Source organism: Anguilla anguilla, chromosome 17, assembly GCF_013347855.1.
Source record: "Anguilla anguilla isolate fAngAng1 chromosome 17, fAngAng1.pri, whole genome shotgun sequence".
Taxonomy (NCBI): domain Eukaryota; kingdom Metazoa; phylum Chordata; class Actinopteri; order Anguilliformes; family Anguillidae; genus Anguilla; species Anguilla anguilla.
This window is the reverse complement of record NC_049217.1, coordinates 9,364,430-9,489,645: the sequence shown is the minus strand read 5'-3', so window position 1 is coordinate 9,489,645 and position 125,216 is coordinate 9,364,430. Positions and strand designations below refer to the sequence as shown.

Genomic DNA, 125,216 nt, shown 5'->3' with positions numbered 1-125,216 from the left:
TTGTTTGGGAAGGGGGCTCATAACTCTGAGGTTCCAGTACGAGGTGCGGCACCGCTGTGCCCTTGAGCAAAGAGCTTCAGCTGAATCGCATCAGTAAAGGTAGCCAGCGGTGTGAATTGGGTTGTATTAAAATGTGCCTGGATAAAATTGTCTGCTAATCACTCAGTTTGTAAATCTGTGTGATGGACCTTGAGGCCAGTAATCAGAGTTTGCATTTACCTGTTCAAACAGCGTACAGTTTATACGACAGGTGGGCAATGGGACCTTAAGCTTGACATATGATGACCATGAGATGAGGCCAGAGTTGGAGGGAGGGGGTGTCGTGATTTTAATTTGGTAAATTAATTTATTGGGGGGGGGGTGGGAGAACTTACAATAAACTAAGGATTGTCTGGGCATTTTTCAAATTCATGAATTGAATTTTAAATCTTTTCCTAAACTGAATGACCCAGTCCTGGATGAGATTACAGTGTCAGGGTCAGTAACCTTGAGGCCACTGATCAAATTGTGCGCATTGTTTCTTAAATGCTTTTGTTTTAGAGATCATGAATGTGTGGTGATGATTTCCCTGCTTGAGTGCGAGTGAACATTGGTCTATTAGCAGTGAGTCTGTTTGATTCAGCATTCACTTTTAGCAATGGCAGACTGAGGCTTCATAAAGCCTCAGTCTGCCACTGGTCACTGGTCACTGGTCACTGGTCAAGCTGCCTTGTCCTGCCAATCATCCATATAGACCAGTGAGGATAGACGTCGCCTTCCATAGAAGGACACTATGATTACTTAAATTGGTGAAACTTTTTTTTTTTCCCCCATCCAGGAGTAGTTGGCCCCAACATGCCTCCCCCTGGACCTTCTGGAGTGCCTCCGGGAATGCAGGGACAGCCCCCCAACGGACCTCCAAAAGCCTGGCCAGAAGGTGAGAGAGGCTCCCTATCCCGTCCTGTCGTGGGGTGGGAGGGGTTACCCGAGTGTGTGCAGGGCAGCCTTGGTTCAACATGGCTCTGTTGGTATGGCTTGACTACCCTCCTCCCGTGTCTGTAATGGTGAAGCAGCATTACTGCAGTGGACTGACTGTATAATGATGGGAGAGCTGAGATGCTGTCAGTCAGTGCCCTCTACCCCACTGCCAAAGCATCGAAAGTGCTGACTGCAGAGGAACATAACGTAAGCATGTTGTCGCATTGTCAAAATATTCATAACCAAGCAGCAGCACTGCTGCTGCTGTTGCTGCCACTGCCGCTACACAGCTAAATTTTCAGTGTTATATCAACTCTTACGGAGTTTATATGAGTCCACTATGGTCAGTGGCAACCCTGGACATTTTAGTGTGCACTTACAGAGGTGAAAATATGAAATTATAACTCTGAATGAGTCTCCCTCTGTTGGAGAGAGATGTCTTTTGCCGTGTTTTCACGGTCACGTTTTTCCCGTCCCCCACCGCTTGGCGACAGGGCCGATGGTGAACGCAGCCGCCCCCTCCGCCGCCCCCCAGAAGCTCATCCCCCCGCAGCCCTCGGGCCGCCCCTCCCCGGCCCCGCCCTCCGTGCCCCCGGCTGCCTCCCCCGTCATGCCCCCCCAGACCCAGTCGCCCGGGCAACCCTCGCAGCCCCCGTCCATGGTGCTGCACCAGAAGCAGAACCGCATCACGCCCGTCCAGAAGCCGCGCGGCCTGGACCCTGTGGAGATCCTGCAGGAGCGCGAGTACAGGTGAGCTTAAAGATGCTCTGTACAGGTGAGCTTAAAGATGCTCTACACGCCCTCCAGTAGCGATTGTACAGGCGAGCTAAAAGATGCTCTATACAGGTGAGCTGAAAGATGCTATAGTACAGGTGAGCTTAAAGATTCTCTATACAGGTGAGCTTAAAGATACTATAGTGCAGGTGAGCTTAAAGATTCTCTATACAGGTGAGCTTAAAGATACTATAGTGCAGGTGAGCTTAAAGATACTATAGTACAGGTGAGCTTAAAGGTGCTCTATACAGCCAGTACTCATTCAGCTCTGCAGGTGAGGCCACAGCTGCTCAATATCTATAGATATGCAATATCATGGGTCAGAATCCTCTGCTGGAAGGCCCTCCAGGACAAGTTTACGAACCACACAGCCCTCTTCACTAGAACCCCAGACCCCTTCTCTACACTGAACAGGTATTCCGCTCTTTACAGAGGCCAATAATGCTCTATCGCCGTGGGTAATCTATAAACTGAGCAGATGCGCAGCTCTGCTGGCCTGCCAAAGATACTCTATAAGGCAAGCAGATATTCAACCTTGTCCAAGTGAGGCCCGAGATACTCAATTTGCCGAGCAGATATTCGTCTCCTACACAAATGCATAAACCACAGATGAGGCCACAGGTGTCCTGTTCGCTAATGAAATGCTCAGTTCACGTTGGAGCAATGGCTTGAAGTGTGTGTGCACGTGGGGACGAGCGACCATCCTGTCCTCTGTCCCGGCAGACTGCAGGCACGCATCGCTCACCGCATCCAGGACCTGGAGAACCTTCCGGGCTCGCTGCCTGGGGACCTGAGGACCAAAGCCAACATTGAGCTGAAAGCCCTGAGACTGCTCAACTTCCAGAGACAGGTACCACACACGTGTGCGCGCCGCACACACACACACACACACACCTAATGGAAAACATAAACATGACTCTCTTTCCCATGTCTCATTTTGTATTCAGATTTGATCCAATATTGGCATAATTGACCCTATCAAATGAAGGAATCATAGTGATGGAGTGGGCGTGGTTTATTGGGAATATAAAAAGGGCATTCCACGCTCCGACGAGACGATTGGATGTTACGTATAGTTTGCTACTTGCTGATCTGATTCGATTAACGAAAGACATAATAAATCTCTCTCTCTCTCAAAATTCAATTGAAATGAATGGGTGACATGACAAAAGAAATGGTGCCCAGAGTGTAGTAAAGCTGACGGGAGCGGGCGTGGCGGCGGTGAGTGACTCTCTCTCTCTCTCTCTCTGGCGCGCAGCTGCGGCAGGAGGTGGTGGTGTGCATGCGCAGGGACACGGCGCTGGAGACGGCGCTCAACGCCAAGGCCTACAAGCGCAGCAAGCGGCAGTCGCTCCGCGAGGCGCGCATCACCGAGAAGCTGGAGAAGCAGCAGAAGATCGAGCAGGAGCGCAAGCGCCGCCAGAAACACCAGGTGCCCCCCCCCCCCCCCGCCTGTCCCCCGCAGGCCCCCGGCCCACGCCCTGCTGGAGTCCTGGTGTTCTGGAAGCTTCTGTAACACTAAGCTGAGGGTGAAACCCTGTGTGCCATCTTTAAATTGTAAATGATGTCAGCGGTAAATGATGGTATACAGGACAAAGAGGTTTGGTTTGGTTTGTTTGGTTGGTTGGCGTGCTCAGCAGGAGGGGGTGGAGCCCGGACAGTTTTTTCTAGCAGGAAAGAAATATGATTTTAGGGGTTGTCCACTCAGTCACAATTGGTCATGTTCTCCTGTGCTGACCACAGAGCTGTTTTTTCTCTGTTTTGAAGGAGTACCTCAACAGCATCCTACAGCATGCCAAGGACTTTAAGGAGTACCACCGCTCCATCACCGGGAAGATCCAGAAGCTGACCAAAGCTGTGGCCACCTACCACGCCAACACTGAGCGCGAGCAGAAGAAGGAGAACGAGCGCATCGAGAAGGAGCGAATGAGGAGGCTGATGGTACGGAGAAGAGGAAGCACGCCGCACGCGCTCAAGGACACGCGATGTTCAGTGTCTCACACACACACACACACACACACACACACGCACACACAGACACACACACACACACACACACACTGACTCACACATACACACACACACACACACACACGGTAACACCTGCGTGCGTCTCCCCGCAGGCTGAGGATGAGGAGGGCTACAGGAAGCTGATCGATCAGAAGAAGGACAAGCGGCTGGCCTACCTGCTGCAGCAGACGGACGAGTACGTGGCCAGCCTGACTGAGCTGGTGCGCGCCCACAAGGCTGTGCAGGCCCTCAAGGAGAAGAAGAAGAAGAAGAAAAAGAAGGTGAGGAGCTGTGGGAATGTGGAGAGAGAGAGGGAGGGAGTGGGTGAGTATAGTGAGTGAGAGGAGGTAGACTTGTGAGAAAGTAGAAAAGTGAATGAGTGACAAGGTGTAGTAGTGAGAAAGTAAGAGAGGGTGACTGAGTGAGAAGATGTTGCATTGTAAGTCACTCTGTCTGGATAAGTGCTCTCTAAATGAATGTAAAATAACCAGTTGCAATGGGAGAATTGCACGCTTTACTTGTGTGTGTGTGCACGTGTGTGTGTGTGTGATGGACTCTCCTCCTCTGTCTCTGCAGAAGCTGGAGAATGCAGAGGGACAGACCCCCACCCTGGGGCCTGACGGAGAGGTGAGTGTTGCCACGGTATCACCCTTGAAATTCTATTAGCTGGAAAATAATTCTGACATTTTGGGAATTTTTCCCATTAACTATTTGAATTTCAATTAATTTCCTGTAATTTAACTAACAGAAATGGAACTGACCCCCCCCCCCACACACACACTGGTCTGTTTGTCATGAGGCGAAAGCAGAATCGCTGAGATCGCTGTCAAACACTGACTGTGAGCCAATGGGAAAGAGATCAGAGCTGCAGCTCCCTTTGTCCCACCCCCCCCACAGCCCCTGGATGAGACCAGCCAGATGAGTGACCTGCCGGTTAAGGTCATCCACATCGACAGCGGCAAAATCCTGACGGGCATGGACGCGCCCCGGGCGGGGCAGCTGGAGGCCTGGCTGGAGGTGAACCCAGGGTGAGACCCCTCTCCTTCCAGAATCCTCCGTCTCTGGCGAAATGAGATGTGGTGGTTTCTGTGCTTCAGAGTTCACCGGCATCAATTACGAGATTTATCAACAAACCCTGTTTGTGTGATTGATTAACCATAACCAAGCCAATAAGTTTTCTAAGAAGCACTTTGTGGATTGTGCCCCCTCCCCCTTTCATCCGAAATTCAGAAATCTGCAAATCTGTGGAACTTTTAAACCTGTTCCCTGATCTGAGCCATAGATTAGGATGTGCTAGCCTGTCATTTTGTTTTTAATTTTTCAGGATGCAGAGCTATGTGTGTAAATATTTATATCATTTATCTTTGTTGCAGACACTCTTTTCCAGAGAAATTTACAACATACTCCATGTTATGTAACTGCAGCATAGATAAGAAACGAAATGTGCTCTCAGGATGATGGCTGTTGAGTGTTGAAGAAGGAGTAAAGAATGTTCTAGAGTGAATCACAGAGTTTGGTGAGAAGTTGAAAGTCATGTTTAGCCATGCTGCTGGGGAGAGCTCTTTGTGCTCCAGGTTTTTGGTATGGCTGACATCTTGCTCTCTACCGCCCCCTGCAGGTACGAAGTTGCCCCCAGGTCTGATAGTGAGGACAGTGGGTCTGAGGAGGAGGAGGTATGTGAGTCATTCCTTATAAACTCGGTAAGACCCCTGCAGCACCTCCCTCTCCCTGTCTCCCTTCCTCTTCTGCTCTCTCGCTGGCTCTCCCTGTCTGTCTCGCTTCCTCTTTCTCTGGTGCTCTCTCTCATTCTTCCCCTCCTTGCTTTTCTTTTCTCCCCTTTTCTCTGTTTTCCCTTCTGTTCTACCCCCTCTCTCCACCAGGGGGCACCACCACCAGGGCTGCTTTTGTGAGTGTATGTGTGTCAGGTGGGGTGGCTTGTGTTTTGACATTGTGTGTATAGATGCGTAATGCACTAGCTCTGAAAGTAGGTCACTGTTTCTTTAAACTGAAAGGAACCCGTTCACCCCTTCCCCCCCTACAGACTGGCTAAATTGCTCAACTCATTATTCATGTTCTCAGACAAGTAATGCTTATTCAAAATCTCAGAGACAAGTAGATGGGGATCCTGTGCATCTAAATCAACTGATTTTTATGCTTCAGGAGTTTTAAAATATTTAGCTAATTCAGTTGCAAGTTCAGTCGTTCGGTGGATTTCATATTTCACTTGGCAGTATGAAACTATAGCATGCTTGTTAGTGTTGTGCAGTGCTTAATACTCTCGTATGTAATATTGTGAAGCTTGCATTTTTATGACCATCAGAAAATGAGGATGTGCATGGATGAAATTAGATGTAGGCTGTTTTTTTGTGTGTACGTGCTTTGACTGGGTATTTATTCCTTGGCCCCCTTGGCTCCCCCCCTCACAGGAGGAAGAGGAGGAGCCCCAGACTTCGCAGGCTCCTGTGGAGGAGAAGAAGAAAATTCCGGACCCGGACAGCGAGGATGTGTCGGAGGTGGACGCGCTTCACATCATTGAGTGAGTGACGCCGGAGCCAATAGGAAGTGGAGCTTGGAAAAGGGTGGTGGCCAGTTGTGTCTGAGTGCCCCTCCCCCTCCGGTACACACTTCTCCTACTCCAGCCAATAATGGGTCCGATTCCAGGGGTTTACCAGGATGAGCCGTCCGGCAGCCTCCCGCAGGGGGGAACATTAAGTGAGATGTGAATGGGTTTCGCTTGGAGTGGCCAACCATAAGGTTCCCCTGGGTTTTGTTTCCTCGCAGAGTGGCACACTGGCTTGTTTTGTCCTTGTTTTGTTTGTTCAGAGGCAGAGCAGCCTGCACTGAAAGGCTAATTCTCTGGCGTCTCTCTGCAGAAATGCCAAGCAGGACGTCGACGATGAGTATGGCAGCGCGGCCTTCGCCCGCGGGCTGCAGTCGTACTACGCGGTGGCCCACGCCGTCACCGAGAGGGTGGACAAGCAGTCTTCTCTGCTCATCAACGGGCAGCTCAAGCAGTACCAGGTAAAATCCGGACACTGAGATGCTTGCCATTGAGTCCAGAGATCCAAAACCCTCATTTATCCACAAGAAACTCGACAAAATTTTAAATTTGGATTTAACTGCTGGCTTTTCGTGTTCCTACTGCTCTAGTCCTGTTACCTTATGCTTTAAAAATGGCTGAGCCCAAAATCGTCTCTACTCTCTAAATTCTCTACTCTCTCTTCTCTGTCTCCGTTTACCTTTTTCCTCTCTCTCTTTTTTTTCTTGTCGTTTTCCTTCTTCGCTTTTTCTTTCTTCCCCTTTCGTCGTCTCCCCCCCCCGGTCTCAGATTAAGGGCCTGGAGTGGCTGGTGTCTCTGTACAACAACAACCTGAACGGGATCCTGGCGGACGAGATGGGTCTGGGGAAGACCATCCAGACCATCGCCCTCATCACCTACCTCATGGAGTACAAGCGCATCAACGGACCCTTCCTCATCATCGTGCCCCTCTCGTGAGCCAGAGCCTGAAACACGCACACACACACACACACACACGCACACATGCATCCATTTACCCAGCATAGAATGGGCACACACACATGGATGTACCCACCCCTGAGATTCACTGCACTCAAACAGGTACTCGGCTGAATGGTTTTACTTATGAGAAAAGCTGACAGGAAGTGTCAAAACTGCACATTTAAAGTCTCAGCGATTATAGTCCCAGTAAGTCCATTACCACTAAGAGAATTGCATCAGAATTCCAGTGGACCTGACTGGTCCTGGCTAATCTGGCTCGCAGAGAGACGTGCATCTCCGCCACAGGCTCCAAGCTTTATGATTCCTGTAATGAATGTCCTTGGAGGGGCACGGATTGGGAGACATGACCACCTGTGTCAATGGATCTTCTTTTTTTGTCTACAGAACGCTCTCCAACTGGGTGTACGAGTTTGACAAGTGGGCACCGTCTGTGGTGAAGGTGTCTTACAAGGTGAGGATGTTCTGTAGAGAGAGGCCCAATGTGTGGCACTGGAGGTTTTTGTACCATTTGAGTGTGACTGCGATGTGTGTGTCTCTGATGAGACGTGAATCGGGTAGACTGCTTCTAATATGAGACTTTACTGTTGTGGGCCATTACCACTCGGTAGTGTGTGTGTGTGTGTGTGTGTGTGTGTGTGTGTGTGTGTGTGTGTGTGTGTGTGTGTGTGTGTGTGTCCATAAGTGTGTAATCGTGAGGTTTCTCTCCACACAGGGATCTCCTGCTGCTCGACGAGCCTTTTTGCCTCAGCTGCGCAATGGAAAATTCAACGTGCTGCTCACCACCTACGAGTACATCATCAAGGACAAGCATATACTGGCCAAGGTACGGATATACGCACACATACAGGCTCATACACACACACACACACACACACACACATTCAATTACAGAAACTGGCCAAGCCTCTTCTATAAAGTCACACTTGTCATACCCACTTATATGCATTCTTACTCACGCACCACACACGCATGCACACGTCTGCATGAGCACACTAACCACATGTACAGCATCTTCTGGGAGTAAACCTAAGTCTGACCCTCACCCTTCCAGATCCGTTGGAAGTACATGATCGTGGACGAGGGCCACCGCATGAAGAATCACCACTGCAAGCTGACGCAGGTGCTCAACACGCACTACCTGGCTCCACGGCGCCTCCTACTGACCGGGACGCCCCTGCAGAACAAGCTGCCCGAGCTCTGGGCCCTGCTCAACTTCCTGCTGCCCACCATCTTCAAGAGCTGCAACACCTTCGAGCAGTGGTTCAACGCCCCATTCGCCATGACTGGAGAGAAGGTAGTGAGCAGCCAATCGGAGTGGAGCCAGGGGGCGGGCCCTGTGACAGGGTGCTCAAAGGCTCTGCTCCCTGTCAATCTCCTTTCTCCTGTCCTTTTTTTCCCTTTTTCCTTCCTTTTTTCCTGCCTCTCGCACCTCTCTCTCTTTCCCCTCCTTTCTGTCTTCCCTAACTCTTTTGTCTCTTTCAATTCCTGTCACTCATGGTTTCTTCACTCTCCTCTCAAACTCAGTCATGTAGGCTTTTCCTGGCAGGACAAGCACACACTAAACTAAAGCAACTTTTGAAATGAGACATGACAAATCAAACTGGGAAAAAGGACACTTGTATTAAAACAGGCACGGGACAACGATGAATTGGGTATTTAATATTTTGTTTTTTGCTGGTTTTCCATCACTTCCCTATCCCCTTATTTTCTCTCTTGAACGTTTTTTGCAATTTGGCTGATATTTGAATATATTGCCCAAGAAGCTTTACAATGACACAAACATATTTTTTTCTTTTTGTCTCCCTCTCCCCATTCCTCACTTTGTCTCTCCATCCCTCTCTGTCCCCATCCCTCTCCCCCATTCTTTTTTCATCCCTCTCCCATTCTTCTCACACTATCCATCCCGCTTCCCCTCTCTACCTCACTTGCCCCTTGCTTTTCCTCTCTACCTCTCTCCTCACCTGCCCCTTGCTCTCCCTCTCTCTACATCCCTCCCTCTCCCTCGCTTTCCCCCCTCTCTCTTCTTCTTTCCCTCTTTCCCTCCCTCTTTCTCCTCTCCCCCTTTTCTCTCCCCCTCTCCTCTCCCCCATCTCTTCTTCCCTGTCTCGCTCTCTCCTTCTGCCCTGTTTCTCTCCCTCTCCTCTCCCCCTGTCTCCCATCTCTCTCTCCTTGTCCCGCCCCCGTCTCTCTCTCTCTCTCTCTCTCTCTCAGGTGGATCTGAACGAGGAGGAGACCATTCTGATTATCAGGCGTCTGCACAAGGTTCTCAGGCCCTTCCTCTTGCGCCGGCTCAAGAAGGAGGTCGAGGCCCAGCTGCCCGAGAAGGTGGGGAAGACGCATGTCCACGCATGCACACACCACACACACCACACAGCACTGCACCACACGCGCCACACACACCACACCGAACCGCACCGTACCACACATACTGCACCGCACCACACACAATGCACCACACCACACAACACTGCACCACACGCGCCACACACACCACACACACCACACATCACTGCACCACACGCGCCACACAGACCACACACACCGCATCACACCACACCGAACTGCACCGTACCACACATACTGCACCGCACCACACACAATGCACCACACCACACAACACTGCACCACACGCACCAGACGCACCACACACACCACACGCGCCACACAGACCACACACACCGCATCACACCACACCGAACCGCACCGTACCACACATACTGCACCGCACCACACACAATGCACCACACCACACAACACTGCACCACACGCACCACACACACCACACGCGCCACACAGACCACACACACCACACATCACTGCACCACACGCGCCACACAGACCACACACACCGCATCACACCACACCGAACCGCACCGTACCACACATACTGCACCGCACCACACACAATGCACCACACCACACAACACTGCACCACACGCACCGCACGCACCACACACACCACACACACCACACGCGCCACACAGACCACACACACCGCATCACACCACACCGAACCGCACCGTACCACACATACTGCACCACACCACACACAATGCACCACACCACACAACACTGCACCACATGCGCCACACACACCCCACTGAACCGCACCGTACCACACATACTGTACCACACGCACCGCACGCACCACACCGCACACACGACACACCAACCACACCACATCACTTAAAGTCATACATTACTAGGCTGACCAGACGTCATCTTTCCTGGACATGTCTCCTTTTAGGGACCAAAAATATTTGTCCAGGCAGGATCTCTAAATTTTACGTATGTCCGGTTAGTTTCTTCTCATTCTGTAGACCGTATATAAACAAATAGCCGGGTATTATGTTCATAACGCCCACCCGCCCCTGCCCTCTTTTTGTAAATTTAATATATGTTCGCCCTATATATTACACACGCGTGCACACAACCCTCTACACAAACACACACTGTCCCTGTGTTGGGTACGCACACTGCTCTGTGTGGTGCACACTGCTCTGTGTGGTGCACACTGCTCTGTCTGGTCCACACTGCTCTGTCTGGTCCACACTGCTCTGTGTGGTGCACACTGCTCTGTGTGGTCCACACTGCTCTGTGTGGTGCACACTGCTCTGTGTGGTGCACACTGCTCTGGGTGGTGCACACTGCTCTGGGTGGTGCACACTCGGTGCTGAAGGCGGGGCCTCTCTCCTGTGTCCTGCAGGTGGAGTACGTCATCAAGTGTGACATGTCCGCCTTGCAGAGGGTTCTGTACAGACACATGCAGGCCAAGGGCGTCCTGCTCACCGACGGCTCCGAGAAAGACAAGAAGGTGAGGAGCGCGTGTGGTTTCGAGCCTGTGCGCACGACCGTGTGCGAGTCAGTGCGTAATGCCCTGGTCTGTTTTCGTGTGTTTGTGTTTGTACGTTTGTGTGCGTGAGGAGGGGTGGCTTGTGTTTTGACATTATGTGAATAGATGTGTAATGCTCTAGCCTGTGTGCGCATGTGAGGCGTGTTGTGTGTGTTATATACGGTATGTATGCGTTTTTGTTTCAGGGTAAGGGAGGTACCAAGACCCTGATGAACACGATCATGCAGCTGAGGAAGATCTGCAACCATCCCTACATGTTCCAGCACATCGAGGTACTCCAGCACAGTGCCACATAATAACTGATATAGCACAACAAGCTAACGCAGCGCAATTGAAGGTAGCGCAAGCTAATTCTGTCCTTTCAAAGTGCCACCAAAGAAAGTGCATGTAGAATCAACACTTGTTTCTGGAAATTTTGTCTTTCCCAGGAATCCTTCTCCGAGCACTTGGGATTCACAAACGGGATCGTTCAAGGGTGAGTACAAGTACAGATTCTTTAGACTCACCAGATATTTAACTCCAGTGTTCCTTCCGTCCTACTCGCTTCTTAACCACAGGAAATTGTGGTCAGTGACGGGAGTTTCCAGTGCTATGCTATCGTGCTTGATCACGTTCTTGAATGAATGTTAGGTTAGGTGCGCTCCTGCGGGTGCCCTTGACCAAGGCACTGGCCTCAGAGCTGGAGTTTGGTCCCTGGGCGCAGCACAAGAGAGGCAGCTGCCCACTGCTCCTAAGTAACTAAGGATGGGTCAAATGCAGAGGACAAATTACCCCACGGGGTTCAATAAAGTGTATCTTATTTCAAGATTCATCAAATGCATGCTTTGAGATTAGCATTAGTAGAGACTGAACTTTTAGAGTTAAGAATACAGAGCTACGTACCCCGTATCTGTGGTTAAAGCTGACCCTCGACCTGTGACCTGAGGCTAACCCCGCACGCCTGTTTCCAGGCCCGACCTGTACCGCGCCTCTGGGAAGTTTGAGCTGCTGGACCGCATCCTGCCCAAGCTGCGGGCCACCAACCACAAGGTGCTGCTCTTCTGCCAGATGACCACGCTCATGACCATCATGGAGGACTACTTCGCCTTCCGGAACTTCCAGTACCTGCGCCTGGATGGTGAGGGCTCACTTTAAGGCGCCAGCACGCTTTAACTGAAAGATTGAGCTGGGATTCACTTAGACTGTGAGATTCAGCTGGGATTCGTCTAGGCTAAACTTTTCAGTTGGGATTCATTTTGACTGAAATTGGCAATTAGGCTTCCTTTTATTAAACCAAGTGCGTCGACTTGGGGATTCATTTAATCTCCATGTCGGTTGACCTGCTTCTGTTAACCCTGCGAGTGATCTTGTGGTCACAGTGAGTAAATGTGGGTTTTTTTTAATCCACACCACAGCATTCCTTTGCTTTGCAGAAGGCCTTATCCAGGGCCCATTCCATTATCGGTTTCCACAGCCGCAAATTTACAGAAGCTGATTCATATTAAACGCCTTAATGCCAGCGTTTAGCCCCCATTGGGGATTCAAAACCTGCAGCCCTCCGAGTCTAGAATCCTGGCTCCTTATGTACCATTTCTCACAGTAAAAGACTCTCTCTCTCTCTCTCTCTCCCCCTCCCCAGGTACTACGAAGGCTGATGACCGAGGCATGCTGCTGAAGACCTTTAACGACCCCGCGTCTCAGTACTTCATCTTCATCCTGAGCACCCGGGCGGGGGGGCTGGGCCTCAACCTGCAGTCCGCCGACACCGTGGTCATCTTCGACAGTGACTGGAACCCCCACCAGGTACGGCCCCGCCTACCTGCTCCACCCTCCCCCAGATTACTCATTAGTGTATGCGCACGCACACACGCACACACGCACGCACGCACACACACACACACACAACAGGTACGGCCCCAAACCCTCGTTCCATCGTGTCCGATACCAGCCGCAACCATTTCATTCCTCCCCCTTTTCCGAACCCCTAAAAGGCACCCTTACCCCTACATTTATTTCCAGCCTCGGTGCTTTCTGGGTTTGCCCGCTCGCAACTCCATCCCCTCCCCAAAAAATAAAGTAAACCTTCAGCAGGATACCGTGGTCCCTCTAACGTGGTCTGTGCCCCTGGCAGTCCCCATTCTGTCCCATAGCACCTTGCCACACCCCCCCCACTCACCCCGAATCATTGGCCCTTATTCCAGTCCCTACACCCCTGGCAGTTTCTGTCACATCCCAATCGCCTCGCCCCCCTCCTTCCTGATCAGGTCTTTAAACCCTCTCCTACACCCTCCACAGTTGATGCCGTCTGTCCCAAGAAAAGCTACTCCTCACCCAACCCCCCTATGCCCCCCCCCCCCCCCCCCCCAGGACCTGCAGGCCCAGGACAGGGCCCACCGAATCGGGCAGCAGAACGAGGTGCGCGTCCTGCGCCTCTGCACCGTCAACAGCGTGGAGGAGAAGATCCTGGCCGCCGCCAAGTACAAGCTGAACGTGGACCAGAAGGTGATCCAGGCCGGCATGTTCGACCAGAAGTCCTCCAGCCACGAGCGCCGCGCCTTCCTGCAGGCCATCCTGGAGCACGAGGAGCAGGACGAGGTAAGGAGCCGGACACGCCCGCCCCCCGCTTCCCTCCCGCATCCTCTGTCCTGCCGTCCCTTTCTTTCACCCCTCTCTCGCTCTCTTTCTCCCTCAGTCTCCCTCTCTTTCTCTCCCTCTCAGTGGTTCAGTTTCCCTATCAACCGCTTTTTGCTCACTCTTACAAAATATCCACTGTTATGCACACTATTGTATTTTTGCACTTGTAAGCATTGTACTTACAATGCTTATCTGATAATGTTCATAGGCAGCTATAATAAATGACCAGACTGGCAGCCTTGTTGTAGCTCCCTGAGACTGTCCGTCGCCATACGCTGTGGTCTGACCGTCTCTCCTTGTTTCCCTCTTTCTCTCCCCCCCCCCCTCCTTCCCTCTCTCCTTCCTTCCATTTCTCTCTGTCCGTTTCTAGGAGGAGGACGAGGTGCCGGATGACGAGACTGTGAACCAGATGATCGCCAGAAGTGAGGAGGAGTTTGACCACTTCATGGTCAGTATTTCCTACGTCTGTATGTCTGTGTGAGTGTGAGTGTGAGTGTGTGTCTGTGTCTTTCTCTCCCCTTCGAGTATTTAAGTATTAAAACCCTTTCATACACGAGTGCCAATAAAAAGAAAGTACATGTCAATCGTGATAAAAGGCTGTAAGTGTATTAAATATGGAATAAAAATAGAATGGAGGAAGAACAATAATGGGAAGTGAACCTCTCCCTCGCTCCGCGCCTCTGCAGCGGATGGACCTGGACCGGCGGCGGGAGGAGGCCCGGAACCCCAAGCGCCGGCCGCGGCTGATGGAGGAGGACGAGCTGCCCGGCTGGATCATGAAGGACGACGCCGAGGTGGAGCGGCTCACCTGCGAGGAGGAGGAGGAGAAGATGTTCGGCCGCGGCTCCCGACAGCGCAAGGAGGTGGACTACAGCGACTCGCTCACGGAGAAGCAGTGGCTCAAGGTCAGGGGTCGCCTGGAGGGGGGGCACAGGGCACAGATTCTCTATGGCAACCAGATGGTCGGGTCCTGCAGTTCCTTCCATGTGCTGTACTCTAGGTAAAGTTCCACCTGGTAACCATAGTTTCTGGTGTGGTGCTAGTTTGTGCTAGTTTCGGCTCAGACTGTCGAGAGGCAGTCTGAGCCGCAGAATTGTATGTGAAGAATCCAGAGCCGGCCATCTGGATAGACTAGAGAACCTGGATTTTGGGGAGTGGGGTTGTCTGTTGTGGTTGTCAACCACTGATACTGACCTGATATTCAGTTGTACTTTTCTGTCCTGTGTGCTTCAATGTCCTTGAGATTCCAGTAGGGAATGCTAGAAATATGAGGCTCTCTGCAGGGGTTGTTAAGGGTCTTTGTCATTGATGCACTGTCTTTGACCAATTCCATTTGGTAAGGTAGCACTAATGTGGGCAGCACACAGTGCTGAATATCTGTGTAGTCAATGTGATTGGTGTGATTTGCTGTTGATATTTGGTTTTAACGCATGTTTAATTTGTGTAGGATGTGGGAATAAGTGTTTTGGATTTGAAAAGATTTTGGATTTGGAGGATTTGGAGGATTTGGATTTGAAAGACTGCCATTCCCTGGAAAGTGCAGTGTGTCCTCGGAACCAGGGAACTAGGAGGGGGGGGGGCTAAGGACGGGGCGGGGATTGGGATTAGGTGCTCCGCCCCTCACCGGTCTGTGTGGTGACAGGCGATAGAGGAGGGCACGCTGGAGGAGATCGAGGAGGAGGTGCGGCACAAGAAGACCACGCGCAAGCGCAAGCGCGACCGCGACCTGGACCTGCCCGGCCCGGCCCCGCCCAGCGCCTCCACGCCCCGCCCGCGGGAGAAGGACGAGGACGCCGCCAAGAAGCAGAAGAAGCGCGGGCGCCCCCCCGCGGAGAAGCTCTCCCCCAACCCCCCCGCCCTCACCAAGAAGATGAGGAAGACCGTCGATGCCGTCATCAAGTACAGGGACGGGTGAGGAAACTGCTTGAGAACTGGTGTGTGCGTGTGTGCGTGTGTGCGTGCGTGCGTGCGTGCGTGCGTGCGTGCGTGCGTGCGTGCGTGCGTGCGTGCGCGCGCAAGAGCGTCCGGTGTGACATCATCACTTGGCGCCGTAGCCTAAGGTAGCTCCTCCTCCTCCTCCCGGTCCTACAGCAACAACGGGAGGCAGCTGAGCGAGGTCTTCATCCAGCTGCCGTCCCGCAAGGAGCTGCCCGAGTACTACGAGCTCATCCGCAAGCCCGTCGACTTCCGCAAGATCAAGGTACCGAGCGCATTCGTATCTCCGTTCCGGTGTTTATTTTTTACTGTGTGGACTCGCTTCTTATGGTGCCGTGCGTAGACCTCTGCTCACAATCCGAGACATTTTGGTTTCTGTACCCCTGACAAAAAAAATATTCAGGTAACCATGTGCAATGAAAGCTCGGGGTGTTTGTCATGGGGAAACGAAGCTTGGTCTTCACTTACAGCAGGCGTTTGCACGGTAGGGCTGCAGGTTTGAGGGTGCCGGGGCGGGGTGTTGAATGTGAATGACAAGCTGGCCCTCTTCCTCTCGCGCAGGAGCGAATCCGGAGCCACAAGTACCGCAGTCTGAACGACCTGGAGAAGGACGTCATGCTGCTGTGCCAGAACGCGCAGACCTTCAACCTGGAGGGCTCTCTGGTGAGGACTCAGATTCACCGATTCACACATTGGCTTTATTGGCTTGACAGGTTTTCAGTGCTGCCAAAGGATTTTAGAATGAATCATTTCAAACACCCCTTCTTTCCCTCCCTCTCTGTAAAATGAAGATGTAAATTGTTATTAATAATAATAATAATAATAATAATAATAATAATAATAATAATAAATAAATTTGGGAGAAAGGTAACAGGAACTGGATTTAAAGACATAACGTTTTTCTCCTCTCAGATCTATGAGGACTCCATCGTGCTGCAGTCGGTCTTCACCAGCGTGCGGCAGAAGATCGAAAAGGAGGAGGACACCGAGGGCGATGACAGCGAGGAAGAGGAAGAGGAGGCTGACGAGGGTTCTGAGTCAGAGTGTGAGTGCAGTTAATCTTTATTTTGAAGTGGTGCCATTTGCTATTGGGTTGTCACGGCGCTTTTCCAGATGGAATGAGAACAAAAAACCGCTTGGTTGCCGTAAACTGGACTGAGGCGGATCAGACTGGTTCTGCCGTGAATGACACCTGCGTGTGTGTGACTGCTTCAAACTGGCTTGCCGACCCATAGATGACTAGAGTAGGCCTGGTGTCAGATCAGTTGGTATGGTTTAACAGTACCAGGAACTGGAGCACTTATTGCATTCATGCTGGGAAAAACCGGGACCAGTTTTGACCTGTGCGGGACCAGTTTTGACCTGTGCGGGACCAGTTTTGGGCCTGGGTGGGACCAGTTATGGGCCTGTGCGGGACCAGTTTTGGGCCTGTGGGGGACCAGTTTTGGGCCTGTGGGAGGGACCAGTTTTGGGCCTGTGGGGGGGACCAGTTTTGGGCCTGTGGGGGGGACCAGTTTTGGGCCTGTGGGGGGGACCAGTTTTGGGCCTGTGGGGGGGACCAGTTTTGGGCCTGGGCAGTTTTGGGCCTGGGCGGGACCTGTTTCGGCCTGTGTGTTAGTGAGTGTTGTGACCCTGCCCCTGTGCCCACAGCCCGCTCGGTGAAGGTAAAGATCAAGCTGGGCCGGAAGGAGAAGGGGCTGGAGAGGGCGAAGGGCCGGCGCAGGATGGGTCGCGGCTCCAGGGCCAAACCAGTGGTGAGCGACGACGACAGCGAGGATGAGCAGGAGGAGGTGAGGCACCAGGGGGCGCCATTTACTCTATTTTATACTTCACGCTAGGGGTCAGCAGCCTCAGAGCAGGAGAGCTGCTAGATCTGAATGGTTTTTTTTCCCCCAACTTTAAAATTCATAGCCAGTTCAGATCCATGTAACCAAGTGAAGTGAGTTAGCTGTGTAATAAACTGCTCTGATTGGTTAATACTGAGTACCAGCGAAGAAAGACCAAAGCAGCAGACCTCCAGCTTCATTCTTTATTGTGCACTTTGGAACCAATCTATTATTTCATTTGACATTTCTGGTGAAAGGCTTTTGTGTGCTCTGAAACTTTACCTAGAAGTCAGCCACTGGTGAATATGGCTGTTTATAAAATTATGCCAATGACTAGGCAACGTATGCTAGTTGCATAAAACTGATCACTGTGGCACTGATCCCTGTGGGACTGATCCCCATGGCACTGATCCCTGTTTTACTCTTATCCATGTGTTACAGGAGCGTTCGGCTAGTGGCAGCGAAGAGGACTGAGCCACGACCAAAAAAGGACCAACATCCCTGCCCCCTCAGTGCCTCCCACCAGGGTCTTATATTTGATTTAGCAGAATGGACAGCAGGGGGCGGGCACACACAAGGGGAGGGGAATATGAGGAAATTTGGGTAGCTGTACTTTTTAGATGAGCTGAACTTTTTTAGTGCACAGTGTATCAAATGATTAAATAAATAAGAAAAACTTTTAAAAAAACACACAAAAAACACAAAACTTGAAGTGAACAACTTCCACTTTCCATATTTAAGCAGATTTCTTTGGTAATTTGTAGTTGTTTTTTTTTTTTTTTGTTTTAGTGTTTCTCTACCCTCTACCCCCTTTTTTCCTGAAGATGAAGCATGAAATATCTTTGCAGTTGATCTGAGGACCACACAGAGAAATTTACTTGACTTTTTAAAAGTGAATTTGTTTTGTCTGGAGTACATGAGGAGTTGCTGTTTGTTTTTGTTTTGTTTTGTTTTGCCCAGACCTGTGAATGCATGTTTGTGTCTGTAGAAAGTGCATTCTCTTTCTCTGTTCAGTTGCCCTTTGTATGTTTTAATTTAAGGAAGCGAATGGGTCACGGTACGGCTCTCTTGACCCCCTCCCATCCCCCCTCACACATACACTTGACTTGACGGGGGAGGGATCAGGAGGGTGGGATGGGAATTTGTTTCGTGTCAGTGTCACTGGATTTCAAAACTACAATAAAGTCATCTCACAAAACTTGATTTCCCATGATTCTTGTGTAGTTTTTTTTACGAGATATGGAGTATCTTAGACTCAAATATAAGCAGCTTAGGGTTGATTACTCTCAGCACATTGAATACATGTTAAATTTGCATTTTAAGATCAACAGTGTTGATGTAAGAATGGATGGTGTGGTTAACCCCCCGTCGTATGTGAGGGTGTTCATTTTCAAATCACTTTTATGAATTGGAAAGCCCAAATTGTGATTTCTTGAGTAATTGTAATGGGAGAACGCTGGGTCCTCCGTAGATTAAACAACTGGGGGGAAATAAGAAAAAAAGGGTTCTCTGAACCAAAGGAAAATCAACCAAGGTGTTCTTGATTAGCCCAAAAGGCTTTTGTGTTCGACGATGGATACTTCTGATATTCAGAGAAGTTTCTGATGACCTGTCAGTCTTCCAATAGGTGTGGCACATTCAGGGGTTCATGGTCTAAAGCTAGAATATACGCTTCAATTATCTCCAAAGCGGCTTGTACAGTAAACTGCTTCCAGATGATCTACATCTAAACAGATTAATGTTATGTTTTCTCACAATTCTGACCATAAACATCAATTCAATATCTGGCCTGTCTTTTGTAGTTGTTCCAACGACCTTCGGTATGCACAAATTGTACATCAATAGAGTAAGAGCGTCTGCCAAATAAAATCTAATTATGCTGGTACCTACTGAGTGCAGCTTTCTCAGGTGTCGTGGAATAGGAAAGCCTTGAAAAAACATTCAAAATAATCAAATAATTCGGAAAGTGATATATTCCCCAGTAGTTCTGGGGTTTTAACTGTGAACTTAAAACGACTTTTATGAAGGCAACGCTTACCAATTGTATCTTCTAATTTCACCAGTTTTGTCGTTTGGTGAAGAGAATAATCTTAAATGCCTTTTGCCACTCAGTGTATAATTTGCTGTGTGTAGGAGTTGCAGCCTCTCCCAGCTCTCTGTGTGATTTACTGAAGTACGCTGTGTCTTAATGTTGAGAGCATCCCTCACAGGGTTCACGCCCTTCAGCGGAATTCCTTCCGCATGTGTGAGATTCAGACTGGGTTTGACAGCTTTTGGACCAGAGTAAGGCAGAGGTCCTATGCTATGAAATGGCCAGTGAATTGATTTATGTTTCACTTTGTAGTTCACAATTTTTTTCTTTTAGTTTTTGCTTCAGACTTTGAATGTCCATTGGTAATCATATAAGGCTGGGGGTTTGTCACGGGAAATATTGGCTGAAGTCGCGGAGCAGCGGCAAAGTTGCAGAAAATCACAGAAAACTAAACATGAAATAAAAAAGCGGAAGAAATCACGTTTTAAAAAAAAACGCAGTTTAAAACGCAGTTTATTAAATTATTAGTTCTCATGGCCAGCAGTGGGAAACGATTGAAACGACACGCGTAACTGTAGCAACAATAACAAGTGCTTGCAGTTTAACAAAAATCAACGGGCAGTAACCGGCCGGTTCCGTGGAACAAATAGCCTACGAGTGAAAAGCTGGTGAATTTAATTGCTTAATTTGGTCCATCTTGGAAAGAAAGAGCATGCTTTTTTGTCTTTGGTTTAACATAACGTTGTTCGAAATAGAGCATGCTCAAATTGCATTAATGTTACCTTGTGTCTGTTTTTATCTCTTTAAAGTTTGTTTTGGTACACCATGTTGTACATTGGTTTAGTCTGTGACGGAGTGCCTCTTGTCACTGAATGGTACCGTACTGTGGGAAGAGCCATGGGTAGACCATCAACATTGGGGGGGGAATCGGGAAAGTTATAGAACTGCCAGAAATAACGGAATATTATGTTTTGGTTTTTGTTTATTTTGATACAATGACTTGGTATTATTTAACCTTTTTTCATAAATGTATGGTAAAATTGTTGTTAAGACCGAAAAAAATAAATAAAAATAAACTAACTAACTAAACTAACTTCAATGACAAACACATCCTTAATCACAGTCGCGTCTAATTTTTTCATCATCCTTTGTTAATTCCAAAGGGCAAGTGTGCAAGAACCTGCTTGCCTCGGCGTCCTGTGAAGTACATGCAGCCACGTGCCATCTCTTTTCACTGGGCTACCAGTCCACGAGGAGTGTATAACTAGCAGCAAGCCTGATGGACTGTAGGGGTCGCTATTGTGCAAATTTTCCCACCCCCTCCCTCCTCGGCTTCTGGACAGCCAATTATGCGCTTGCCTGCAGGAGTAGTAGGCTATCCCCTGCAGCAGACTACTTTCGCTGATGTTTTTCTTAATCTAGCTCACAATGCCCTTCCCGATTAGCTCTGGTGTGTACTTACGCACGTTTAATCACCAGTGGTAAGTAGAGGGGGCAAAAGGAAGTTGGGCAGGGTTTCCACTCATTTTATGTCAGTTGATGTCATTTCCTGCACCGGAATAAAAAACGCGGCGATAGTGAGAGGTTTTTATACGGTCTATGGGGGTTCCCCTCTTTGTGGTGTGATGTGTTTTGCAATTCTGTCTGCTCATTTAATATTTAAAATTGCAGTTCATTTCCTGAATCGACTGAATTGGAATGGAATTTACCCAGACTCGGCACACTCTTCTCTTACCGTGTACGTTTTTAGCTCATGTCCAAGCCGGCACGCCAGCATTCATTGTATTTTTTCCGTCTAGAAACTTCTAGAATACAACTGTCTAGTTTAGGTTTTTTTTCTGGGAGTAAGGTGTCCCAAACTTGATCTACAGCCCTCCATTCTGTGCTGGTTATCGTTATAACCATAACTGCAACAAGATTTTAAAAGACTGCTCTAATGCACTTATTATCTAAATATTGGTTGAGTTCTGTTTGTTCAGGTTAAGTTCTGTCAATAGAACGAGGGGCCATAAATGTAAATGAGCAAAAGGTAAATTTCGTACAGACATTAAGAAGAATTTTTTCACGCAGAGAGTATGTGTGGAATAGCCTACCAGGTCACGTAAAAGAGGCAGAAACTCGGGATTTCCAAGACTAGGCTTGATACGGTGCTAAATAGTACCTGGTCTGTCGGTAATTAGAGCACCAATTTAGTCAGGAAAATGGCAAGCATTGTTGGGCTGAATGGCCTGTTCTTGTCATTATGGTATGTTAATTTTCTATAATGTGTCCTGTGACAGAGAAAGTTTGCTTTACTGACCCGTTGAATAAATGAGAGTCGAGCCCTCATGGTAACAGCTCAGCATCTGTAATCTTACTGGCCACTGAGAGCCGTTGTTGCCGTCCCTGATATCGCCACAGCTCCAAGGCTGGCCCAGCCTCCCGCCGTTATCTCCCAGCTCGGGTTGACCTGTCTGCCAGCTGTCTCTCCCACTGCCTCTATCTGAATGCCCGTGGCCTTGATCACCAGAGTCCACCAGCGGTGTAGTAAGGGGGGCAACAATATTTCAAGGCTCCGCCTCTCTATCTCAAGGCCAAGGTGACTGTTGTACTCTCAGCAGAAATAGTTAACACAGTGAGTGGTGACCTCACCCTGGATTGACAACTGACATGGAGTGTGGCCAAACGAAGCCAACTGTCAGATGTTAAATCTACAAGTACAGAGCCTGAATATAGACCCCGCCCCCACCAGACCAAACAAACCCTTCGGCTAAACAGTGTCCCATGCACTTAACTGCTCTGCAGCACAGCAGAGCTAATGCTGCCTCTGTTTATTTGCTCCATATGGGGTTTAATTTGCTTAAGCAGGCAGCATGCTGCATGTGCAGCTGGGGGTTTTGGAAAATAAGTGCCAGATAGGATCTGAACCAGCTTGCTTTATTAGATATCCGACTCCTCTTTCCTGCTCGCTTATGTTTTATTCAGAAAAGAGCTGCAATTAAGGAAGCATGTGAGAGAAAATGAGAGGCCCACAGGAGCTGAGTGTGCTTGCACTGCCTGTGAGAGGGAGGGGCTACATGTGGCAAGATGTTTTTTTCTGCAGGGGGGAGTGAGGGGGGCGGGGGAACCTGTGTTACCTGCCCTTCTCTCTCACACCTTTGTTCCCACCCCTGACGCTGTGTGTTTACAGTGCCTGATAGGGCACGGTATCTAAGGAATGTATCTCTCTCTCACTTGCTTTCTCTGCTATGCTACCCAGCCACTATTTCAGCATTCCAGGATGAATGACTACACCCAGTCCACCTGGAATAAGGGGGGTGGGGGTGAAACTCTCTTGTACCCTGAATCACTTCGGACCACGTTTGTGGAAACCCTCGTCCAGCACAAATGTAGTACATATATATATATATATATATATATATATATATATATATATATATATACATACAACATTTTGAAAAGTATGTGGACACCTGAACATCACACGCATATGTACTTGTTGAACATCTCATTCCAATACCATGGGCATTGATATGGAGTTGGACCCCTCTTTGCTGCTGTAACAGCCTCCACTCTTCCAGGAAGGCTTTCCAGTAGATTTTGGAACATGGCTGTGTAGGGATTCACTTCCATTCAGCCACAAGAGCATTAGTCAGGTTAGGCACTGATGATGGGTGTAAGGCCTGGCTCACAGTCGGCATTCCAATTTATCCTAAAGGTGTTTGATGGGGTGGAGGTCAGAGCTCTACAGGCCAGTGAAAGTCTTCCCCACTGAACTCAGCAAACCAATTTTTTATGGACCTTGATTTGTGCACAGGTGCATTTTCATGCTGAAACAGAAAAGGCCTTTCCTGAACTGTTCCCTTCACTGGAACTAAGGGGCTTAGCCCAAACCAAGAAAAACAGCCCCAGACCATTATTCCTCCTTCACCAAACTTTACAGTTGGCACTTTACAGTTTGTGCGGCTGCTCGACCATGGAAACCCATGTCATGAAGCTCTTGATGAACAGTTCTTGTGTTGACATTGTTTTCAGAGGGAGTATGGAACTTTGTAGTGAGTGTTGCAACCGAGGACAGATTGTTTTTATGCGCTTCAGCACTCGGCGGGCCTGTTCTCTGAGTTTGTGTGGCCTACCGCTTTGCAGCCAAGCTGTTGTTGCTCCTACACGTTTCCACTTCACAATAACAGCACTTACAGTTCACTGGGGCAGCTCTAGCAGGGCAGAAATTCAACAAACTGACTTGTTGCAAAGGTGGTATCCTATCATGTAATGTAATGACAGTGTCACGTTGAAAGTCACTGAGCTCTTCAGTACGACCCATTCTACTGCCTGTGATTGTCAAATGGAGATTGCATGGCTGTGTACTTGATTTTTTATGCACATTAGCAATTGGTGTGGCTGAAATAACCAAAACCGCTAATAATAATGGGTGTCCACATACATTTGGAAGTGTAATGTGTATACACATGCCTGCTATACAATATTTGTGATAATTGATTTGCTTGTCTTTATTTGCAGCTGATATGTAAGGCTCATGATCCACCTATCTTCTCACATGCAACATTGATCCCGCTATTGACAGCAAACTGCAAAATCAATGCAGAGTATGGCCTCACCTGAGTGGTCGACCCCACCCTGACCCACTGAACGATGCTGATGCCTCCATGCTCTTCTCTCCCTATAGGTCAGTGTGTTCCACCGCACCACACCCGCTCTCTGCTGTTCACTTCCATTGATACACATGCGTTCGGCTCCAGGCAGTGTCGGTACTGAGGTCCTGTGACATCTCTCAGGGGTTCCCCTGGTGTTCTCGCTGAATTCCATCTCTGGATTTTTAATTCTGGCCAGCTAATCAGCCCTGTAGAACTGTTTAATTAATCTCTCCCATTCTCATCTCATTCTGACATTCTCACATTCTGATACAGAATGACTGCTTGGTGTCAACCAGGTGTGGGCTATGGCGAATTGGGAACTTTGTGATGCAGCAGACTGCCCTAGTTTTCCCATGCAGAGGTGAGGGAGAGTAAGGGTGGAGCACTAAAGCAGACCGTGGATATAATTACAACCCTGTACCCACCACCCCCACCCGCCCATACAGATCAAGGTTGTTTTGGTGGGGTAAGCCAGTCACATTACTGTCACATGATTACCCCCCCCCCCCCCCCCCCCCCCCCCCCCGAAGGCATACACATACCACATACTTTTATGGCTTTGGATTCTGCTGTGGGTTTTGGAAAAGGTTGGATCATGTAGGTCACAGTAGAAACATACGCAGGATTGGGGTCAAGCCGGTACTGTACTGTAAATGCATGCACAGCTGGGAACCAACATTTCTGTTTCTTTCCACTAATGGAGTGCCAGTAATAACTGTTCAGTTTCCTGCCAAAAAAAAATCTGATATAGTAACCAAATCAAAAGTAACTGAAAAGGCAAGAATACAGCAAAGATAAGAGTGGGTTTCAATAGAGAAACAAAAACACATTGAAAGTGGGAAGAAACTCAATATGCTTGTTATGCATGCTTTTAATTCAGCCTCCTAAGGATCAGCAGCATACACAACAAAGACAATAGCTTTTCTGAAGCGGTATGTGGTGACGCTATTTCCATGGTTCCATGTGAAAAATAGCACCATCAAACACCGTTGGGTATGAAGTAGCAAATCTCTCTATAATGCCCTCCTTTCCTTTAGCTTTTCTGAAGTATACATTTTATACATCGCATTCCTGCAGAAGAAGGGCTGCAGGGCAGAATTATGCTGAGATCTTTCTAAACCACATCGATCAAGTTTGCAACCCTACTTATAGATATCTACGCGTACCAGAAATATTCAATCAGTATGGTTGTGTAAGGGGTTTGTGCTTTTCCCCGTTCTTGTTGGAAAGGACTCTGATGACTTTTTGGAAACCTTAGGATCAGGGCTGCGAGGCTAGGCTGCATTTAGTCCACACTCTTTGTGTGGGAATCACACTCTGGGAATATCTTACAAAATAAATTAAATCTCAGAATAAATGCCCTCACCTGTAGCTCAGTGGGTTTGCTGGAAAGGACTAGATTTTTCTCCAAAAAAAAAAAAACCATCCTTCAAAACATTTAAAAATATACAGTATAGTCTATATTAGAAAACATTTTCATATGCACTGTGTAAATGCTTAAAATTGCATGTTTGAATGTTTTTATAAGTTATATAATCTACGTAATATATGCAGCCTCATTTTCACATGTAGGCCTGTTAATATCAACCTTAATATTCACCTCAATGTGTATATACTGTATTTTACACCACCATACTTTATGTGACATTTAATTTTTCATTGGGTAAATCTTAATTGTAAATGTTAGATTGATACAGTAAAGGTTACAAGTGTAAAAACTAATTTTGTAGACAGGATACATCCTGTAAACAAGGTAAGTAGATAGCCATAATAACCACGTATGGTCACTTTATAGGAGTTTTGACTAATCTGATGACATATTGTTATCTATCTATTGATAGATTCAAGGTCTTTGTTAACTATACACATGTGACTAGAATTTCAAAGGTCAGTGTTGCTTTTTTGCTTTTCTCTGCAGTTTTAGTTATAACCTCAGAATTAAATCAGAATTAAGTGACATGGTGCAGTTGCAATACCTTACTCGGGATAAAATTCGATTTGCAAAGCCCGAAGGTTTCCAAATGTTTCATTTTATAAATGGTAATAATTAGAATTGAGTTTTTGGTTTGTTAGTGAGTAATGCCTTAGGTTTTTTTTTTTTTTTTCAGAAAAATAAGAACGCAGATATGTAAAGGTCACTTTAATGGGTTGGGGGATTTTGTGTTTCTCTCAGCAGCTCTATGCAAGACTTCCCGGACATTTCAAGTACTCTGATTTACTAAATGTTTTATTCAGTTGCAGAGGTCATTTCAGAACCGCGAGCTACATTATTCCAGTGCCACAATGAAAATTGAAATGTTAAAAATTCAACCAGAACCTTCTACAAAAAATGGTCATAGTTCTTCCCTAATAGCAAACATGCTAACAAGAAAACCACGCTGTCAGTTTGAGGAAGGCCAGTCCGATTTGTATTTTTTCGAAGAGGACACTGGATGACAGTCATATGTGAAATTTCCTTGCGCTGGACAAGAACAGATAGCAAGTAGCCTCACTTAGCTACCAGTGTAGCAGGTTCGCAAAGTCTCGCTGAACACAAGAGCAATGCACTCCAGTCTTAAAACAGCCGATGGTTGCTGATAGCTCCTCCCATCCCTCGCATTTTCTTGTGCATTCGCTGGTGTAGCCTACTCGTCTCCATGGAAACCGGATGAATTTACTTACCGGCGTGTGAAAATGTGAGAATGAAAAAACGATTCTGGTTCATGTAATCGTCAAAACCTTTTTTTCTTTACTTTCTATTTTCTTAAATTATGCTTTGTGTTTGATAACCCCGTGTTGCCGTTATGAATTTTAACAACTGCCTAAGTTCGCAATTTTTTTTATTTTCGCAGGTAGGCCTAACTATTTATTTAGAGTAACTTGTTGCGTTAATGGAGCTAGGTTTGGTTTCAGAAACAGACAAGTTGACTCAACACCACGTAACACGAGAGAGGATGGGGGAGGAAGAGAAAATGAGAGATGAGGGATACTTTGTTGCTTTCACCAGAATCTAAAGGGTTAACTCCCAATATGTGCATGGTGCGCCTCTGAGTCCCGCCTCCTGCGTACTGAGGTAGCATATTTCAAACATCACACCACTCTTCTGTCCCGCCCACACCATGACCATATTGAAATTGGTCAGATTCTGTTTCCTAATTCTATATTGGACATCATCGCCGCAAGTCGACCTCACAGTGTGTAGGCTACCTTACATTAACTTTACAGTAATAGCAGGAGTTCAGCAATATTTTTCTCAGAAGTAGCACAACATAAAAACAAGTTTGGTTTGGCTACCTGCACACCTTTCCACTTTAAAATTACCTTCTAACGAGTCAAGCAGAAACGGAGATGCTGTCAGCGGTTCGGTGGAATGGATTTGGACTGGCATTGCCCGTAGTTGTCCTGATGACCTGCCTTGTGCAAACGAGTAAGTCATGAAATACCCTGAAAATATTTTACAAAGTATTTGTAAAAGTTCGATTATGTTCTGACATATATTTCAAGTATATTCAGAATGTATGGAACGTTTATTACGTTAAAATTGCCTGTGCATTTCGGGAAATAATGAATGTTTTAACCAAAATGCCCGTAGGCTAGTGTTTAGTGGAAGCTAGGTAAAGTTTTATTGTTTGCATAGGTTTCCTTATTAGCGATTGCTTAAAATCTTAATGGTTTATTACAGTATGCTGCGAAATGTGACTGTTTCTGTTTTTATGATTTTGGTGGAATTAAAATGCCTGAGGCTACTAGGCTACTACCTAGCTATGTCGATTCATCGGTGCTTAGCATGTGGATGTACGTGTAACCGGTTAGCGGACAAGCTTGTTGTAAATCCCCAAAATTTGCCATCGGGACTAGACAGATTTCAGACTACTGTGTTTTGTAAATTGAGCTCACTTAAATAACCTCAGAATTCTCACTTTATGTCTATTAAAGTTAAAATTAAGGCGTACCCTAGGCGACCGGTGATTTCAGTGCGTTGTGTTTATGGTACCGGCGTTTGTATGAATGGGCCTTGACCTCCGGTTTCTGATTCGTTCTCTGTTGAATAACGTGAGATTCGGGAGCCAATCAGAAAGAGGAATGTGTTAAATTGCAAGAGTAGCGTAGTAAGACGTTCAAACGAGGACTTCGGAAAAGACCGGTTGTCATTGCCAGTATGTAGGGCGCGGCTCACAGTGAGAAAATAGTGTATTGACATTATAGTTAAATAGCCAAGCGATATAATTTTAGTCAGTTCTACAATTTCTGTCAATTCTGGCTTTCGAAATGAGATGTATATCAACCCTTTCTGATTTTGGTTGTGTTGGCATGAGTTTAAGCTCAGTTATTTGGTGGCCTTGATGTGTGGCTAGAACGTTAAATTAAGGGTGTGGTGTGTCGGGGACAGATAAGATTTTGGCCATCAATTTGGAGAATGAGCGCAACACACCAACAGTTTCATGATCTTGAGTTGGTTTGTATTTTGTTTGTGCTGGAGAACAATTGTAAGGGGTTTATGTTAATACAAAATTTTTAAATTTCCCACTATATATGCGCCAGCCACTTAAAAGGGCTTTCCAAAGGTGCAATTATTTTAAGGAATTTAGATGTTGACACTGAAGTTAACGAAACAATGGAAGGTAGTACCGTACAGGAACTTCTTTATCCGTTATACAGTTTCCCATCAAAGTACAGTGGCTACTGTAGCTAAAACTCTGTTCCTTTAGCTTTTGAGGTTATTTCGTAGGCTATGGACGTACAAGCCAGGGAAGTAAGAGTGTAGAGTGAATTCGCCCGTACTGCAGGCGCAGCCTCGAAGTTAACCACTGTTTTTACCATATTTATAAGGGGTGGTGGTTGCTTGTGTCACCACTGGAAGCTTTAAAATGAGTGTCACCCTTAGGTGTAGCCTCATAAAAGCCTGTGACGTCGGATCATGTCACATACAGCATAGGACAATTTTTTTCGGAAGCGATATGTGGCGACACTATTTCCATGTGAAATGGACTACAATGAAACGCCATCGTGTGTAAAGTAGAAAATCCCAGAACAATGCACTATTCCTTTTAGACTTTCAGAAGTATACCATACACCTGGAATAATCTGAGGTGGTTTTGGCCATCGCGATTAAAATTCACTTATTCACATTCCCAAGGAAATGGGCGGAAGGGCAGAATTATGTAGGGATCTTACTGAACCACAACGTTCGTAATACCGCTTCGTAACCTGATTCTGCCACCACTCAGACATAATCCACAGTCAAAGGTCTCTGGGGATTTTAGACTGACACATTTTGATCAATTATTTAAGTCAGCTATACTGCAGCCATTAGCCATGTAAAGCTTTAAAGAACGCGCACTAATAATAGGTCCGGTTGCATGTAGGTACATGCTACTTGCGGAGGGCTTCATTGTTAAGTGCTACGTTGACATGGTCTAAATGGGAGTCTGGTTGGGTTGCATTATTACTCTAGCCTAATAGAGGCCTTGCGAATTATACTACTTATAACGTGCAGAATGGTGAGAGAATCACGTTCCTTTTAGAACCATCTCCACTCCCTGGGGTGTGTATCGTGTCGCCTGTGTCATCGTCAGCCTTGAGAATGTAAACTGGATCGTTATCGGCATTTGCACAGTTGGGCGGAAATCCGTCTTAACGGCACGCTACCACACTAGGCATAGCCTCATTTACCCGACTCTCTCCGTTACACATTAACTAAGTGTTAATGAAAGCTATCCCCTGAACCAAAAAGGGTTACACTAAACTACACTAACTGGCAACTGTTTCTGCCAGGCGCACTGTAGCTACGTGTGGGACTACCCCCTGACGAAATCGGCGCTATCCTGCATTTTCAACATTTATATAATAACTCTACTCAAGTGTATTATTCTTTCCCCTGTATAATAGAAATATCACTGTACATTTTGCATTGTTGCTGCATCCTTTCCATTTCAGAAGAATTACTGATTAGGTCAACATGCATTTGCATTGTTATATTTCCTGCTTGCTTATCAAGGGTGACTCACAGCTCACAAATAAACAATGTGCTCCTTGGGATGTCTGCTGAAGCAAGTCTGGCTAAAATAACCTTGCCCCCAGACACACACACCAAAAACACAAATACACACACCAGCACACAACGGCAATACATTCAGCACTCTCAGGGCTCAGCTATCTGTTACCTTTTACAGATGAGGGGCTGGATGTGTGAAACCATTCTGTGGTTACTTTTCAGTTACTGAATGACTTGACCTGAAACCTCAGTTCCATGTTCAGTGTGCGAGGGAATGACACAGAGAGAAAGTAACGTGAAGCTATTTCCTGTCTGGGAACCCTTTCAGCTCAGGTTGATGTGACTCTCAGCACTTTTCCATCTTATTTTTAAGAAATTTGAGTTTTTATTTTTCTTCTTTAATGTACTGACTGTGTCAATATGGTCACATAGGAAATGTTACCACAGGGACCAGATAAGGGGCATTATTTAATCTGAAATACTCAGCCATCATCTATCTCTTGAACAGAGCCACTGGGTGTTGAAGGTTATCACGTTGCGGTTGATGTTTTCAGTGTTTATCGGGGGGGGGGGGGGGGGGGTACCTTTCTGCAGAAGTACCAGAGTTTCTTTTAATGCTGGTCAATGGGGTTATCTGTATTATGGTATTTCCAAAACATGTTTTTCTATTTTTGATGTGAGTATCAGAGCATTTTTAGTTATCACTCACAAGAACTGTGACTCTGTGACCTCAGTGGCTCTGGTTTTGACATTTCCTTCCTGGCAGGTAAAAAGTCCCTACCCCCTCGCTGTGCTCCTGTTGTGAATACATTAAGCGGAACCTCCGTGATTGGCAGTCGGCAACCGGTGGTGTGATTTTCAAGGCTCCTCCCCCCTTTCCACCTCTCTGTTGGGAGCAGGTGTCTGTTGTCAGTGTTGGGATGCCTGAAGGAACGCTAAATAAACAGTCAGGGGAGACTCTTACCAGGGCAAAGTGCTTCTCTGGCAGCACGCACTGTGAGTCAGCATACATAGCGTATGTGGTTCCCTTGGATACGGCCTCGCTGTCCGAACTCGAGGCCTTTTTAATAACGTCCCTATTAGAAACATCCCGTGGCTAAATGGGATATGTAAATGCAGGGGTTTGAGGGACAGGTTGGTCAACGGCGAACCAGTAGTTCTTCCTTTTCCATCCACCGATGTTCATACCGGTGCTGTCCCAGTGCCTGTCAGGTTTTCTCTCTGAAAGCAGGTGCAAGCAGGTATGGGCTGATTACGTAGAGTGCCTTAGTTTAACGTCAAAAAACCTGAGCAATCAGTGCCTGTTCCTCCATTCGCCCAGCAGAGTTTGGCACCAGGTTCTCGTCGCATGAACAGAAGATGCCATTCCTTATAACAATTCATAGTCTGTACGCGGAGTATAAGGTTCTCAATTGGTCGGCTGTTTTCACGCAATGTACTTTGTCATGGGAACGCTTGCTGTGGCGCGCGCGTCTGTGTGTGTATGTAAATTCGTCAGTTCCCCTCCCTACCCCCTCTCATTTGCCATTTATGACCACAGTAGTGATGTGCTACTTAATGATGAAGACCACGCTGGCCTTACCAACCTGAATAGTGCCTTTAAAGACAAAGGCTTTTATTTTATTTAATGTCTTGCTTATTTTGTGAAGGTAAATCAAATTAATTTAGGGGCTGTTGTTTAGATTAAACTCCTCAAAAAAAATGTCCCTGGAAACATGGTTAACAGGAAAGCATGTTAAAAATTCCAACGGCATTACTCACATCCTGTTCCTGTAGCAATGCTGCATAGATTTCTCAAGCCCTATGCTGGCTTGGTCACTGTTGCAATTAATAATTGCTTGGTTTTAGGTTTTAGAGGGTGTGACTTTGTGAGCTTAGCTAACCACAGAGCAATGTAATGTATGACAGTATAGATTTATTATTAAACTGTTTAATGGCTGTTTAAACATTAAGTTGAAAGCAGCATCAATAAATAATGAAGTTCTGCTCCTGCATTTGTTTATTCATTCAGGTGCATATGATGTCAGACCACAGGCTTGGGGGGTTTTGGGGAAAGGGAAATGGGTTATTGACCGTACTGCTGCTCCACAGGTGCAGCTTATACGTGCAACTCGAGGCAGTTCCAATGTGGAAACGGGAAGTGCATCACGCTGAAGTGGGTGTGCGATGGGACGGACGACTGTGGCGATGGCACCGACGAGCTTCCCGAAACCTGCCGTGAGTAACATGCCCCCCCCCCCACTCCGGACTCTTTTTCCACATTCTGCTCTCACACGCCTGCCATTACAGGACATTGCATTCAGTAAGCAGACACTCTTATCCAGACCAATTTACAGATATGGAGTGCATCAGTGTTAGTCTCAGGAATTAAAAAATGCAGTAGCACCAAGAAGGCACAGAAGGCCCATTTATAATCAAAGTATATTATTGTCCCTCAACCTCATCAATGTCCCAGAAACTACAAGTTCCAGAAAACTAAATGCCCCAAACTGCAGTGGCAAAAGGTCATATGGAGAGGTCAGCAGCACAGCTCTGCTCAATTCCGTTTCACATTGTGACATCACGTCTGTTGCGGGTTTGTCCTGCTTCACGCAGTGACGGTCTCTCTCTGCATGGCCTCTGTGTGTGCATTTCCTCTTCAGGAGCCCGAACCTGCTCACCTACGGAGTTCAGCTGCGGGGGGAGGCTGAATCGGTGCGTGCCCATCGGGTGGCGCTGTGACGAGAAGGCTGACTGCGAGAACGGGGCCGATGAGGACAACTGTGGTGAGTACAGGGCCTAGCTCTTCCTGCGTCCTCCGAGCGACGCGCCACAAGTGGATACCAAAAAAACAGCATCTCTCTCAAATGAACTCAAAAATCCACACCTATCAGGCAAAGGCAAACAAAATCTAAGTAGAAAGTAACAAGTGAGTGGACAAGAATCAGATTTTTGAACTACATATAAAAATGGAAAAGGGAAAGAGGAGAAAGACATTAAAGAAGGAAAGCTGTGCCCCCCCTCCCCCCCCCTTGCCTCACCATCCTATCCCACATCCCCAGTGCCCAAGACCTGCGCGGACGACGAGTTCACCTGCGCCAGCGGCCAGTGCGTGTCGTCCTCCTTCGTGTGCGACGACGAGGCGGACTGCGCGGACGGCAGCGACGAGGCGTCCTGCCGGGCGACCACCTGCGGCAGCAACGCCTTCCGCTGCAACAGCTCGCTGTGCGTCCCGCGCCTGTGGGCCTGCGACGGCGACCGCGACTGCCCCGACGGCTCCGACGAGTGGCCCGAGAGCTGCGGCGGCCACGCCCCGCCCGCCCCGCCCAGGCCCTGCTCCGCCCTGGAGTTCCACTGCGGCAGCGGCGAGTGCGTCCACAGCAGCTGGAGGTGCGACGGCGGCGTGGACTGCGCCGACCGGTCGGACGAGGCCAACTGCAGTGAGTGGCTCTCCCCGGCCCTGGCTTGCGCCGCTGCGTCGCGTTGCCGTTTGGCAGACCCGCAGGGACTCGTGAGGGATCGTCGGTGCGTCTGTCCGTTATATGAGCGGCAGGGATGGACCCCGCTAACAACCCTGCACTCTGATAGGGCAGTGCCAGCCTAGAGCGCTGCAGTCATACGTACACGCAGTACATGATGATAGTGATGGTGCAGTATTTGTATAACATACAAATACCACAACTATCAGCGAATGGCTATAGAATTTAATGTAATATACATTTCACTGTAGCATTTAGTACGCTGTAGTAAAACTACTCTGTACTGTGCTCAGTGCTGTACTCCTCACTGTAATTTTTGGTGCTCTATGTGCTATGTTATACACTTTATAATGACTTCTGCTACACTTTTCACTCTACCTGCTACAGTTTGCAAAAACACTTTGATTTGATAAAAAAAGTTTTTGAACACTCACAGTTTATCTGTGGTAAGCAAGGTTGCCAAATACTGGGGGGGGAGGGGGGGGTTGATGAGGACGGTTGTTGAAATAAGGGTGGGAAAAGTGGCACGGCAGGACCCCGTCTGAGCCCCCCCATTCCCTCTCAGGCCACCCCACGTGCCGGCCGGACGACTTCCAGTGCAGCGACGGCACCTGTGTCCCCGGGGGCCGGCAGTGCGACGGCGAGTACGACTGCAGGGACATGAGCGACGAGCTGGGCTGCAACGGTGAGTTCACCCCCCCCCCCCCCAATTACACACAGAGCCCTGCAGGACTCTGGCCTTAGCACTGGCATGCTGAGGATGAACTTCTGGACCTTGGGAGTCTGTTACTGGCCATACCAGCAGACTTCCCGCCCGCCCCCCCCCCCCCCCCTCCTTGCAGCTGCAGTGTACTCTGATAGCTGCAGGCTGGAATCTCTGAGCCTTTTCTAAATTGGTTTCAAGTTAATGCCCCAGCGGCAATACGTAACGGAAAAAATATTTACATTAATAACGGTACGTGACGTTGTTTTCTTAAAGCTGGACCTGTTAACGGTTCTATAGAGTTATTAAACTGTACTGTAAATCTCGCTGCACTGCTGTGGCCCTGATCCTGAAAGGCGCTGGCCTTAATCTCTCCTCCCCCCTCCCCCCGCCCCCCACCTCGTCCCCCGCAGTGAGCGTGTGCGAGGGGCCCGACAGGTTCAAGTGCCGCAACGGGGAGTGCATCAGCGTGGACAAGGTGTGCGACAAGCAGCGGGACTGCAGGGACTGGTCCGACGAGCCCGTGAAGGAGTGCGGTGAGTGCACTTCCCGCCCTGCCGGTTCTCACAGGCTAATTTACACACCCGTTTGGCTGTGCTGGGGGTGGTTCAGGGGTGCTGGGGTGGAACAAATCCAAATTTCTGTTCATGGCTAACTTGTAGCTCGCTGCACATTTGGTTTCTCAGTAGAAGATTTTGTCTTTTTTTCACAGAATTACTCGCACATTCAAGGGGTCACATGGGGGCTGGGTGACGGCAGCAGCCGCCAGGTAGAGCTAACGATTGCGTTTTATTCACTGATTGTTAATTTTTTTTCACCTTCTGCCCCCAGATAACAACGAGTGCCAGCGCAGCAATGGAGGCTGCTCCCACGTCTGCAGAGACCTGAAGATCGGGTTCGAGTGCCTCTGCCCCGCCGGCTTCCGATTGGTGGACAACAAACGCTGTGAAGGTGAGGCCCCCCTCCCTCAGCTGTGTCCCCCATTCTGCACAAGCCCCGCCCTGCAGCCCCTCGACATACACACCCACGCTTTCTTTACTCCCCTAAAAACAGAAGCCATGAGAACCTCATGAATAACAGGCTGTTTGATTTGCGCAACAGAGGCTTCTGCGCCCTATTTATTTTTGGGAGTGGGGAGGTTTCAGTTGGCCGACCCGCACCTGGGGCTGTCGTGTTTGTTTTGGCCAAATCGCCATTCCCGGGTGGCAGTGATCGCCATGTGGGTCACAGGTGAGGACAGCCAGCTCCCTGTCCTGTATCTGTCACCCCTGCCTTCACGATGAGTCAGCAGCCCCCCCCCCCCCACCCACCCCCGTCCCGCCCGCACCTCCACCCCACGATGTCCATGATAACCGCATGGATGAAAATTCATGGTTGCAAAACGCAAAATTCCTCCCAAAAATGCATCCGTAAAACTGCAACTGAATTGGTTGAGGCGTAGTTCGTTTTCTAGTGTCTCAGAGGTTTAAACCTTATAGAAAAGAGGCGAGCATCCCGTATTACGAATGCGCTGCACACATGCAGATGTGCATTTCAAATAAATGTGTATTAAATACATCCCTTCCACACCGCTGTGCCCCCTGACCCCTGACCTCTGACCCCATGACCCATGATGCCTCTCTCTCTTTGCCACCGTCTCCCATCACAGACATAAACGAGTGCCTCAACCCGGACACCTGCAGCCAGGTCTGCGTCAACCAGGAGGGCGGGTACAAGTGCGAGTGTGAGGAGGGCTACCAGCTGGACCCGGCGACCAACGACTGCAAAGCCACTGGTGAGCGGACGCGTCAGTCAAGGGAGAGATGGCCATGTAATGAACCAAAACTGACACACTTTAGAGGTGTTGTTCATCCTCCCTGATAGCATCGAACCTTTTGGTTGAAATACAGTTATTTCAATGCAACAACATCGCTGAGCTCTAAACGTTTTTCACTCCTGTGAGCATTCATTGGTCTTCATGCAGGGGGGTCACTTGTATTTCAGTTGGGTCAATTCAAGACAAAGAACTGAAATTCAATTCATTCATTAAAAAAATGGAATTTTTTCAGTTCTCTGACCGAATGGAAACCGACTTGATCTTGATCTCTATTCATGCAGAAATCTGTATTAAAATATTAACCCCCGTTCCCCTTCACCAGGCACGGTGGCCTACCTGTTCTTCACCATTCGGCACGAGGTGAGGAAGATGACGCTGGACCGCAGGGAGTACACGCGCTTCATCCCACAGCTGAAGAACGCGGTGGCCCTGGACATGGACATCCCCACCCGCAAAATCTTCTGGTCCGATCTGTCCCAGAAGAAGATCTACAGGTGAGAGCAGTCCAGGTGGAGAACGAGGGAGGGAGTATATTGTGCCAATTCTTGTTTAGCCCAAATGCATTTTGTTGCATGTGTCAGAAAGCTAATCCTGTCACGCCCCCCCTCCACTCAGCACCCACATGGATCTGGCTGGTAACTCCTCCCACCACAACACTGTGATTGGCAAGGACATCGAAGCGCCTGAAGGGATCGCCATTGACTGGATCCATGGCAACCTGTACTGGACTGACAGCTTGTACGGCACCATCTCCGTGGCAACCGTGGATGGAGCGCGCCGTAAGACGCTCATCAACCAGAACTTGGCCAAGCCACGTGCCATTGTGGTCGACCCCACCCACAAGTAAGCCGTGCCCCTCCCCCAGCCACCTGGCTGGCCAATCCATCAGCAGGAGATGGTGTAGTGCAGCAAGTTAATATGTAATCCTTGGTTTTAGTGGGTCTGTACTGTTTGGACTAGTTTTTAGTGTTTAGTGTTATTATTAAAAACATTTACCCACTCCAAATGGTGTGAAACTGTGGTTATCTGATGAGTTTGGAACAGGCACTGACTGTGTTATGTCTCTGCAGTTTCATGTTCTGGACAGACTGGGGCACCCCGGCCAAAATCGAGAAGAGCGGGCTGAACGGAGCCAATCGCGTCACCCTGGTGGCGGACAACATCGAGTGGCCCAACGGCATCACCCTTGGTGAGTGACGACCTTTGACCTAAACAGACCCCACTCCCTCCACTCACCTACCATTATATGCCGTAAAGCAATAAAAGCTTGGCCGAGAGAAGATCAATGTCCGTTTGTGCACTGAGAGTACGGTCAGTGCTCATAAATCTGTGGATGTTTTTTGTGCTGGCTATTCACACCTGGTTAACTGTTATCGTCAACTGTCTTCCCTCTCTCTCTTTTCCCCTCTCCCTCCCTCTCTCAGACATGTTGAACCAGCGGCTGTACTGGGTGGACTCCAAGCTCCACACCCTCTCCAGCATCAACGTCCAGGGCGGTGAGCGCCACACGCTGATCCTGGATCAGCAGAAGCTGGCCCACCCACTCTCCCTGACTGTCTTTGAGGTGAGCACGTGCTCTGGGGCAGGAGGAGGGCGAGGGGGAGGGGGAGGGGGCGCGGGTGGTCCGCGTCGGTCCTTTCCCTCGTAATATCCCGCGGAATTAAGACGTGGAGATTTGGGCCGACGGGAGGAATGTTCCCTGGGGGGTGTGGGGGGTGTGGGGAGGGGTGTAAGAGGGTTTAGGATTTCATGAGCTGCCTGCTTACTGCCACCGGGGTTTCAGCTGGGCTTATCCCGCCTTGTTTTTCAGACACTTTGAAGGGTTTTTCATTTCAAATATTCAATGCCTGCATTATATATCTGAAAAAAAAACTTAAAGCTGCTGACTAAATGTACCTATGGAGCAGGGGGGGGGGTGGGTTTGACTGATAAATAAAATAAATGTACAAATTATTTTATTTATCACAAAGAATGTCCTTCCTTATTCATTTGATTAACTGAATTAATCAAAGGTGTATTGATTGAATCATTCATTGAGTTAATTTGTATTGCTTTCCCTTTTTTTCCCCACAGGAGAGGGTGTTCTGGACCGACGTGGGCAACAAAGCCATCCTGAGCGCCAACCGGCTGACGGGAGGCAACATCACGGCCGTGGTGGAGAACGTGGCGTACCCCGAGGACATCGTCCTGTACCACAACCTGAAGCAGCCCACCGGTAAGAGCTGCCCCCAACCCCCCCCCCCCCCGTGCAGGCGCTCCCGCCGCACCCTTAGCTGCAGTCTCAAAACTCAGGCTGCCATGGCTGTAGGACGGAGTGTGGCACAGTGGGTAAGGAACTGCGCTTGTAACCGAAAGGTCGCAGGTTCGATTCCCGGGTAAGGACACTGCCGTTGTACCCTTTGAGCAAGGTACTTAACCTGCATTGCTTCAGTATATATCCAGCTGTATAAATGGATACAATGTAAAGTGCTATGTAAAAAGTTGTGTTAGTCGCTCTGGATAAGAGCGTCTGCTAAATGCCTGTAATGTAATGTAATGCCATCTGAAGGGACCTCAAGAGACAGAACAGTACCTACGGTGGCAGTAATACAGACCAGGCGTGGGTCAATTAATTTTAAATCCAGCCTATTATTTGAACTGAAATTCATGAATTGAAAAGGAATAAACAGTATTAACTCTGTAAGGACGCAGATCTTCCATTTTCAAACCGCATGGTCAGCTCTGTCTTTTGTACTGCATTATTCTAGGTTATGGCTGATAAGACATTCCTGTGCCTGTGCTGTCTGTGCTGCTACAGCAGATATGGATGATCTGTACCAAAGGGCACCCACTTATGAATATCCATTAGGACGTTTCACCGATGAGAGCGCTGGAAATTTAGCCAATGACGGTGCCAGAAATTTAGGCAGGAAGAATGCAGAGCTGACCGTCTTGTGTGCAGGCAGACAGGGTGTGAGAGACAGAATGATGGAATGGATTAAGAATGGCGAGAAAGCAATGGAGAACAAATCTAGTGGAGAAGGGAAACGCACGTTTGGGCATTGCCTGCTAAAACCCTGCCTTTCCTCTCTCGTCAGGTGTGAACTGGTGCACGGCGGGCAAGATCCCCAACGGAGGCTGCGAGTTCCTGTGCCTGCCTGCGCCTCAGATCAATGCGCACTCCCCGAAATACACCTGCGCCTGCCCCGACCACCTGACCCTGGGCCCGGACATGAGGACGTGTGTGCCAGGTCAGTCTTATCATTATCCGCTACCACTGATCCTGGATCAGCACTTTTTTCTTGTACGTTCACGTGTTTGGGGTTAGGGTTAGATCGAGGGGTGAGATCTGGGACTGCTGATGGGGGGCCGGAAGGGCCCGGGTTGTCTCCTTCAACAAAGCCCCCTGGGGAGCTTACTGAAAAGGGAAAAAAAAGTTTATCCCTGTTTCCCTTTCTCTGTCTTGTGCTCTGATATTCACTTATTCTTATACACATGCCCACACACACACACACACACACACATACATACACTCTCAAACAAACACTTGTGCACACAGAGCAGACAGCTCATTGTTTTGCTTTCTCCTGTCCTCAGCAGCTGGGAACGTGCCGAACCTGCCTGTCGTTCCCAAAGATCCCGCGCGCCCCGCCGCCACACCCGCTCCTCCAGGCCGGGCTAAGTTCCCTCAGGCCACCAGCGAAACCCAGGCCACTGAGCTGCAAGGTGCGCTCTCTTTTCCAAAAAATGCTCTATGAAAGTCTCCTCATGTGTGATGCACAGGACCTTTTTAAGTTTGGGCTGCCATAGATTGTTGTCAGGGATAGGCATTGATTTCAGTTTCAATTCAGTCAGTTGCAGTAAAATAATTAGAAATCAGTTTATTAATTTTAAAAAAATGGTTTATAGTACATTTTAGAAATGCCCATAGCTATAGTTTCTACTGTCAATTGAAATTCAGGTCAGACTCTTGCCCAGTGTATGCTGGGATAGGCTCCAGCCTCCCCATGACCTTGACCAGGAATAATCAAATTTTAATGGATGGATTCAGCTTATTTGCCTGAATTGAAATGACATCATCCCCAACCCTGAATAAGGACTGTCATATACATCTGCATGTGTGGATGGAAGGAGAGCCTCAATGCCCTTCAAATGAGAGACCGTCCTTGACGTTTTTTTCTTTCTGTTTCAATTTCAATCTAGGGGCCCACAATGGATTAGCCGCCATTCCCAAAGCAAACGAGAGCTCTCCCACTGCCCTGTACATAGTGCTTCCCATTGGTGAGTACCTCAACCCTTTGAGTCCCGAAGTCCTTCTCTTAAGAAAAAGAGGCAGGACAGTCAATTAAGTCGTCGTCATGTGACAGGAAAGAAGGTTGAGCGGAATCAAGGGACTGAATGAGACTTCCGCTGCTCCTAGCTGATTAGCACATGGAGCAGCAAGACTCAGATTCCCAGTTTGCTAACTCTGGAGTTAGAATGGTTGAGCAGACGTGTGAGGCGTTCAGGCTGGGTTTGGGAGCGTCTTCTGGCCGCTGACTGGGTCCTGTTTCTCCGCAGTGGTCCTGTGTCTGGTGGCCTTCGGCGCCGTCCTGCTGCGGAGGAACTGGAAGCTGAAGAACACCATCAGCATCAACTTCGACAACCCCGTCTACCAGAAAACCACCGAGGACGAGGTGCACATCTGCAGGAGCCAGGATGGATACTCTTACCCATCGGTGAGCTCAACGCATGCACACACACACGCACACACACACGCACACACACACACACACGCACATACACACGTGCATTCACACACAATCACAAACACGCAAGAACACGTGCCATAAAACACATTAACAATTTTCACTTCCTTAAATGCACGCTTTTCACTTCTCTAATGTGTTTCACAGTGTAATCGATTTACAGTGTATTCCACTAGTGGCAGTGACTGTATACTGTACATTACAGTATGTTTCCCTGGATATGATATTTACTTTTTAAAGTGTTTGGGGTTTTCCTAAGAGCTCTTTTTCGCCTCCCTTTTTAGCGGCAAATGGTGAGTCTGGATGAAGACATGGCGTGATGTATGATGTCCAGCAGGAAAGATGAAACCGCAGAAGACAGATGAAGATCATGTTAATATGCTGCTCTGAGAACTCTTAGTTAGAACTTTGCAATTTTTCTACTGTGGCCCCAGGAGCCAGAGGAGAGAAAAAGACTCCAGAAGAAAATAGATATAAACACTTGTCCGTTCCGGTTGCCTGCAGCTTCCTCGGTTGCAAGCAAGAGGCGAGGACACTGCAACCAAAGAAGCAAAAACAACAAACCACTTTATGATTTTTCACTTCCTTTTTTTCTCAGAACTTTTTAAGAATGAAGGAGGGTATTCCCTAGTCAGAGTTGCCAACCATTTAAGCTCCTTGATGTCAGAACACAGCGGGTCTCAACAAAGAGCATTTGTAAGATGTTGTACCACTTGAAATTCTGAAGGTCTTTTTTGTTAGATTTTTATTCCTTTTGCGTTAATGTAAATATTTTTTCTGTCCATTGTATTTTTCAGGGGGTAGGGGTATAGCCATAACTAAATCTTGCACTAGCTTGAGATTCATTTAATGGGCTTTGTTATTTTAAATCCAACAAAAAGCGAATATTTAGATTTATTTAGATCAAATAATTTTTTTGTGCAATAAGGTGACACAGACTTAAGGTGACACAATGATCTCTGAACCAAATAAGCCTGTTTACAAATGGAGAGATTGAAGAATTAAGCACAGGATGAATGTCATTTTCTGCAGAAGTGGTGAACTTGTAACCATTCTGACCTCGAGAATTTAATCATCCAGACAGGGATACGGGCACATGATAAATATCTCTGGACATTGCCGTAGCTTTTTTGTGTGTTTTCCAAAGGGCCTTTCGACTGTTGTGGCACAACACCAGACCTGTCAAGGTTGCAAGCCTCGTTTACCTTGTGATGACGTCTCACTGTTGCCTCAGTAGCTCTGGTTGCGTTTCACTTTAGCAGAAGCAGAGGCAAAAATGCATCAAGGACAAAGCTCCTTTTGGAATTACTTGATGATCTATTTGTGACCCAAAGAATCTAGGTGGTGAACAGGGTATGCCGTTAACTGTGCAGCTGTAGAAGTGTTTGCACGGCAGTTAGGTTTTATTCTTTTTCCCCCCACTGTGGTTCATAATGCATTATGTGCTAACCAGGAGGCAGCTTTCAGTTCATTGTACATGTTTTTGTTGTTTGTCCCTTGCAAATTGTTCCCACTTTTAAAACTCAGTTTGTTCAAACTTTTTTGCTTGAGAAGAACCTATAAGCCTTAAAGTTGTGTAATGTGGCCAGAGGCTGTGTTTCCAGTGCTTGATCAACTAAGGATCATGATTACTGACACCAGTTGACACGACAAGATCAGAGGTGCTGTTAGGTACCAGATGCTACAGTCGTTTCTAAGGGTGATATGTAGGCTAATCAAGACTGTTGTCACGTGGCTGCCTTAAACTGCCTTAGTGCAGTTGTTACATTCCTATTTAAAAAGCCATCTCCCCTACAGTTCACCTGTGACCCTTGTACATAGGCCAAAGATCTACGTTTTTCAAATGGCTGTCACACCTGCAGCTTTGGTTATTTAATCCTCAGGACGGGGAACCATTGGTCAATGAGAACTGGTGCCAAACTGACTGGCCGCCTTGAAATGCTGAAGACCCGTCTTTTCACTGTTCAGTAATCTCTTCTCTGAACCAGAAACTAGTGGCCTTCTTGTAGACTAAGTTTTATAAGGTTACGTTTTTTTTGTTCCTTTTTTAGGGGGGGTCTATGTATTTTTTTATACTTAGCCTTTCTCTTTGTGTGGTTTAAGCCAAACAGCATTAATCATATTTAAGTTTTGCCAGTAAAGCTGCATGACCAAACTAAAAAGGTTCAGGTTTTAGTACTTTAAGATAAAACAATTAAAATATGCAGTTGTGAGAATGTACAATGTTTGACTGTAGCTGGGTAACTGATGATGTGAGGTTATGGGAAAGATGTTTTTTCAGGTGAGGTGTACGATATGGATCTTGTGAATCGTCTCTGTGCTTTACAGTGGTGGAAGGCCAATGTGTTTTTAGTCACAGTAGCCTTGTATTGTTAGCTACAGGAGTGAATTGGGTAAGTTGTCTGAAAAGTACCCAACAGATGAAACCACTGTGTCTTCTTTGTTAGTGTGATTAGTTCGAAGAGAACATATGGGGATTTACATAATACATGCCATTTTAAATAACACATGCAAATGTGATGGACTGCTAATCTTAATAACATGCCCTGTATATGAGTGTGTAAATATTTTGTTAATATGTAAATAGCTTTGTACATCTCTAGTCTTGCCCTGTTGAGTCTGTACATGTTTCTTAAAATGTCCACCATTGTACATAAACAAATGCTTTTATTTATTTCCAACTTTACATCCCTTGATTCGTTGTACCATTCTATTTATATATTCTGCTTGCCTCCAGCTAATATTCTGTGGGACTAAACACTCAAATCTACCATTTATATATATCAACATCATTATTATTCTTGTGATTGTACAAATATTGATCATGTGTGACCAGTGCTGTAATACCCCACAATTATGCCTTAAAAAGGGGACCACAGACTAATGTGATTGTTCTATGTATGTCTGTGCTGGTGGCAGACCTACCTAACTACCCTTTTTCATGTTACTGGTTTCACACACAATATACTGACAGTACTGTAGATTGCTAGGTACTAGAGGTTGTGCCAGCCTGGATGTTAACACTCAGAGAATCTGTGAGGTGAGGACTGTGGCCTGCTTGCTGCCCTGCCATTCTGTGACTTGAAAGAAAAAAGCTTTTTCCTTAAGAAAAAACACACGTAAACCCAGGTTGAAAAGCACATCCAGCATAGAGCTGTGTGGAGTGTCCCATTGTGAAGAATATCCCTTCAGGGAAAAAAACACAATTACCTTTGTTCGCTTTGTATTGTGTGGTACCACTTTGCACCTGTTGCCTTGCTTGCTGTTTGCTGTCCACTTTGTTTTTAATAATTATATGCTTTTTTTATTTTGGCATATATATTGTAAACATGAATGCATGAGTTCTGGGTAATCGGTTTCTATTATATGAAAAATCAAAACTGACAGATTTATGAAGTTTAATGTAATGTATTTATTTATCGAATCTTACAATGCACATTGTAAATATGGTGAATCGCACAGCTGTTTTATACTTGCAAACTGAGTTGATTTATTGTATTTGAGAATATAAGCTAAGACCACTAAACCTTGTGTGAATGGTACTTATTGTCCGTTCAGTACTTCTAATTCTCTTGTCCGTAATACATTTTCATCAGTGTTTCAGACACTGAAAAATGTGAGACTGGTGTGTTCATTCATTAGAGAGAACATTCTAATCAGGTTTTACACGCATAAAGGTTGTTTTTCCTGGGTTAATATTCTTCTGTTATCTTGGCCCGTATGTTAATCTGTACCACTAAGCTTTGGATAATCTTAGGCATTTTTTAAATTATTGAATGGCTCTTTCAAAAGGAACTAGGGCATTTGAACTAAAAGGAGGACAAATATATTTATTATGGAACATATATATTATAGAATATATATTCATTATTTCATCCTTATTTTTTGAATGGATGGTTTTATTTTGGGAAGGGTTTCTGACAATACAGTTACATTAGACTTGCATGTGAACTTTACCATTGTGAAGGTATATTCTGAACACAACCCATTCATTTTACAAGTCTGTCCCAGGTTTTTACGCAATTGGCTCAATAAGTTAAGATTAGCAGTGACTATTGATGGAAATGTAAAATAATGCTCTCAGAATTGTACAGATTGCATATCATACATATCAGGTGGTGCAGTAAGTTTATTAATGTCAATCTCCATGTCACATAAGTTCACCATGGGACCGTGTCACAAATATTCAATAATTGTCCCACTTGCCAAAGAAAATGTAAATAATTCCAGACTAAACAATTTTTCATTTGAAAATCTGTTCCCGGCAGGGGAAGGTCAAATAAGTATAAAACAAACTGCAAATGGGTTAGACATGAATGGATTCATGCTGTTCTCAAGAACCATGTTCAATACCTTGAATACCAAACAAGCAGTAAACCGGTTTCCCTTTTGGCTTGAGCGCAGTGGATTCTATTTCTTTTCCTTAAACTGATACTATACGGGTTGCAAAGGGTGGGTGAGGTCGGACAAACCTGCGACAATACAGGGGGTAACGGACAATGGCGCGCCTCTCCTGTTAAACCTGTCCGCCTGCTAGTTGGGTAGACTGCTTTGCGGCTGTTTTCTACTATTCTCATTGAGAACGCAATTCTGAAACAAACAAGTGAACAAATGAATAAATACATTTAAATTTATATATATATGTATAATACATATATTATGTATAATACATTTGTATTTAGATTTAACATTTACATTTAAAATTTATATTCACACATAATATATTGTTTTTCAATCTTGCTTCAATGCATAACTTTACTCTTAGAAAAGCGATTACAGTTTTAGATTAATTTCTCTTTAAATGTTTAAAATAGTGACACAGGGTAATTGTAGTGTATTTTCTTTACACTTGGCAATGCTAAATGTGCAAATATTGAGCAGGGTTATGCATGTGCACCATTTTACAGACGCCACCCCACCCCCCTTCACTTGGCATATAATTAAGCTGCGAGTAGTTCCTTTTTCAGGTCTGCATTTGGCTTGTTTAAGGATTGGAATGATTTGTTTTAGCACTCTCCATCGACCCTCTTGTATTAAAAAGCTTTCGTCTTTGGGACTAGCGCCTAGGCTTGTCTTTAACCCAAAATGCATCCATCTATCTAAAAAAGGACAACTTGTTTTTTTGTTTTGTTTGTTTTTTGTTTACTGGAAAGCACGTTTTTCCAGCCACCTTTTCACTGATGTGGTCCACCTGTTTAGCTGCAAAGTCATTGCATTGGAGGCTCGCTTCTAGGGCACCAAGAACACCCCCCCCCCCCCCCTTAGTATAGGTACACACACACATGTACACACAAATACCCACCTCACCTATAGGGGTCCCCTGGACCCAGTAGTGCCCCAGAAAGCTTCCTTATTACACCCCCTTAGTTCTTGCACACCACACTGCACTGCATGGTCATGGGAACCTCTGGCATGGTCACAATTATTTTCTGCATCATTTCTGATGTCCTTTCATGGCTACTAAATGGTTCTTTTGCTAGTATTCTATAATCACCCTTTCCTCTGGATTTCATTTGGCTTCAGAGTCTGGTAAAAAAATAAAATAATAAAAAGTTATGATGCTGCAATGCAGTCAAACCTGCTTTGACAACCCAGAAAAACACTTTTTTGCTGTGTGATCAGGCCATCCTTCGAGTGAAAGCAGGAGCCATTCTTCACATACTGTTCTGTACTCTGTCACTGTGTTGCACAGGGGGGAGAGAGACAGTGATCTTAACATCAGATGTGGATAGATGTAGGCTTTTATGAATGATTAACTTTATCAGCAGTGTGGCTCCTGTAGTCCAGCATGGTCCGGGCTTTATCCTAATGATTTTAAAGTGATATTTTTTTATTTTTTTTATGGCAACACACATTGCACTGATGCAATGGGTTTGCTGCTGATGTGACTTTTTCTTGTGTAACTGCCAGATAAACACACGGAGACCAAAGGGTCTGATTCCTTTTTTTTTTTGGCAGGTAGACTAGCATAAAAGTTCAAAGCTTAAACTTGTGCAGTCAAATGTGGTTGCTGTAAGCTGGAGTTCTAGGGTTTTCTGATCCCAAGATTGAAAAAGGGTATATAGACCAAACAGTTTCCCCATACTATTTACTGTTTACCACATGAACTATTTGATGCGTTGGACCTTCAAAAGTCAAAAGTCAGCTCAGACAGTCATCACTGCCTGAAGAAGACCACAGCGGTTGAATTACCTTGCTGCAAACCTTTCCGAGTGCAAATAGCTAAAATTACTGTTGTTTGTTTAATGTCCATCTGTACCGAGAGCTAATTGCAGTCGATTTTTTGTCATGCCCACATACCCATTTCCGTCTAAAATAAAGAACAGACTATGTACTTGTTTCATTTAACAGCGTTTATTGGCCTTGGTGAGCTCCACTATTTAGATCGCAGATAAAACAAATGTAAATAAATACAGTTGGACATATAAAATAAATGCCTTGGTAAAAATATTCATAACTGTGGCATCATTCCATCCCCACTGGTTGAAATGCTGACACTGTGCAGATACAGTCATGAAAATTGTCACAATTTGTATTGTACCTGGATACTTTTTGTACCCCTTTTCAAATATCAAGGCCAAGATTATGTCTATTTGGTCTTCAGGCTGCCAGTTGAAAAGCTGTGCTGTAGACCAACCATCAGCCTTTTCAAATTATTATATCTTGGACTATAGGTGGCCAACATCTTTGACCACCGCTTCAACAGGCAAAGGACAACTGTTACCTTGCTGTGTACATATACATATATGCTTAATGTAATGATAGCACCCCCAATATTCACCACAACTACAGATAAGGTAAATACGGAGTGATGCTGTAAGGACAGAGTGATTTTTTGTCCATTTGCTGGAAAGAAAGCTTTCATGACAATTTCTTCCCGTGGAAAATATCCTGGACATGTGGACATATGCTTTTGGCGATTTGTGGGGACTGAAATTTGGAAAGTAGCTGTAAGTGTGTACAAATGACTTATTTCTTGTTTGTGTCCAGATGAGGTAGGAGCTCAGCGTAACACTGACTGTGTAACACTGACAAAGACTTAATTTACAAAACCCTCTTTTAGTGCTGCTGTTCATGTTTGTGTGTGTGTGCATCCGTAATTAAGTGTGAGAAGAGCACTTGATGTATTGCCACCTTGCAATGCCATCCCTTTCAATTTCATACATTGAAATCCTTTGATTGGCTAGACTGCTGCAAATGGGTGGAGCCATTCTGTCACACCACTCTCCCTGCATGGATAAAGAGGCGGGGTCAAGAAAGGTTAACAATGAGTGTTCTGTATGAAGGGGAAGTCGGGCCAACAGAACAGACCGGAATGTGTGTAGATAGAGCGCTGATAGGACTGATAATGTTAAACAAAAACAAACACAGTCTAAGCTGCCAATATAAGCCAAGCCCACTGAGACAGTCATATGGAATGCAGTGGGGTGGATACAGAATGACGCACTGAACACAACAGAACTGGATGTTAACTTGGAGAAATGCGCCCCCTTCAAATGAATTCACCCTAATAGTTGTACATTCGTCCTGTGAAGATTCAATCACTCAATTCTGTGTGAACTATGTAATTATGGCAAAGAGCAATAGAAAACATTGATGACATTAAATCCAGTTAAAGGGAGATGACTTCAGTATAGCATATGCCTATGACAAATATTTGAATTAATTATTGTACATTTATGTTTGTATCATGTATCAGTGGTTCTCAAACTTGGTCCAGGGGACGCCTGTGTATCCCAGTTTTCAGTCCAACAACTCAATTGCAATCCCAGAATTTTAACAAGCTGTCCATTTTTTTTTATTAGAAGCTTTTCATATTTTCAAGGATTATTTACTCTCTTTAGCCACATTATGTCAGGAATAACCATGCATTCCGTGAATAACAAAAGTCTCATATTCACATTGTGCTTATTGTGCTATATTGCAAATGATTACATTAAATGATGTAAAAAAAAGTCTAACTGAACAAATAAAGGACTGATGTGAATCAACAGGCTCCTTCCTAATTGACGAAAATGTGGACACCTGGCCACTAAAACTAAACAACTAACCATTTGGTAGATAATGAAGGATTCAAAGAGACACAGCAAATGATAATTAACCAATGCTGCATTGTGTTAATAGGTTTAAGGAAAAAAATGTGAAAGAACTTCAACACATGTGTTCAACAACCTTAATTGAGCAAGAGATCAGCTGTAACAAAAAACCAGCATGCATGGTGTCCCTAGGACTGAGTTTGAGAACCACTGATGTAAATTGATTGAAGAGGATATTTTATAATATTACAGCACATATAAAGTAAACAGGCATATGCCTCTGGTAAAGTTTTGGTATTATAATACAGTGTTTGTACATGTATTACAATTTAATTTAAGAAGTTTATTCTAAATTTCTTAATTTACCCATGTAAGTTTCTGTGTTTCCACTGGATCAGCCTTGGTGATGAAGAGAGAAACAGGGTAAAAACAGCATGTTTGCGTGAGTAAGCAGATCTAGTAGTTGCATGGTGAGCTGACTGCACCACCATGACAACCACAAGGAAATAAGTACACAAACCTTTTTTAAGAAGGAGCAGAATAATTGGCTCTCAAGGGCAACCCGGCAACGGTCTTAGTGAGTTGATGTTTGACAAGAAAAAAAGTGTTATTCCAGATCCTATTCAAAGTTGTCTGTATGAGCAATGGCAATGAACAAAATGTCTAAGACTGGCCGTATAATCAGGAGGATTCAGGTTTGAATCTCAGGTGTGAATGTTTGAGTAAGGTCCTGACTTTGATTTCCAAACTGGCAATTATTCTCTCATACAACTGTGTGGAACCTAATTTTTGGTCTACAGGTAAATGTATTAGAGGAGTGCATACACTCCAGCAAACTGGACAGAAAAACATATTCAGTAAAAAACATGAATGGTAAAATACAAATTACATGCATTATCTGAGACCCAAATACGTGACACAATTAAAGGTGTAGATGAAAGCACTCAGTGGTAAGAGGAAACTCCTTTATTCTGTGGATGCTGGGCTCTGAACATATTCTTAAGCTATTTGTGGATTTTGGATTGCTGCCAGACCTATATGAGGAGCCCGAAATAGTTTGTCTCCCTCTTGTGTCAGGGATAGTGCAGCATGGGGTCAGGGCAGGGTCGCAGGTCGGGCAAGGACACAGTTTCGTACCCCTGCAGAGTTCATTCGTTCCCCTGACTGACCCATCTCGTTGCCAAGCTCCAGCATATCAAAGTATCCATCACTAATTGGTTTTACTTAAAACTGAAAATACAAAAGACCGTCAAAGTTTCTTTCTTTTTTTTTTAAAGGAGAGTGGGGTAGTCCTCACTCCTTTTGTATTTCTTCCCCAATTTATTCAGATGGGGAAAAGCAGAGAGGGGTACAGATGGGATCACAGTCTAGAAAGTACCATGGCAGAGAATGGAACACCTCCCGGCCACATGGGGGAGTAGTAAATGACCATGTGGGCACCCCTCAAAGTAAAAAATTTTTTTTAATCCCTCTTTTTTTCTCCTTCATATTGTAATTGTGAGCCTGTCCCATAACTGTGATGGCCTCTAACACTTTCAGAAGGCATGCACACTAGCACACAAGTCCTTTAAAATGTGTGGAGCCGGTTATGCTTCTCCACATTCTGCCATCTAGCTGTGTTCTGGAGGACTGCACAGACCTAAAATAACGGGTAAAATAAGTCCGGAGAAGCAATAATTTCATGAGAACAAAAGGCAATTCAACTCATCTAGTCTTGTCATTTAGACACAGTCTAGAGAGTATGCAGCAATGCGTCATCATGGCTGGATTTGGAACACCCCATGGTCATATGACCTGGCAAACTGTTGCACATTGAATACTCAGTGTAAAAACAAAAGCTTCCTGATGTCAGTGTCAGATTTACTAAAAAAAAAACAAATGTCCACCCATACCCTAGTGAAGGGAATCCTTGAAACATTTCATTTTTTTGCATCCAGTAGCCCCTTTCTGGGTGGCTATTAGTGTCACATTAACAGTTCAAAAATACAATGATACCAAGAGTGGTATAATCAACTGAAAGGTTGCCATAGGGGGGCAGAGGAAGTGATTTATGGTTTACTGTATTGTCATTACCAGTTTGCTTTTCCAACACACTCAGCGCTGTTTTATTCAGGCCTGGGCTGTAAACACATTTTTATCTAAAGGGCGCTTTTAGCCAGCTGTCTGGAGAACATGCCCCAGAGTTGATTGGCACAACACAAAGTTCTCTGGAGACATTTCCATGTTTAAATGCAAGAGTTGGGCGAGATGGTGTAAATAATGTGTAGCTCAGTCACCTCTACTGTGTCAAGAGCTTGTTCACGCCAGAGAACTAGTGGTTCGTACCCATGGCTACTAGTAGCTGTTCAGTGATCTGCGCGGCTGAATTGGATTTGACCAACTCGGAGCTTAGTTTGACCTGTTACCTATAATGTGTCTTTCTAGCTTTGAAGACCTTAGAAGACCTTATTGTCTCATACACTTAAGTCAATGCTTCCCTTAAGATAAATATTTTTTGAATGCATATTATTTTATTTTAATTAATGTATGACATCAACTTATGGGTAATCAACTTAGGTATTGTATCTTATGTTTTATGAACAGGAGCAGATTTACTGGTAAAAGGCCATGACTGAAAAAGGCCAAAAACATAGGTACGATAAATGAGCTCATAGCGCCCCCAGGTGGTGACATTACACCCATTTCACTTGCACATATTGGTTATTGAGTACCTACGTATGTGGCTGCCAAGTCCTGACTAATTTAAGTGAAATAATAAAATGTGCCAAATAACAAGTAGCAGTGTTGCAACAAAACATTGGTATTAATCATAAATATACATATAATCATACATAATTTTTTTTAAAGAATAGTGATAAAATTAACAATGCCATTCAGACATTTGTTAGTACTCAATACTGTAGTAGGCTACCCATTATTCTGAATATATGGACTGATTAATCAGTTTTGAAATCTTCATCGGTGGTACTAATATATACAGTTTGTCAAAAATAAAAAATAAAAAAAACAAGAAATCAAGGATTTGTGGTTCCTAACGACAGGACTGAATGCAAGGCTTTTCACATAATTTAGACTGCTTATATGGCAAACAGTGGGGTTAGTCATACAATAAAAGTGAAGAGTGGCTACCAGGCCCTGACCTGGGTAAGAAACATCATACGGAGCAGAGGCATGGTCAGTATTTACAAAATTCTTTCCACTACCAGGTATGATAAAATGGGGATAATTCACTTGTAATAATTTCCTATGCAATTCAAATACAGAGAGGAACTTTGGGAGCTCTGCATTATGTACTAATAGAAGAACACAAATAGATGCCTTATACACTATATGACCAAAAGTCTCTGGACACCCCTTGGTTTGGGGCTGTTTTTCATGGTTTGGGTGAGGGTCCGAGTACTTAGTTCCAGTGAAGGCAAATCTTAATGCAATGACATTCTAGATGATACTGTGCTTCCAAGTTTGTGGCAACAGTCTGGGGAAGGCTATTTCCTGTTTCAGCAGGAAAGAGCTGTTAGTTCAGTTTGAGAAAATATTGAACTTCTAATTTTAGAAATGTCTGGTAGATTTTTGTAAATTACAATGATGTGTTTAATTGTAACCCCCCCCCCCCCCCCCCCCCCCTTTGCTTTGTAATTCGTGTATGATTACATTGTTTTAATTTGAAATTATTTTGAATAACATTTCATAATTTTTTTAAAATTCAAATGTTATCTGGAACAGTTTAATTAACAGTTAGAGTTGAATTAACACTGGATATTTTACTGTGTATTCAGTAGATTATTAGGATATTCTTTTTTAAATGTAGCCTATATTTTACGCGCATATTTTGTATATGCATTGTTCAGTCAGTTAGTAGTGCTCTTTAAGTATGGCTATTGAAGTACAGTGGCGGCCTAGTTTGGAAAAAGCATTGGCGATCTTTGCAAAACGACAGGAAAATGTAGCCTATTATTAACGAAGGAGTATGGGAAATTGGAATAGAGTTATTTTATTGTAGGCCTATTACTTGGATGGACAACCAGCTCCCTGTTTGGCTTTCGAGTATTACGTTAAACTACGTAATTGTCAATTTAACTATGACACTGTAACCCGCCTTTTTTGCATATAACCTATTTGACGTTTGTAGACCTACAATTACTACTTCAGTACTACGGCAGAAGAAATGAATGAACTGTTTACAACCTCCGTCGAATAGCCCGCCTTCTTCTGCGTTATTGTCATTGGTGGATAAGGGAGTTACCACGGTGACACTGTAGCAACCGCGAAATATCTCCGCCCCTTTCGCCAAATATGGGGTTGCTCTGCCCGTGCTCCCGATTCCGATTGGTTCAGTGTTGACTCTCCAGGGTTTGTAAGATTATGGTTGGATTTGAGCCTCAGTTGATATCTCAGCGCGCAAATTAAAAGTCTTGCAAAACCAGGTCAGACAACAAAGCTGTTACAGCTAAATATTTTTGTTATGCTTTATTTGAAATGTTGTTCAGTCGAACTGAAAAACAAAAAAGCAGAAGAGGAAATAACGGTTGGACAACAACGAATGAACTAAATAGCGAAATATAGCTCGCTAGATATCTGAGAAGCAACCAGTTCGTTTTAATATTTTCTGAAGCGGGGTATTTGCTTGTTAGTCGCGAAGTAGCTCTTTGACATAATATAGCCTACGCGCATTTCAGATGCAGTGTAGCTACTGGAAGCAACCTGTCTATTTAACCGAATGGACTCTGTGACCTGCGAACTGTGGACGTACATACCTAAATAACAGGTTAGCAATCTAGTTAGCGAAGACAATTACATTTACCTTGTAATTTATTACTATTTTATTTTAGAACACCGATAACTTAATAGGCCTATATTAAAAAACAAAACAAAATCCACAGCCATGGTTCTGAGCGAGAACGATGCCGGAAAGAATTTAAGCGCAGCAGCGGCGAGAGGAAACGTGAAAGAACTGCGGAGGATGCTGGAGGAACAACGCGTACATCCTGACACAGTAAATGAATTTGGAAGGACAGCTCTTCAGGTAAGTTAATGACGGTACTCTAAATTATCTCATAATATACACTCTAGCTAAATAATCCTAAAGTATGTTGCTGTTGCTTTATTGGTTGGCATTGATTGTTTTAATGTACTATAGTACGTGTTAATGTTAGCTAGCAATCATTTGTTTAAATATCTGTCTTTACCTATATTTGGCCTCCTATTTGGCTAGCTGTAACGATAGGCTACTAACTGGTAAATCAAACGTCCCTGTGCATTTGCGCATCATTGTGTAGTAAGTCCGTCCACTTGAGTGCTCAGCACGGTTTGTCAGATACAATGTTTCACAAGACCAAGTACGAGAGGGGCGCCAATTCAGGTGAAGCTATTCCAAGTATTAAAAATGACCACTTTATACAGTCTATGTAAGTGACAAGGAGCTGTACACAGTGAATTGACCACACTTGAATCGATGGCTGTCCTTAACATCAATATGAAACCAAATTAACTACGACAAAATGACTAGAAAATCTACACCGTAGGGCCATGCCACGGGGTTGGCAACATTTGCTGCCAACCTGTGAAGTAAAACGATCAGTGTATGTCTCACACGGCAATGAACGTTTATGTCACATTTAATCGAGTCAGAAACTCAGAAATTGTTTAATCGCCTATGTTCTTCCTCCTTGTGCAGGTGATGATGATGGGCAGCACCAGTGTCGCGTGTCTCCTGCTGGAGCACGGCGCGAATGCCAACGTGCAGGATCGCCTGGGAGTTACGCCAGCACACGACGCCGCACGTGCCGGGTTCGTTGACACGCTCCGCGTTCTGGTGCAGTTCGGAGCGTCTGTCAACACACCGGAAAACACCGGCGCACTCCCCATTCACATCGCCATCCGAGAAGGCCACAGCGACGTAGTCGAGTTCCTGGCGCCTCGTTCCAACCTAAACCACCAAGACACCAGCGGGGACACGGCTCTGGACGTCGCCCGCGCCATGCGCTGCCCCGGCGTAGTAGAACTTCTTGAACGTCAGTCTGAATCAAGCTTGAAGTGCCAGTCATAGTTGACAGTGGCACGCTCAGGCTTTTGTATCGAACCGACTGGAAATCAAACTAACTTCCTGTGACGTAATGTTTCGTGCAACGTCGATGTTTTTATATATTTATTAGAAGAAAAAAACAAACCCATCTTTAGTTCTGTGATTTACATTTGTGTAATTGGTGTCTAGGAGAAACACGCTGAATCCTTGTACCTGACGTTTTGTTTGCACATACGTTAACACATTTATTAGCCTAGCTCGCGCAATCTGACCTCATATTAATGATGTAAACTAGGAATTAATTTCTTGTTTTTTTTTTATTAATGAGTTTTTAAGCCGTGCTTATAAAGTAGGACAACGTGTTTCGTCATTTTTCAAACTTGACACACATGCAAAGACATTCGTGCAAGGCATTGACATCTTTTTATCATATTATGAAAGCAACCTTGCATTTTAAAACTTGATGAAATTTATATTTACTCTCTTTGAAAGCTTTAAAGAAAAACGTACTTGCACTCATTGTGCTCTAAGCTGATTTGTTAAAAATTGTTTTTAAAAAAGGTTCGTCAGTTGTAAGATTTTGATCCTACCGTTGCTAGGCCTTCATTAGAACACTGATTAAAACATTCGGACTGGTTTTAATGGTAGTCATTGATATTGTTGGAAGGGCAAGACAGATAATGTCCAATGAACACTCTGAAGTCACAGCTGAATGGACAGACATTCATTGTTATTAGGCCAATTGTATGGTCTTAACTGCTAAACATGATCAAATATCAGTTAGTGTGAAAATATCTCTTTGGACCAGTCTTGAAATTATTTTTGAACTAGCACCATATGTTAAGAAGCTTTGGAAATAATATGTTTGCCTATCGTCTATCAAAGGCTTTGAGCTGGAATTATTTAATTAGTGTGACTAATTACATTCATAATGTAATTATTTCAAGTAACCCATGCCCTTGTTGTGAATTGTATTGTTTATTATTTGTACATAATGCTTTAAAGAATTTATTAGAATTATTTATTAAGATATTGTCATGAATTGTACACATGTTTAAGTACATTATATTTAAAAAGTTATCACATTAAAACGCCTTATAGGTATCAACTTTTAAAGATTGTCTACTTTCACTTGAATATTTATTGTTTAAACCAGAAATAAACTGTTGGACTCAACTAAATTTTGTGTTTTTTATACTTTTATAATGTTTTATTAAAGCTGAATGGTCCATTGGGTTAAAACGGTATCCAGATTCTTCCTTAACCTATAATCTTGCCGATATATATGGCATGACTCAAGAATGCCATATATAATTGTTCACATTAACCTGACTAATGTTGTGGCACTAGACCTTTACATCAACCTATAAGAACATGATAAATTCACATAATAAAAAGGAAACAATACTGGTTCTGAATATGAAACTAAGTTAGAAATAGGGACTAACCAACACTGTCTGAAGCAGAGACCATTGAGCCCAGTCTCAATGCATTATATGTAGTGCTGGCAAAATGAAGAGTCTTGTTGAACTGAATATATACTATAGTTCTGATCATTGAATTTGTACTCACTCTGAACCTTACACACTGTTATGAAAAAACAGTAAATGTAAACAATGTATTTATTTAATTATGAACTTGTATTTTTCTTGCATCATGATCTTTTTGAGCAGATATCTGCATTCAAGATATTATCTCCCATTGGCATGACAATTCATCTGTCATTCTGACTGCAGGCCACTCAGTGACAGGTGAGAACTACAGGTAAATAGCACGCAATTTCTTACAGTAGGCTAGTATTGCAGTGATCATCTTTTTTTAATTTAAATGGAAAAATTTCGGATCAATTGCATTTTACATTTTTTATTTATAATACTTCCTGTTCTGAACTTACACCACTTTGTTGTTAACTATGCTCCAGTTACGAAAAACCTTTTCTCCCTCTACTAATAAATATCGGCATCAATTCCAGTCAACTTTGTATGGCAACAACCCGTTAGCGCTCTCCTGTGGTCATTTGGGCTCATTGCCGACTGGGCTTCAGCTTCCGACCTGCTTCCGACTAACTAACTTTAGGTATCTAGAATGAACGCCGGAATAAAAATATTTAAAAGAATAAACACAATCAAATTTGGAATCATGTCATATTGAAAATAATTTAGCAATGTATTTGTAATGAAAATATCTATACATATATCAAATTATTTATTTAAATAATTTTAAATTATGGTATTCTTTTTACATTCTTTCCAACGGATACCTCAGGATACGCCAAGCGCGGTTCTTGCGAGGCTAGTTTGAATTTTCAAAACAAGACTCAACAGGAAGGCGACTGCCGTGGTGAATTAGAAAAGCCAGTTTATTGTAAGTTGTATGCTTTTTAACTGTGTAAGCTATCCATTTTAAATTGTGTTGATTGTTCGCAAGTAAATAAAAACATTTGGGCATGCAAGTTAACTGACCTTAGTTGGCTAACTAACTTAGCTAGTTAAATTACCGTCCGTGGAGATTTTTCATCTTCTTGGGCAAACTGAAATTCTACAAGCATGATTTGCAAGATAGCACTGTTTTATAAAGCATGCTATGCGTTGTTATTAAGAGTGTACGTTTTGCTTTCTAATTGGCAAGCTTAAAACTGAAGTAGGATAATATTCACTTGTGGAAGGTAACATTATTAGCAATTTATCTTTATGTTAGCTAGCTAGCTAGTAAATTACAGTGATCAACTAGAAACTTTCATAGTAGGTCAATTTAGCTAGCTAGTTTAGTTACTAGGGCGCACAGTGTTAGCTAAATCTGTCTCTGGATGCTGCTTAAACGGGGCAGGCGCGACCATGTCACTGAACAAGGGATTCCAGGATCTGGAGGAGTATGGGGAAATGTTGGTCCGCACCATCAAGAGCAGCAAAGTCGAGCACAACCTGCGCACCATGAGAGAAGGGTACCAACTTCTGTTCGACCTCCACACCAACACAAAGAAAACCATCACTCAGCTTTTAAGCGGTAAGAAAAGTCAGGTAAAAAAATAGCTATACGTGAGCATAAAGGCTGCATACGTCTTTGCCAGTGTCTTTTGAAGATCAGTAAATCATTGTATTGTTTTGGGAATCGTGTTTACTTTCAGGTTGCTACAGCACGCCTGACGATGGCTGCTTTCCAGAATGTGTTTTAACAATCATTGGTGAATTTTTCTCTTTAGATTCACCCAGTGAACAGCATGTTGACCGGGTGATTGTTGCTTTTTGGAAACTGGAGTTTTTTTTTCTTTGTAGACTTTTCGGCTCCATATCCAATCCAATGTCTCTTCCTTGCCTTAACCCACCCTCTCTCTACCTCTCCCTCCTGTCTCTCCCTTTCTTCTTCTCCATCCATCCTTCACCCCCTTCATCAAATCCCTGCCTCACCTCTATAACCCTTCCCTCTCTCTCCCTCCACTCTATCCCTCCCTATCTTCTTTGCTATCTGTCTGTCTCCTCTCTATCGTTCCCTCTGTCCTCGCTTCTTTCCCTCTCCCTCTCAGATCTGACGCATGCAAAGGAGGGAGTGGGGCAGAAACTACTGGCGGTGGAGAGGCAGAAGAGTGAGCTGTCGCAGGAGCTGCAGAGCCTGGAGCAGGACCTGCAGCACAGTGTGGCTAAGAACCAGACCATGGAGGCCGAGTTGCAGTATCCTTCTGCCACAGCCACGTCAGCCCCCGCTGCTGCTGCTCTTCTGGAACAGCTGTCTTCTGTAGCGTACTGACACGCCCTACTGTCTGTCCTTTCACACCTGTGGCTGAGAGTCCCATGGGATGGTGTGTAATTGCCTGTAGCGCCATCCAGGGGAAGGGAAGATTTCAGTTAGCTTGAAGGGTGACTTGCATTGAGACTGGGTGTATTTTTTGGTTGGACGTCCTCGTATGTGAGGTTGGTGTACGTTTTGTAAATGGATGTCCCTGTTTGAGTGAGTGTGTGCGCGCGCGCGTGTGTGTGTATGTGTGTTTTCTATGAACGAATTTTCCATGTACGTGAGATTGTTTTGTAAGGGGTCCCCTGTACATGATGCTGCTATGTGTTTTGTAAATGGTCTTGTGCATGTGATGTGGGCTGTCCTCTTGCTGCTGAAGTCCTTAGCGTTTATGCCAGGTTCCTGAAGAGGGAGCTGCAGAACCTGAAGGACTCTGAGCGCGAGATCCAAACCCTGCAGGACGAGGTGGACGAGGACACAACGGAGATCATCCCTTCTGCTATGTACGGCATCAGGGCAGCAGCCCTGCTATACTTGCTCTGACAACTGTAGCCACTGCAAATTCCACTGTCTTGGTGATTCCACTTGGTGCACTGTTATAGCATTCTGCTGTTATATTAACTCTATAGCCACCCTATAGCAGTGGTTCCCAGACTGAGCCCTGTGGGACCTCTGAACATTCTGGTTTTTATCCCAACCATGACTGCAGGCTGATTTCTAACAGGCTGTTGATTGTTCTTGGAACACTTTTTTGTATATTAAAGATGGACTTCAATCTGCTCCATAGAACTCCATTTGTGCTCTGTTGCTCCTCAGTCATATATTACTGCCAAATGCCCTTGGTAACATTTTTTTGGCAATCATTGTGTGCATTCTGCTCCTCTTCGTGCAGATACCTCGCCCAGCTGTACTACAAGGTCACTAAGATTAAGTGGGAGCATGACAATAAACCTGGAGTCCTGAAAGGAGGTATGTGCTCCTCACCGCTAGCACCCCAAACTCTTTACTTCATGGCCTCAACCTCCAGGGTGCGGCCCTTCAGTAAAGTCTTTATTGAAAGATGCTTTGGAGTGCATGGGATCAGTACATGAAGCATTGCTTTGCTAGGCACCCCCTGGCTAAGCTGCGGCTAAGGCTAACAATAGATTCAGTTGATCTTTGTCCATAGTTCATCCTCACGCGAGTGGTGTTTGTGCTCAGACTTGCGGCAACTGTGTCAGTGGCACCAGGATATACACAGTACACAATAGTTTGGCTCACTGTGTGTGTGTGTGTATGCATGTGTGTGTCATTATTTAAAAAATGTGTTTTATTATGAGGGATATTCCATTTGTGCACACAAGGAGTGCTCATAATGTTGAAAAGAGAAAATGGTGTTTTAAGGCCGTTCCTAATATAAAACCAAAAACACAGTTTCTCCCCTATAACCTACTGTATGTGAATTTACCTGTATAAAACACACTATTAAAATATCTGGAAGGATGGAGAAATTTTGTCTTGGGTGGAGAAGGGGCTTGTCTCTTTAAACTTCTGATAAGTCGCGTTTTCAAACTCATGTCTGTGGGAGCCCCACTTGCGAATTACGTTGTGATTTCATTTTAAAAAAAACGTGATAATGGTTTCTTATATCTGTACTCATTGAATTAACAGAGTAATTGTGCTTTTTGGAAATAGCAAATAATTTTAGCAATCCATGTTCAACCTGTCTTGTGCATTCTTTTTTTCAACCGACACATTACTAGCATTCTTGTTCCACTACTTATATCCACGATAGTATGATAATTTACCGCTTCAGTATAGTTTAACTCGCTTGTCCCTTCCGATTTATATTCCGATGCTAATCGTGGAAAAACAACATTTTGTAATAAGGACAGGAGCCCGTCCTGGTCGTTTTTCCTTGCCTTAACGTCACACTCGATGAACTGAAAACTCTTGAACACGGTGATGTTTTCTTAGACGGTACAATTTACGTTTTCAATGCCGTTTTCCTCAATCCCGATGTTCTTGCAGTGCATTACGGAGAAGACCTTGCCACTCCGATCAACGTCGACCTCTCATCGCAGTCCAAGTGCTCCGTTACCGACTACCTCTGGAGTTTCGTCGGCACCGATTGGTAGAAGTTAGGTTTTTTTATGTCAGTTTTTTGTCTGTTGTATTTATGTGTTTGTATAATACTAATAAAAGTGTTCATTTTTAACACGATACTTCGTGATCATGTGTTAATTTAAACAAAATAGAAGCTAATGGCACAATGACGACGTTTTGCAAGGTTTTTTTTCTGAAAAATAGTGCACCTGTCTTGAACTATAAGTCTCCGCTTGCTAGAATTGATAAGCTGCATTTATAAAAGTGGCCGCAAGGCGTCGCCATCAGCTAAGTTGTGTTTTAGGGTTTTTTGTTGCTATTTTTCTCCCCGAATTCGTTATACCAATTCCCCGTGTATATCACGGTCCTGGTCGATGCGCTATCCTCTGTCGGTTTGGGGAGGGTGTAGACCACATGTATCGGAGGAGTTGCCAGCCGCTTCTTTTCGAGGAGTTTCACTGGGAGAGCGAGAGTGCGGAGGTTCACGCTATCTCCCCCAGATCCCCAGATGCTGAACAGGCGCCCCGACCAACCAGTAGGAGTCGCTAATGCAACGATCAGGTCTCATACCCTCACCGGCTTCCCACCCCCTTCCCACTGCCAATTGTGTTCGTAGGAACGTCTGACCAAGCCGGAAGTACCGCTGCCGGGGATTGAACCGGGGTTTCTGCGGTGGTAGTCGAGTGCTCATACCTCTAAAGTACCCAGACGGACCGTTGATTGCATACAGTGAATAGGCCTGCTTGTCATTGTCGCTAGTGCCATTGGGTACTCCTTGTGCAGATATGTCACTTTATTACAGGAACACGCTTTATTACAGGCACACGCATTGACTGTAATACATAGATATACCCTTAATGATAAATATCAACAAATTGTTGGCATTAGTAGTTGGTCTCTGTAATCTTGTTGAAATGGAAGGTTCAAAGGCTGCAGAGAATTGAATGAGTTGATGGGGAAATATGAAAGTCAAGTCATAAGAAAAAAAAGGCTACTGTATATTCGTTTGTATTGTCTAAAGATACCTTTTTGTTGGCCCAAATATAGACCCACTTTCTAAAAGTACAGGCTGGTCTAAACCATCCCCCAGTTGGCACTATTGTATTCTGTTTTTGCATTTATTCTACCCATTTTAAAGTTAATAATGTAATGTCTGAAAATATAATTGTCATCACCACTGCACTGGTAATGTCATTGCACAGATGGCTGAAGCATTAGCACGTGGGCAATTAACCTGATGAGTGATCTTGCACTGTAAGATGAACACTGGTATTGTAATTCTTGTGCTGTCCACATTAAACAGTGTTTGGACTTGTGTCTGTTCTTGAGCTGTGATGCTGATTTACTTTTACATCCAAGTTTGCAAGTAAAGTCACCCATAATTATCTCCTGAAGTATGGAACAATCAAATTAATGTAATTGTCATTGCCTGGGAAATTAAAGTAGTATTTATAAATACTGAACATGTATTTATGGTAGCGTATTTAATTACATTCAACATATAAGCCATTTCTAAGGTTTAAATGATGGATATTTGTAAACTAATAAACTTTCCTATGGCCATACTTGCTTTTAAGTACTCTTCACTTCTGAGCAGTACCTGTTTTCCCCCATTATTTGTCATGCCTGGGGTGTTACTTGCTGATGAGCAGGGGAACAGGGTGTATATTGCTAGCACAGGTCTGAAAAAGCTTTGCAGTATTGCAATTGTTGATTTTTATTTTTCTTGTTTCGCAAAGAACCCACTTGCCCGTGCTTATGTAATGAGCTCTTCTAGATTGGCACCCCTGTGGCTTGTGTTGGAGGTGGTGTAAGATGCCCTGCTGGGGGCGGGGGGCGGGGGGACGGGGGGGGGTCGTGTCGTTAAGGAAGCTGCGGAACAGAGACAGACCGTGCTTCTTGGTGTTTTTGCGTTTTGGTTTTCTGCATATCTCACGCGCCCCCCGCCCAAGAGTAAGGCTGTTGACGGGATGTGCTCTCTGCTCTGTGGTCACAGGGTAGGCATAGGCTTTTATTTTCTTTTTTTCTAACCACTCCACTCTGCTGCGTGACTACTCGGTTCTGACTTTGTGTGGTCACGCTCGTCGCGCTTATGTGCGTCCTAAAACCTAACCGCAGTTCCAGGAAACAGTAGCCTATATGACTGCCGTCTTAGTCATACAAAAATGTGTTGTACATATACCACCGAAACATTTTTTTTGTCTATGCTTTACAGTTTTAATAAATAACAACATTGATCCCATACAGTTTTTGTCATTAGTTTTTTATGGCTTTATTATGCCATGAAATGGTAAATGGACTGCATTTATACAGTGCTTTTATCCAAAGCGCTTTACAATTGATCTCATTCACACACACACTCACACGCCAATGGTGAAAGGCTGCCATGCAAGGTGCCAATCAAGTCATTGGGAGCAATTAGGGGTTAGGTGTCTTGTTCAGGGACACTTTGACACCCCCAGGGCGGGGGATCGAACTGGCAACCCCCTGACTGCCAGACAACCGCTCTTACCTCCTGAGCTATGTCGCCTAGCAAGCTAATTTCGGCTATGTTCGGCTATATTTAACACTTTAGTAGGATGCATTGGCGTGCTGCTTTGCTTCAGGAATAATGAAAAAGGGCGCTCTTCGCAAGGAAGCATCTTTCTAAGTGTCAAAAAGGGAAGTGATTGCAAGGCACTCTTTTTTTTTGTTGTTGAAGTTTTGGCAGTTTTCATGTGTAGTGAAGTAATGTGAACAGCAATGTAGCTTTTATACCTCATTTCAGACTGATAGTTAGGAGATTGGATTTAGCCAAAAAGAGTAAGTTAATATAGAAATAATATAGTCTTCTCTTTCTTGATCTCAAATACTTCACTGTAGTTGTGTAATAATAATTTGTGTCAAAAACCATAGACCATATTTTGACATTTAATAAATTCACTTTATTCTTCCGAAGTGCATATGAAATGGTCTCACATAAAAAAGGAACATAACTTAAAAATTTCAAACAAATATCCATTATGAAAATACATTTTGATAAGCAACTTACATTTTTTCTATGTACAAAAATGCATAAAGGTGAAAGATGGAACACTTTTTCCATGTATACATTTGTATACATTTCTGTGGGCATTATTTCAAGCCACATTCCCAGATTCAATAGGAAGGAGACACTTTCCCCTGAATGGGAATTCAGCACACAGGTCCAAAATACTAGCTTATAAGGGGATAATATCTACTTTACCTATTTTATTAACTTCTGTGTCAAATTGTCTCACAAAGGAAAGGCGTCATCAGCTATAGATAGTAAGGACCATAAATAAAACTTCAGTTGCATAAGATCTGGAGTCATGACAGGCTATTACATGTGGGACCTGCTGGCTCTGGCTGACTGGATATGCGATAGCCCCAAGACCACACAACAAATGCCTGCTGACCAGAGAGCTTTCCAGAGTTCCCGGGCACTTAACCGTCCACCTGGGCACATTTATTTTACATGGTAGGTGCATTTTGTCAACGTCAGTATATTGCTTCTTGTATTATTATTTTTTTAAATAAATTGAGCTTCTGTTTAGATGAGTATTGCTCAAGGTGCTGGTTTGGTTGTCCGGTTGTACTGACAACCACATTTTTGCCACGAGGTAGCCATGACCGGCACCACAATCTCTGCTGGAGTCAGTGAACAGCAGTGGTGAATTCCTCTGTGGCACCTGGTTCCAGTTGGTCAGCCACAACATGTCTTCTAGCTGTGGGGACACTTAAGTCCTGTGCCTATGTACATGCACAACAGGTCAAAAACTGCATGTCACCAAAAAAATAAAATAGATTACACCTGTGCTACTGTTTGCAGGCGGGCTATACATCTCTTATAGTGAACAGGCATTGTCTTAATCATAGTCATAACACCATATTTGGGTTTGAAAAAGCATGACAGAGAAGGCCTAAGCAGACGAGAGGGGAATCGCCCTGTGTCCTTTCTATTTGACAGGTTGTCGAGTGCTTCACAGTATAGTTTACATGCATGGTTGCTAGCTTCCTTCTGGGTACCCTAATTTACCCATAATTCCCTGTGAGGCTCCACAAAGCACGGTCTTCTCCAAAATATGCAGGCTTCCAGTGGAACCTGTCCTTGCATTCCAAAAACACTGTCCGTTTGCCTCTTCAGTCACCACAGGTTGAGGACTTTATAGCTGAAGACTGAGATTCACTGGTCCAAAAGCCTGTACATTAAATGGTCGCTTTAATCTGAACATCGGTGACCGCGAACCAGAAAACATAAGACGAGAATTGTCATTGTGTCCCATAACTGATGAGATTTTCTTTGGTAGAATTACTGAGCTGCCATGAGTACGTGATGTTTGCTCTCGCCCACGTTAGGACGCCGCTTCACACGACCACACCGACAGCGCTCAGATCAGCCCGGTGGTTTTCGTTTTTACACTCTAACAGTGAGGTGACATTCACACATAAATTCCCTCACCTCTGATGACCACATTGGCTTTTCAAACACAAAGGAAAAAGAAAAAAAAAAACTTTCAGAGCGAGTGGAAGCATAGCTGGTGTCAAACCTGACCTAACTTATGTTTGTAATTTTGGAAGGCTGAGAGTTTTTGAAGCAAGCTGTATTGTTGCTGAAATGTATTATTGTCTTCCAACTCTGCAGCTGAGTATCAGTTTTTTCAGCTTGTTTTTTGGAAATTCAAAACACTACTGCAAGATTTAACTGACATCCTCACAAGAGGGTGCGTGCTCATAAAGCAGTAGGTGGAATTCAGAACACATGAAATTCTAGGATTTTTTAAAGGTCCCAGATAAAGTGAATTGCAAAGAAAGGAGAGTGCAAAAAAAAACAAAAAGAAAAACATTTGAAGTTTCTGTCAGTATGCCGCTGCGACGGGATTATTACATCTGTGCTTTTCCCGAGGCTTTCACTGGCATTAAAAAATGAGTTCTTGTTGGCCAGTTCAACAAAATGTTCTCTCGTGGCCCAGATCAGGGACTCCACAGTGGCCTCACGTCCTGAGCACTTTGGAGTAGAGGGCCTTGATTTGCGAGGGCGTGATGTTGCCGGTGGAGACGTTGTCCTGGCCCTCCAGCCGGTGGGATGCCACCTCTGTCTTGCTGGTACTGTAGTCCAGGAAGGGCATTCCGATCTTCCTCATGTGCCCGTCTTTGGTCACCAGGCAACGGCGGCACAGCAAGCGGAGGATGGCCCGCCGCATGTCCCTGCTGGTGAGCGTGTAGATGATGGGGTTGAGCAGGGAGTTGATGATGGCCACCCCCAGGAAGTAGTCGGCTTTGAGGAGCACGCCGCATTCACCGCGCGGGCAGCAGAAGTCCGTTAGCAGGAGGATGAAGAGGGGCAGCCAGCAGGCAATGAACACGCCCAGCACGATGGTGACCGTCTTCAACAGGGCCAGATACTTCTGCGACTTGCGGGCCGAGCCCCTGCGTGGCGAGGGGGAGGCGACCGTGCCCCCTCCTCCGCCAATGCTCAGCCGCTGTGTGTTGGACTTCACAATGCGGAAGATTCGGACGTAGAGCACCACGATGGCCAGTAGGATGGCAATGAATATTGAGACGCAGAAGAGGATATAGCTCTTGGCGTAGAGCGGCAGCACCGTGGAGCAGCTCTCCAGACCCCCTATACAGTTCCAGCCTGTTATGGGCAGCACCCCCAGCAGAGCTGCCACCACCCAGCTAGCTCCTATAAGGCTAAACATGCGGCCTCGTTTGGCCCCTTGGTAGGGCTTCATCCTCACCATGGTAACGTGGCGCTCGATAGCGATGGCCAGCAGGCTGATGATGGAAGCTGCCAGCGTGATGAAAACCCCGCCCTCCCGCAAGAACCACTTCACAGGAGTCAGCCGCAGCGTGTTGGCACCCGATGTTACAATGTTCACCATGTAGGTGAACCCTGCCAGCAAGTCAGAAAGGGTCAGGTTTCCAAGAAGGTAGTACATGGGCAGGTGGAATTTCTTGTTGCGCCAAATGGCCACCAGAACCACTGTGTTCTCCAACACGATGAGCAGGCAGATGACCAGAAACACAATGTCCACAGGCTTCAGACCCTCCCGGTACTTGTTCCCCGACAACTTTCCCGTGTAGTTGTAGTGGGCAACTATGACTGAGTTGTTCTGATACTCGCGGAACATACGGAACAGGTAGCCAGGAGCCGGGTCGCGGGGATGCACTGTAGGATCTAGTGATGCAAATGCCGCATCGGCCTCCATGGTTTTGTTTATCTTTTTTTATTAACTGAAAGATCGTTTAAGACGCTTTTTTTCACCGGGAAATGGCGGCACCACGGTTATCGCTCATCGTCCTGAAGTTCTGATGCAAGCCATAGACTTCTGTACTATCTTTAAAAAAAATATAGAACCGGGCAATGTAAGGATCTCGTGTTAAAAAATAGGATTAACCTCCGGAACTGAAGTCCCGATGACGGAACTACAACACTCAGAAAAGAAGTTAAATCTCAATGGGAATAGTAGAGTCCACTTAGATGTTTCCCGGCTTTCGTTTCTGTTTAAATCACAGCTGTGCTCTATTTTCTGTGACCTCCGGAGGGCGCTACAAGGCGCCGAGAGTGTGGCGAAACCTGAAAGAGCAAAGACAACTGGTTAACGTCATTCAGTTCGTTCAAGTAGCCTAATGCAAATAAACAAGAGCTGATGTATTGAAATAACAGTCCTTTGGGTAGAACGTTCATTTGCCCCTAAATAACTTTCCCAATAAAACTAAATTAAGTGCAAGTTAAATTACTGCATCTGAAAAATGCAAACTTTCAAGTTGTAGCCTACATCGATGTGTCAACTAAATTGTATGAAATTGGATATAGGCTAGCTAGGTTTGTGGTATTAATAAACGAAAACTCACAGCGGTGTGCAATTCAGGTTGCTGTCTGCTTAACCCTTCGTAGCCAGATATTGGAATCCTTGGTTTTGCGTTAATCAATTTTCTGAAACGCTTACTTTAGTCATCGTGATTCGTAAATGTTGTCATAACGTCATTGCTTATGCCGATTAATCATTTCAAAATCAGTGACTTATAAACTAATGTTTTAACAGTTTTTAAACAAAGCATTAAAAATAGCATAGCAGGAGGCACGGCCAAATGATTTTAAATGACAATCCCGGATTACACTGGTATGTGGTCTACAATGATGCGTTAATCAGAGAAAACTAATTTTCCCTGTGGTACGCATTAGACACCAGGCGGGGAGTGATAAGAGGCACTTTGATCTTAGTTAATTGTGTTTGTCAGAAAACAATTTGGCTAGTTGCATTCCTTTAAATGACCCTGAACCAGTGATATCTGTTGGCCTCTTTGAACTTTGAATAATGTCGACAATTGTAGCCTAATTGCAGTTGCGTTCTTATAAATAGCGATATGACTGGTGTCTAGCCTAAAAACTCATGGCTGTCATAGCAGATTTACGTGTTACTTTGCCTGGTTTGTTTAAACGCAACACAATTATATTAATGTGTGCTAGAGCCGTATAGTCATATAAAAACTACAAATCAAGACTTTTAATAGAGTTCGTTTGAATTTTCACGCATCTGTAAAGCCGCTGCCGGACAATTCCTACAGAAGCTAATCAGTTATAAAATGTTTAGTTTTAATATTTGCTACAGTCAGTCAGACTATAGCATGTAGGCTACTGCATAAACACAGAATATTTAGGCATTTGCTCTTTACAATGGTAAATGAGAACCCATTCGCAGAAAAAAATGGAATGGCGCCTGTGTAATGTCACTTGTTATTTACTAAAATGTAATACTTTGCTTGAATCTGTTGCAATTTCTTTGCCTATTTTGGCAAAGAATATCGCGTTCATTCTGTGCAAAAATAATGAAATGCATCTCAAAATACCTATTTATTTATAAATATTAATGAAAAACCCATATGCCTACCGTTGTCGTTTCTTACAGTGCACACAATATCACACGCAGAGCTCCTGTAGTTGTCGAGCTGTGAAAACACACGCACACGAATGAAATTGACAGGAGGTAAATCGAGAACAGAGCATGGGGCTGGAGGACGTAACTCGAAGTGGGCAGGTCTTTGCCCTGCATAAAACCTTGTTTCTCCCTCTTTTCTCTCAAGCGATGGAAGGTGGCGTAGCTGCTTTTTGAGTAAAATGTGAATATGATGCGCCTGTCTGAATTCATTTATTTTCCCTTCAATTTGCAGTAACCAGAACATATACGTATGAGAGCACGTTTCCTCGTGGTAGTGACTGAGCTTTCTTTGTAGTTTATTTTATGGACTATACATGTCCTGGAACACGCATGTAGTTCTTGGATAATTGTTTTCTGTTGTAATGTCATGTAAAGCAATGTCATGTCAATAATGTGAGTGTTAAACACATAGTAAGCCAAAGTCAATAAGTTATTTTATAATGGGCAACGGACTGCTTATTCCAGGCTACATCGCTGAATGCACAAACAGCATTAGGCCTATAGCCTACATTATATTATAGGCTGCATTCATTTTATTAATATAGTTTCTTCACCGCACGCGCGTTTCTTAACCTCTTTCAAAATCTTCAGCTCTTACAGTGATGTAGTTGTGCTTGTTTGAAAGCTTGAGATGTCATGACCACAGATAATTGATTAAATGAAATTCAATTAAATGTAATTAAGTTTAATGAATGTAATGACGACATTAGGTGTCGGCCCAGCGACGCCAAAAGTTTATCAGCCTTTCTGGAGATTCTTCCCTTGAATCCCTGCAGCTTCCTTGGTATTAAGCTGTATTTTCTCTCTCTCTCTCTCTCTCTCTCTCTCTCTCTCTCTCTCTATATATATATATATATATATATATATACAGTCCCCTCCAAAAGTATTGGAACAGCAAGGCCAATGTTTTTGCAATACACTGAATACATTTGGGGTTGAGATAAAAAGATGAACATGAGACAAGAGTTCAGAATTTCAACTTTTATTTCCTGGTATTTACACCTAGATGTGTTAAACTACTTAGAACATAGTACCTTTGGTATCAGACCACCCAATTTTTAGGTGAGCAAAAGTATTGGAACAGAGAGTATTTAAGTAAATGAAAGCAAATAACACTTAATATTTGGCAGCATATCTCTTGCTTGCAATAACTGCATCAAGCCTGCGACCCATTGACATCACCAAACTGTTGCATTCTTCTTTTGTGATGCTTTTCCAGGCTTTTACTGCAGCCTCTTTCAGTTGTTGTTTGTTTCAGGGGTTTTTTCCCTTCAATCTCCTCTTCAGGAGGTGAAATGCATGCTCATTTGGGTTAAGGTCTGGTGATGGACTTGGCCAGTCTAAAACCTTCCACTTTTTCTCCCTAATGAAATCCTTTGTTGTGTTGGCAGTGTGTTTTGGGTCATTGTCTTGCTGCATGATGAAGTTCCTCCCAATTAGTTTGGACGCATTTCTCCGTAAGTTGGCAGACAGAATGTTTTTGTAGACTTCTGAATTCATCCTGCTGCTACCATCATGAGTTACATCATCAATAAAGATTAGTGAGCCCACTCCAGAAGCAGCCATTCAAGCCCAAGCCATGACACTTCCTCCACCGTGCTTCACAGATGAGCTTATATGTTTTGGATCATAAGCAGATCCCTTCTTTCTCCACACTTTGGCCTTTCCATCACTTTGGTAGAGGTTAATCTTGGTCTCATCAGTCCATAAAACTTTGTTTCAGAACTTTTGTGGCTTATCTCTGTATTTCTTTGCAAATTGTAATCTCTTCTTCCGATTCTTACTACTGATGAGTGGTTTGCATCTTGTGGTATAGCCTCTATATTGCTGCTCTCAAAGTCTTCTTCGAACAGTTGATTGAGATACCTTCACCCCTGTCCTGTGGAGATTGTTTGTGATGTCACTGACTGATGTTTTGAGGTTTTCCTTCATAGCTTTCACAATGTTTCTGTCATCAACTGTTGTTGTTTTCCTTGGTCGACCTGTTCGATATCTGTTGCTCAGTACGCCAGCGGTTTCTTTCTTTTTCAGGACATTCCAGGTTGTCGTACAAGCTATCCCCAATGCTTGTGCAATGGCTCTGATCGATTTCCCCTCTTTTCTAAGCTTGCTTTTCTCCCAAAGACAGCTCTCTGGTCTTCATGTTAGTTTATCTTTTATAACACAAATGCAGTTTTCACAGGCAAAACCCAAGGCTAAAACCAAGAGTAGACATTCAGAACTATTTATTGTTTAACCAATCAATCTAACAGGACACATCTGGGCAACAAGAAACACCTGTCAGTCATGTTCCATGTTCCAATACTTTTGCTCACCTAAAAATTGGGTTGTCTGATACAAAAGGTGATATGTTCTAAGTTGTTTAACAAATCTAGATAAAAATACCAGGAAATAAAAGCTGAAATTCGGATCTGTCATCTCATGTACATCTTTTGACCTCAAACTCAATTGTCTTCAGTGTATAGCAAAAACAAAGGAATTGACCTTGCTGTTCCAATACTTTTGGAGGGGACTGCATATATAATTTTATATCGTAATGTGGCCTCCATACCAAAGACCACGTCTCGTAATTGTAACTTAGTCTCAAAAACGTAATCAGTTCTAAATTCTAAAAAATATATCAATTATAAGCCAATGTTACAACAGCCCCAAATGAATTTACGCCCCCACTAATTCTTGAATCCCGCAAATTCTTTCCAGACCACGGTGGTAGTTGACACGCGCAATGCAATGCAATGCAATGCAATGCAATGCGATGACATTAGACCGCAAAATAACTGCGGACATTACATCAGCGGGAACCTTAATTCCTCTCAGTTTTTAAACAGGAAGCTTTGTCATTGTGCTCAGAAATGTTAGGGATATCCTAAAGAAACACCTAGATGCTAGACGTGCCGAGCCCTGAGCAGCCCACAGAGAAAAAAATAATTTCATTGAAAAGGCAAAACATTTTTTCATTTGGGTGCATAGGACTTAAAAGAGCTGTCTCTTGAAGGAGTGGATGAAACTAGTAGTAAGTGTTAACGTAATTTGCTAAAAGTAGTTTTTTGAAAAAATAACAAGGCCGCCACAAGAACAGGAATATTATGCATTGTCAGCAATGTTTCCTGAGGAGCTGAAGCACATGGCATAAACTTGGAATTCATCAAACTTTATTCCAAAGACCTGAAGCTAGGAAGATAATACACTTTTGCACTTGTCTGTATTCATGTCAATTATAGGCTAAATATGTATGCACCCTTAATTTTCACTTGCAGCTATTATTATTATTATTATTACTAATTATTATTACTAATAATAGGCTAGTAGTAGTAGTAGTAGTAGTGTGTTTGCATCATTATCATGCATCCTGATGTATCACAGCTTACAGCGCATGAGACAAACGCAGAGCTACTACAAACAAACTTTTCAGTAAAACGAATAACCCACTGAAGAGGAGGTATTTTACACTGTTTTTTTCTTCTTCAAAGTTCTAAGTCAGTGTTCTAGAACTCCATTGCTTCCAATTACCAGTCGATTGTTACATCAGCCTTCTATTCAGTTAAAACAAAATATTTGTGATCTTACACCTTAAAGCGTTAAAAACTGTAATATACTCGTTTGAAAGTAAAAGGCAGGAAAATAATTCTGCATAGGCCCTAAACTAGGTAAGTTCTTTAAAAAAAAAAAATTATCTCGACTGTATAAAGGCTGGAATGCTCCAGGCAAGGATTAAAGACGGCCGTGCGCTCGAGGCGGAAACGGTTTTTCGTTTTGCAGGAAAGTGCAGGTGGGAACAGGCTCTGACACGCCTCATGCTGCCTGTCTCACCTCGTCACACCTGCCCAGTTATGGCCGCCTGGAAATAAAGCCTAAATGCGTTACAACGAAAATAGTAGGCTACTCAGTAGAACGCTCCAATTAGTAAAATGAAGTATTTAAAAAGGAACTAGTCAATTTTAACTTTAACATTTTAATTAAATATGATTACAACCTCTTCTGATCTGTCGTTGAATATAGTTACCTTCTCCTACGAAATGATACAGAAAGGAGCTTTACTATATTTTATAATATATCTTCCGTTCCGGAAACAGATTGGCAGATTTGAAACGTCAGGCCGATACGTTAACCTAATTGGCGTTAGTGTCTCGGAAACCGGACTAACAGGATCACGGGTGTCACAGTTTCTTCTTCCGTCTTTAGGTAGTGAGTAAAAGTTCTGTTTCATGTAGGAGCTCGCTCGAATAGTTTCAAATAAACACATTTACGGCAGCGTGTGTTCGGACGATGCAAAAAACAAATCCATAACAAAATCATTGACCTTTGCTGTTATATGCAGTGTTTAAACTTCATAAATACACAAGCAGTTGAAAGAGCTGGTTAAGGCTGCTGGTTAACCATCTGTTCATATACATATGTACAGTTTATGAGTATGTGTGCTGCGTATGTGTGTGTTTATATGTACATATATATATATATATATATATATATATATATATATATATACACACACACACTCATATCCTACTGTACATATGTATATAAATGTTTTTGAATGTTTTTGAGTGGTCCAGTTAAAGCCCTGACCTCAAGATCATTGAAAATGTGTGGCACAATTTGAGATATGCAGTACATCAGCAATGTGTAAGCAACTTGCTTATTTGCCAAATGGTGCTTACCATAGTGAAGTGATGGGTCCTAAATACCAGCCATGCATTTCAGCTTTATTTTTCTTAGAAATATTTTGATGACTTGTCACCTATGGCAAGTGACCATGGCATTCTCTGGAACCAAGCATTCACTGTGGATGAATGTGTCCAGCAGGAAAACTATTAGGCAAATGTCATGGAAAAAGGACATCAATGAATGACTCAACTGAAAAAGGTGCATTGTTGGCTGATCTTTAAAAATTTGTTTAGGGCGGTTTGTTCTGTGGTCTAAATGGAACATGGCATACTAGAGTTCTTTTGGATTCACAATGCCTTTGCAATTCTGCCATACATAAAGAGCCATTTTGTTGTGTACTCGGAACATAACTTATTGTGTTTTTTCTCAGAACATAAAGCTATAGGTATATTTAGGTCTTAAATGGGCAATTTAATGTAAAACTATGAAATGTAAATCTGTTAAATGAAAAACTATTTTATTTTTCTCTGAATGAAATAGTCTGCAGGAGAATACGTTTGAAGTTCCCATTAAACTTTCTGGGCCTTGTTGGTACAGTCTTGTTAGGGAGCTATGATGCAGTTTTTGTAATGACTATCACGTGTCTGTTTTGCCTTTGTATATGAGCCAGGCAAGCAGGCTTTATAACAAAGGACTGAGCAATAAAACAGTTTACAGTCAGACAAGTTTACAATCAAATGCCTTTTGTTTAAAATGAATTAATTTGTTTTGGCTTCATTCTTTATTATCTTTTTTCTTATTAAACGTATTTTCCTGCCAAACAGGAAGAAGAAAAAAAGGCATTTGAAAGGGTTTAAGCTCTCTCAGTCTCTGTTTTTCTCAAGCTTTGGGACTGTAGGTTGTTGCTGTTTTCTGGATCCTATAGCGCCAGTCAGTTCCTAGGTCGTAAATGATATCACTATTTAGGTCTGAACTTGGTGCCCTGCAAAATATTGGGGTGCAACTGGGGTACATACTTAAAGCAGCCTGACACGCCCCATGTTGAATGACAAATTGAATGATAACTGTGTGACTGCCTGCACTGAGCTTGTTCCCACACTTGGTTTGGAGTTTGGGGGGAAGGGGTCAAAATGGCATGAGCCTGGGTGACTCAGGTGTGGTCTGGACTGGTGTGGTCTCACTGGGATATTTCCTGAGATGGCTTTAGTTGCAGAGGCATGACCGGAGGCCAAAAGAAAAACAACCTTTTTATTCCTCTCTGAAGCTGAATTCCTCTCAGGAATGTCCTTGTCGCCTCCACGCAGAGGCGCAGGGGTGGCATTGTGCAGTGGGGATGCTGTGAGGAATCTGTCTCTTCTGTCCGGACCATGTGCCTCTTGTTCCTAGCAGAATTTCTGGGTCTTTTCCAGGTCGGTTGCATTTCCACCAGATGTAGACGGGGGGAAAAAAACCCCAAAAAACTTAGAAAAATAATAATTTTAGGCAATGCTTACCTTCCGCTCTGCTCTTGGTTGTCTCTGACTCTAATGAGATCCAGATCCGGATTTTTTAGGGGGATTTGCTGCAAAATTCAGGGGGACTGTTTTTTTCCCCTCTACAGTGAAGTTGGGGGTTGTGCAGAAACAAAATCAGAGTTTTCCCATTGTTCACATGAACATGTTGTTCTGAGTCTCCCAAGTGCATGACAGTTAACCGGGTCTTAGAATGCGGGTGACGTAAAACCAGAACGCACTGTGCCAGCAGACTTAACAGCAAAGTTAAGTGTAGTGTAATGTGCCATATCAAGCTTCTTTGTTCTTATTGCTCCAGCTTGGATGGCCTACCACCCCCTGCCCACTCACCCCCAACCCTGTAAATACTTTAGATATTATTTCTTTCTTCTGGTATAAAATAAACAAGGCAATAACGTAAACGAAAGCCAGACTTTGGTATTTGGCCTTCAGAATACGTTTAATCTGTGTTACAAAGGGCCTGGGAGCTGATAAGTTGAAAGCAAAAACCACAGACGCCTAGCCCTGAACTCTTTTTTTATTTTTATTTTTTCCCCCTTTTTTCTTTCATTTTCGAAATAGTGTATTTCAAATGGTAATGGATTCAAATATCGGTGCATTGTATCTAAGTCAGGGGAACCATTGCGTGACAAATGGCTATCTGCTACAAGGTCAGCACTCATTGCCTGCCCATATTGGCTGAGTGTGTCTAAAGCAATGATATATTTATTTATGTGTTTATGTATTTTTCAAAGGAGTTAACAAATTTGAATCGGAGCTCGGTTTCCTTTTTCTGTTTGCGAAATGCAGGCAAATAAGCACAGGAAACTTCCCAATAAATTTACAGTTTATTGAACTGATTGCTGATTGCTAATTAAAGATGAATTAAAATGAAATGTGTCATAAAAGTTACTTGGAACACAGATATTTTCTTTTCATGCGATTGCTCATTTTTGGATATGTTCAGTGACAAAACATTTTGAATTATTTATCACAAGTTAAACTGTCCACTCTGGGCCATTATATGTCAGAATTGTTACTGATGGTTGAGCTAATTAAATGCTTGAATTTGGATTGTAAACCAGGAATTTGCCACTTCTTGCTGTGGAGTTTTGATCTTTGCTACAGTTGAGACAGATAAATGTTAGCCTTTCTGCCATCTGTAAATCATGAGCACAAAAATGTGAATTGTTCAAGTTTATTTATGAGTCAGTTTTATTTCAGCATACAGAAAGGCAATTAGCGGTGTATTTCGGGAACTGCTCACTTCTTGCCCCCACCATCTCCCCTAACACACGCACACACCTGCATATACCCACCTCTGTTGCCTTCCCATGAGTCTTTTCACAATGCACACATGCTGCTTCTTTTATTGTCTCTAAAAACGGAAAGATGCCCTTGAGTTATAAGGGTGGCTGGCCTCAGAAAGCAGCTAGACAGCTAGCCTGTCAGTGACAATGAGAACACTGGCCCAGAAAGCAGCTAGACAGCTAGCCTGTCAGTGACAATGAGAACACTGGCCCAGAAAGCAGCTAGACAGCTAGCCTGTCAGTGACAATGAGAACACTGGCCCAGAAAGCAGCTAGACAGCTAGCCTGTCAGTGACAATGAGAACACTGGCCCAGTTGCTATTCAGGCGAGTCACCGGGACATGACATGCACTCTGTTTATACTGTACCTGGCCCGAACCAAAACTATGGTTCTTGCTCCTCTCTGCAGCCAGATTCCACCGACCAGCAGCACGTTTCTTAGGCATTGTGCTCATTCATTTGTTCAACTTTTGGTTGGAGGGGTTTGATATGTGCCAGCCACCCAGGCAGCCAGAAGAGGCCTGCAGTCTGCAGGCTGTGGCTTCAGCTCAGTCTGTTAATTTCTCACGAGAGGATGTGGTTGGGGGGTGGGCGGGGGGTTTGGAGAGAGACATATTTACCAGAACAGAGAGTGAGAAATTTGAAATGCTTGAATAATACAAAAGTTAAATGCCCTCTGGAAATATAATGTGTGATTGTGTTTTTTTTGAAGAACTACTTGGATGTCCTAAATATTAATTATAAAAGTGCTTATTAGGAAGATGTGATCAAGAAATGCACAGAAGTGACTCTAACCTTGGATGTGAATTAGGCTAGATTTCATTTGGCTTAAATTTTGCTTAGTTTGCATGCTCGGTCACACCCCCATGAAAGGTTTGTTTATCTGAAAGTGGCAAATGAATCAAGGGCAAGTTTGAACAATGTTATTTTGGCATTTAACAGGCACTCTTTTCCAGAGTAACACAAATTATTTTTTTTATATACGGTCAATTTTATACAGCAGGGTGGTTTACTGACGAAATTCTGGTTATGTAACTGCTCAAGGGTACAACAGCAGCACCACATCTAGAAATTGATCGTACAACCTTTCAGTTCCAAGACCGGCTCCCTAAAACTTATCATACACTGCTTCCCTAGTGTGATTACAAAGATTGCTTTTCCAGGTTGATTACATTCCCTGAAAACATATTTTGTTGCTGATCTCGTCTGGTCTTCAACCTCCCCAGACACTCCCACATCACTTCCCTGCTCACTACCCTCCACTGGCTGCCTGTTATAGCTCGCATCAACTTTAAAACATTGGTCCTAGCATACCAGGCAGTCAAGGGATCAGCCCCAGCATACCTCCACAAGATATTCAAACCCTACATGCCAGCCAGATCCCTCCGTTCTGCTACCTCAGGACGCCTGACACCTCCCTCTCTTCGCACCTGCACTTCCAGAACACGTCTCCTGTCTGTTCTGGCCCCACGATGGTGGAATGACCTCCCCGTGGAGGTCAGAACAGCTGAGACACTGACCCATTTCAAACGACGACTGAAGACTCACCTCTTCAGACTGCACCTCTCCCCATCCCTCCTACCCCCCTGTAAATGACTGTAAGCTTAGGGTTGTAACTAGGCAGCTGTTTCGTAGGTGACTTAGGTGCATGAACTGTCTTAACTACTGCTTGTATTTTTTTCATAGACTGCGTTGTTGCCGTTCTCATTGTGTTAGTGTTAATCAGTTTAACCTTCAGGGATCAAGTTGAACTATGCGGTTGTTCCCTGCACTTGGACCGGTACTTCTCTCTAGGGTTTTCGTCATACTTGTTCCTGGTTATGGTTATACACTTTGTTGTACGTCGCTCTGGATAAGAGCGTCTGCCAAATGCCTGTAATGTAATGTAATGTAATGTGAAGCGTTGCGAGCTCGTCTGCTCTTCTGTGTGTCTTTAGCGGTTACACATTTCAAAACAAGCAAACATATTTCCTCTAAAATCAAAGGTAAGGAAGAAAACATATAAAAGCAAAGAATTCCAGTATTACTCAGTGCAAGCAAGTAAGACAAAAAAATAAAAAACGAACCCATTTAAATATTTTTTTTTAATTTTGTCTTTATTTATATATATTATACTGCCCTTCTGGGATCTGAGTTTTTGTCAGCCGTCATGCATGAGCCAGCTGTCTCCGACCCACATCGGTTCTGACTGCGATCTGGATCGAGTGCCTTGCCCAGGGTGGTTGGAGTAGAAGGCCAGGGGAAGTGTTTCTGAGAGATCTGATCTTAAACATTCCACGTCTGGATTACAGCAACCACATATCCTCAACCTCTCCCATTCCCACTGCCAGACAATTTGCCTCCAGAGCTCAAGGCAAACACGGAGAGGAAGCCCGGCGCTTTTACTCTGAAAGAGGAGTACTTAAGCCAAAAAAGAGCGGTAGGTCCTGTCGGGCTAGCGTCGTGCTAAACCAGCCCCGGGGACATGCTTGGAGCAAAGCTGCAGCTGCACGTCCAGGTTTTTACGGACAGCGAAAATGTACCCTGTAATTACATTTATTTTATTTTGCTTTTATGCAAACAGGTAGGTCCGCTCGGCCTTCTTTTGCAGTGAAGACCTGCGGGAACTGAGCGGGTAGGGAACTGCGGTCAGATGTGGGTGGGATGATTCAATGCACAGATGTAGAAAGGCAGTTTCTGTGGGAATTTGGCCAGGACACCGGGGCTGACTCCTCCACTCTTTTTTAGAAACGTGCCGTGGGATCTTTCACGACCACAGCGTGTTAGTATCATTTCTGGTCCGAAGGACAGCACAGGGCCCCCACCACTGTGCTGGGGATACTGGACTTCTGTTTGGTCCTGAGTGAAGAGTGCCCCCTATTCACCCTCCAGTTTGACAGTAGAAGGGTATTGGGTGGCATGGACGGAGTGTAGCACAGTGGCTAAGGAACTAGACTTGTAACCGAAAGGTCGCAGGTTCGATTCCCGGGTAAGGACACTGCCGTTGTACCCTTGAGCAAGGTACTTAACCTGCATTGCTTCAGTATATATCCAGCTGTATAAATGGATACAATGTAAAAATGCTGTGTAAATGTTGTGTAAGTCGCTCTGGATAAGAGCATCTGCTAAATGCCTGTAATGTAATGTAAAATGCCTGCTGGCTATTGCAATGAGCTCAAACGTGAAATGTTGATGGGCCATGGCACTTGAATACAAAAGTGTATTCCACCATTTCTTTATTGGAAAATGGTGGAAAGGGTTAAAAATCTTCATTTTTGTAACCACATCCCAGCTGGCTGCTCCCACCAGTCCCGAGATGCTGGAATTGGGATGATACAGTTTTTGATGCCAATCCAATGTTTTTAATTTCTCAAACCATTTTTGTGCACCACTTTTCTTTTTAATTTAATAGCCAAAGCATAAATACACATATTTCTTGCAAAAAATCTGTAATTTGTTCAATTAAATACAGTGCTGCATGCTTAGAATTAACAGAAGTCTTCCACTTCATCCTCATTTTTTATATTTGAATTTGAATGAGTTTTTGAATTATATTCAAACATGAATTTATTTTTGTGGCCATCAGTTCATCTTTCTGTTGATGTTGTTCATCCATAATTTCCATGAGTATTATTTTTTTGTTGTTGTTTATATCCATTTCCAGTAAAAGTGCAGCCAATTGAAACCACAGTAGAGTAACTCTGGTCTGGATAAAGAAGGAGCATTGTCTGAGGCATGAAGCCCTGTGAAATTTACTCTGGAGCATTTGTCCACAGGCAGTCAATTCAAAACATTCAGAGAATTAACCTCTTTATGACATCATCCTGCCAAGTGACCAATTGGAACTTCCAGAGTTCTCTTATTTTCCCATTCTCTCTCAACACCCATTGCCTGTTTTTGGTTTTGGGGAACTTGAGGAATGTAACTTAATCCATTATCCCCCCAAACTCAGCCCCAGGGCCTCCCACTGTGTGCTTTTGTTCCCTAAGCCAATTTATTGACCAGTTAATGTTATGGAAAACAGCAATTGAAGCATTTCCATGGAATTTCTGTCTTTAGATGGACTATAACGGAAGCTTTGGTTTTGGTTTTCTTTGTTTTTCTCCACTTTCATATTTGAATTTAATTGGCACACTGAGCAATTGGGACCATTGTACATTTTTACATTTTCACCATTTAGCAAATGTGCTTATGCAGAGCAACTTACACAGCTTACATTCTTTATATACAATCCATTTATTTAGCTGGATATGTACTGACGCAAAGGTACTTTTGAATTCAACCACTTAGGTTGAAGCTCAGATCGTTATGTTACATTGTTCCCCCTCCATTTACTTATTTTTTTTCCTCAGTTTGTCAATCAGTTTAGCAAACAAATATAACCTCTCTCTAAAATGTTTTGCCTCAGAGTGAATTGTGATGAAAATTTATGCATACGTTGTCTGCAACCTTCATGGAATTATAACTACAAAATTGGTTAATTGTTCATTCATTGTCTGATCAAGTCATCATATGAAACTGTACTGCAAATCTATTTCTGACATGGGGCCATGGAGGCAGATTCTAAGAGTAATTAATATCAATTAAAAACTCATTATTTTATGGATAGTTTGCCAACATCAGGTCCCAGGTTTAGTCTCAGAGGGGCTTCCGTGCCTTGTCAATGCAGGCTCAGTTAAAGCTCAGCTCGTTTTCTATTCTTTAAGAAGGCATTGATTCACTGTGTCTTCTCTCTGAAGATGGAACTGCATACATTAAAAGATGAAAAAGTGATTAATTGTCTTATATTTGGAGATGAAATCGAAGAGCGTCAAATGGACTGGTGACTGGCTTTTGTTTTTTACTGCGAAGCGACTTATGTTTTTAACTGAGCTGTGAATGACGTTCTGTGGCTCTGTCGGACAGCTTTATAATGCTATAATTCTTGAAAAAATGGGAACTGTACAGGAGGAAATAGGAGTCACCGTCATGCTCATGAAACCAGCTTGAGATGACGCGTGCTTTGTGACAAGGCACATCTTCTTGGAAGTATCCGCTTGAAAAAGGGTAGACTTAGGTATGCTTAGGTATGTTGTGGCATTCAAATGGCCCTCAGTTAGAATTAAGGGGCCTAATATGTGCTAAGAAAACATTCCCACACCATTGCACCCCCACAAACCTGCACATGGCAGGATGGATCCCATCATGCTGTTTTTGCCAGATTCTGACCCTATCGTCTGCAAAAAGATTTGTCAGACCAGGCAATGTTTTTTCCACTCATTCAATAATTGGTGAGCACGTGGCCACTGTAGCCTCATTTTCCAGTTCTTAGCTGACAGGACTGGAACTTGACGTGATCTTCTGCTGCTGTATCCCATCCACTCTAGGTGCTGTAGTGCCTGAAAATCCCAGGAGAGCAGCTCTTTCCGAGATGCTGGAACCGCCATGTCCGGCACCAACAACCATGCCACGGTCAAAGTCGCTTAGTTCATGCCTAGATCACCCATTCTAATGTTCGGTTGAACAACAACTAAATGCTGCTTGGAAGAGCTGTCTATTTGTGTTAACAAGCCGGTGTACTTCCTAATAAACAGACTACGGAACGTGTTTCTACACACAAACCACTACATCGCATGTTGAAAACATTCACTGGGGTAACTCTAAACTGGATGCGCTCGAGGGTGTTTCTCAAGTTGCTACTGAGCCGCTGTTTATTTTAAAAAAACGATAGTCCACGTAATACGCTTTCGCTGTCCAGTTCCTTCTCGTCTTTCTGGTCCGGATGCCAGAAATCGTCGTTATTTTTTTAATTGGGGATGAGGGATCCATTAGGTTACCTAACTATAGTAATTGTAAGCATATGCTGTATTCAAATAACGCTACTCCGTCATGTGTTCATGGGAAAAATATCTTTAAAGGGTGAACCAGTTTGCACCGGTGGCTTTGCCCTGACGTGCAGTAGCCTAGCGGCTGACTTCATGGCGGGAACCTCGAGGCTGTGCCACACAAACCATTTAAAATGTGCTTCCTCACCAGCCACGTGAGAACACGATACAAACAAAATACTGAAAAAAACGCAACAATTTAAAATATAAATTTATTATATTTATTTAATAATTTTTATTATATTCATTTTAAGTACTTAAATATTATGTTTCAAATGTTTAGAATGCGCGATCACAGACATGAACACACGGGTTCAGTTTGTCAGAGTGTGAACTGCACGGTGGAAACGGGTCAGTATTTTTCTGATCACCCGGCTGCAACTATTCCCCCCAGTGACACCACCCCCTCCCCCACCCCCCACCCCACCCCCGCGAGCTCACACTGCACACAGGCACACATATGCACGTATGCAGTGCAATTCTTGACGGGAATTTTATGGGGCCAGTCTTGGGAGAGAGGGGCTTCCATGAGAAAAGTTCGAAAAAAATGTTCCCTTATATTACCTTCTGTTGTGCTTTGTGCTTTCACTTTAGGGCCTCAGCAAACGGTATGATTTATAGATTTATGGTAGCACTGGACTATTTCCCCTAAACATTTAGTAGCCTTTTGTGTGTGTGTGTGTGTGTGTGTGTATACTTTCTCAACCATGGAAAGAAATTACTGTATTTGGCACAATAGTTGGCACATTTGGAAGAATTGGCATTTTCACACTTCACATACGCAAGCAGACTGGAATCAAAATCTTTAAAAAAAAGGACAAAGAATAAGAAATTGTTCATTAGAAAAAATAAAGGTGCATCCCTTCCCCCTCATTATTTCAGTTCCTTTGATTTGATGATTTGCCACTTATTAATATGTCATAGGTACCAAATATCATGTGTAGTTCAGTTTTTCTGCCTGACAAATAAACACTAATGTAGCACATGTTGCCTTTTCCTGTCCGTTGAGGGTCACATTCAGCACATAAGCTGAGTGACTGGTGACTGTGAGTCTTCTGTTCCGTGGCATTTACGCTCACAGTTGGGAGGTGGAACTCTTGATTAGGAGAACTGCAGGAAACACCAGCCATAAATGTTACTGAAACAGAACCAACCCACCCCCACACGTTTATCTACTCGTTGAATGTTCGTAAGGCTTTGTACAATTGTGTTTCCTTTTAAATGTCAGCGCTAATCCCCTGTTTGAGCTGGGCTGCATTCCTGGGTGCTGTAGGGGGTGTGTGGGCAGGCCGGTGTGGGGGAATCCCAGCATGCACAGCTGATAGGTCCACGCTATCTGATTGCCCTCCACCTTCCTTCCTGCAGTCACTGTCCGGATGCTACTTTTTTTGATTGTGTATCGTGGGAATTCAGAGTCTCACTCTCCCTCTCGCCTTCTCATGACTAGAAACTAAAATGTGTACACATCTGGGGTTTCCTGTGGGGGTGGCCAATGTGGGACTGCCAGATGAAGTTCAAGGAAATGTTATCGTTTTGGGACTATAAAGTCCCTTTAGAAAAAGAGAAAAATAAACATATATTTATATCAGAGGTGCAACAATAGTTGATGACTCATTTTGGAAATGAACAGTGTAACCAGAGTGAGCTCTGTAAGGCTCAAAATGAATCAAGGGATTTTCACACACACACACACACACACACACACAAACACACACTCTCACTCACGCACATTCACAGACAAAGCTCTTATCTCAGTATTTGTTACTGGGATAGTGTCTGAAATTGAGCTGACTTTTATAGGATGTATTCAGGGTTTCTTTGCATTTTGCCAGCTTATCTGCTACTGGGATCATTTGACCTTTATTAAGTAACTGAACATATTTGGTCCAAAGCCAGAATAGGCCTTCGGGGGAAAATCTATCATTGATGAGGGGCAAGATGGGCTGGCAGAGATCAGGTGTTTTCGTTTGGGGTGGGACACCCTGCCATATTCATGTAAGGCCTCACGCAAGTTTTCACATGAACTTACATTACATTACATTAGAGGCATTTAGCAGACGCTCTTATCCAGAGCGACTTACACAACTTTTACATAGCATTTTACATTGTATCCATATATACAGCTGGATATATACTGAAGCAATGCAGGTTAAGTATCTTGCTCAAGGGTACAACGGCAGTGTCCTTACCCGGGAATCAAACCTACGACCTTTCGGTTACAAGCCCAGTTCCATATCCACTGTGCTACACTCCGTCCTTGTTAAAGAACTAGGATACTTTAACAGGGTAACAGCCATTGCAGTTACCCTGGTGTCCCTGAACCGTGGCCTGCGCCAGAGCGTGGTTTCTGTCCTGTGGAAAACACTGACATGCCTTGGAACGGGAAACTTATTTCTCACATTTAGTGAAGCCGCAGCTGTTTCACACTGCATTACAAAGTGACAAAAACAGCGTTGTATGGGCCGTGTGCATGCGTGTGTGCAACACAAGCCTTGCAGAAAGAAACACTGGACCTGTGGTTTTCTGGGTGGAGCTGTTCGATGCGAAACCCCCGAACAGCAAGCTGCGTGAAGTAAAAATAGCTAGCGCACGTAGGACACTTCAAGGCTGCAGTCAGCCCAGTTTTTAGAACCCTAGCCGGGTAATCAAAAAGGAAAGGGTAACTGCATCTTGCTTCTCATAGCTTTGTAGACTGGGTGGTTTGATGAGCCCTTTACAGGGACTGCTGTCTGCCGGCCAATTAAATAATTTAAACATTCTTAGCTATACAGCATTGGGCTTGAGCTGGTCCTTCAGGAACCCAGGTTGGATTCCTGGTTGAGGTACGGGACATCAGTATCCGTCTGCTGCCTGAGGATGCTACTTTGGTAGGTTTCCTCAATTTTCCTCATTTTTTCTCCCCTAATTGGAATACTTTATTGCAGCCCATTTCAATGCTTTATCACCCTTGTTCAGCTGGATAGAGCTAATACTGGCACATGCATACGAGCTGGTGCCAATCCTTCCCACTCTCCTTGCAGGTGACCAGGCAACCACAGGAGTCACTGTTGAGCAATGAGGTTAGCAGTACCCTGCTCACTAATACCTCTCTCTCAGGTAATGTGACTGAGTACCAGCTTTACCTCAAATACATTCTTTAAATACTTGAATTCTACCTATTCTTTTAAAATCAGAAAACACTCCTGTCAGTCCCCAACCATTTTCAGTAAAACATATCACAAACCGAAATGTCCTTTCAAATATTCATATTTTATTGTGAATATTGAAGAAAATATATATTAATTTCAGTAAATTGCTGGAATTGTACTGGTTTTAAAATAATTAAATGACCCAAGTCTGTTTAGCACTGTCATAGTACTGATTCAATAGGGCTGTTGGGCACAGTGCTCAGTAAGCACCAGTATCTTGATGGGATGTGCTACTAGTATTTATTTTTTCTTTTTTATACAACAATAGCCACAAAATCACCAGCAGGCCTGGAGGGAGTGAGTGGTTTACTTATGTGAACACACATTACTGGCCACAATGTGGGTGCAGGAGCATTCCACTGTGATATTTTTGAGTATTTTTCATGTTTTTGTCTGTGTTATTTTTTGCATAACAGCAGATCAGAATACTTGCCTTGAATTTCTTTGTGGTTTTGCAAGGCTGGAGCTGAATTTGTTTTCCGAATACAGCGAAATGTGAAAGTATTGGGACAGTTACAGTATGTGGTTGTTTTGGCCTGTACTAATCAGATTTGTATTTCAAACAAAGTCAAACAATGACTATGAGGCGAAATGAATAATGTATGCATTTATTTAATGTGTTAAAAAAAAAACAGACACTGAATTATATTACAACAATGGCATTCAATATGTCAAGTCCACCTGTTTGAAGTCAGCATAAACATTTTCACTTTGCGGGATCTAATTCTCTGATAAGTGAATTAAATTGCTATGACAACCTGTTATTAAGAACAACATTATTAACACAAGCAAGATACAGGGTCCACCTTTATTTGTTTATTTACTTGGAGGACAAAATTACAGATGTCCTTGAAAACACATGGTCATATGACAGTGCAAACAATGTTAAATTTGCCACTGCAACTAAATAGGGAGGTACATTCCTAAAACAAAGAACACTTTATTCTGGGAATATAAAAGTTCCCCCTTAATCAGCAGTGATGGGACATGGGGTCAGCGGATATCAGCTCTGGCCTGTTAATGCTAACACTGCTGATGTTCATGCACCATTGTTATCCAGTCCGTATTTCCTGCTACCTCTCTGCTGTGTCTGCTGCTGATTGGGTCATGCTGTCTTGTTTAGGGTTCTTCACATGCAAGGCCACTTCCTGGTGGGGGGGGGGGGGGGGGGGGGGGGGGGGGGGGGGGGGGGTGGTGGGGAATGGGGGGACGGTGTGTCGATGGTGGTGCATTGCCCTGCTGTGCCCTTTCAGAGTTTGAAGTTTGTCAGCAGAGTGTTGTGTCGGGGAAAGGGAAGTCCTTTTTCCAAAAAAAGATCCAAAAAAAGTGTTTTGATTATTGGAGCGGGGGTAGATTGAGACACGTGTGGGAAAGAACAGGAAAGCTCTTTTACTGACCTATACATCATCTCTGAAGTTCCTGAAGCACAGCTCCACAGTGCAGTGGGAATGTGATTTACAGCCATTAGACTGGAAGTTCAACTCCTCATTGGGACACGGTAGATCTCAGCTAAACTAATGGATTTTATGTCAAATATGAGCGATGGAAGTTTGCTTTCTGGGAAAGGGAATTGATAAGCTACCCGATGCAGTTGTTTTGTGCTGCTATGTAGGATGGCTCATTCGCTGTTGAGATCTCTGGGCGTGTCTAAAACAGACCACTGTATTAGCTATGGGAAACACCTGTTCATTCCAACCCAGCTCAGAAGTGTCAATCATTGTTAGACAAATTAGTGCCCCCTAGGTGACATGATTTTATTTATTTAAAAAGCTTGTATTGTCATTTGTCATTTCTGCCACAGTCTGAGCGCAGCTGTTCATGGTTGCTACAGGAGAAAGTATGCCATGTCTCTTAGTATGTCTTACCTTTAAAATGTTTTGTACTTTTAGAAATGGATGAACATTAATGCTGCTCCAAGCAGTCCTCATGATTTAGATTTGTATGTTTTCCTCAAAGAAGAACATGTTTATCTCCAGTCTCTGTTATCTCTAGACTTATTGATTCTTTTTGCTTTCTTATCAGAGAGAAGACCCTGCCCCCCTAGTCCCCATACACACATGCTGTCCCCATGCTATCTTCAGCTTTATCTGGTCAAACAGACACAGGCCTGCTCTTCCCTTCCCTTAGAGAGATAAAGCCTTAAAGATAACCTTTTTATAGTCAATACTAAGCTGGCCAAAAAAAACTAATATAAAAGGTTGGGATATGCACGATTAGTTTATCTAATTGGATTCAGAAAATCTAGAAAATGACAGTGGCAGCATAGGCAGTCAGTTGATTAAATTTGCATCATAATTGTAGCACAAAAATAAAAATTTCAACCAATTATTACCATTTTTTTAAAAATTATATCTTTTTTGATTTGTGAGTTTATTTTTTCAGAACTTATTTCTTAATGTGGGATTCCCAGTCATATGTTTTGGCACATCCCATCGCTGTGGTACCCTGCAGTTCATGCCAGCCATTGATACTTTACACTGTGCAGCCCAGCAACAGGGCCATCACAAATGAAAAGGGCTGCCACTCCTGACCCCGAATACATTTCACAGACAAAGCACGCCATCTCCCGCTTTCCCCTGAATAACTCTGCCCGTGTTCTTTCACCATTAACGTTATTAAACCAGCATGTGCCAAATCATGTGTTTCAAAACGGAATACGTGGTTTACATATATAACGCTATCGTTCAGTCATTGGTGATTGCTAGCGGCGACCTCTCACGATAAACGTCAGAAATGGCTTCTCGGCGCTTTCCTTCCTTTCACACTTTTGTTTCGTGCTCGGCTGCCTGTTGATTTCTCACCTTCTGTCTGTTTCTTCTAAATGAGAGGCCAATGGCCATGTGCTCCATTTCCTCCACAGGAGTGCATTTCTTATAAGCATTTTACTGTGGGGGGGGGTCAAGGTTTAGGCCTATGTTGAAATTCCGTCAAATTTTGCCTCAATGTTTTAATAGAACTTCTTAAATAAAGTTTTGAGCCGTCTCTTGGCGCAAACTCATCATAGTGCTGCACTACAGTGTGAGCACTCCCCTGCCTGATTATGGGACCCAACACTGTGACACCTTCTATGGTGCCCTGATTCAGTATTGTTCAAGAGGAGGTGGGGTGTGTAAGGGTATGTACTAGTGCTGTGTATTTATCAAATAAAGGTTATACTTGCGCTGTACCATAAATATGTAGCAGCCCAAATTTTGAAGGACATTTACAAAATCGCTGTAAGTGTGGCAGTCCTTTTTTAGCTGAAGTATGGAACTTTCTGGTGAATACGGGTCTGCTGACAACATTAGTGCTACATCCTCTGCTTTGGCTGTCCAACACATGACCAGGTTCAACTTCTGCGTGTGTCCTTTTCTTATGTGTAGTTTTCTGCAGTTTGTATTGAGAAACTTGAGATTTGTGGATTGAGGTGACATGCAGTTTTAAGTATGATTACATTTATCTTAATGTTAGAGCTGCTTGGATTTTAACGACAGTCTGGAACAGTGACTGGATGCTGGAGCTGGAGTCTGGTTTCCTTCTTCTGTTGAGATATGTGAGGAGGAGAGACTGTGGAGGAAAGGCCCAGTAAATTGCTCTTGGGCCCCCTGCACCCCCCCCCCCCCAGCACACCACAATCCCTTTGCATCGCATCACCCGGTTGGATCGAGAGGCTGTTATTTTACTCCAGGACGAAAGAACCCTCCTGCTCGATCTCCAGACTTGCTGCCGTTCCCGTGGAAACGCCGGAAAACCCCGAAGTCCAGACGCAATTAGGATCAGCCTTCGTCTGGGGCCATTTTCATTCAACCCCCTCATCCCTCCATCCCGCCCCCGCCTCTTCCTTTCTCCGTTCCTCTGTGGTTTTCAAACTGGAGAAAACCGCCAATGAAGTGTGAATAATTGCAGTCACAGATGGAACCGATTTCTGTTGTGTTTCTGTGGGATAGGCACTTATTCAAAATAACTTCCTAGAGACGCATTGTGAGAAATTTGCACAAAGAAGTGTGCTCAGGAAATGGCAGTTTTATTTGAACGGAGATGCTCGGGCAGAGTAGTCCAGGGGTTTAACGATACATTGATCCAGATTGATGCGTCTGTTCAAAGGGCAATGATCCAATCTAATCCAATCGATGCAGTGTGCAAAAATCATTATGGATCATTATGTACTAGGAAACATTGGGTCGCATTGTTTTTAAATACAGTTTGTTTAATTTGTGTGAGTTAAGATGGCCAATATTGTTTCTGGTAACTTGGCATAATTTTGATATCAATACTTTAAATGGCAGGCCTAGATTTTGCCAGTTTGAATTAATGACTTATAGACAGTGCTTTGTATTATGAGCAACTTGCCATTTGTGTATGTTGACAACGTGTTTTTCATCAGATTTGAATATACAAGCCCATAAAGTGTGTTAAAAGATCAAATGGGGATTTGTATGTACTGGAATTCAACTGATTGATTCACAACATTCTTAGGCACAACGGAAGAGTTACATTACAGGGTGTTCTCAGATTCATCCTGCAGAATTTTGATAAATGGTCCTTCAAAATAGCTGATCAAGTGAAATGCAATCTTGATTTGGATTAAGCAACGTCCTTTTCAACGTCACGTCAGGATGTGTGTCCTTTGGTCTTTCTTGGACAGTCAGCTCTACAAAACAACAACAGAAAGCCCCAGGATAGAACAGAAAAGAAACTTGGTGTGTTGCCCCCCCCCCCCCCCCCCCAAAAAAAACCCTGAAGCCCATCACCCCTCCTTTTCCAGCCCCCCCTCCTTCCTTGTCCGTTATCGAGCCCTGTCATCGAACACTCACATCCTCACATTGTCCCAGAGGAAAAGCAGGCTTTCCAGCTGTAGATATAGTCCTGGTTCACCCCCACCACCCCACCCTCCAAGAGACTGGGGTGAGCATGCACGGAAGGCGGGTGGTGGCGGAAGTGACTGAAACCTTTCTTTTTTTGTTTTAAAGAAACAAGTTTCAGACAGTGTGACCTTTTCCATTTCTGACCAGTCGCATTTTCTTGGCTCGGAGCAAGGCCGAGCAGACCCCCCCCCACCCCCACTTCTCGTAAGGGATGCAGCTGGGTCTGCCTGTGACGTCTGGGGGCAGCAGAAGGGCCTGAGGGTCACAGAGGGGTGCAGGGACTGTTTGGGTAGGCGATCTGTCAGCTTTCAAGGACACGTTTCTCTGCAGCAGCACCGGAGAGCCAGAGCCAATCACAGCTCTGTCATCTGTGATCTATGAAAATCTCCCCAATTCCCACTAAAATACATCATTTTGTCTATTTTAATTAAATATAGATTTTATTTGAGGCAATGCAAGTGTATTACATTCATCATCTTATATGTAATTGTAATGCTTTTGAAAAAAAAGTTTGATTTGTTTTTATTGATATCTTCATTTTTGCATCACTGCATTGGACATTTCACTGCTTGTTGTTTCTTTGGGTGCGTGAAAGAATCACTTTTCATTTCATTGCTATCCACACCCCTAACATGAAATTCCCTGGAAATGTGCTTTCATGGTCTTATCTGATCTGAAGAATAGAGTAGAACACTGCCACCAGCAGACCAAACTGCAGAGTTAAACAGATTAGATTGGATCAGGCTCTTCTGGATATTTTAATACAACTTTCCAGAAGCAGTGTTCCTTTTTCCAGAGCTGTCAAAATGGAAAAAAATGTTACAAAATTTTGTAATAATTACACAATATTTATTTATGGTAACTTTTTGTTTTATTATTATTATTATTATTATTATTATTATTATTATTAATATTATGGCAAAACTATTAGCTACTTGTAGAGAACTTTTTTATGGAAGCAAGTGGTTTGGCCTTCTTGCCCTGCTATGCCAGGGCTAAAGCAGACAAACGTGCGTCTTAGAAAAGGTCTCACACATTGTTCCATGTCTAATTTCCAACAGACGTTGGAATTCATTTTATTCCTCAGACCGTTCAATGTCTGATCAATACTTGGTGACAAACGTTACGTTAGTGTTCGTAAAAAAGCAAAGAACAAGAACCATTCAGAACTGTTTACTAAGCCACACGTGCACACCGACACAAAATGCGTGCACCATTACATATCAAACAGCTGTTTTTGAGACTGTAAAAAATGAAAACTTGAAAGAGATTTAGAGATTTAGAATTTTATCTGCGGGCTGACTCATAGGGAAATCAAGGGCATAATCAGATTCAGACTCGAACACGGAGAGGCTGTAGAGCTCAGGGTTACAGTTTTTATGTAAGCGTAGATGCATGATTTGCACAGACCACAAATGCGCCTTGCAAATGCATTGCGCTGATTCCTTTAAACATTACATTACTTTACATTTATTTGGCAGACGCTTTTATCCAAAGCGACGTACGAAAGTGAATTTCATTGTCATGGACAACAACAAAACACAGGTTCAAAAAGATACAATACTTATTTTGTACAGCTATTTCTAGCCAAGAACACAGTTTAATTCACACAGTGAACACTATTCTGGCCTAACCTCTACCAAGCCAAATAGGCAGAAGAACAAGCAACAATATTAGGACAAATACAAATGACCAAAAAGTGCTGGAGCCAGGGTTTGATTTTACATGTGCATTATGTGTTATAAATGCTTTAGTTAACTTCTGCACAGCTGTCTGTTTCATATTCAACTTTTGATTTCAAATCCAAATGTTTTAGCAAAAATATAGCAAAAAATAACAAATTTCACTGTACTGTTGCCATACTTTTTGAGGGCACTGTGTGTGTGTATATATATACATATATCTGCTGTGCCTCCTAAAGAAGTGAAACCAGATAGTTGATCCCCTGCCCACCCATCTTATCATTAGGCTTGTGTGTGTGTGTGTGTGTGTGTGTGTGTGTGTGTGTGTGACATCCAGAGGATCATCAGACCCTACACACCAGCCAGACCTCTCCGTTCTGCCACCTCTGGATGCTTGGCACCTCCCCCTCTTTGTGTCTGTACTTCCCGCTCCCGTCTGCTGTCTGTCCTGGCCCCTCGCTGGTGGAATGACCTCCCAGTGGCGGTCAGAACAGCAGAGAATCTGACTACCTTCAAACGTAGACTAAAGACTCATCTCTTCAGGCTGCACCTCTCCCCACCCCTCCCTAGCCTATAGTTTAGCTCAATGTACCTAGTTAGGCTAATACGATCACATTAGTTTTTATTTGGCAGTATTGTTTTTGTCTGATTATGATTAGGCAAATGTGATTTCAGTGCTAGTTTGTACTTGGCAGGATTGTTGTTTGCTGAACAGGTTACTATACAGGGTTGGAGTCCTGATCTATGTGGTCACTTCTGGCACTACGATCTTTACTTCACTCTAGTGTGTTTCTTTTGCACCTCTGCACCTTGAACGAATGCACTTGTTGTACGTCGCTCTGGATAAGAGCGTCTGCTAAATGCCTGTAATGTAATGTAATGTGTGTGTGTGCACGTTGCATTCATGCATGCATGCGTGACTGTATCTGTGCAGAGGATGTAGTCTGGGGGAGAGGGGCCTGTTTTGTGTCTAGTGATACTGTTTTGTGGTAGTGAGTCTGGGTGTACTGTATATTTTAGGCGAGGGTGGGGGGGAAGGGGGGGGTTGGGGTTGGGGTGGGGTTGTTTAACAGCGTGGTCTGGAGCTCTGTGTTTGGGGAGCTCACAGCATTGTCATAGATAACCCCTGGTAATGAGGCTCTATTGCTCCCTGGGGAGACCCCACCCCCCTAGTTCTTCTGCAAGTCTGTGTGGTGCATTGGGTCAGACAGTGACAGGTCCCATATACCCAGAACTCGAGAGACAGAGAGGCATATAAATGAAGGGGTGATATGGTACAGAAAACAGACCGGCGGGTAATTTGCACTTACCTTATCAATGGCCCGTGGAATGCTAGTTGGGAAGTTACTCAAGATAGCTATTTTTGAAGAGCCTGCATCGGATTTCACAGCATGCTAGCATACAGCGAGACGTGGCTCAGTCCGCAGGGCAGTCGAATCTGGCATAGATCCCTGGCATGGCACTTTCTCAGCTGCGGTCCCGTCTGTTGGCCTCTGCTTTCTGCTTTTCTTCTACCTGTATGAACGTGAGCTTGTGAGGTGAGGAGGAAGAACTGCTGGGTAACAATTTAAATGAAGAAGCTTTAAGGCTGGTGACAGGCTCAGAGGCCTCTGGTGGACGTTGAGTGACAGGCGTACCATCTCTGCATGCAGAGCGAAAAAAGACGCAGGAACAGGCCCACTTCATCCTCGTGACTGTGGACGCTTGTGCGGTCAACTGTAGCTGCGGTTGAGCACTAAAAACCATGCGCCTGCCCTGTAGATTGAAAGGCAGAGTCCTGCTGAGTGCTCTAGAGTTTCTGTGGAATGTACTGGTGCCAGAGTTCTGTGAGGAATGTTGACCACCCTAAAGGGATCCATATGGAACTTATCAGATGCAGGGAGGGGAATCACTGATTCCATCTTTGCTCTGTGTAAGGCAACTGTAGAATTTCAATCCAATAACCCATTTCCCACTAAAATCAAGAATAAAAAATATCGTATTGATTTGCAGTGCATTGCCATTTTGTGCTGCATGGGAATGGATGTACACAAAATCTTTCTGAAGACTGGGAGAAATCCAGGCTTTATACAGTTTCATATTTTGCTGCCACCCAGAAAAGCTGTGTTTTCAAATCCCTGTGCATTGCAGACAGCAACAACTGGACGCCCATAACGGGGGAATACAAAAATCTGTCCAAACATATATTCTGTGCTTTGTTCAATTATTCATTCTTACATAATAAAAATTGGCATCAGTATAAAAAAAGTAACACAATTAAAAAAGGCTTGAACAAACTGCCGAAAGGGATTTGCAAATACCCCACCTTTGTCAGATTAAAAACAAGCAAGCGCACGCACAAGACTACTTACAACAAATTAAAATCTGCCTCTTCACAAATCTGCAGCTTTGCTAAAAAAAAAAAATATTGTGCACCCAATATCACATTGTTTTCTTCCTGTGATGAAGCACATGTACAGTGGTATGATCAGCCTTAGGATTTAGGTCCTAGTTGCCGTGACACCAGGCCGAACATTATATTCTGGGATGTCCTGCCCTGTCCTGAGACACCCCCTCACCCGACCTTCCCTTTCCCCGTTTGGACGTGTGTTCCCCTCGTAAATCACGCGCCTTTAGATCCCCCCCCCTCCGCCCCCCAGCAGGAGGTGAAGGATCCTAAAGTAGAGTGACCTTGCTCCGCGGCGGTGCGTTGCGTAGCGCCCTGCTCTCCGTCCCTGGGCTGCTACTGCAGTCAGCAGCGCTGCCGTCCGCCGCCGCGGAAAGGGGAAAGTCCCCTACGGAGGACGGGCGTCAGCACGGAAGACAGAAAAGACGAGCGGAGAGGAAAGACCGAAAGGCCTCCACCGGACCCGTTTCCATGGAAACCAAGCGGATCGTTAGTTTCTCTTGTAGCCGTCGACCGCTCGAGACAGTTCCATTTTGCGTTGGATTTAAATTGACGTTTCCGGCGGAAAAATAAAAAGCAATGAGAGTCTGAGTGCGACACGCCACGACACACACACCAACCGGCCTCCTGTACACAAGCGTGCGTGAATACACACATGCGCAGGCAAATGTGACATCCCCACACACTCCATTCAGACTGCACATACGATGCCTTTAGAAAGTATTTGGGGCGATTACTTTTTCACATGGATGACATGAGTTTTTGAGAACTTTTTTCATTAAATAAATGGAATAATTATTTTAAAAATGTGTTTTGTATTTACTCAGGTTCCCTTTGTCAAATATTACATTTTGTCTAAAGATCCAAAACCATGCAGTGTGATGAATATGCAATAATAAAGGAAATCAGGCAGGGGGCAAAAAAAAAAAAAACTTTCACTGCACTGTTGGTGAAACCAGATTTGACTCCTGAGCCCAAAGCACTGAGAAATCAGCACTCCAGTTCTGTGTTGCGCACATCAGACTCGACACCGCCCTTGTCTGTCATCTGTGACACACGATTGACAGGATCAACAAGACACTTAACTGGTGGAACTTGGGTGATCAACATTTTATGAATCACACTGTCTAGATCGAGTCAGCCCCAGATCACCACAGGGTAATTTGTCTTGGTAAAATAGTAAAATGTTCTGTACAGCAAATCCCATATGTAGAACAAGGAATACTCAAGAAATCTCATGATTTACACGAGATTAATTGTGAACAGACAGGAGACACATGCAAGAAATTCAAAATGTCGAGAAAGTAGCCTAATCTAAAATCTTTTACTCTTAACTAGGGTTAAAGCACAAGTTCAGACCTGCCCTGCTGATCCCTCCCACGAAAAATAAATAAAATAAAATGACTTCCATCTGTCTCTAGTTTCTCAACTGTGGTCGGCAATGGTGGGATGCTGCTCGTTTCTGAGATTTCAGAGACAAACAGATCTCAGAGTGCCTTGGAGTTTTTAACAGCCAACACCACTAAACGGTGTGTGGCAGCCATCGTAGTCATGTTTGTCAGCACAGAAGGTGCCAGAAGGTGCCCAGGCACCTCGCTGGCAAAGTAGGCCACACAGGACCAGTGGGCTGAGCTCGTGTTCAGTCGGCACCACAGCAAAGGGAATGGAAACCCAGCCGAAACCTGGGCTGAGTGAGTCATCATCTGGTTTCCGTACTATTGTGGAGAAAAATAAGACCAGACCTTTATGGGCGCCTGCGGTGCAGTGAGCCTTGGTGAGCTGCCGTTCATTACGCTGTCACAACTGTGGGATTCACAGCCTTGTGTTGTTTTTTTGCCTACCACCATCTCATTCTCTCCCCAATGAGGAAAGCATACTAAACTAATATGAAGTGCACTTAGAAGGTTACAGTGATGATTGAGCAATTTGGTAAAATGTACCTTTGTACGTTTTAAAAAAAATGTACCTTTGTACTTGCTTTGCAGATGTTAGACCAGAAGTGTTCATTGTTCTCGGCTAGAAATAGCTGTACAAAATAAGTAATTGTACCTTACTGAACCCGTGTTCAGCAGTTGTCTACGATCATGAAATGCACTTTTTTGTACGTCGCTTTGGATAAAAGCGTCTGCCAAATGAATGTAATGTAATGTAATGTAAGTGTCTTCATATTTAATGGTCTCAGATTTCTTCTTTTTTGAGTCGTGGAATGCAGTGTTTTTGTCTGCTGTAATTTTCTTGGCCGTTTTTCTTCCAAAGACATATCGGGTGTATTTCGTGCAGTGGTCGTGTTTCACAGAAAGGGGGGTGTTTCAATGCTGTGCTGTCTGCGCTGGAATTTTAATGTGGTTTGAGAGAGAAGAGAGAGAAGACGCAGAGACAGGCAGTGAGAGAAACAGAGAGACAGAAACTTCTAAAGAGAGAGAGAGAGAGCGATGGAGTTCTGAAGAGTGAGAGATACAGATATACAGGTGATAACTGTAATCAAACAGCCAAAGCAGGAATGAAATAGCACAATAATTGTTTCATAGATGAATATATACCAGTGGATCAATCTGGGCAGGTGTAAAGAAGTCAACCTAAACCATTCATATAAGAGACAGTGATGCTTTAATGATTTAGCACCTGCAGTGAAGTGTGAAGCACTTTGGTAAACTGTATCCACATCAGTTAAGTTCTGAGTAATAATGAAATAAAACACATCCTATGACTCTCCGGGACCAGTGCTGGCCTCCCCTCGACTAGCGGGTGTAGTATGTAGATTAAGTATAGGATTTATCCCAGCAGAGTTTAGGAAATGCACTATTTTTCCCATTGCCCCATTTCTCGATCTGGTCATGGGTCACTTGCCCCAAATGTGGCCGTTAGTGCCCCCAGAGGGACGCAGTGCTCCTGGACCTCTTTCACACGCCCTGACCAGCACCTACAGTGACTCTACCGGGAGATAAATCCTTGCAAATGTGTTTTGCTTGAAGGTGCCAAAGATTTATATATCAGCTTTGCAGTGTCCATTCACTTGATGTGTTTTTCAAGCATAAATCTCCGTTCTGGGAAGGGCAGGCATGTATTGTTTTCTTTCCAGTTCATTGCCCCACAGCTTAATTGGTCTAATAAATTAATTAGCCGCAGGCCTATCGCAGCTAACAATGTTTGGTTCCCATGGCATTCTCTGGAACGTCAGGGTAAATCCTCCCAAAGTGTTACATTTACCGCATTACTGGATGTTCCTTGAGTATTATTTGTGAGTCACAGGGACGTTGCAAGAATGGTCTTAGAATGGTGTTCAGTTTTGTTTTTCTGGGCAAAAAGGAACTGAAATCATTAAGTGTGAATATTCAGTGAACCTTCAATTTCAATACTCACTTTTGAAACATTCTTAAAACTTTACTGACTTGTTATCTTCACAGTGTTTTTATGTGACCAAATGAATAAACTGTCAGGGGGTGTTGCTTGTAAGATTGCACTGGAGCATTTTTATATGGATTTTATGCATTATTTGGAGGAACACAAGCATTGCAAGACTGTTCGGGGAACATTCTCATCCTAACTTTAATCTCACAATTTAGGAATCTGAGCTAAATATTATCCAATGTTCTTATTTTATGTTTGCTGGCATTATGCTTTTGCTCCTAACACAAATTTTCCAAAAGTGCAAGTGGAAACATATTTTTTTACTTTACTATGCAAACGGTGTTATTCAGTCATTATTCTTAATCAGCAAAATGTTAATAACTGGATAGGTGACAGACAAATGGAGCACAAGGATATGACACAGCATATGATGGATTGGGAGGACAGCTCTAAACATGAAAAGAAGAAGATAGAAAAAAAACTTCACACCATGCCGTGAAGGCAGTGCCAAAAATTGAATTGGCACACGGCTGGAAACCACTGACAGTGCAAAAAGTTCTGCAAGACTAATTATCTTTCGGTTTGTTTGTTTTGGCTCATAAACAGGTGGAAAAGGCCATGTTAAAAACTTTGCCCTACTGCCAACCTGAAACGAAATTGGCTCCCAGCTAATGCTGTTCATTTACATGCTGGAGGTCGGAGTTTTCCCATGCTGTGTCAAACAGGGGCACCTTAGAACCTGTTCTCAGCCTCAGTTCTGTGTGGCGGGTGGGGCTGAGTAGGCGGTTCTGCTCTTGAAAGTGCTGAGAGCTTCTTAATCATCTTACGCAACGCACCCACAGCCTGCTGAAACTTGCGCTGCACTAGTTTACTCAAAGGCATAGACATGAAAAGGCCGAAACATTGTCATCAGGCTTGGTGGGAATATGCGCATGTGTGTGTGTCTGTCTCTGTGTGGTTGCATGGGTAACTGTTTGTTTGTGTGTGTGTGTGTGTACGTAGACATGCAGCAATGACACCGACCAATCAGGTTTTACCATATAGGGCAAAAATGATTTGACTTGTTCAAACTGGTTAGTGGTTGACGGGTCATTGGTCCCATTATGAGATCTTCTGCTCCCATCACAGGCACTGTTGTCCGTTCTCAGGAGTGACCTGGCGAATCCCTGGATCAGTGCCCTCAGACTGTTCCAGTACAGGGCAGGGGCAGAGGAAAGAGGTCTCTGCAGGAGTGATGTCATTCACAAGCAGGTACAGGCACACACACACGCACACACACACACACACACACATAGAATTCCCACTGGCCATTCCTTCCCAATTGAATGACCTATTTCAGGTAGCTGCACACTGTGAGACTTCCCTACCCCCCTAGACTGAGAATAGGGAAGAGAAGCAGCGCAGGGCATCACTAGAATGTGTCTCTTCCTGTAGTCATGAAGTCAGCGCTGCCCCGGGGGGTGTATGACAATAACACGGGATTCTGACTCAGCTGGAGCTTTTCAACATGTTTGTTTTGATGCATATTACAACTGCGTTCAGATACAGAGCAACTTACAAAGCTTAATTTTTTGAGCATATAATCTATTTATGCAACAAGTATTTGCATTCCAAGTTCCCAAACCAGTATACTACACTGCTGCTTTGAGTGATTGAGAGGACCTGGATCCTCACCCTCCCAGGCTGCAAGTTTGAATCCAGGCAGGGTCACAGCTGTTATATCCATTGGAGAGGTTCTCATCAGGGTTTTTTCATGTACAAGTAAAGCTGTTTAATATGGATCCCATTTAAAATGTACACTGTGTGAGGTCACCACAGGCAGGACTTCATACTACAAGCCCATAACATACATGATGTAATTAATGATATTTTGAGCACTAATGTATTCCAGTCCTCATTTTAGGGCAGTTTCTCTCTGAATTTTGGCATCAATGTCTGCGTTTCGCAAACCCTGATGCATAACAATTTAAAGAACAGGCAATTATGCGTATTCCTTCCCCACCCTAAATTAGCTTTGAGGTTGTTAAAACAAACACAGTATTTGGCAGAGATGGAAATCTCCTAACCACACACGTTCCCTATCCCCCATCTGATTGTGGGTGATGTGTAAACTTCCATAATGGCCTTCTTTGCTACCCCCTCTTTGTGTAGCCATGCACACAGCATAATTGTTGAGACTATTAAAAAGGATTTTTATCCATATACACAGTATATAATATTACAATGCATATTCTGCCGTCCTGACATGTCCTAATATGCCCCTAAGAATGTCACGACATGTCCTAATATATCCTGACTGAATAGCAGTGTCAGGACGCTGTGCGTATGGGGTATCTGAATACCTAAGTAGAAAACCGAAGTGCCACTGGTATAATCAGCTCACCATGCACACGTCTAGTGGGAATTGTCCCTGGAATGTGGGTCCTCCACAGCTGAGTGGGCAACACAGTTGCTGGGGGTGGGGGAGGGGTTTTGGGAACAACATGACCTATGAGCAAATGGATTACCTCTCCACTCTGGGGTCATGACTTTTAGAGCCATAGGGAGCAGTCCCTTCCTGTTTAAAGCTTCTCAGGACCCTGAAAATTCATTCTGGGCACATTCTTTAAATTCTGAGCCAAGTACACCTGGCATGTGAACATCGTGTAAAATGACAGGGTCAATGTAATATCTTTCTGGTTTTGTTATACGTGCATAAACATTGATGTATTATGTGAACAGTCAAGGAGGAATTTGGGCTTATTAGATATATGTTTTTATTGTACTCTTTTAGAACAGGCTTTGCCTCATTAGTTCTGTGTGTTGTCAGGAGTAATAATCCGTTGGTATGTTTTGTTGTTGCAAAGTTTTAAAGTGAAAGACTTTGTGGCTATGTTATTTATTTATGTATTTATAAATTACCCTTTTGTTTGTGTATATGTATGTTTATTTTTATGTATATGTTAATATGAGTATGTATGCATGTGTATATACATGTCATTGTGTTTTGTTTTAAAAGTCCAATATATGTATGGAAAAAATGGCAAGACAAGAATTTTATCTATACCATTCAAATCCTACTAAAATATAGACAAAGGAAGTTTGCTGTCAAGCTATCAAGAGGATGTGTCTCCATGGCAACCTTATCACAGCATTTGAATCAGACAATCTTATCACTGTCCCCCTGATAATGTACATCAGCCAGCATGTTCCCCTCCAGCTCACTCCAGCCATAACACACACGCACGCGCACGCACGCACACACACACACACACACTATGCCCATTCCTTCAAAATTGAATTTAACACACACACACACACACACACAGGGGCGTCATAGTGGGGGGAAAAGTGGGACTGACTACCCAGGGCCCGAATGGGGGGAGGGTCCTCGAAAAGCCTGGAATGATGCGTGAGAGACATGGATCAAGAGAGAAAGAGGGTCCACAGAGACTGCTTATGTATAGGGCCCAGAATTTTGTGCTACATCCCTGCACACACACACACACACACACACACACACACACACACACATTTTAAACACTGTTCCTAATTCCTCCAACCTACAATGTACACTGCGGTGTATTCAGTCACCATTTTTCTTCTTACCTTTGACTTTAAAATAGATGAAAGTGATACATTTATTCTCTCCAAACACTTATTAACAAGTTTCTAAAGGCTCGCCAAACCGTGTTTATGGAAGAAAAATATTCATACTTGTATTCTTGTACTCCTATCCAACACAACATTCAAAAACGATGTGCATACGTTCTTTTTCAAAGATAACAGCAGCAATACTACAATACACTGTAAAAACACATGCCTAGACTGAACAACAATAAAGAAAGTGAGACAGATGGAGTGTTTAATTTATAATTGTGGAATGAGGCTAAAGCGCCCCCTTGCGTTTTGTGTGTGTGTGTGTGTGTGTGTGTGTGTAATGCAACAATGGTTTGGCATTTAGGCAACATCGCACTTGAGAAAGCACACATTGGAATCTATTTTTGAATTCCATGATTTACCCCTCCCTTTTGAAAACCAAGGAAATTACATTAATACTGCAGGTTTGTGTTTATATGCAAAATATTATGCAAAACAAATATACATATATAAACAATAACCTCAAGTAAATGTTATCTGTTTTCTATACACATTAGTACAAGGAAAGTTGTAAAGGTTTCTATGCAGCACTGTCACTTGGGATAAGTATTCCTTATACTATGGCTCCCTCTGTTGGGGTATACCTATCTAGAATTCGATTGCACACTTAACAAATATTCGGTATTTTTTGGTCGGGACAAACTGAAATATAGGCTATGCTGAATAAACATTTAAACTGAAGCACAGTGTTGGAACTGAAGAAATGGCAACGCATCGAAACATTTATAAACACCTCAAACGGAAGACAAGGAGTTTCCCAAAATGCGTCCATTGCGATTGGCTCCTTTCAATCACATGACCAAAACAATATCATGGCTGCCAGTACGGCGGCCAGGATGAGTGTGGGGTTGACTTTGATATTTTCCCGAATTAATACAGGGTTTAATTTCTGTAATTTACCCAGGTTAAATACCTGCGCGCATACAAACCTGGGGTCGACGAAGGGAGGCATCTTTGATCCTTTTCGAAACCTCTACCGAAGCGTGCAAACATCTAACTGTGAGTGCTTTCCTTCTCAAGTTACCAATTCAGGCAAATTAACGAGGTAGTTGGAGGAAAAATAAACAGATAGGGCTACCCATTGTTATAAACGCTGAACGCTTGAAGAACCAGCTATCTGAAAATTTTCAAAGCTCGTTAATTAACTCTGAGTAACACAGTGGAAGCGCGTACTCTGGAAACCAGATAGATGGCTACCACTTAGTCACAGGGAAAATTTTTAATGTTATTCAGATTATCAGAAAACATTGAGACTTGTTCTGTTAATGAGCTGCTTGGCCTAAGTAGCTAGCAACGTATGTGTGTACAGTTACCCATTGCTTTTCATGACGAAATGGCCCTACAGCTCGGTTTTCTTCTTGTGAAATTCTGCAGGTGTGTATTTCAGCGAGAGCGTGAACACTAGTGCAGAAGACTCTGAAGATACGTGAGTGTCTTCTGTTTTCTTGTGTGTTCAAATTGATCATTTTTAGTGTGACTTAATATGGAGCGCATAATCGGTTAGAACGTGGACATAATATTAGGCGCGCGGCTTGTATTAAACCAAATGAAGTTCCGAATTTAGCTACTCGTGTCTGGTACTATCTAGACAAATTTAACGAAATGTCTAGCGTAAAACAAAGATAATATTTTCCGAGGCAAGAGCAAAACGTGTGAACAGTGAGTTTTATGCAGGGCGAAAGTTCTGCAGTCTGTCGATCGAATCATCATGACATCACTACATGAACAAAAGTATCTGGACACCGCTTGGTCTCTTTTTTGAGGGTTTGGGCTAGGCCCCTTAGTTCCAGTGAAGGCTAATTAATGCAATGGAATTCAGACGATTCTGTGCTTCCAACTTTGTGGCAACAGTTTGGGGAAGGCCCTTTCCTGTTTCAGTGAGGTGAGGCACATAGTGAGGTCCATATAGAAATGGTTTTGTCAATTGGTGTGGAAGAACTTGACTGGCCTGCACAGAGCCCTGACCTCTACCCCATCCAACATATTTGGGATCAATTGGAAAGCCAACTGCAAGCCAGGCCTCATCGCCCAATCAGTGCCCGACCTCACTAATGCTCTTTTGGCTGAATGGAAACAAATCTCTGCAGCAGTTCTCCAGCATCTAGTATAAAGCCTTCCCAGAAGAGTGGAGCTTGATATAGGAACAAAGGGTGGATCAACTCCATATTAATGCCTATAATTTTTAATGAGATGTTGGCTGTCAGATGTCCACATACCTTTTGGCTATGTAGTGTCAGTATAATAATGCTACTAGCTAGCTTGTACACGGACAATCCTTATGCTACATATATGCTACTCTGTATCCTCAAACCTAGTTGCTGTTTAATGCACTCCATTCTCTGTTACCCTCTTAAATCTTTTATGGCAGGTATTAGCTATATATTTGCTACTGTTCTTTGTGACTTAGATGAATGAATGTATGGATGTGCATCCTCAGTAGTGTGCATCCTCAAATGCATCCTATTGCATTTTAAAAAAATTGTTGTAATGAAGCTCAAACTTCTTGTTGCTGTTGTGTTGTGTTGTGCTGCAGTGTTAATGTGGTTTACATCGACCGGTCGGGGAAGAGAATCCCAGTCAAGGCCAAAGTGGGAGACAATGTACTCTTCCTGGCTCGCCAGCATGGAATAGAATTAGAAGGTGAGAGCTTACCTCTTGAGGCATGACTCTTGCTAGAAGCGTCTGGACATCTTGTGGACATCTTATCATCTTAATGACTTAATATTTCATTGTTTAAAATGCTTGAAGTCCTCATTAACATGCCAGCCCTGTTGGCCCAAGCTTTATGAAGCCACAAGCCACTTACTCATACTCATAAATACTCCCTTATTGACATAAGTAAACCCACTTAATAAAATGTTGGCAGACATAGGGATTTTTATTTTTTTTTTAAATCATACTGGGACAAGAAATCATATTACGGTAGGTTTTTCTTGCGTTCTTTTGGGAACCACTGCGCTAGTTTCATAACCTCCTCCAGTTTTCCCATGGTTTGCTGTTGGAAGTCTTTCACGTGGTGCGGTTTCTGCAGTCGCCGTGAGCTGTTTTCAGTGTTGTGAGTGTGGTGCTGTGCGCTGCTCCTATTCAGCGGCTTGGCCCTCTGAACAGCTCCTCCTGTCCCCGGCTTTCAGGAGCGTGTGAAGCGTCTCTGGCCTGCTCCACGTGCCACGTCTATGTGAAGGACGACTACTACGACAAGCTCCCCCCGCCGGAGGAAAGGTAACGTGCGGTAAATAACGGGCAGAGTGGGTTTACCCATCAAGATCAAACTTATGATGCGTGTTGTATCTGTTCTGTAATGGGGGGGTGGGGGGTGGGGGTTGACACAATGTGACCTTTTCACTTCTCATCTACTGGTATGTCCTGGCCACGCTGGGTGGTGTTTAGTTCTGATCGTGCTATCACCGAGATGGTTACTCTCTATGGTTACATTAGGTTTATTTACAGAACTCTGTACAACCATAACCGCTTTGTTTTGTATAGGGGAGGCACTGTGCCTCTGTAAACATCAGAGAAAAATCAATAAAACCTCTGAAAGACTGATCGCTTACATACTCTGTTCCCCACAGGGAGGATGACATGCTGGACATGGCTCCAGTGCTGCAGGAGAACTCGCGACTGGGTTGCCAGATCATCCTCACCCCTGAGCTGGATGGCATTGAACTGACGTTGCCTAGGGTCACACGCAACTTCTACGTGGATGGCCACGTGCCCGCCCCCCACTGAACTTCAAACTGAGGCTTGAGTGTGCTTTGTCGGCCTCTGGAGGCGGCGGAGGTAATCCTTGCCTGAGCGCGCCTTCTGAGTGTCCATGTTGTATGTACACAGCCAATGACGCACAGCAAATCAGCCCCTGGTGTTGAGTGGCTTGGGCCTGCCACTGACAACCTGTAGTCGCCCGTCGCCTTTGTTAAGGTGGCCCCTGCCGCCGCCTGCCCTCGTACTGCTGTGAGCTGGGTGATAGTCGTCCCGAGTCCCTTGCCTGTGGTTTATTTAGCTCTGTATCCAGTGTGCGTTCAACATGGCAAATTAGCTACTGTTAGCTAACTTTCACAAACTAATTGTTTTCAGACTGTTCCTTAACTTTCACTGATGTTATGGAACAGTCTGAAAAGGCAGTATACAGATGATGCCGAGGGGAACAATAAGGCTGTTAACAATTAGTTTAAATAAATGTAGTATTTTTTAAAACAAACCATGTATAATCCTTACTTAAAATTGCTCTCCTTCTCGTCCATCTTATTGAAATCACTGTCATTGCTGAACCGTGCTACAAAGGAAGGGTTTGCCACTGATGTTCCTGTTGAATGCACAGCAGGTACTACACAATCAAACAGCGCAGACCAATAGAGACAGCAGGCAGGATTACTCCAGTGTGATCGTGATTGCGGTCTGTTCATAACAAAGGTAGAGATCTTTGTCATCGAGATCCAATCTGGAGCCTGAATCATCCAATCTGGAGCCTGAATCATCAAATCTGGAGCCTGAATCATCAAATCTGGAGCCTGAACCATCAAAACTGGACCCTGAACCGTAACCTGACCAAGACTCGTGACCCTTTCATGTTGCCTTCCACAGTAGTCTGACCAAGCAATCAGCACGACCCTCATATTGGGTTTGAAAGCTCAGTCCCTGTGTACGCTTTTTTTTTTTTGGTGCGCTTCTCCCCTGTTGGGAATGCTCAGTCATACACAGCCGCACTCGTGCCGCAGTCTTCACAGCAGATGTCAGAGAGCGTACACAAGCACACGCTCTCCTCTGAAGCGTGTGATATCACCAACTGCTCATTTCCAGAGGCAGTCGTTCATGTGCAGCTTCGCCAAGCAGACCACAGGCACCTGATTGGACGGTGGGCGGTCGCTAGAGAGCAATAAGAAACAGATCCTAGTTGACTGAACCCTCCCTTACCCTTAGCTGTGTTCTCATAAACTTCTGTAGGCTTACAAAATATGCTTAATTGCATAAGCCAACTGTCAGGTCCAACGGAAAATACACAATAACTGGAATAATATAGAAAAAACCCCAGAAAGTGAATTGTTCATTTAATTGGCATTTGACACCTTGATGTTCTAGGTGTCATCAAGCTGGCTGTTTGGATCACAAGACCAGGTGTTAATGTTACTCACTTATCATATAACAGCTGTACATCAGTTATGTCATTATATCAGTTCAAGGGTAACCCCTTCACTTTTTTGGTTGATTTCAGATGTCTCAGGACACAGATGCATAACTGATACCTATTGTGGAGTGTGCATCTTAAAAGGTCAAGGAATGCTGCAGGTTATCTTTCTTAAGAACAGATTTGCACCTGATACCATTGATGAGGTCACTTCCTGTCCCTATAGACCTGAAATGAATCAAGGTGGAACAATAAGCTAGGCAGAGGTTCTAAAAGATTAAGTGTTTTCAATTAGTGTGGTGCATCAAAAGTATCAGTCTCTATATTTTCTCCTGCATTTTGAATGAATAGGTGCATTTCAGTAGCAGAGTTGCCACGGGATATGCAAAAACGGGTCTCACAGGTATAGGGATTCTTACTTCTGCAGGTGTACTTGCATAGGATTTACCAATGGCTTGGCCTTCCCTTAACGTACTGTAAATGTCAGAACCACGCACAAATGTTTTTGTTAATGTATTGTACATTTTTTTATTTGTAAAAATAAATTGTACTACATATTATATTAAATGATTGCCTGACGTTTTCTGTTCTGGATTAAACTTTTTTTTTTTTTTAAATGACACCGAGATGTAAATGTTTGCACATCGGTTTAATTCATGTTTCAAGCATGGCCATTAACAAAAAAGCTTTGATTTAAGTTTTGGTAAAAGCCATCTCCACACAGAGAGTAGCTGACTTTGGCACCTAGGCAGTGTTCCAGAGAGAAACTGCTAAGTTATTCATTTTGGACAGAACTAGTCAGATCTGTAGAAAAAAATCTGTTTAAAATTCAAGTGACTGTTTCCCCCTATTTTTCGTCACCCGCCCTGTAGTTGACTAATAATGACTTTGGCTACCAGCTGTGATCAAATGTGACGGCAAGAATACAGGTGGAGCCGAGAGGATTGGACCAATAATATTGACCCCGCTGTATTTCCGTCCAATCAGAGAAGTGGTGGAGCTGTAGGGCTTTCGTATGAATTAATTTTATGTTCTTTTGACATCATTTTGGGAAAAAAGTTCAGGGTGGTGAATAGATGGGTTGTACTCAAAGATTTTTGGTATGATGCAGAAATATTTTATTCATACATTTAAATGTTCAAAAGATGTGTGCATTTCCACGTACTTTGTGCTTTTATGTTTCTGAATAAAACATTTTGAGAAAAAACCACCTACTTGCTACCCTGAAGATGGGATTTATTGGTTTTCCTGCACCATTTAAAACCTTTTTCCGACCCACAAGCTGGGTGAGCACTTTGGTCAGGTCTTTTTAACTCAAAAAGTTCAGGACAAAGGTTTACCGATTGATTTAATGTTTTCTCCTTCACAAAGCAGGCTTTTTTGGAGGTTGATAAACTCATTATATAATTATATAAAGGGCAACTTAACACTTGCATTTCGGTTTTATGATGTTTTCAGTTTATAGATGAGGGGATGAAATGCAAACTCAAATAGATGCAATCTGTACGCCTGACTGAGGATTCAAATACAGCACTTACCATCCATGACCACCAGGGAGCAGCAAAAGCCCTGAATATAATGGGGATTAAACAGTAGCATATGAAATACTGCTACGTAGAACGGAGGAGAGAGTTACAGAGGAAACTTGACCTAATTAGAGAAAAGGCTGCACCTTTCTCATATAGTCTATATATTATTCGTCTTGCAGGGTAGTTTTTGTGTTTTTTTTTTTTTTTTTACTTTGAAAAGTGATTTCCAGATTTTCACTTGTACTAAGCTCCGATTTCATGTCAGCTGACCTTTTTCCGTTTGGAAGAAGTCATACCACACTTTACCCTTCTCATTTCAATCTGCTGAGGCTTAGCTGGTTTCATAGGTCTGAACTGGTTTTTGCTTTTAAGATGAAAATAAAATATGCAGACTGGGTGTATAGGACCGTGATGGAGGAGTCCTATTTTCAGCAAATCCACTATTATTTTATATGTGCACATACTCTGTTCTCTCTCTCTCTCTTTCTCTCTTTCTCTCTCTCTCTCTCTCTCTCTCTCTCTTTCTCTCTCTCTCTCACACACACACACACACACTCACACACACACACACACACCTGCTGTTCTCCCACAGGGAACACAAAGACAGGCTCTTAACCCATGCCCAGCTCTGGCTAACGTCCTCCTGTTGCCCAGAATACTTCTCCCCCCCCCCCCCCCCCCCCCCAACAGGCCTGGACATTCATAATAGCACATCAACAGATAATCCACCCACACACATACGCAGGCAGACCCACACTGTTCACGCACACACGCTGCAATCTGGCACCCTGCTGCCCAGAGCGGCCTACACACACTGCACTCTCTTCCTCTCTCACTTTCTCTTCCCTCTTTCCTCTCCTCCTCCTTTTGTCCTCTCTCCATCTCTCGCACCCTCTTCATAGAGAGGCAAGCTGTATACTCACACACACACGTGCGCACACACGTGCACGCTCACACACCTTGTTTCCAGGGACTGCTGGCAGCCTTTGTTGGCTCGGCTCTTTGACCAGCTGCTGCCTGTAACCCGTATTTTCCCTGTTTTTCTGCCCTGTTGTATTTGTCTGTGTGTCCCACTGCTGCACTGTCCTCTCTCAGTTTGGGAGAGCTCAAACCAGCAGCCCGGAACAGGCTTTCTGACAGCCTCCACTTCCTTTTTGCTCTGCAGTCTGCTGGCTCAGCTGCATTGCCATTGCTTCGGAAGAGTATACTTCAGACGTAATTGGAGATCGTAGGTGCCTGATCAAACCAGAGGTGGCGCTCCTGTGCCACAGTCCACAGGCCCAGTGGATCTCGTAGCAAAAGTCATGATTTTGGTTTCACCTTTTGGGTTAATTGCTCCAAGGGCGTGTGCAATCACCTTTATGCTGTTTTCTCCCCAGTCTGGAATGCACAGTCATGTATGTATATTAGTGCTCATTGATGCAGCTTCTGATATTGAACTGGGGGGAGTGCAGAAAAGCATGTGCTCTCCTCTGAAGCGTGTGATGTCACCACTTCATATCACTCCACCGTTTACAAGTCAGGCTCACACAGACATGAATTGGAGGAATATTCTTCATACGTAGCACAACAGGCCGACTTGTGAGCAACACATCGACCAGTGGGGTTTGCTAGTGAGCCTATAAGCCTCCCATCCCTGTGGATGCTAGAGACATTTGTGCGTTTAGTTCTTTGTGTATAAATAAAAAATATGATTTTGATTGCAATCTTTAAGAAATACTGTTTCAGCTAGAAGTGTTGCCTAGGTGACCTTCTTTACCATTAATACCATTACCAGCTGATTGTGGGCACACTTGGTCATCCATTACATTGCATCCAGTGCACCCTATCATGTGGAAGAACATAAGATCATTCACCTGAGTTCTATGAGGCAGAATGCCAGGCCGGGTTGGAGACATTCCCAGAGCGGCTAGGGTATATGCTACATTGCTAATGCACTAATGCACTTTAACTGTGTCAACCCAGTACAAAATGCAAATCTGAATGAATGCAGATCACATCCAGGACAGGCCACACAAAGAAAAGAAGGCCAGCTCCCTCATATGCAGTCTTAGCAGGAAGTTTTATTGCTGATAAATTAGAAAATAAACTTGCCGAATGCTTGGCAAACTGACATTGCAATCCAATAAGATATTAAAACTGAAACGCTGCGTTCTGTCCAAATTACTCAGCAATTCACAGTAAGCATGCGGTTTTAAGAGGGGTTAACAAGCATAACCACAACTCGCATTCAAGTGTAAGTGAAACAATTCCTTTGAACTCCCTCTTATGAGAAACTGGTATTCAAAGATGAATGGTCTCCATCACACATCTAATAGAAAAGTATTTTATCAGAAAGGACTTCTCCTTGTGGTTTCACAGCACTTTAAGGCATTTCTGTTCTCTCTCTGTCAGTTTAGAGTTGCGTGATAGCAGCAGTTTGAAAAAAGAAAATCTATATACATGGTTGTTAATCTTGCCCTCATCACAGTTTGTCATTTAAACTAATGGTTCATTTATAAGCAATAAAAAAAACAATTCCAGGAGAATGTACATCGAGAAATGTACTGGACTTGTAGACTAGATCAGGTGTTTCTAAGCATTAACATGGTTAATGTTTTGACACCTTTATCCAACACCCACTACAGGCTGCAATGCAGTGGCTATTTAACACACTAACACATGGAGCCATGTCTGAATCCTGATTATATCACAGATTCTGTCTTATCTATACAAGACGTGTAGGCATTTAGCATAACATAAATATTTCTTCATTACAACACATCACATTGCCACCAACAATGTGTAAACCAGACCAAGGTTCATCTGGAAGATTACATGCAATTTATGAAATATGGACATAAATGCAATATTTTTATAGGGGAAGATACTCTCTTTGTCCCATTGTGGATGAGGACCTCCCTGGGCTCAAATGAAGCAGCATGAGACATCTTCCAGCTGCTTGGCTAGGCTATGCCTGGCTGTGGAGTGGAGAACCAGGCTCAGGTGATGTTTAAAGGCCGTCTAAAGCAGGAATCTCAGTCTCAACAGACTGCTGATTTATGTGCGCTCTAGGACTTAATCATAATGTGTGTATGCAGACACTTCTTTCAAAAAAAATAAAGCCATGACTAGTTGTTGTTGTGGTTAGCTTCGGTGATGGTATCCAGCCACCTACATTTACTGGAAAGAAACCTTTCGTGTAAAAAAAAGGATTATTCCAGGATAAAAGCACTCGTGCCCTAATTAATAAAGAATGCAGAGAGCACCTGCAGTTTTCTGTGGTTTTCTTCTAATAAACCGCCAATCCAGGCCTTGGAAACAAGGTGTCGGCTCTTCAAGCCAATCAGTGTGCCAGCCCAACCAAGAATATTCTCTAATATCATGGGATAAATGTTAAACATTTATTTTCAGTAAATATAGGAGGTTGGTCAGCAATGCCCATACTCATATCAACAACACAACAACATCTTAAGTCTTTTAGCTCACAACTGTGTTTTAATGCTAAAAGCATCTCAGTGAAAGTGTCAATGAATTTCATATAGTACATAGAGTACATAGAGAAAGCAATAGTTGATCCCATTGTCTCAATGCTGCATGGTATCAAACTATGATATTTTATAAATACATGTTTTGTGTTCTGTTTTTGCCATGGCTGAGTTGGTATTGCTGATGCTTTTATTTCTATTTATTTGTCATTGTGGATTGAGAGATGTCTGCCTTAGGCCAAGGAGTAGAATGAGTAATTAATTATTTATCAGTTATAAATTCACACAAAAAAGGTTAAACTGCGGTTTCGTCAAAGAGCACGCTACATGGTGCTTAAAATAGCCCTGTTCTTTGGAAGACTGGGGCCTAAACACTAGGATGTGTGGCTGTGACCACAGTTCACCAGAGCCAACCATGGCCAATCACACCCCGGCACTGCAGCCTGCAACTGCAGGGCGAGGGGGAGGGGGGGGAACACGCTCTTCATGAGAAAGAGAAAAAAAAAGCAGAGAAAGGTGGGAGGAAAGGAAACTAGAGCAGCGAGGCATTCTCATTAACAGTGTGTATTTATAGAAATTAAGAAAGACCAAAATGAATGTGAAGTGAACTGTACCGCGACTGTTTGTAGCTGAGGGATCGTTATGTGGTGCCAGTTCCTGTCAATGGTCACCTGCGTGCACCTGGCTACTCTGGAGAACTGCAGGAGCCTCCACTCTCTGAGCTCCTCGGTTTCAGATGCGACCCGGAGAGCAAGCGACGCCAGGCCGGATCTGGGCCGATTCAGGCCCGAATGCAGATCTTGCCTGGTGTCACTCTCTGTCTGGGCGGTGGTGGACCTTCCTGCATGATGCACGTTTTCTGGAGCAACCAGCTTGGAATTCTTCAAATTATTGCAGCCTGTGTACCAGTATTCACCCACTTACGGCATGCTATTAGTTTTAGTATAGAGCACTACCCCCCCTCCCCATCATCATAAATGCATAAAGACTCCCTTGGACTGGAAACACAAAATTTTACATAAAGCATTCCTGTGCTTTTCACACATTAGACAGTGAGATGAGTTATTGACGTGGAGAAATAGCACCTGCCACATTGCTGTTTCTGATATTTTTATTGTGCAATCAGACTGATAATATTTTGACCAAACAGATCTTTGGCATGTCAGTGCGGTGAAATAAGTCACAGCAAAATATCAAAAAAGTGAGTTATTTGCCTTGGCAGGTGCACTGATTTCATTTAGGATGATGTACACCTATTAGAAATATCATATGTATGGCTTCCTGCAGAAATATCAAAATGTACATTGCGTTGATTGGGCGATCAGATCATGACTTTAAATCAAATGTTTATTGTAGTGACATGACCACAGAAGAGGAATGAGCCGCTGTACTAGGGTTCCGGAGCTCAATAGTTTCCTTGACCCACAATCTCATTTTCTACCTCGATGTTAAAAACAACAATACACTAGGTGGCTCTGCTGAACCAGAGATAATGTCCTGTCAGTATGTCACCTTTCACTCACCTTAAATCAAGTACTCACCAGAGGTTACATTTCCAGCATTTCTATGGTTCATGAATTCAGACCAGGCTCTGCAAGGACCCACCGATCTTTATATATTTAGGATAGAATGCTGGTGAAAAATGCTTATCGGATTGGCATTCCTACGTATAAAGATCAGTGGCAATATTGAACTCACTCGAACCAGATCAGGATGAAATATGTACAGACTCTTACACACTGAGTCTAACTAAGTCGCATTGTAATATGATGTATGCAGTGCCTTACAAAAGTATTCAGACCCTTGAATAGTTTTCACATTTTGGATGATACATTCAGGTTTTTATCAATTTAATGCTTTTTATTTAAAATTCACATGCTCAAACATTTTTGAAGGTAAAATTATATATGTCAGCAAATATTTTAGAAAATATGAGAAATACATTGAATTAGTATTTGGCCAAAAAAGCACCTTTTGCCACAGTAAGAACTTTGTCATTTTGGTAAGTGTACCAACTTTGCACACTCAACGATCGCAGACCAGGGAACTGGTGCAAGATGGCATCAGAAAAGTTATTTTCATCCTCTGATTACTGCACATTTAATATGTCTGAATTAAAAAAATAAAATAACATTTCGAACCTGAATTGTGTGGCCTGCGGATGGATGTGGCCCTTAACGACAATGCAATACTGGCTCAGCAGATGAAATGATGGAATCCGCTTCTGCCTCTACAGTGCCATCTTTAACATGTCATGTGTTAACAGCCATCAGCCTAAAGGCAGGAGAACTGAACATCACTGAACAGCATAAGATGGCATCAATTCACACAGATGTGTAGTTATTTAAGGACATACAACACACCCTCAAGGATTCTAGAACCTTCTGGTCACAGGGTTGCGATCCCAACACAGTTATGTGGTTGTCTGGGCCTGTTCCCTAAACAGGATTATCAAGCTCACACCACAATGCACGCATGCATACATGCTCTTACAAATGAACTTTATTGGGAATGTGAGTGTCTCTTGAATGTATAAGCAAGCCAAGCTGTGTAAGTCAGTCAGACCTCAGCAAGGATTTTTAAACATTTCTTTTTACTTCATATATCTCCCTTCTTTCAACCTCTCTATCTTTCTCCATGCTTTTTCATCTCTCTTTCTCCCCTTTTTTCTCCTGCCTTTTCTCACTGTTTCTCTGTCTTACACTCCCTATATACTCCTCTCTCTGTCTCTCCATGTATCTTTGTTTTCTCATTTTTCTTGCTTTGCTCTCAGTCTCCCTATCCCTCTCCCCCCCTCCCACTCAGGGAATGGTTTGTGTTTTGCGGGATCTGTGACAACTACTTCCTGTTTGCTCTGCCATCCCCCCTGACCCACCTGCCCCCTCCTCCTCCCCCCACCCCCCCGGCACACCTGCGCTGTGTGCGCCGCCGTCTGTGTCACTTCCTGTCTCTCTCACCCTGCCCTGCCAATCAGGCTGCCCCAGACTGGGACGGTACACAAGGGTGGCGTGGAGCTGCATGTTTGTGTTGGCGTCTGCCTTGCTATCCACCATTACCATTCAGACACCACCAGACTGTCGGTCCGTCTGCACCAGCAGAGCGTCTACAGAGACGGCCTGTCTGTTCACCTTTTTCATGTATTCATCTGCCTCTGAATCAGTCAGTCTGTCTACAGTTACTGCTGATAATTCACATACATCTACAATCTCCTTACAAACAATCATAAAAAATTCTATTGGGGGCAGTCATTGCGTATATACACATAGTTCCACTAAATGGTATGGAACAGGTAAACAGGCTTCCATTTACAGGGTTTAAGTGCAGCACATACTGGTTGATAAAACCTTGGTGGTTCTGGCTTGTGCCTGTGCCTGAGTTATTCTTCAAATGAAACATTCATTTTATTTATTTATTTTTTTGGAAAATGATTTCATTCATTCATTCATTCATTTATTTTGTGAGTAAAATGTACTCCTCTGTTCATTTGGGAACTGACAGGCACATATCGCTTTTCATCTGTCTACAGTATATGTATATTTGCTGTTTGTTAGTCAATGTCTAATTGGAGATATTCTCCACATTCTCCACATGAGAAAAAAACTTTCCCTAAAGATTCTGCCAAAACTCATTTTATGCAGATTGATGTTGAGGTGGCCATTGCAAAACAGTAATTTGGTGGTCAATTTGCCATTTGTTGGTTTGATTCATTGACTTGCTGAAAAATTCATTTTCGGCCTGGTACTTGCATGAGTTCATGCATCCATTAACCTTAACATGGTCATTAACATATTTCACCATAGGTAAAATGTTGTTTTCTTACAAAAACACCCTTTTATTTCCATAAAAATAAAGGAAACTGTACTAGTGGCTAATATTGTTCACTTTTATTTCTTGACACAACTAGCACCTTTTATAAAGAAGCACATTGCACATGTGTTTTTATCTTCTTATTAAATATATATGTATATGTATATGTATATATATATATATAATATGGGGAGCAGAGGTGAAGGGAGGGGGTTCTTAGTCACTCTGCGGTGGAGGTGGCGTGGCTGTTTTTGGAATTATTTCCGTAAGTAGGTTCCTCTTTTTCTCTTTCTTCCTTTAAAATTTTTCCACAGATGTGCTTCCTTCCTTAAAAAATAAAAAGCAGCACTTCTCCTCTTTTTGGGCTCTTTGACGCATGGCTGAGGCCCCCTGGGGAGGCTGCCAAGGAAGAAGGGGGCTGAGGGAGTGAGCGGAAGATTGTGTAAGGGTTCGATGTTTGAAAACTGTGGTTCCCCTTGGCTGGACAGCAGTTAGAGGAGGAGTCCCTCGGGCCTGGTCTCTTTCCTAACTTACGGTAGGCGTTTGGCTGGAAGCTGAGCCCTTGGGGCAGAACAGGGACCCTTATGTAGTGATGAGGGCCCAGTGCCCTAACCACTGCACTACAAAGGATGCCACAACATCTCTCTCTGTATTTTTATTTAAGTTATTACTTCTGGGTAGCGCATAGGCACGACGTACATAAACCACTTTAATCATAATGGGGGACTTCCAACCAATGCACTTATGAAACATCGGAGTAAGTTTTGTCGCTGGAATACAGTGAGTCATGTGCATTAATTAAAGTAGCGCGTTGTTTTTGTGATTGCCCATGGGGTAGGAGAGAGGCGGGGGGTGAGCCTGGCAGTAGGCTCTTGAGAGAGAGAGAGAGAGAGAGAGAGGGGGGGGGGGCAAAGGGAGAGAGAGGGAGGCAAAGAGAGAAGCTGCACCTTTTTTCCATGCCTCTGCTTCCAGGTGTGGAAACTGTTGGAATGTTGGCATTGGCTACATCTCTCATGTGACTGCCCCAGGTTTGAATCACCAGGGGGAGGGACAGAGACTGACAATTATACTAAAATTCAGACATGAGGTCATCTGTACACATTGACTGACAAGATAAACACAATGAAAAAAATGAAAGACAAAAATGCATGGTTCCAGATTCCAGTCCTGCCTAACCACTGCCCACTCCTTTTCAGCACAAGCACAAACACACCTGCGTGCTGGTTTACTGAAGAGTGGCTAACACATGGGAACTACACCCGCGCTGTGAGGCAGGGGAGTGTCTGCTCTGTCTGCATGCATGCGAGCACGTGCACCAGTCCAGATACTCTGTCGGATCACACAGGCTCTAGGGCACCTTTTATTTTCCTAACTGTCTTTCTATATTCAAGAGTACCTTGTGTTGACTGATCAGTTCGCTTATGAGGCGTGAGGCGAGTGGAAAAAGTAACTCTATTAATTTGAACATCAGAACAATTTACCTGGGGAAAACTCACTCATAAACTCCATGATTTTTCAATGCGTTGGAACTAAATCTGTTTCTTCATGTATATTTGCAAACTTAAAAGATGCATGTAAAGTTTTCATGAAAAAATACACGTGAAATTTAGAAGTCCTAAAACAATAAATAATTATTTTGCTTGGTGAATAACTTCTAGATGAACTTGAGTTAAAAATAAAAAAAAATAAAATAAAGATAAAGCTTGAAGTTACCTCTCGTGATCCCAAACTAGATAACTTGGCCAGCTTCAGTAGCTTAGTACTGGGGAGGTGAACTAAGGGCCCCTCCCTTGGGTATAATGAGGCCAGTCTATTAGCAAGCGTGCCAGCGACGCCCAGCAAACCAGCTGTGCCACTTACACGCCTGTGTTTATTAGACAGGAAGAGAGATGTGGTTTATGGTGTGTACATAATGTACGTGTGTACATACGGGTCTGCTTTATATGGGTATGGGTTGTTTGTTTCTTTGTGTAGTGTACGTATTTTCTGTCTGTGTTTGCCTGTGTTTTAATTGTGTTTTTCAGTTCATTTATTCTGTCTCTGTTTTTGCATATGCATTATGCGCGTGAGACTGTGTGGGTTTTGTTTCGTTGTATATGCATTGTGTGTGTGTAAGTGTGTGTGTGTGTGTGTGTGTGGATTATGTTTTGGCATATATGTATTGTGTGTGTGTGTGTGTGTATTGTGTTTGGGCATATATGTCTTGTGTGTGTGTGTGTGTGTATATTGTGTTTGGGCATATATGTCTTGTGTGCCTTATGGGTGCGAATGTATGGCTCATTGTGGGTGTGCATTGTGTGTGTTTCTGTGCCTTGTCTGGGTTCACATGGACACAGCTTTATCACAGGCCCTGTGTCTCCCTCCTTCCCCGCACGGACGCACATGGCCAACCCAGGGTGACTCAGATGGCCCTGGCTATTGGGTGTTCCCCAGGGAGAGTACCCACGTGTGTTTGGGTCCTGCCTGAGGCCATCAGCCTTTCCTTCTCCCAGGGCAACGTGAGTCCAGAGCCCGTGCTGCAGTCCTCATACTCTAGGAATCCCATGCACCCGCACAAGATCTTTGGGTGTCTGTACAGCTCAAAATATCCAGGTCTTCCAATGGATGTCAAAATTCCAGAAAGAGCGAAAATGTAAAGCGAGTTTTATCAATCATGAAAACGAGGCACTCTGTTTACTGTATGTCAGCATTTTCCTTAGTGCCTTTGTGCTAAGTCAGATTGGCTATTTTCATTTGGCACACCACCATGATACATAGGTGAGGGAACTGGGTGGGGCTTGTAACCAAGCAGAATGTAGATTGATTGCCCCACCTTTTCTGTTTCCCTACCTTTCAACATGGCCAGTGACCTGGAATTTTTCAGCAAATACTCTGCACAAACACAAGATCGTCTTGGACGAGAGTTTCTCAGTAAATAATCCATGTGACATAATCACAATGTGAAATGTGTTCGAGTCTTGAAATATGCTGAGATTATTGCTCTAACTGTGCTTGCTTAGTAGTAATGTTTAACTGTTCATATATTTTTTTGTATGTACCTAATTTCTGTTGGTCAACGACTAGTTCTACGATTTAGGAAAATGGTTAGTGTCAAGGTTGAGGCAGCATTAGGGTTATGTTTAGGAGCTTGGGTTAGGGTTAGTGCTAGAGTTAGTTTTTGTAGCCAGCAAAATACAACGTAATCATACAAATGAACCACTCCATAAGTGCTGAAAGATGACTACCAGTAACATGAGGCCTTCCACTAATGTGAACACTCACCGGCGTTCCTTTTTCTTAACATTGCCCTGGTGTAGGCTGGCCAATTCACTGGGTTTTTTTTTTTTTTAAGTAATAAAGGCATTCTTATACCTCACATTTTTTATTGAGAATTGGTGAGGTTCTCATCCACCTCTTTGCTTTTTTTTAAATACGCCTTTCTAGAACTGAAAGACAATGGCCAGAATATTATTCCGTCTGACTGGGCTATTTGACCAACCAGCAGAGAGGATTCAGGTGCAGGAGTGAGCGCGCTCCTGGAACACCGTACCGTGGAGCGCAGTGGCGGTTAGCGGTGGCGCGGTGCTGATGACTGCAGTGGACGGGCGCGGTAAACAGATGGAGGCTGCTGAGTCAGGAGTAATTTCGCTCGAGCGAAGGCTTGTGGCTTCGCCTCTTTCTCAGGCCTGCACTTGTTTACGGAGCAGCTTGCGGCTTTGCAGGTGTAATTAAGGTCATTGGGGCTGGGAGGCAATTAACAGACCTTCAGCCATCGGCAAGTGGGTGAGGACATGTTTGCATCTGAGACAGGAGAGGAAAAAAAGAGCCATGCATGAGAATTGGACTAAAAATATTGTGAAGCTTTCTCAGTCTTGCTTGTAAGTGCAGCATTAAAAAAAAACTTATTTCCACATCCATATTAATTCCCGATGGGGCAAATTCTAATTATATTTTTTATTTAAGCTCAGTTCATGAGTTGAACTGAAATGTAAATGAAATTCATTGAACAGTCTGGGCAATTTTCAGTTCATTTCTTAAACCTTCAAAAACCCTGCATCACATAGTATTCATTTGGCTGGTAAATGAGTAAATTTAATGAACATTAATACCCTCAATCCACATGTAAAATATACCTGAAAATTATTTTTTTTTCTTGAGGAAGTACAGTGTCTTGCAACGTTAAGACCAGTAGAATACAAAATAAATAAATAAATAAATGAAAACATGAAAATTACACAAAGAATGGCTTTCTATGATTGATATGTTTTAATTTTTGTGACTGTGATTTACATGATGTAATTTATTGACATTTATTACTTGCTGTTTTGACAGTTGCATAATGGTCACAATTAATGGAGTTTTTGTGATTGTTCAAATGCAATCAAGCATCACACCCTGATGAAAACCTTGTATGTGCCAAGATCTTGATTATTTGATCATTTAGATTTAGACATTTAGCAGACCCTCTTTCCAGAGGGTCTGCTTTTTTTATTTTTTAGCAATGCAGGTTATGTACCTTTGCTCAAAAGTAGAATTACAGTGCCTCACCTAGGAATTTAAACAAGCAACCTCTATTTACATTGTGTACCATTGCAGCCTGCAACCATCTAAGAATGCAAAGACACTTACAGATGTTTTTGGGTGAAAAATGTTCAGTGAGTTTTTTTTGACCACTTAAGGGAATTTCAGTGGAGTTCCTGAACTGAAATGGACTTGGCCCCACCTCTGGTTGTCAAGTGTCAAGAACGCATTGAAGTGAATGCAAAGAGGCAGTCCATCACTGGAGCGTTGTTCTTTTGGCAGGCCTTGTTGCCACGGCTCCCTTCTTTCCATGGGGAAGGTCACTCGCCATTGGACTCAGCACTAGGGCTGGAGAGGGGACAGTAGACAGCTGGACCTGTCAGCTCGTATTGGACGATGGTGTTTCCCAGGCAACCGGGGGGCTTTCCCCTAGGGAAGATGGAGGAGTGGTGTGGGGTTGCATTGGGGGGTTGGGTTGGGGGGGTGGGGTGGGGTTGGGTTGTCACAGGCCTGCTCCTCCACCACCACTACAGAGATCACGGGTCGCCCCAGGGCATGAGAGGAATATTTGGGAAGCACCAGCCTTCGCACTGACTAATGCAGATGCAGCTCCGCAGTGTCCCCTGTCCCCCATCATCCATCATCCCACGTGATTGCTCTCTCCTGCTGGGCAGGGCCAGGCAACCCACCAAGGCCATGTCCTCAAACTCATAGAGTTATGGCTCACGATCTGTAACTATGCAGCGCAGCCCCATTACTCAAGGAGTGAACTTCTCGCACACGGTTATTGGTTTTTGCACGCAGTCGATGAAATGTACGGATGGAGCATTTGTTATATTTGATTTTTATTTCAGTAGAAAACATGAACCATAACCCTAACCCAGTCTCTAAAACACAACCCTAATGCTGCCTAACTCTACCCCCCTAATACGGAAGTCTCATCAACAAAAAGTGAAAAATCTGATTAATCAAAATATGTGATTTTTCATTAAGATGGATATGAAACAATTTAAGCATAGAAGGTGAAATATATATTGTACAAGGAAATGTATGTAGAATCAATTATCATGAAAAAAGTATTTTAAAACATCAAAAAGCATAAGGCTATGGTTGTACAGTACAGTGAAAAAGTATTAATCCTTGAAGTTGGATAATCCAATTTTTTTTCTTTTTTAAGGTGCAATGTAGGAAGTGTTGAAACCAAACACTTCCTATATTTGATATAAGTCTTTCGCATTGCTGTAGAGGAATTTTTACCATGCCCTACAAGAGAAATTCTCCACCTTGAATTTTTTTTTCCTCAAACCTGTGCCCTCTACAGTATGGTAGTTACAGCCATGTTGAATGGGCCAGTCTTGCTTATTCTGGTGTGCTACAAACCCATTCAGATGTATGTTTTTGAAAAATAAAAGAAGAAAGGAAGAAAAACTGAAAGCTAATTCAGATAAAAAGTTTTTTTTGACACTCCAGATGTTTCCTCAGGCAAAGATAAGAGAGGAAAACATACATGGCAGAATGGTGCCACAGCAGCCAGATTAGACTATTCTAAACACTAAAACATTAAAGAGGTCAATTAAAGGCCTGCCCAGGGACTGATGGGCAGATGATGATGAAAGCAGCATTATACTATAAACACATAAAATGTGTTTAGCAGGGGAGGTGACACAGCATTCACAATGACCTCAGTGATTCTTCCTCTATCAACTGCCTCTCCCCTCCCCCACCCTCCGACCCCCCCCCCCCCCCCCCCCCGCCCCCCCCTTAGCACACACCTCCTTCTCCCACTCCACCCTTCTGGGTAAGCAGAAGTCCAGTAATGGGCAGATTATTTCACTATTCCCTTCCCATAATTCTGTGGTGCTATTTTGGCTGACATATACTGTTGCTGGAGTGCCAAGTCTTGCTTGCCAGCTCAACACAGATGTCTGACAAAAAACACAAAAGCGTGTACGTGCTCTCTCTCTCACACACACACACACACACACACACACACACACACACAGCACACACCCCCTTTATTAAAAAGCCCCTGGGGTCATCCTTAAAAATATATATATTGATTTTGCCATGAGCAAAGCATACTCAGAGCTGAACATCAGGTGTATACTCACTGTAATGAGACGAACAGGAAAGAGTTTGCTTGAGTGGGTAGTATCTGAAGCAGATAGCCCTTCCCAAGGTTTTTTAATGAATGATCAGAGCCTCGAGCTAACTGCATTCCATTGCCTGTTTTTTGGACCAATAAAGGGCTCTGTAAGACGTTTTGTATCAATAGATCAATAGATCAGCAACATGGGACAGCTGACATTTTTTGCCCAGTGCCGCTGGAGAGAAAAATAACAATCTCAAGACAGATCAGGGTGAGTGTAATCTGTGGTCTGCCATCTCAGACAGCCCATAATATGCACCACTCAGATTTTATCCTACTCTTCCTATTTGTTTTGGATTTTTTTTCCTATTTCTATTTTAACCCCACACTCAATTCCTCTGCCCCTGGGCAGTTCAGGACCTGTATGGAAGTGTACAGGCATTTCTGTAATGAGGATGTTCCTCCCTGCCCATTCCTGTCCCTGTCTAATAGCTTTTTACACCAGGAGCAAACTCTGATGAGCCTGTCTGATTAAACGTTCCACACAAAGTGCATTTATTCTTGTCAAAACAGCCAACCCTGGCTGGAAAGCCCCTTGGCAAAAAAGATAGAGACCAAAGACAAGCAGAGGAAAAAAAAGAGTCCGGAACTTTCCACAGCCTCCGTCTAATGGCACCTCTGTGTCCTTTGAACTGCCCTGGCCTAGGTTTAGACTTGTGTGGCACATCAGTCAAGTGTGAATTTTGTAAAAAAAATCAGTCGTGTGTGAATTTTGTGAAACTTTGTAAAGGCCACATGGTGGCAAGAGAATGCGTGGCCATGTGGCCTTTACAAAGACCGGGTCCAGTTACAGTTGTAACTTTTTACATTAACATTTTATTGATCATAGGCTATAATAGTTGTAGGAAACCATGGTTCTTAAATGAGTAGCTGGAGAAAGCTGTATCATATTTAAAATATGTCAACAAAATGAATTTGAAAGAACAGCAGTTAGGCAACATACTACGCACGACCATTATAAAATGGGCTACATAAACAGTCATATGGTCCAACAGTTGTGATATAAATTAAAAAATAACATTTGCTTTTGACAAAATTGACCCTTCAGAAATAAATTAAATGAACACTACATGGCCAAAAAAAAGACAGAGATCGTCCCTGGGAAATGTATGCGTGCCCTTTTGGCTCAGAACAAAGCGAGTTTTGTTTCGCTCACAGAGAGCGCTCTCCGTGCCCCCGTGCTGCAAACTCGCGACAGGCTACTGGCGATAATTAGAGCCTCTGCACCCCCGCAAAGATTAAGCGGCCACACAGACGCGCACTAACTCAGCGCTGACCCCAAGCCTGTCAAAGCAGACGGAGAGAAAAAAGAAAAACACATTCCTGTTCCCGTAAAGAGGGAAGAGGGGGAGTTTTGGGAAGCTCGGTGAGTCATCACTTTTTCTTTTGGCGGCAACTCCCTTCGATCCGGTCGGCTGACTTTGAATACCTCATCCACAGTTAACCCAGTCGCCGTTTTTCGTAGTCAGGCGTATCGAATTATGACCGGCAGCCCGCACACACACACACACACACACACGCACACACACTCCACATGAAAAATAAATAAATAGAAAAAGAAAAAGTAGCGGCAGCTGTCAAACCCCCAGCACAGGCTCCGACTCTTGACACTGTTTTTCTTTTTTTTCCATTTTGAAGTTGAGGCGGCTTCTTTGAAACAGAAGAAGATTTATAAGACTGTCTGCCAGCAGCTGGTGTACATTTACAGTGGTCAAATGTCTTTACAATGGGCGAAATTCAAAACTTGTGAATAATTGAAATTGTATGATAGGAATCAGACATATGATCCAGCATGTACTAACAGAGTTCATCAACAAATTGGTTAAGCTGGAAGGAAAAGCCATATTTAAACTGGTGCAATCATGAGAGTCAACAGTGAAAAAAAAAATCAATTTCACACATGTAGGCCTACTGTAAGTTCTTGTGAAGAACATACATGGAAAAATCCACTGAACTATTCTTTGTTGGACTTAGGTAGGTTTAATAGTTGTATCTTCCTGATATGAGTTCATGTTCAAAACATATATATTCAATTTAAGATGCCCTATATTGATTAATTTTGCACCATTCAAAAAGAAAAATGCACAAATAATTGAGGCTTCCCCATGGCCCGTCTCACTGAGTCACTTGGTCTTAATTCCTTTGTTAACATAATCCTCAGTAATGAAGTAATACTATGAGTGCCATTAATCCATCCATCCATCCATTATCTATAATCACTTATTCCTGGCCATGAGGTGCTGGAGCCTATCCCAGTATGCACTGGGTGAAAGACAGGAACACACCCTGGACAGTTCGCCAGTCCATCGCAGGGCACACACACCACACGCTCATACTTAAGGGCAATTTACACTCTCTAACCTAACCTGCATGTCTTTAGATTGTGGGAGGAAACTGGAGTACCTGGAGGAAACCCACATGGACACGGGAAGAACATGAAAACTCCAGGCAAAACATTATATAGTAATAATGTTAATCTGTAGTAGAACCATTTCAAATTAAGACAAATTTATTAAATTGATCAGTGTTCTTTCTCACGGCTGCTCTATGCGACAGAGGAGAGCACGCACGTGTTGCCGTGGTACCCCGCATGCAGCTGCCCTTGGCCCACGGGGCAGCGGCAGGTTTGCTGTGGTTGCTGCGTCATGTGTCAGCTTGCATTGCGGGGGCTGGCAGCAGCTGTCGAGGGCACTTTGCCCCCCGCCAGTCACAAACACACACTGTGTTAAAAACAAAAGCAGCCGCACCATCCCCCCGCCCCCCCCCCCCCCCCCCCCCCCCCCCCCCCCCCCGGTCCTCTCATTCAATAGGACAGGCCTACAATCTCTCTCTCTCCATCTCTCTCTCTCTCTCTTTCTACTGCTCATCCCTATCTCCTTGTTTTTCTAGCTCCTATCTCAGGTCATCTACACACACATGCACAAACAAGCACAGTGACATGAAAATACACACATGCAAAACACTATGATGTACAAAAACACAAATATATACTTCAACCATCTACATATTCAGCTTAGACACATACAAATACATGTGCACCACAAATGTACTTACACAGAACACACACACACACACACACACACACATGCAGGTACCCTCTATACACACATATCCACTCTACAGAAGCAGCATATTGTGTACAGCCACCTACTGTGTACACAAATATGCAAGCAAGAAGAGACAGAACAAGGGTAAACTGGAATAAGGGTAAGCAAACAAACGACCAAGGGAATTAGACACCTCCCATCCCCGCATACTTTCTCAGTAAGCAGATGGTAAGTGTATTAAAAGTCTGTTATTAATGTGGTCTGTAGTACAAACACAGACACACATGCATATTACATAAATTTCTTTTCCGTGGGTCCATAACCACAAAAGTCGAAGTTTATGTGTGTATAAAAAACATGTGCACTTGGATTTATGGAAAGCAGAACTCCGTCACTCCTGTGGCATTCCCATGTGGTTTTCCAGCTCGTACCCCTGCAGATTCCCAGTGCGGTTTTACCGGCTGCCTGACTCACTGGCTGGAGTGCTGCGGATTTCCACTTCCACTCTGGCCCGTTTTTTTGTGAGACGATGAAGACGATAAACAGAAAAAAAACAAAACTGCTAGAGACAGGATGGTGAGGATGGTGGAATCTATAAGATCTGGGAACCATTAGT

General features: G+C 43.9%; 6 protein-coding genes across 9 annotated transcripts in view; 5 read left to right on the top strand and 1 right to left on the bottom strand.

The window, feature by feature from the left end:
- smarca4a (SWI/SNF related, matrix associated, actin dependent regulator of chromatin, subfamily a, member 4a) overlaps positions 1-18,691 on the top strand; it is a 22,875-nt gene extending 4,184 nt beyond the window's left edge. The window contains exons 4-33 of one of the 3 annotated variants that reach the window (XM_035397632.1): positions 818-916; positions 1,452-1,707; positions 2,455-2,581; positions 2,990-3,163; positions 3,499-3,672; positions 3,855-4,022; positions 4,318-4,368; positions 4,639-4,769; positions 5,360-5,414; positions 6,168-6,277; positions 6,615-6,762; positions 7,070-7,233; positions 7,646-7,712; positions 7,974-8,084; positions 8,313-8,555; positions 9,473-9,586; positions 10,968-11,075; positions 11,300-11,386; positions 11,543-11,589; positions 12,065-12,231; positions 12,733-12,896; positions 13,461-13,688; positions 14,098-14,175; positions 14,414-14,632; positions 15,370-15,638; positions 15,819-15,927; positions 16,224-16,325; positions 16,575-16,707; positions 17,313-17,452; positions 17,930-18,691. In XM_035397632.1, coding sequence (XP_035253523.1) covers positions 818-916; positions 1,452-1,707; positions 2,455-2,581; positions 2,990-3,163; positions 3,499-3,672; positions 3,855-4,022; positions 4,318-4,368; positions 4,639-4,769; positions 5,360-5,414; positions 6,168-6,277; positions 6,615-6,762; positions 7,070-7,233; positions 7,646-7,712; positions 7,974-8,084; positions 8,313-8,555; positions 9,473-9,586; positions 10,968-11,075; positions 11,300-11,386; positions 11,543-11,589; positions 12,065-12,231; positions 12,733-12,896; positions 13,461-13,688; positions 14,098-14,175; positions 14,414-14,632; positions 15,370-15,638; positions 15,819-15,927; positions 16,224-16,325; positions 16,575-16,707; positions 17,313-17,452; positions 17,930-17,962 — 4,076 coding nt within the window. In that variant the 3' untranslated portion in view covers positions 17,963-18,691. Of the gene's footprint in view, positions 1-817; positions 917-1,451; positions 1,708-2,454; positions 2,582-2,989; positions 3,164-3,498; positions 3,673-3,854; positions 4,023-4,317; positions 4,369-4,638; positions 4,770-5,359; positions 5,442-6,167; positions 6,278-6,614; positions 6,763-7,069; positions 7,234-7,645; positions 7,713-7,973; positions 8,085-8,312; positions 8,556-8,783; positions 8,914-9,472; positions 9,587-10,967; positions 11,076-11,299; positions 11,387-11,542; positions 11,590-12,064; positions 12,232-12,732; positions 12,897-13,460; positions 13,689-14,097; positions 14,176-14,413; positions 14,633-15,369; positions 15,639-15,818; positions 15,928-16,223; positions 16,326-16,574; positions 16,708-17,312; positions 17,453-17,929 lie in introns of those variants that run through there. The other 2 variants (XM_035397631.1, XM_035397634.1) reach the window with 2 other exon arrangements.
- Positions 18,692-27,266: 8,575 nt separating this feature from the next.
- LOC118217039 (low-density lipoprotein receptor-like) lies at positions 27,267-44,358 on the top strand. 2 transcript variants are annotated; one of them, XM_035398794.1, is made up of 18 exons: positions 27,267-27,560; positions 32,220-32,345; positions 32,771-32,893; positions 33,170-33,547; positions 34,152-34,271; positions 34,703-34,825; positions 35,121-35,240; positions 35,938-36,063; positions 36,428-36,599; positions 36,721-36,948; positions 37,176-37,294; positions 37,530-37,669; positions 38,179-38,320; positions 39,183-39,335; positions 39,685-39,810; positions 40,288-40,365; positions 40,645-40,802; positions 41,117-44,358. In XM_035398794.1, the coding sequence occupies exons 1-18, from the start codon at positions 27,482-27,484 to the stop codon at positions 41,150-41,152; spliced, it is 2,547 nt and encodes an 848-aa protein (XP_035254685.1). In that variant the 5' UTR covers positions 27,267-27,481; the 3' UTR covers positions 41,153-44,358. The 2 variants fall into 2 exon arrangements, with proteins under 2 accessions (XP_035254685.1, XP_035254684.1); XM_035398793.1 differs by having other exon boundaries at positions 39,682-39,810.
- Positions 44,359-53,252: 8,894 nt separating this feature from the next.
- Positions 53,253-56,040, top strand: LOC118216349 (cyclin-dependent kinase 4 inhibitor D-like). The gene is made up of 3 exons (XM_035397443.1): positions 53,253-53,633; positions 53,749-53,891; positions 54,543-56,040. The coding sequence occupies exons 2-3, from the start codon at positions 53,751-53,753 to the stop codon at positions 54,912-54,914; spliced, it is 513 nt and encodes a 170-aa protein (XP_035253334.1). The 5' UTR covers positions 53,253-53,633; positions 53,749-53,750; the 3' UTR covers positions 54,915-56,040.
- Positions 56,041-57,145: 1,105 nt separating this feature from the next.
- spc24 (SPC24 component of NDC80 kinetochore complex) lies at positions 57,146-60,820 on the top strand. Its single transcript, XM_035399090.1, has 6 exons — positions 57,146-57,254; positions 57,717-57,893; positions 58,411-58,555; positions 59,015-59,119; positions 59,509-59,585; positions 60,627-60,820. Exons 2-6 carry the CDS (start codon positions 57,725-57,727, stop codon positions 60,731-60,733), a joined length of 603 nt encoding a protein of 200 aa, XP_035254981.1. The 5' UTR covers positions 57,146-57,254; positions 57,717-57,724; the 3' UTR covers positions 60,734-60,820.
- Positions 60,821-63,602: 2,782 nt separating this feature from the next.
- LOC118217231 (sphingosine 1-phosphate receptor 1-like) lies at positions 63,603-68,686 on the bottom strand. The gene is made up of 2 exons (XM_035399089.1): positions 68,600-68,686; positions 63,603-67,284 (listed from the first exon to the last, which is right to left on the bottom strand). Exon 2 carries the CDS (start codon positions 66,914-66,916, stop codon positions 65,696-65,698), a length of 1,221 nt encoding a protein of 406 aa, XP_035254980.1. The 5' UTR covers positions 66,917-67,284; positions 68,600-68,686; the 3' UTR covers positions 63,603-65,695.
- A 33,078-nt stretch (positions 68,687-101,764) lies between these two features.
- On the top strand, positions 101,765-106,711 carry LOC118217418 (ferredoxin-2, mitochondrial-like). The gene is made up of 5 exons (XM_035399385.1): positions 101,765-101,981; positions 102,357-102,408; positions 103,516-103,622; positions 104,114-104,201; positions 104,552-106,711. Exons 1-5 carry the CDS (start codon positions 101,795-101,797, stop codon positions 104,706-104,708), a joined length of 591 nt encoding a protein of 196 aa, XP_035255276.1. The 5' UTR covers positions 101,765-101,794; the 3' UTR covers positions 104,709-106,711.
- Positions 106,712-125,216: the final 18,505 nt, after the last annotated feature.

Coding starts and splice junctions, on each gene's coding strand:
- LOC118217418 (XM_035399385.1), top strand. CDS start 101,795: ATGGCTGCCAGTACGGCGGCCAGGATGAGTGTGGGGTTGACTTTGATA. Junction 101,982..102,356: donor AAGCGTGCAAACATCTAACT/GTGAGTGCTTTC, acceptor GAAATTCTGCAG/GTGTGTATTTCAGCGAGAGC. Junction 104,202..104,551: donor CTCCCCCCGCCGGAGGAAAG/GTAACGTGCGGT, acceptor TGTTCCCCACAG/GGAGGATGACATGCTGGACA.
- LOC118217039 (XM_035398793.1), top strand. CDS start 27,482: ATGCTGTCAGCGGTTCGGTGGAATGGATTTGGACTGGCATTGCCCGTA. Junction 34,272..34,702: donor CGACGAGCTGGGCTGCAACG/GTGAGTTCACCC, acceptor CGTCCCCCGCAG/TGAGCGTGTGCGAGGGGCCC. Junction 36,064..36,427: donor CAACGACTGCAAAGCCACTG/GTGAGCGGACGC, acceptor CCCCTTCACCAG/GCACGGTGGCCTACCTGTTC.
- spc24 (XM_035399090.1), top strand. CDS start 57,725: ATGTCACTGAACAAGGGATTCCAGGATCTGGAGGAGTATGGGGAAATG. Junction 58,556..59,014: donor ACCATGGAGGCCGAGTTGCA/GTATCCTTCTGC, acceptor CGTTTATGCCAG/GTTCCTGAAGAGGGAGCTGC. Junction 59,586..60,626: donor ACCTGGAGTCCTGAAAGGAG/GTATGTGCTCCT, acceptor ATGTTCTTGCAG/TGCATTACGGAGAAGACCTT.
- LOC118216349 (XM_035397443.1), top strand. CDS start 53,751: ATGGTTCTGAGCGAGAACGATGCCGGAAAGAATTTAAGCGCAGCAGCG. Junction 53,892..54,542: donor TTGGAAGGACAGCTCTTCAG/GTAAGTTAATGA, acceptor CTCCTTGTGCAG/GTGATGATGATGGGCAGCAC.
- LOC118217231 (XM_035399089.1), bottom strand. CDS start 66,916: ATGGAGGCCGATGCGGCATTTGCATCACTAGATCCTACAGTGCATCCC.